Source organism: Orcinus orca, chromosome 17 (assembly GCF_937001465.1).
Source record: "Orcinus orca chromosome 17, mOrcOrc1.1, whole genome shotgun sequence".
Taxonomy (NCBI): domain Eukaryota; kingdom Metazoa; phylum Chordata; class Mammalia; order Artiodactyla; family Delphinidae; genus Orcinus; species Orcinus orca.
This window is the reverse complement of record NC_064575.1, coordinates 7,889,847-8,034,025: the sequence shown is the minus strand read 5'-3', so window position 1 is coordinate 8,034,025 and position 144,179 is coordinate 7,889,847. Positions and strand designations below refer to the sequence as shown.

The window sequence follows — 144,179 nt, the reverse complement described above, 5'->3', positions numbered from 1 at the left end:
TTTCCTGTTGCCCTGAGCAAAACTGGAGGCTCATGAATAATTAATAGCATTCAATCCACCAAAGTACTGTGTTTTCAAAAACACAACATTTATCATCTCTTTTAAAATGTCCTTTTACTCATGGTGAAAAAAGCCTGCTGTATGTCCCTTAATACACACTTTCCTGTTCTTCCTTAGGCAGCTGTGGACGTGGATGCCTGGTAAACACAACACTTCCCACCCTCCCCTGTAGCTAGGTGTGGTCACATGACCAAGTTCTGGGAAATGGGAGAGAAGCAGGAGTGGGGTATGCAGTTTGCAAAACCTTTCCTTCAAGGGTGGCCTGCACCTTTTTCCCACCTACTCGCTCCCTGGTGGCAGGGGAATGGACGTATGGCTTCTCCGCCAGCACCCACTTAAACCACTTAACACTTGATCTTGGTCAAAACTTGGATTTGTGGAGACACTACCACCGTCCACTGACAGCTTGTTCTGTCCTTCCAGATGCAGTGGAGGGTTATGATTCCTCACCCCATGACATCTGGCTTGGCCATGTGATTTGCCTTGACCATGAAATGTCACTAAAAGTGATATTTATCATTTTGAGTTTAAAACAATTAGTTAATTGCCTGTGTGTAAGTCTCCAGGGTGATCTGCCAGCCATTGTGATCAGGTAAACCCGTTCCGATACATAAGTGCAGCACTAAAAGAATGTTATTTGTTAAAAATGGTCTCATTTGTTACTGCAGCACAGCCTAGCCTAATCCAAATGAAACAAGAAAACTGGAGCCAAATACAGGTGATGTGATCATAGAAAACATGAGGATGTTTTTAATGCGTTTCCTGGACTAGAAAAGTTATACCCCAAGCAATGTATATATTCATTAAAAACACAATCTTTGGAGTTTGAGGGAAAAAAAACCCACAAAAACTAAAAAAACAGAGACAAAACCTGGTCTCGGCAATGGGAGCTTTGCAAGGTGGAGGGATGAGAGAGCGGGATTGGGGGGGTCGGGATGCCGTTCCTGGAGAATCTGCTGCCAGCCTTTGACATGAGAGGGGACAAAATGTGTTTCTTGTTTAAGCCACTTCTGCTTGGAGTGTTCAGTCCCTGGCAACCAAACCTAAACCTACCCGTTAGACCTGCCTGCCCAAGAGTCTCTGGATGCTCTGTTCTCCAAAATCAAAGCCCACTCCTCCTAGTCTGGAAGTGAGGTCTGACAGTACAGCTTGAAGTAAAGGGCTCCAGTGGTGGCTGGGCGTGTTGGCACCATGAGGGGTAGGGGGCACTGCCAGCGTCACAGTCAATGAGCATGAAAGCCCTGCCCCACCTGTCTATGCTTGGGTCCCATCTCTCCTGCCTCCTCACCAAATGGCCTGTGTTTGGTCCACTCAATATGCCCCCACCTATCCCCACCGCAATCATTTTCGTTTTATTTCCTCTGCCTAAAATCTCTCCTATGCCTCTCACTAAATATCAGAGGTTCTCATCCTAGCCCCAACTTAGTTTCCATCTCCCCCATAAGTATCCTTAATTCTAGCATTTCAACGTTCACCCTCTTTTCTCTGGATTTCTACTGTGCATATTGTCTGAGTCCTCAAGTGGGACTAACTAGACATCGCATTCTATTGCTACTTGTCTCTAACATATCTCCTGTTTCCTCAAACAGATTGTAATTTGCCTGAGGTCAAGAATCATTTCTAGTGTCTTTGCTTCCCCAGGAGTCCAGGAGTGTGGCTTGTGTATATCAGGAATTCGGTGACCACTTGCTGCTGCTGTAAATGATGCTGTCACTCCTAATCACAGACCTTCAGCAAATGGATAACCCTGGAAAGTTTAGCTCCGTTGCTGCCCTCAGCAAACTCTTCATCCTTCAGACACATCCTCTTTATGGTCAAGAAACGCCTCTTGGGGCTTCCCTGGTGGCGCAGTGGTTGAGAGTCCGCCTGCCGATGCAGGGGACGCGGGTTCGTGCCCCGGTCCGGGAAGATCCCACATGCCGCGGAGCGGCTGAGCCTGTGAGCCATGGCCGCTGAGCCTGCGCGTCCGGAGCCCGTGCTCCGCAACGGGAGAGGCCACAACAGTGAGAGGCCCGCGTACTGGAAAAAAAAAAAAAAAGAAAGAAACGCCCCTTGGAAGATTTCTCTGAGCCATTCAAGCTAATTTTCCTTAGTCGGACTTTGTGAATGTCTCTACAGTTACTTACTATTTTATATAATAATTATCTGTTGTTTGTTTATCTTTGCTCCTTGACTGCAAACCCCTGCAATATGAGCATTATGTCTTATTCATCTTAGAACCGCTTGCACCCAGACGACAACTGGCGTACAACAGATACTCGATGAATGTTTGTTGAATAAATACATGAATCATAAATAAAGACGATGGCCCAAGAAGGCTCATGGTTTCCCACTGAATCTGCTACTCTGCCTTTCAAGCCAGTCTCTGGAGCCCTTTGACCCCAGGTTCCAGGCTTTCAGTGGCTCTCTTGACATTAACTAGCACCTTTGGTGCCCACCCAGATCTCACGGTGGCCCCCTCTTCTGGCTCCACTGAAACTACAGTGAAGTCCACATGAAACCAGCCTGCCTTCAAGTGACACCAAGGAGAAAAGGTCGTCTGTCAAACTCAAAAGACAGATGTCGGTACTTCTCAGTTTCAAACTGAATCCTAACTCTTGTGAAGTTCAAGTTTCATTTCTGCTTGGCCAAATGGAATTTCCTGATTCTATGTAAGAAAAGTTTAAGGGTCTATATTAGAAGGCTTGGAGGACTTTGGGGCTCTATCTAAGTGATACCCGATTTTATTTTGGTGATTAATGTACACATCTCTTTTCCTTAAGGAGCACAGGTTTTACATTTCAAGGAAAAAAAATATTCTGGCTTTGTTTTTGGCAAGATGTTCAGTGTGTTGCTCCACACCGATATTCAGAAGCAGGTAGAGACGATTCCCAAGATCCAGCTGTTATTGGCTTTCGCTCCTGAGAAGAGGCAGACTGGGGTTGGAACACTACGCAGCTCTGACTCTTGCGACCTTGGGGAAGTTACTGAAATCCTCTGTGCCTCTGTGGCCCTGTCTGGAACATGGGCTAATCAACTTGCCTCCGATCCACCTCCCCGGAGGGTTGCAAGCATTAATGAGTTAATGATGTTTGGAGAGCATGTGAGCTTTGGATGAAAGATACAGAAGAACAAAGTAGGAGGGTTATTATGCATAATGAAAAGCTCCAGCAGAAACGCTGGTCTGAGTTGACCCCCAATACCACAATAACCACAACTCAGACATACCATAGGACCAGTACTCAAATACAAATCATTTTTAAATTCTAAAACTTAAAAGGGGACTTTAATCTGATTGCATGATTATACCAAACTAGCTTGTCTCACGAGCAGGGGGCTCATAATGACCGTGGGTAAATGCCTGATCCCATTCCTACCCCGGGGTGTTGGTTATTGCCCCGACTGTGCACTACCGCCCACCAAGAGGGCAACTCTCACCCCCACACTGTGAGCTCTTTTAAGACTCTTTTTGAAGAACTCTTAGGGGTAGATCAGGGAGATCCACTGCTCCCAAACCATCCTCCCATGTGGTCATGGATTCTTGAAGTTCCTTTAAGAAGAAGACAAAACCCTTTGCATATTAGAGAGGAAACTTAAAATACAACTACTGCCGGTAGTAGAGGAGAGCACTTAGCCTGTGAATTACGTCCACCGGATGACATAAACGATAGCAGACCCCACCCTCCACCTAGCGCAGGTTTCCACAGAGAAGAGAGAACAAATGACCTTGAGTTCAGGCATGAAGATGAGTTTCTCCAAAATATAGGGGCTGGGTGCAAAAGGAGAGACTCGGATGCCTGAGACACAGCCTCCCTTCCAGCTTCACCCAGAGCACAGACTGCACACAGAGGACCCTCTCATCTTCCTCCAGAGCACGGCCTCCTCTCACACCACCCAGGGAAACGCACAAGCCACGTGCGCTAGAAACCCTGGGCAGGGAAATAGCAACCAGCGCCGTCCTTGCTAGTTTCTGAGGGTGAAAAGGCAGCGTACTGTGAGAGCTCGTCGTCAAACATCACCCCGCTCACACTTCTCCCAAATGGCCACCTAGCGGCCTCGGAGCGCTCCAGCTGCGCAAAGCGCTTTCTTTGCTGGTCAAGTTGATGTCTGAGTTGGACAGACTAGAAAGCAGGGTTTGCAGAGTGGAGGTGATGCTGTCCATCAGCTTCACAGGGGTTTGCCGCGGATGCTCAAGTACAGCAATCCAGGCAGGACCAGCGACGAGCAGGCACAGCCAGAGGAGCAGGTGGTCGGGGGGCAGGCGGAGGGGGTAGGGATCAAGGCTCTGAAGGCAGGTCTTCAGCCTGAAGGATAAGCCCAGGGAGCTGGGATGACGTCTTCATACGCGCGAAGAGAGAAAATCCGCTCTCTCTGTGGCGTTCCAAAGCACGGGACCAGGCTCAAGAGGCGAACACAGTTTAATCCAATAGAAGGACATGCTTTCTAATAGCACTGACCCGAGATGGAGTTAGCTGGCCACTGGCCACTGACCACTTCCTGAACTCAAGCAAAGGCTACTGCATTTATTATTTAATAAATTTTTTTAAGAGATTTATTTGTCTATTTATTTATTTGGCCGCACCAAGCAGCATGTGGGATATGAGTTCCCCCACCAGGGGTTGAACCCGTGCCCCCTGAAGTGGAAGCACAGTCTTAACCACTGGACCGCCAGGGAAGTCCCAACCATGATTTAAGTCTTTTTAAATGACATTTTACAGTGAAAAGCATTATTGAGTCACTTCTGATATAAGAGGGGAAAAAAATAAAGAAAAATTTGAAATGGCTGCCTTACCGGTTCAGACACTGTGTCGAACAAATCCTTCTCTCAAGGCTCCTCTTTCAATATTTATATCCTCTTTATTATAAATGTGTTACAGAATTTGAAGATTCATTATAAAGAAGAATTTTTCCTACAGAATATGAGGTTTCGCTTTGTATTCTAAAAGAAAATTTAAAAGATTCTGATCTCTTGAATGACACTGGGAAGTGGGTAGAAGAAAAAGTCCTATAGATTAATGGCTGAGGATGGGCGACTGTGGCTGCGCACGTCCCCGCTCTGTCCTGTAGGTGGCAGCATCTGTTTACAGCTGTCGCATTTACCTTCAATGGCGGCTGGAGGGCAACTGGGTTGAGCGAGTTTGAGTCCGGCTGCTTCAACTTCCAGAACATCCAGCATAATCAATTAAAATTTTAATATCATTAGGTAACTGCCTTTACTGAAGGAAAGAAAGAAAGAAGCATAGAAGTAGGCTCTGCCTGACAGAAAGGGAAGCAGCGTATTGATTCTATGCAAGGTCATAGCTCAAGCCACCACTGTCACATTTTTTTTACCTGGACCACGTATTGAATCCTTTATTTTTCCTCTGCTCAAATCTACATGAATGCAACAAAAACTGTTGTTTACTGTTCTCTTGTCCTTCCCACGTAGATTTCAGAAAGAAACCAGTGAAGAAGTAGCCTACACTAACCCAGTGAAAATTCAGAAAGGCCGTGAACTGTCTACAGCTGAAACCAGGAAAGTGGGCTAGCGTTGCTTTTTATAAAAATAAATAAATAAAGTACACAATTATATTTTAAAGTTATATTTTTAAATATTATACATATTTTAAATATATATATGGAACGGAATAAACTTCTTGAAGTATTAAAAATGAAAAGCCAGATGTGCCTTGCTTGAAACACCAAACCTTCCGCTCCCTGTGCCTGGGGTCGCTGCGTTGATATATTACCGCAAAGCCCCAGAGTAAGCCAGAGAGCATGGGGAGAGCAGGTCTCCAACTGCCATTATGGTCGGTCTTTTGGAAAACTCAAAATACTCTGTTGTGTAAGATCCTCTAGGGCAAACATTTCCAACCAGTAGATCAGGATCAACCAGTAGGGTCACCTAGCTCCTCAGGGGGGTGGCCAGGTCAGGGCTGTCCACACCCCGCCTGCTCATCCCATTTTTATCCCAGGCTTCCTGTTGGGAAAAAGACACCACGCAGGCCCACACCTCAGAGGCCTCCCCTGGGGAGACTCCCCCCAACCCCTCAGCCCTCCCCCATGCCCAGGCTCTCGATCCTTTGGGAAAATAAAAAGTGTTCCACTTCTGGAGAGGCCGCCCGCCCCTGCTCTGGAGTCAGAAAGCCCCACTCTTTGGGGAATTTCCAAACCTTATTGTTTGTTTGATTTCCTGAAACCTGTCTTCTGCCCCTAAAAACCAAAAGCTGTTTTGCATAGTTGTTTCTTTCCCTTTAATTAAAGAAAAATTGAGTAAGTGTTGTTTTGAAATTTTCCCGGCTCACTTAGACATAACTGGACACCAGGGTAGCACAGAGTCAGATTTGGGAGAGACGACTTTCAAAATTTGGTAAGTATGTTATAAACAGGAACAGAGAGACATAGCTAGTATTTTAAAACATGTCCTTCCAGAATATTAAGTAATGCTTAAATGTATTACTTGGAACTTATAGAAAAATTATGAGGTTTACACTGAAAATGTGGGTTCTGTAGTCAGGTTTGCCCCGTGTATAGCCTTGGGAAAGTTACTGTATTGCTTTGCTAAGGCTGCCATAACAAAATACCACAGGCTGGGGGATTAAAACGACAGAAATCTACTTCCTCATGGTTCTGGAGGCTGGAAGTCTGAGATCAAGGTGTCAGCAGGGTTGTCTTCTTCTGAGGCCTCTCTCTTTTGCTTGCAGTTGGCAGCCCTCCCCCTGCGTCCTCACGTGGTCTTCCCTCTGTGTCTGTGTCTAATCTCCTCTTCTTATAAAGACACCAGTCATGTTGGATTAAGGTCCACCCTAATTCACTCCCCTCTCCCACTTCTGACACAGATATCTCAGAGCAGAAGATTGCTGGACCCACAGGAAATTCCAGCAGAGGAGGGTCTATTTAAAGTTCTGACTTCTCGGCTTCCCTGCTGACACAGTGGTTAAGAATCTGCCTGACAATGCAGGGGACACGGGTTCGAGCCCTGGTCCGGGAAGCTCCCAAATGCCGCGGAGCAACTAAGCCCATGCGCCACAACTACTGAGCCTGCGCTCTAGAGCCCGCGAGCCACAACTACTGAGCCCACGCGCCACAACTACTGAAGCCCAAGCGCCTAGAGCCCGTGCTCTGCAACAAGAGAAGCTACCACGATGAGAAGCCCGCGCACCACAACGAAGAGGAGCCCCGCTCACCGCAACTAGAGAAAAGCCCACGCGCAGCAACGAAGACCCAAACGCAGCCAAAAATAAATAAATAAATAAATTTATTTTTAAAAAAGTCCTGACTCTAGAATTCAAACCAAACATGGGTTCAGAAGGAAAGCAAGAAAAGAAAGATGCATTTTCCTTCCCTCAAAGAAGTGTCTGGCCGTGCACAGAGTCGGTGGCCAAGCAGAGAAGAAGCGATGGCCAAATGGCCGGCACCCCGTGCTCCCAGGCACACCGACTGGGATGGAGTTTCACAAGCAGAGCTCTCCTGGCAGAGACAAAAGCTGGCCTGTCTGTCCCTCCTTCTCCAGGGAAAACGCACGGCCATTCACCCAGTCACCCCAGTGGCTGTGACACCTGATGCTGGCATAGCAGCCAGCTGCTGAAACAGCATTGCTAAGGTAGCCCGAGAAAACCAAACCATGGCAGATAAACGCGGTGATTTCTTGCTGGAGGGGAAAGGGCCCCAAGAAAAGAGCAACCAAGCAAGTGTGTTCCAGAAAGAAAGGTAAACAGGGATAGGCCAGGTGCCTCACTATTTCTTCCTTCACCTTCTCCCTGGTGCGTGCTTTTAATTTGCGACACGCGGTACTAAAGAGACTGTCCATAGATTTAGCATTGACATTTCCTTCATGCAGTAATCCTTTGAATCCCATTTGCTGTAGATTTCTGCAGAGTGACATAAAAAAGACTTGTTTTGAAATTAGCGAGCACATTATAACGAGCTATTTTTTTCCAGTATTTGGGGCAACTTGAATAAGCTAACTCACCCAAACTCACCTCGCTCGGCCTGTGCCCAGGAAGAATTCTACAGGAATAGAGGCTGGATTACAAATCATCGCACTATCCATTGTTATGAAAAACCCCAACGGACACTGGCTCTAATCACATGATTTTTCCCACACAAACAACTCAGACCCTCACCCGACTTAAGGAAAGGATTTGTATGGGGTCAGTATGGCGACTTCAATAGGATTAGCCTTTTTTCCATTACACTGGTGCACTGCAGAAAGTTGTGTATCGTTGTCACATACACAGTAAAGTATAAACAGAAGAACGATATACTCTCTTGCTCCTAATAAAAAGGTTTCTGAGATTCCACATTTAAAAAATAAAAAGAAAAGGAAAGGAAAAACGAGAAGTTGGACGTTCAGTACAAGACGCTTACTTGGGGAAAACTTCCCATTTTGCAGGGAGGAGACAAGGGATTTCTTTCTCCCCGCCTCACACTGTGAGGGATATGTCTTGTCCACGCCTCTCCATCCACGATCATAGCTCGTGCGGTGGTCCAGCTCCCACCGTATCGCCCTGGCTGCCAGCCCCAGTAATACCCCTTGGGGAAAGCAAAATATGGCTTCCAAAGATGTTCATGTCCCAATCTCCCCCAATTGTGACTATGTTACAGCAGAAGGCCAAGAGGAATTAAGGTTGTCAGTCAGCTGATCTCACATAGGGAAATTATCCTGGATTGTCTAGGTGGACCCAGTGTAATCACAAGGGTCCTTAAATGTGGAAGAGGCGGCAGAAAAGTGATGTTTGAGTGAGGCGATGGGAGAAGGACCAACCCGCCATTGCTGGCTTTGAAGATGGAGGGTGGGCCTCAGTATCCAAGGAATGTGGGCAGCCTCCAGGAAACAGGTTCTCCTCCAGAGCCTCCAGGAAGGCCCTGGTGACACCTTGATATTAGCCCACGGAGACCCACTGTGGACCTCTGAATTACAGAACTGCAAGGCAATAAATCTGTGTCATCATAGCCACTTAGCGTAGGGGAATTTGTTACAGGAGCAGCAGCAGAAACTATCCACCACGCCTGCCCCTTGGCCTCTGGAACTAAGGCAGGGGTAGCCTCCTACTCTTGCAGACCAGTGGGTCTCCCCACTGCCCTTGACCAGATCTCAGATCTTTCATCACATGCGGAACCCACACATCTGGTTTCCTGATTGGTCTGTGACTGATATAGGTACCATCAGAGCAAACTGGTACTTAGTCAAAAAAGCTCAAATGCTAAGAGAAAAAATGCCACCTAATAAGCTAGCTGTCTAAAGAGAATCTTCAAACTTCTCCATCTGCAAATCTTTTCCAGTGAAAGAATCTGCGTCCATACGTTAAATGTAAATGGATTAAATGTTGTATGCGTGCATCTCTGATCAGTCAAAAGAAGCAAGTACACATGGGAACAAAGACCTCAGTCTAAAGAATGTTCTTCCTAAAATCGAAAGCACATACATTTTACTTCAATGTTTTGCCAGATCTGCCCAAACCTGTCCTAAATAACCAGTACCATCAAAAACACCCCGCGAGCTTTAACCATGGCATTTCCCCCATTAGGATTTCATAAGAATATCAATAATGTGATCTTGCTTTCATTTTGGCAAAAATAATGTTATACGTTATTGTTAGTTTCTTTCCTAAGAGGCCTTAGGTCTTCTAGAGAGAGGATTTTAAAAATGGAATTAGTTCAGATATTTAGTAAAAGCGGAAGTATTGTACCCCAGGTAGTAGCTGCTAAATTACAGAACTTTTGTTTTATGAAAGACTTAATAATTTAGTTGCTTCTTGGTAGTGCATTTAAAGATGTTGTTTTGTTTGAGAAAAAGGAAATTCACCAATTATAATGAAATAAACAGTCCTCCTAGGAAAAATGTCCCCTCCCTCACTCCTTTTCATACAACTGCTCTTGCTAACATTCTTGCATTTACAAGAGCACTGAAGGACCCTGGCCCAACAGAGAGTGTATTAGTTTCCTACTGCGGCTCCATAACAAATTCCCACAAACTTCATGCCTTAAAACAACACACATGTATTACTTACAGTTCTGGAGGTCAGAAGAGTAAAATGAGTCTCATGGGTCTAAATCAAGGTGTCAGCAGAAGCTGGTTATTTCCGGAGACTCCAGAGGAGAACCTGTTCCTTCCCTCTTTTACCTTCTAGAGGTGTTACCGACCAGAGTTCTTGACCTCCTTAATCAACAGAAATTGATCAGAGGCCAGACAAGAAATTCAGGCAAGGCTTTACTGGGGCTCCTGCTGCAGCAGCGGGGAGCGAGAACAAGCAGCACATTCCCCTGCTCACTCGCTCTCTCCCCGAGGCAGTGGCAAGCTGGTTCCTTATATAGGGGCAAGTCCAGGGTCAGCCGGAGGGGGGCTTAGGTGGTTTGCTCACCCCTTTGGTGGTGTTGTGGGCAGCAGGTGTGAGCAGTACCCGGCTTTTGCTCCAGGCTCTTCTTTTTGTATCTTGTTGCCCATAATTTGCCCCTACTGTGCACGTACACGGTTATTTTTAGTCTCTTATAGTTTCTTTGTATTCTATTGCTGGAGGAGACATTTGTCCAGGTGCAAGCACTGCAGCAAAGGGTCCCAAGTCCCAGGTCCTATCCTGTCTCAGAGGCTGCTGACATTCCTTGGCTAATGGCCACATCCAATCCAATCTGCTTCACGGGGCCTTTTCCTCTGTCTCTGACGCCTCCTACATCCCTCTTATAAGGATGTTTGTGATTATCAGGCCCACTTGGATAATCCAGGATAATCTCCCATGTCAAGATCCTTAAGCAAATCACATCTGCAAAGGTGCTTTTGCCAGGTAGAGTAACAGTCACAGGTTTTGGGGATGAGGGCCTGAACATATTTAGGGGGTCATTACTCAGGCTTTCACAGTCCACCCTCTGGCCCCCAAAGATTCACACGCATCCCACATGCAAACTGCATTAACCCCATCCCAAGGTTCCCAACGGTCTTAACCCATCACAGTTTCAAGTCCAAAATCTCATCCAAGTCTCAGCAGCTCCCAAATCTCATCTAGGAAATACAAATCAGGTACAGGTGAGTCTCTGCATATAATCCATCCTAAAGCAGAAGTTCTCTCTTCCTGCGGACTAGTGAAATTAGAAAATGAGTTACATGTTCCAAAAAAACAATGATGGGACATGCACAGGATAAGTTATAGGCATGCCATTCAAAAAGGGTGAAAATGAAAGGAGAAAGGGAGCATGTGGGTCTCAACCAGTATGCAACGAGGCAAACTCCATTACATTTTGGGACCCAGGAATGAGTCTCTGGCTCAGCCCACAGCTTCACCCTCGAAGCCATTCTTTTCCTTCTTTCCTCCCTCCCTCCCTCCCTCCCTCCCTTCCTTCCTCCCTTATATTTATTTATGTATGCAGTGCCGGGTCTTAGTTGCAGCAGGCGGGATCTAGTTCCCCGACCAGGGATCGAACCCGGGGCCCCTGCATTGGGAGTGCAGAGTCTTACCCACTAGACCACCAGGGAAGTCCCTCATCCTTTTTCTTGAAGGGTACTGCATGTTTGCAGCTGAGTACTTTTATCAGCCTGTCTCCTACCTGTGGAATTTGGGGAGCCCACCAGCCTTATTTTATTTCATCTTCTTTCTGTCCCTTTCCATCCAAGTGTCAGTGTTTCTGCTGGAATGACATTCTCAAAAACCTATGGGCCATTATTCAGCCTGCCACAGATTGCTCAGACAGGATAATTAATACAGGGAGGAAAACGTGACTTCTGAAGGATGCATTTGGCTACCTACGTTATAAAGCACCACACACACAGAATGCAATCATTCACCGCTCTTAAATGTGGATTTAAGGTATGTCAGGTCTTTAAGTCTCAAGTTATACACTAGAACACGATATTATCTGAAAGACCTTTCAACTGTGCTATATCTCCTTACAGGAAAAGTCAGAATGAGTGCTAAAAAGTAAAAACTGGACTGTCCAGACGATGCTCATGACTAATAAATAGAGAATAATTTTAAAAGGAAGGAGGTGCTCAAATTACAGCAGGAGGTATTAGGGACAACTTCCTCATAGGACCCCAAATGAGCATCAGGAAGGTTTATGAAGCTGTGGAATCTGCTTCCTGGAAAATTTTTAACAATTTCTTTTGAAATTAATGGCATCAAGGACTTTCTTCCCTGAGTTAGGCCCCCACTGCTGGCAAGGTGGACACTGAAAAAGCGGCAATCAACTACTTTGGAAAACAGTTTGGTAAAAATTAAAAAGTGATACCATACAGCCCAGCAATCCCACTCCTACGTATATATCCTAAGTGAACGCTTGCAAATGGGCCCCTTTAAACATGTTTAAGACAGTGTAGTATATCATGGCAAAAATGCCAATAAGCCACGCATCTCTTGACAGGAGAATCGATAAATACGTTGTTATGTATTCACACCATGGACTACCGTACAGCAGCGAACGTGAAGAAATTATAGCTACGTGCTTCAGTGTGGATGAAGCTTAGTAGCTTAGTAGCAGGTGAAGTTAAGTCATAGAAAAATACATACATATAGTTCGATACCATTTAATAAAGTTCAAATCAAGCAACACATTATAGAATACTCACATATGACACAATTGTAAGGAAAAGAAAGTCATGAAAATAAACCAAATATCAGGGTATTGATCAACTGGTAGCAGAGTGAAGGATGGACTGGGGGCGGGGCAGCAGGGGTCTACAGGGAACTTCAGGATTTGAGGCATGTTCTATTTCTTGGGTCAAATGGTGGGTTCACGAGGGTTCATTTTATTATGCAGATGAATAATTTCAACATATTGCATAGTTTTAGAGTATAAAACAGACTCAAGATAAAACTAAAAAATTCTCCCAACGTCATTTATTTATTTATTTATTTTTGGCTGCGTTGGGTCTTTGTTGCTGTGCGTGGGCTTTCTCTAGTTGCGGTGAGCAGGGGCTACTCTTCGTTGCGGTGCACGGGCTTCTCATTGCAGTGGCTTCTCTTGTGGTGGAGCACGGGCTTCTCACTGCGGTGGCTTCTCTTGTTGCAGAGCACAGGCTCTAGAGTGCAAGCTTCAGTAGTTGTGGCACGCGGGCTCAGTAGTTGTGGCTCGTGGGCTCTAGAGCACAGGCTCAGTAGTTGTGGCTCACGGGCCTAGTTGCTCTGCGGCATGTGGGATCCTCCCAGACCAGGGCCCGAACCCGTGTCCCCCGCATCAGCAGGCGGACTCCCAACTACTGCGCCACCAGGGAGGCCCCATACAGAGGTTTTTTTTATCACTAGCCTTCCTTTTGGTTCTTAGAGTTTCCATCTCCCAGTTTATATTATCCATCTCTTCTTGCACGTTGTCCACTTTTTGAATTAGAGCCCTTAGCCTATTAATCATAGTTGTTTTAAATTCCCAGTCTGATAATTCCAGTATCTCTGCCATATCTGAGACTGGTTCTGATGTTTTCTCTCTCCTCAAACTTTGCTTCGTGTCTTTTGGTACGTCTTGTAATTTTTTGCTGAAAGCTGGGTATGATGTACTGGGTAAAAGGAACCTGGTACTGATTCCCATGGAGGTTTCTGCTCTGGTACCTCTACTCCAATAAACTGTGATTCTCTGTATCTGCCTATCTGTATCTCTAACTTGGGGGGCAGTGGTTTGCCCTGTGACCTCGGTCTCTGATGGATCTAGTTAAGAGTTGTTCCTTTTCAGTTTCTTAAGTCTTTCTCTTGCTGTGAAGATGGGAGTAATGACTTCCAAACTTTTTACAAGCCAGCCTGAAAGCTGGAAGTCCTCCCTTTTGTTTATACCAACAACAAGACACGCTCATCTCTGCAGACCAAGATACAATTTACTCTATTTGCCTCACGTAGGCTCTTCCCACTAATTCCAGGCTCTTGTCAAGCACACAGAGGAGAAATCCTCCATCAACCTCGGAATTCGCCAGAGATGGGGCCGTCCTCACACCCTCCAGCCTGGCATGCCTGCTGGCTTCTGCAAGCCTTGGCTCAGGAGACGAAGCCTGGACACACTCAGGTTGCCATCTTTCCAGAACTCTCTTCAATCCACCTGTACCCGATTCGCTGCCAAACCAAATGTAGATTCTGCCTCTTCTCTTCCTTTCCCTGTTGCCACCGGCCTGGCCCGGGTCCCCACTCCTTCTGTTCTCTCTTCTTCACAGGGCATTCTACCAGCTTCCACCCTGCAGGTCTCTTCCCAAACCATCCCAGTTCAGTCCCCACCATCAGTGAAGCATGACTTGGATCATTTCACTGCCTCCTCAGGAACTGTCAGTGTCTTCCCAGTGCTTTCTGGATTAAATACAACATGCCTCGTCCTGACATTTAGGACCAATCTACATTTCTAATCTTAACTCTTACTGATCTCCTACAGACAACCTACTTCCAGCCAAACTAAAATTATAGCATTTTCCCAACACCTGGGCATTTCCTATTCTGTGCCTTGGCCTTATTTCAATTCTGCCACCTAAAATGCTTTCTCAGTTTGCTAAATTCTTACCCATTCTTCCCAAACCACCTCCTTTATAAAAGGACCAAACACACACACCACAACTTCACAAAAAATAGCTTTGTGAAGTTCACCTTTGTGAATCTCCAGGCCACTTTCACTTTCAGCATTTAATACTCGCTTTTATTAGAGTGTGATTGTCCTTCGGGCGCCTGTCTTTTCTATGATATTTCTAGTTTTCTGAGGACAGAGTCCGTGCCATACTCATCTCCATATTCCCCCATAATATCTAACACAGTGCTTTGCAGACAGTACACGCTCAACAAACATATCTTTAATTTAAATGAAACCATGTTATTTTAGGAAGGCAATCCGTGGTTTTCAGCTCATTCGTTATGGTTCTGATGTACTGGATAAAATAGATGATACGATATCCCTGATAGTCACAAGGGGAAGAAGGACTGGGAACCAGAGGAATCCCAAATGGTAGAACTCAGAAATGTTCATCCACCTTTTAATTCCTCCTTCATTGCGTCTCTGTCCATAGCTACGTGTTGACCAACTCTCCACGGATTAACTACATTTTCTATCTTTACTTAACGTTTTCTCTTACTTAATGACCATTTCATTCAAAGGAACAAAGTTTTGAATCACTTCATGAACGTTACTATACGTGTGTTGGGAGCAGGTAACCAGGAGGGATACTGGCAGCCAATGAGCCTGGCAATTTGCGTTGTTGGGTTTTTTTATCTCCCCAAAATGACAAATGACTATAAACTATAGACCTTATGCTGTTTTTCTTACAGACGGTGATAACCGCAACTGTTAAATCCTTATTGCTAAGAAACTACTATACTAAGAAGAATATTCAAATCATCTACCACTTGCCATTGATAAAATGTAGTGCCAGCAATAAACAACTCCAGGTTTGGAATATTACACCCTTGCTGTTCCCGCCACCCCACTGGAAATCACATAGCTACAATGATAGTCAACATTAACACTCTCAGTCACTAGAGTAAGGTAAACTTTTTCTATTGACTCTATTTTTATTTTGGTAAAATACACATAACATGAAATTCACAATTAGTGACATTTAGTACATTCACATTGTCGTGCAACCATCACTACTATCTGGTACCAGATACACTGACTTTTTTTTTCTTTTCCTAATGGCTTTTTGCTAAAATAAATTAGAACTATCTGCTATAACGTAAGCACTATTCATTTTGCAGAATTGGATATTTTCAATCTCTTAGACTCACCAGCTTTTGTCAACAGGACAAATAAACAGCCCAAAAGAAAGAATCACTGCTGGGTCCCTTTGTTGGTCTGTGTAGAGGTATTCTGAAAGTCATAGGTAATTGATATCCATTTGCCTTGCAAGGACCAGGCAGCAACATGGTTTCTAGCCCCTGGCGGTATGTTTCTGGAACTATAACAAACCTGGATGAAACACAGGAGACCCAAGACCTTGGCACGTTTTCACCTAAGCCAAGTCACACCATTAAACCTCAGTTAGGAAATATCAATAACTTGGGGAAGGTGGATTGCAGTTTAGCGTATTACCAGCTGTCAGCACCTCAGGAACTAAATTGAACAGCCAGGGAATTGAGATATGAAAAGTAAAGAAAGCAATCATATGGGTCTCCTTCAATATCATCTGTGGCATGACCACCCCCTGCCAGCCTCACGCCACTGCCCCTCCCCAGCTGAAACAAACATAAACAGTAAAACAGAAGTTTCATTTTATTTTTAAAGAAATAGGGACAGAGCGATTATAAAATTCCAGAAATATAAAAGTTGATGTCTCAAAGACCGCTACTCTTTCTATGCTTATATTTTCTAATATAAACCAGATGTTTTGAGTTTTTCCAAATAACTTCTTTCAGAGAAATAATGCTTTAGTCTTTGGCATGTTTTTGATCTTAGGTCAATTATTCTTACCTACTTTTTCCTCAACCTTCACAGATGTTGTTTTCATACAATTCTAAACGTAAATATCCCCTAACTGGGCTAATTTGCATTTGCAGCTGTTCATCTCAACATTTAATGTTTATCATATAATAAGGTATTGGTTTTGGAAAAATTGGAATTTAATGAGAAAAATGCATTTACACGCATATCTCAGAGATATTGCAGGTTCAGTTCCCGACCACCACAATAAAGCAAATATGGTAAGAAAGTGAGTCTCATGAATCTGTTGGTTTCCCGTGCATATAAAAGTTACGTTTACATTACCCTATGGTCTACTAAGTGTGCAATAACATTATGTCTAAAAAAGATAATGGACATACTTTAGTTTAAAAATACTTTATTGCTAAAAAACGCTAACCATTACCTGAGCCTTCAGAGATCTGTAGTAATAACATCCAAGATCACTGATCACCATCACAAACATAATGAAAAGGTTTGAAATATTTTGCGAATTATCAAAATGTGACACAGACACGTAGTAAGCAAACACCCTTGGAAAACGGGCACCTATAGGCTTGTCCTACTCAAGGCTGCCACAAACATTCAACTTGTAAAAAGGCAGTAGCTGCGAAGTGCAATAAAGCGAGGTGTGCCTGTAGACAACTCTTTTGACCTAATGATATCCAGTTCTTTAGGAAACGTTAGCCCAATAGGGTTAGCAAACTAAGATAGAAGGAATGGCCCAATATACATAAAAATGCCTGAGGTCTCTACAATGGGGGGTTTCGTTGACCAACATCAAAAAAGAGGGAAGGAAAATTCTTGAATTCAAAAAGTGTCCTTGAATTTGTTAGATTTATTGTTAGAGTGAAAAATGCAACCAGTTTCAGAATGAATTAGTTTCAATCTTTCTGAGGTTTCACTGACGGGTTGCATGCATTTCAGGCTCGTAGAAAGCCCAGCCAGTAACACAAATCAAAATGGCCATAAAAACAGATATAAGCTGAAACTAGAAACTTCCACCCTCTGACCAAGACACTGCCTCTCGCCGTGGCCTGGTCCCCTGCCCTGAGCCGACTGCCAGAGATGGCAGATAAACACACAAACACACACCCAGGTGTCCTAATCCAAATCAGGCCACGTTAGCGAAAAAAATTCACCACTTGGGCCTCATGACACAGCACAAGGGAGGAACTGTGGTGTGTGTGCCTTGTTCCCCCAGACAGTTAACATAAGCCACACTGCAGAATGCAAAACAAATACACCTCCCTCCTTCCTGCCACGCAGCTTCTTTTATCAGCTGCCTGGTGCGCCCCTTAGACAGGCAGCCCCTTCGGGTAGACTGGGCACGATGCTGTCTGGGATCCATCCCGGGAAAGCCCGGATGGGGGTTCTATGGAAAACTTCAGATCAGCACTCCCCTCGGCTCCCCCGACCCGGCCCCAGCACTGCTTGTTAAGACAATAGGACAGCGGGGGCGGTCTGATCCCGAGTCTAAGGCAGCTCAGTCTAGCGAAAGGACACAAAGGCTGCTGAAGGAGGGGCCCAGCGTCCGCGCTGGCCACTGCCTGGCAACGCCAGCCGCGCAGACTCCTAGCCACCCGCCACCCGCCACCCCGGGCCTCGTCACGTGGCTCCGGCGTGGTCTGGGGTCCACTGAGGCCGCCGGTGCTCTGCCCGCTGCTGCACGGGAGCGAGGACGTGCACACTGCTCGCCCCAGAGCGGAGCGTTTCCTCTCATTCCCCTCCCCTTCCCGCGCCGATTTCAAACCCCGGTTTGCTGGCAAAAAGCTTTGCGAGTGTTTAATTTTGGAGGGCCTGCTGGCTTTCGGGAGCTCAGGAATAGCTGAATGCTATTCATTCTGGGGAAAGTAGATTATCTGGTTTCTAGGCTAAGACCTGGCCCGAGGCCAGTAACACGTTTTGGTAAATATTTCAAGGACCAAATGTAAAGTATAAAACAGGAGCCCTAGCCGCAGAACAGCAGTAGCACTCCTGGGGAGACACAGTAATGGCCTGGCTGGATGAGGGCGTAAGAGAGGAAATGCACTGTTGCCTGAAGATGAAAAATGGGCCTAAATCTTAGTGCAGGGCCTCTGGCCTTCTTCCAGCGGGACGGTTAGACCTGGTATCAGGGCTGGTACGGCAGGAGTCGCTGAGATGACGCATTCTGCTGACAGAGCCACCCAAACAGCTGGCGAGCTGCCCCGCTCCGCCCGTCTCGTGCGCTCACCGCGACCGGGACGCATCCGGCACGTTCATCACCTTCTCCGGGGCGTGAATGGATGCTTAGCAGGCAGATAATTCCGCAGGCATATATGTGTGTATTATCATGCAGATACGACAATTATTTCGTAATAGAAATGGAACCTGGGCCGTCTCTGCCTGACTTTTGATCCTGCCAGCGCTGCAGAAAAAAACGCTCGCTGATATGTTCCATAGTCAGGAAATGGAAGCACAGAAGGAGAGCGAGATTACAGGCCACTCTGTGCATTCGCTAACACGTGCTGTGATTTTAGCCCTTTCTTGTGGATATCTCATTTCACAGGGAAGGGGAAAAGGCAAATGGGAGACAAAGAGGCCGCCACCCAGCATGCACGCATTTTCCATCCCAGTGTGTAACTAGAAAATAGAACAGAGTCATATAAATAAGGCAAAAGCGTATCAACAGACCAGTTGCTGTAAAATGGTGCAGAAAGAGAGAGAGAGAGAGAGAGAGAGGGAGGTGGAGGAAGAGAGAGAGAACAAATAAATGAAAGAAATGTGTAAAACTGACTTTTCCTTATGATAACTTTCTTTTGAGTCAGATCAGCATTACCCCACTTTGTTTCATTTCATGTTGAGTATATAGATAGATAGATGTCCATAGAGAGAAATGATTTTCTACGATAGATATTAAACTCAGTTAGGGCCAGACACGGTACTATTCTTTGTTTAATTCCATAGCCTCAAACTCTTGGTAGAAAATCTAATATTAAACTTTTTTCTTACCTAATTTGGCAGGAATTGGAAGATTTAGGGAAAGAAGGAAGTTAAATAGGATATGAGATCAGGTTTAACCAAGCTTGAATTGACTGAGCTGTAAAAAGAGGGAGGGGAAGGAAGCATTGTTGTCCAAGCCACTGAGTCCGCCATACTCCATTTGTAATCAAGGCGGCAATGGTTAGTCAGTGGCCCAGGACACCCCGGGTGTTTTCTGAGAAGAGCATGTGTGAAGAGGGGAGCAAGGATATTTGAGGGAAACTAGTACCCAACCAATCACTGATACTTATGGGCCATCATAAATTAGGTGTTTATAACTTGGGAGATACTTTTGTTTGCATCATACTCAGAGTAGTTTCAATCATAGTTTAAGGTTAGAAAGATGTGACCCATGCTAACGTTATTTCATCTTAATTTGGATCTATTTCCTGCACCTAAGGAACGTGATGGTCCTGTTCGCTCAGCTCCCCCCCTTTCAGCCTCTACAGGGGTCACACCTGGAGGGTGCTTATGCATCTCGATCCAGATAAACTTAGGGGTGCTTGACTGATCTGTCATAATTCTTTCAAACTGTTGGTCCTGTTTTGGATCAATTCATTGCCCTTTCAGCTGTAGAGAAAGGAACACCCTCTGGGGAGAATGATCTGCACACACCTCTTTCATTTGCCTGGGGCTGCTATGTGAAAACAGCCACCTGCCGCCGTCTGGCATCAATCCATCAATCCATGCCCTGCTGCTTGAGCAGCTGGTGGTGCCTCCCATTCCTTAAGTACTTGAGAATCCTTCCCCATGAGCTGGGCCATTGATTAAGTGCTTACTTTGGAAGAGGTGTAAGTAAGGACTACAGCGTGATCATAGAAACCACGTGTGCCCACTTGAACAAGAGGAAAAAGACATAGAAGAGCATTTTTAAAGGGAGGATGTGATTTTCTGTTTCAAAAGTTGCCCCCCCCCCCCCCCCCCCCCGCCCCTGATTCTCGTAGATCAAACAGCCTGATAGGAGCTCTCTTTGTTGAGCCAAACTGGGAATAATAGTTCCTTTGTCTGAACACCCAGTATTTATTCATTTAACACTTGGTAAATGCCTACTAAGTGCCAGGCACTTTAAATGCATATTTGTTTTTACAAACAAACCTACAAAGCAACTATTATTATCCACCCCACCTCCACTACCACCACAAATATAATAAATATAAAAATCAGATGAAAGGAATGCAGCTCAGAGGAAATGCTAAAAACTAATATAAAATTATCAATAAAAAAGATAGCCAAATACCAAAATATAATATTATTAATATATTATCAAATATTATATTATCAATATAATATTATCAATAAAAACATATTATTAATATAATATTATCAGTTAAAAATGATAGCCAAATACCAAAAATATATAGACTTCCATAAAGGAAAACCTTATCATTTCACTTTGTAGTTTATTATTCCTTTTCACTAAGCTTGATTTTCCTAGAGGTTTCAGAGATTTGACCTAAAGACAATAGCTTAACAGTTCTCTTTGGAAGATAAAATGTTTATTAGCAAACATATACTTATAGTGCATGGTATTATTTTATTTTATGCTAAGATGTGAGCTGAGAAATGTGATTTTATTTATTGCAGGGGCACCATATTCAAAACCCCTTTGGTGCTATATATGGGAAGCAATGGATGGACCATGGTCCCATTAGCTGTGTTTAAATCTCCATTCTAAACTTTAATACTCTAAATCAAGTTTTTGCTAATGTAACTTGCCACAATTTTGGATATGTCTTTCTGGGTTTTTCTCCTTTTTTAAGTGAATCAGATAACCTGACTACATTAAGTACAGTTTATTTTATATGTATGTTTATAAGAGCACCTACCATACCAAATATTCAGTCAACGTGGGTCATTAAAATATATAACCTCGGCAAATTAAAACATAATCATTAAAACATCTTAAACCAAAAGAAATAGTAGAGGTACTTGAGAAACTATCAAAGAAATACTTTATATTTAGTGTTTTCCATTAGGGACATAGGTCTGGAATTCATCCCCACAGTTGAGAGTTGCAGTCATGGGAGTGGGTAAGATTACCAAAGAAGAAATTCATGAAGGAGGGAGGCAGTCCTTAAAGGATAGAATCTTAATGGAAATATCTCCAGCTGGGCGTTGAGGGCAGTGGGCAAAACTGAGGAAACCAAGGAACAAGGCAGGGAAGTAGGGGGTGATTGGGGGTGTGCAGTCAGTGGAACAGCGGGTGGGGGGCATCTTTCACTCTGGGCTTTGGAGACTGGAGAGAAGCCAGTGTCATTACTGGCACCTGAGTGAGCCCAACACCTGGACACCTGGACAACTCCCCTGACGGGTGTACATGTCCTCATAGGGGCTCTCTTTCAACAGGCTGAAAGAGGACATGATATTGGCATGATGGTTTTTCCATGAAGTTAAACACAAACACTGACACTGTAGAACGGGAGAAGCCACAACAGTGAGAGTCCCGCATACCACCAAAAAAAAAAAGAAGGATTTTAGAAGAATCAAGCTATAATTCTTCTTGGATCAATACCTACGTCCTAGTAAGCAAACCTCAACAATGATCAGCTAAAGCTCTCAAAGACCTAGCGAATGAAACTAAAATGATAAGGGTAACATGCATAAGGAATGCACACAAAATATGCCAGGGGGTAAAGCCACCTACAGAAAACTCAGAGAGCTAGGACAGGGAGGTTCGGCTCAGAACCCCACGGACACGGCCCTCAAGGGTCAGGCCGAGCAAGAGGCATCCACGGAGGAAAAAGGAACCACGCCAGCGCTGTGAGGGAAACGGGGAGCGTGCGGGGAAGTCTGAAAACAAGCAGGGTGGACGCTGTCAAAAGCCGGATGTAAAGACTGAACAAAGATCAGCGGCAGCGAGGAGGTCCCAGTGACCCTGCTGTTCTAGGGGTGCTGGGAGCAGAGCCAGGGAGCGGCGGGGATGACGTGGAGGTGCGTGAGAGGCGCTTGAGCCAAAGCCTGGTGACTGAGTCAAGAAGTCCGCTGTAAGGTGCACCCGGAGAGCTGTGTTACTATTAATAACTACTTATGTATGCAAATGACTTACTTTCAAAGGGAGGGAGGGAAGGAAGGGAAAAGTAGAGAGGCTCTAATATCACCCTTAGTTACTCATATCCTGATACGATTCCTGGAAATAGTGAGGCGCAGATGAGTTGGAGCTAGTGCGCTGGGAATTGCCTGTGACCCTGCATTGTAAAAGATTCCATGTGACCGCGCTGCAGAAGAGGCAAAATGGAAATGCAGGGCAGGTTAGGAGGCCGCTGCAGGAATCCAGGAAGGCGGTGAGAGCGCAGCCTCTTCACAGGCAGAGGGGGCATCATCGTGGAAATGGACCTAAAGATTGGAGAGCCTCCTGGGACGGGAAGGGATGAGAGATGAACCCAGAAGGGCGGGGGTAGGACACGGACCCTGGGAGAGGCTTACACGGCTGGGAGGAAGCCACCTTACCTTTGCCGGCTGGAGAGCAGGCTGGGAGGACGGACGTGGGTGTAGGTAAATTGTAGGTAGAGGGTGGGAAGTTACCAGAAAGCACGCGCATGCCCTCAATTTTCTCAATGACTCACGAGGTAAAGTTGTCTGCTGAGAGCAGGGGGCGTAGGAACTGAGAGGGAGTCTGTCTTGAGAGGAGCGCTGAGGTCTATAAATAGTCTTCTAACTAATTAGACTGCGAGGGAGACTGTGGGTCTGTCTGGGCGCAATGGAGGCATCACGGTGACCTCTTACTGGGGACCACAAACCCAGCTCTGCGCCCACTGCTGCGTGTGCCAGACGTGCGGTTAACATACCCAGCTCGTGGAGCTTTGCAGCCGCAGGGTCTCGGCCATATTTGAACAGCACTGAGGCCTGGAAGAAGCTATTGATTCCAAAGTGGCAGCTTTTTAAAAAAATGGATCATTGTCAATTTTTTGCTTGTGCTTTCAAAACATATGGCTTGATGCTAACTGAAACAGTGTGGCCTTCGGAAAGTTTCTTAACTTCTCTGTGCTTCCTTTGCCTCTTTTGGAAAAAGTAAACAACCTAATTAATCCTCATAGGATTCTTGTGACAATTCAATAAAATGATATATGTAAAACACTGAAAAAAGTTTCCATTTATAAAAATTAAAGTGCTCTATAAATGATAGTTATTTTTGTCAAAAAATATGACTTGTACATATATATCCATACCTTGAATGTATATATATTTATATGTTCAGTGAAAGTATACATATACAATGTGTTGTAGCATTAATATATGTGTGTATATGTATGTAGGTATGCACATATGTCTATTATATATGTATGTATGCGTGTATAGACACACATATATATAATTATAGCAACCATTTATTCAATATGTATTTGTCGAGCACATTCTACGTGCCAAGAACGACGCTAGATTCCGAAGAGACAATACTGAACAAAAACAGATGAAGCATCTGCCATTATGGGGTGAACAGTCTGATGGTTACGACAAGAAGAGGGTCAAACTGATGTAAAATGACAACGTGCTCAGTGCTGTAAAGAGCTCTACCGAGTGCAGTGAAAAGGTAAATCAGCACAGGTCAGGTGGTTCCGCCGCACCTGAGGTCACAGGCTGACGTGTCCTCGTCCTTCTCCCCGACTACATTACGATTCCTTCGAAAGCTGTGGATCGCTGCCTACTCCTCTCTGTTTACGGCACCTGACTCCTGACCCCCGTGCACACAGCAGGTGCTCAATGTGTGTTTGCTGGCTAACCTGATGCCATGGGGTGTTCACCAGCAGTTTTAGTCATGACAGCCACGTGGGGCACCCACTGCCTTTCTTTATGAGAAACCGCAGAGGGATATCTTGGCGGTAACGGAATGTCGCCGTTGTCTGGCTGATTTGGCAGGAACAGCTCACCCCAGACACTGCGTGAACTCTCAACCCAAAATGCAGCGTCATTGATGCTTTTCCTTTTAAAAAAGCACAAATCGCAGTGTTCTTTGTGCTAACATACATCGAGGACCTATATGTTTATCTCCTCTTGTTTTTCAGCGCAACTTCCATTGATCCAGCAGGTCGTCGGGAAAATGGGGGAATGATTGTTCAATGGGTACAGAGTTTCCCTCTGGGATAATGAAAATTTTCTAGAAATGGATAGTGGAGATGGTTGTACAATGTTGTGAATGTACTTAATGCCACTGAATTATACAATTAAAATGGTAAGTTTTGTTATGTTGATTTTACACAATAAAAAAATCCCCCCCCCCAAAAAAAGATTTAAGCTTGGGAATTTAGAAAATAGAAAACAAAAACAAAAAAAACTAGGTATGAATAACTGTCACCTTTTCCTTAAAGTCCTTCAACAGTTCCCCATTCTCTCCTGACCAAATCCCAACCAGGCCCTTCATGGACTGGGTCCCACTTGGCAACTCCTATGTCTGTCCTTCCTGAACCCCAGGCTCCACCCAGGCCAGATAGCTTGTGTTTCCCCCATCATGCATCTGTGTTTTGCCTGCATGGGTTCTGATCTCTGGGATGCTCTTCTCATCCCCCACCTTCTAGCTGGAAAGGTGCACCTCAGCTTAGCCTCCTCAAGGGAACTTTTCCCATCACCCATTTCAAATCTTGCAGCCCCGGCCAGAGAAATGACTGCTTTCTCTCTCTCTCTCTCTCCCACTTTCCCTTGTGTAGCTCATTATCACAGCAAACACAACATTAAATGCACTTGTTTATTTATAGGTCTGTCTTCCTGTGCCCTACCTTGGTGGCAGCAGGGGCAAAATCTTTGTTTTATTTGCATACTATGGTTTTTAAATCTTTGGCTCCAACGGTGTGACCTTGGGCAAGATATTTAACCTCTTCTAGATCTGTTTCACCTTCCATACAATTTGAATAATAATAATAGTCTCTATGTCATACAGTAGTTATGAAGCATAAATGAAATAAGGCATGTGATGTGCTTAGAGAGGGTCCGATGCACAATCAACAATGAAGTGTTTGAAGAAAGGAGGTTCATAACTAATAACAATTGTTCAGTGGCTAAAAGGATGAATATTTAACGTTGAGAGTTGACAAGAAGAATGAATAACCTAATTCCAGATGTTTATTTAGAAAGACGAATGAGGAAGCTGAATGACTAGAAGAAAGAGCATTAGAGGAGAACATCTTTTGCTGTGTGTATCATAATATAGTCAACATACTTCCAACAACCTCCCACGTTTCTGCCATAAACTCTTCCACTCCCTCCAGAACCAGGCTGATCAGGCTACAGAGGTCTTTATAACTAAAATATCAGAGTCGGAATGAGGGGAAGATGGCGGAAGAGTAAGACGCGGAGATCACCTTCCTCCCCACAGATACACTAAAATATCAGAGTCTTCTTAGAAAACAAAAACTCAATGAAACCGATAAGAAAGGCTCATTGCCACAGTCTTCAATACCGAACCAGTGGAGGTTCTTCATGCTTTGAAGAATACAAGGCAGTCCTGATGTAGACGTTGAGGAATTTTTGAGTGTTGTCTATACTGACCCACTTGCATCAGAATTTGGGCAAACTAGCCTGACTCCTGGAATTTAAACCAGTAAGTAACCTTTTCTCCAATCAGCTTGGCTTTGGGTGTAAATTCTTATTTTATTTTATTTATTTATTTATTTATTTGCGGTACGCAGGCCTCTCACTGTTGTGCCTCTCCTGTTGCGGAGCACAGGCTCCGGACGCGCAGGCTCAGCGGCCATGGCTCACGGGCCCAGCCACTCCGCGGCACGTGGGATCTTCCCGGACCGGGGCACGAACCCACGTCCCCTGCATCGGCAGGCGGACTCTCAACCACTGCGCCACCAGGGAAGCCCGTAAATTCTTATTTTGCGTAAGCAGATGCTGGCTATTTTCAAGGTATGGAGCTGGCTCATGCAGTGGACACAAAACATTATGTGACGCTTATGCACCGTTTCTTCTAAGGCAACACACACTGCAGGGAACAGTGCCGGAGTCCTCCAGGTGACTGTACCCGATTTCCATGCAGTCCCATTAAAGCGGACTCCACACCGAGCCCCAGGAGTGGAGCTCGTGACCAAGGCCTAAGTCATCAGCTATCTCACTTCCCCATCCTTTGATCTTCGTGAGTCATATGTGACCTAGGCAGAGTCAATGAAATGCAATGACATTTTCACTGCACCTTCTGGGGAAGAGACTCACTCAAAACCTTTGACCTAAGACGTAAGAGAATGAGTGGGTTAGCAGGGACCTTTCTGGTACCCACAAAACCCAAGGCTAAAGTCAACGCAGTGGAAGGCAGAACAAAGGAATAAAGTTTTTAAAAGCTGGCAGGTGCCAATGGTAAGCCTGAGCCCTGAATTGAGTCCTGTCTGTAGGTAGCATCCTCTTTCAGCTTTTGAGTCAATAAATTCCCTTTTGGACTAAGCCAGTTTGGGTTGGGCTTTTCTGTAACCGCAACTAAATAATCCCAACTGGCCTTCATCAAAGCCACTCTTCCCAAACGGGAGCTCCACACTCTGATTCCATCCAAGAGATAACTGGTGTCTCTAGAGAACCCACATGTGAATAGAATCAGGGCATATTCAAGAGGGTAAGTGTCTGGGTAAGAAAATCTCTCCTTTGGGGATACCTGTGGTTCACATTTCTGTGTGGGCCAAGAAACTCCTATAAATTTCACCTGTTGACACATTTTCTTTGCGGGCACTTTGCTACTTCAGGGGGAGGAGCCGGAAACAGAGGTGGAGAAGGGAAAGCATGAGGCAAAATGCGAATTATTGTGCAGGAAGCAATATAGCAGATGGCCTTTTCGCAGAGGGCTGGCGTGTGGGTACATGCGGTGTGAATTCACGGTGGAGGAACTAATCAGGCAGTGTTATCTGATCTGGAACAACAAGAAAAAGAAAGGGTCTCTTTCATTTTCCCCTGCTTTGGTATGTCTGAAAGCCCTTATCAGTGTGATAGGGCCTGGAATCACCCAACCAGAAAACCTTGACGGGATTGTGCTAAAGTGGGGACCTGGGATCTGGGTTGTTTTCCAAGGACCAACCGTCATTTCATTTTCAGAATGAATCTGGATTTTTGTTCTGTGAAAACAGGGCAGGTTCTGGATTGAAAACAAAAGTCAGACGTGCTGATGCTTGAATGTAAAGAACTACGGAGTTTCATAAGTTCTTCTGAGTAATAGAGGCTCGTCTCCAGCCTGGGGCCGAGGAGGCAGCGGGAGCAGACCCAGAGTCTGTGAGGTTATTTCTCCCGTGAAAAGCAAAAGCCCGAAGCAGGACTCTGAATAATCTAAGTGCAAAGCTGCTCCCATGGAAGGCAACAGAGCTTTCAGGAGGGGCTCTGGCTTCTGGGTACCAGGATGGGTTTCAAACTTGCCTCCATCCCCCACTGTCTCCATGGTGACAGAGAAGTTAGTTATCCTCTCTGAATGTATTTCCTCATCTGTAAACATCAGTTACGTTCTTGAGAGAAGTAAGTGGTTGAATTACATCAAGAGTGTACGGCCCATCGTAAGAACCCAAATAAATGGCAACAACACGATTTCAGTTACTCTGGGGAGACTTGGATCAAATACAGGGCTGCAGGTACTGAGACAGGAATACCTTCTTCTCATTTGTCAGGCAGAGGGGGCAAAGTTCAGTTTCTTCTTACTGTGATTTTCTGCAGAATATCAAGAGAAAAACACCAATTTGCCACGAAATTTCTGCATTTTTCTGGCTTCTTCGAAGCTCAGCAAAATCTTGTCCCTAAACCGCTGAACAGCTCTGTAATTCCAGACTGGCTAGAGACAAAACCAAGTCAAAAGACTTTCATTGGACCATCAGTTTCTCAAGTATTCCCAAGTATAAGAATTGGGTTTTATTCCTCTTTTTAGGCCAGATACATAGCACGGCACCTTACGGGTTGCTCAAGAAATTTTTATTCTCTTATCTAAGAAAATGAATTCATTCTCAGACCAGCCAACCTAAACTTCTGTTGGAATGTGCTCCAAGAAGCTAGGAAGGATGGAAGGAAGGAAGGGAGGGAGGGAGGGGGGATGGAAGGAAGGAAGGAAGGGAGACTCTCTTGGTGTATTAGTTAGGGTAAGAGCTAAGCTGCTAAGGGCTAATAAAGAAATCCCAAATTCCAGTGGTTTAAAAGCAGATAGGGAGCGGCACAGTGACGGCGGCAGCAGTGTCGGCGGTGGTTGCTATTCGGAGCCGTTAAGATGCCTCTGCGGCAGCTGGTGGCACAGGTGGCTTGCGTGGACGTGGGCAGAGGCGGCTGGCCCGCCACCGCAGCCCCAGCGCCCACGGCCCCGGCAGGTAGATGAAGTTCCTGATGGAGCTGCAAAACCACCCACAAACAAACTCCCCATTTTCTTTTTTGGAACTCATGAGACTGCTCTTTTAGGCCCAAAGGACATATCTCCTTACTCAGAAAATAAGGAAAAGTACGGCAAACCAAATAAACGAAAAGGCTTTAATGAAGGTTTATGGGAGACAGATAACAATCCGAAAGTGAAATTTTCAAGTCAACAGGCATCAACTAAACAATCAAATGCGTCATCTGATGTTGAAGTTGAAGAAAAAGAAACTAGTGTTTCAAAGGAAGATACTGACCATGAAGAAAAAGCCAGCAACGAGGACGTGACTCAAGCAGTTGACATAACCACTCCAAAAGCTGCCAGAAGAGGGAGAAAGAGAAAGGAAGAAAAACAAGTAGAAACCGAGGAGGCAGGCATAGTGACTACAGCAACAGCATCTGTTAATCTAAAAGTGAGTCCTGAAAGAGGATGACCTGCCACTACAGAAGTCAAGATTCCAAAACCAAGAGGCAGACCCAAAATGGTAAAACAGCCCTGTCCTTCGGAGAGTGACGGTACCTGAAGAAGACAAAAGTAAGAAAAAGGGGCAAGAGGAAAAACAACCTAAAAAGCAGCTTAAAAAGGATGAGGAGGGCCAGAAGGAAGAAGATAACCAAGAAAAGAGCCAGATAAAAAAAAAGGGGGAAAAAGAAGTTGAATCAAAAAGGAAAAATTGGAAGAAAAAAAAAAAAAGGAAAAATTGGACTTCCCTGGTGGCGCAGTGGTTGAGAGTCCACCTGCCGACGCAGGGGACACGGGTTCGTGCCCCGGTCCGGGAAGATCCCACCTGCCGCGGAGCGGCTGGGCCCGTGAGCCATGGCCGCTGAGCCTGCACATCCAGAGCCTGTGCTCTGCGGCGGGAGAGGCCACAGCAGTGAGAAGCCCGCGTACAGCCAAAAAAAAAAAAAAAAAAAAAAAAGGAAAAATTTAGCTAAAACAGGGCTTACATCAACCTCTGATTCTGAAGAGAAAGGGGATGATCAAGAAGGTGAAAAGAAGAGAAAAGGTGTAAGAAACTTTCAGACTGCACATAGAAGGAATATGCTGAAAGGCCAACATGAGAAAGAAACAGCAGATAGAAAATGCAGGCAAGCGGAACAAATGGAAACTGAGCAGCAAACAACATGTAATCTACAGTAATAAAAAATATAGTGCATTTTGGGGCTCAAAGCATTAATCCAGTTACTGAAAAGAGAATACAAGTGGAGCAAACAAGAGGGGAAGATCTTGAGACAGACTCATTGGACTGAATTTCCCCCTCCCCCCCTTGATGGAAGAATGTTCCAGATTCTAAATTGAGGACTTCGTTAATGGCATTATTACTGTGTTATGACTGTTAAAAAACATTTCCTGTAAGATACACACTACATACTAAGGTCAGCCATCATTCCTGTTAAAAGTGTACAAGTCACATTCCTGTTAAAAAAAATAATTTTTACCAAGCTTAAAATGAAGCTTTGTGTTTGAAAGTTATAATAAGCTCAGATGAAGATGGTGGTTGGACATTATTTCATTTAGAAAATGTAAAAATGCATTTTGTTTTGAAGCTAGGTGTTAAACTGGAGTAGCTACTATTCCCCCAGAGAATGGGGCAGTCGTGCCCTTCCCCTTGACATTCCTTTGTTGTTAAGTTCTTTAGAAGATTAATAATTGTTTTTTAATCCTGTGAGATTAAACAGTAGACTTGTTAAGGAAACAAAAATGAAACTGTAACCAAAATTTTAAAATAGAGTTTTTTTTAAATAAATAAATAAATAAATAAATAAATATTTTTAAAAAGCAGATAGAAGTTCATTTCTCGGGACTTCCCTGGTGGTGCAGTGCTTAAGAATCCGCCTGTCAATGCAGGGGACATGGGTTTGATCCCTGGTCTGGGAAGATCCCACATGCCGCGGAGCAACTAAGCCCGTGCGCAACAACTACGGAGCCTGCGCTCTAGAGCCCACGAGCCACAACTTCTGAGCCCCCGTGCCACAACTACTGAAGCCCGGGTGCCTGGAGCCTGTGCTCTGCAACAAGAGAAGCCACCACAATGAGAAGCCCGTGCGCCACAACTACTGAGCCCGCGCACCTAGAGCCCATGCTCTGCAGCAAGAGAAGCCACCACAATGAGAAGCCTGCATACCGCAACGAAGCGTAGCCCCAGCTCACCGCAACTAGAGAAAGCCTGTGCACAGCAACGAAGACCCAACGCAGCCAAAACTAAATAAATAAAAATTAAAAAAAAAAAAAGAAGTTCATTTCTCCACCATGCAACAGTGCAAAGGTGAGTGATCCTGCTGCACTAGGTCATTCTGATCCCCAGGGCACTGTTCTCACCAGCGTGATCAAAGCTGATCATAAAAAAGAGTCCAGAGAAGCACACACATTATTTTAAGGACTGAACCCAGAAGTAGCACACTTCACTTCTACTCACATTCCACAAGTAGCAACTCAGTCACGTGGCCACACCCAGCCACAAGAGAGGCTGCAGAATAGATGCACATCCGTGTTAAAGAGGATTAAAGACAAGTTACATGATACCTGCAGGGCACATACCTGATAAACGTCTTGCATCATGAATATATAAAGACTCTCAACACAATAATTAGAAAACCAACAACTCAAAGACAGTGAACAAAATATCTGAAAAGACACTAAAGAATATGGACAGATGGCAAATAAGCACATGAAAACGTGCTCAACATCATTAGTCATTAGGGACATGCAAGATACCACAACACATCTGTTAGAATGCCTAAAACTGCAAAAATAGATGTTATCGATTATCAGTGAAGATATGGAGGAACTAGAACTCTCATACATGGCTAGTATATGACTCTAAAATGGTACAAGCAAGTGAAAACAGTTTGTCATTTTCTTAGAAAGTTAGATGTATACCTACTGTATGACCCATCCTTTCTATCCCTAGATATTTAGCCAACAAAAAAGAAAGCATATGTCCATACACAGACTCACACATGAATATTCACTGCAGCCTTATTTGTAATATCCCAAACCTGGAAACAACCAAATGTCCAGCGAAAGTTGAGTGAATAAACAAATTGTATAATACCTGTCTGATGAAATACTGCTTACCAATAAAAATGAATGAACTCTTGAAATACACAAACAGCGTGGAGGAACCTCAAAATAATTTCACTGAGTGAAAGAAGGCAGACTAAAAAGAGTGTATACTATATGATTCCATTTATATAAAATTCTAGAAAATGCAAATTAATATATTGTAACAAAAAGCAGATTAGCGGTTACCTGAGGAAAAGGGGATAAGGCAGAGAGGGACAGAGATGGGGGAATCGCAAAGGGATACAAGGAAACTTTTTGGAGTCATAGATATATTCTCTGTCTTGATTGTGGTGATGTTTTCATGGCTGTAGACATATGCCAAAATTAGTGACTTGTACACTTTTAGGATTTGCAGTTTAATGTATGTTAATTCTACCTCAATTTTAAAAGTATGTGCCTTTTTTAATGGATAATGAGGAGAACAGGACTTGGTGGTCAATCGGAAGTATCCACCACATCTAGTTTCTTTTCGTCACGTCACTATCAAGTTCTGGGATATTCTGGACCACAAGAAGGGAGACTATGGGAGGAAGATTTCTGTTGGGAAACAAGACTCAGGAGATTTATCTACAGCTCTTGTCCCTGCCTCGAGCTCACGCGCTTCTCAAGCATCGACCAAGCTTCCTTCTCTGGTCTTGATTCTTTGCAGTGAACACATCCCATCCTGCACAATTCCATGAAACTCTCCCACCCACTACCAGTCCACAGTGCCAACTGCCAGAGACTTTGCACCCCAGCCTCAGCCCACCTGCCAGACCACACCTTTCACTGTAACCTGCTGGCCCCAGGCCCCACTCCAGTTCAGCCCACTGGACAAAGTTCTAGCCAGGTGGATGCTGACCTGGCCAATGGGGTGATTTTTCTTTCCCTGACACTTTCAACAGAGTGAGAAAAGTGACTGTATCTGCACCCCATTGAAGCTCACCTAAAACCTTTCCCCAGAATTCCAGTTAGCATCAATGGGACTTTTTCTCTCAATACTCTTCCAAAAGATGTCTTCAAGTCTAACCCCTTTTGCAGCCACCATGCTCCTTCCCAACTGCACAGCACATTCGTTTTGGTAACACTTTGGAATCGTCCCAGGTGGAAGGCTGAGATATATAAAGCCATCATAAAAGAATTCTAGAGGGCTTGGGCAGGATTATTCTAAGAATTTTATCCATCCACTTCAAGCAATTTCTTCTGTTGATCTTTGGGATTACTATGGAAACAGCCAAGGCTTTTGCTGATTTATCCCAGAATATCATCCTTGTGGGGGCATAGTGGGGAGGTATCACGGAGGCAAAGTTTTTTTTCCTCTGACTGGCTCAAAGTGGGATACCAGAGCTAAGTAAGAAATAAGCCTATGTAAGAATGAGAAGATTTAAGGATTATAATTGATTCTCATAAACTTAGTTGGGGAGGAGCAGGGTTGCGGGGGGAGTGATTTCCATCTTCCTCCATCATGTACTCAGGCCTTACATGAGAAACACAGCGTACCACCCACCCTCCCTTTAGAGGTGAGATTTTTCTTGGAGGGGTGTGTGTGTGTGTGTGTGCGTGTGAAGGATGCTAGTGTGAGCAGGGCTAGATCAACGGAAATGGTGCTAGCTGGAGTAAATAGCTGCCGATGAATCAAGGAGATACGTGAGAGAAGAGACGGAGCATAGGAAATGCCAGAGGTTGACTAAGTTGAATTTCACTGGGACAATGAGATCGCGGCGGTCCTGTTGACCGAAGGCCTTCCCTCTTGGGTTCTTGGAGCAGAATTATCCAAAACAAACTGCAGGAGAGCCTTTCTCCAGCCTGAATTCTTGATAGGCAGTCATGTGGGGGTAATTGCGCCTTTGTCTGGCTCCTACTCCCTCCTCGCCCTCAGACCCTCTGATTTCTGCCTGAATGGAAAGAACTCTTGCTGCGATTAGGTCTTGGGGAGGTGTGGAGGGCGGGGAAGGAGAGGCACTCCACCGTCCTGACAAAGGCCCTGGTGGTTTACCTCTCCCCACGTGAGACAGGCAGGAAGGAAGCTGGTGGTGATGGGCTGTCCAGGACGGCAGGCACTGCGGTAGGTGATTTCTCCTTCAATATATGCCATAACCCTTACAGCGTCCCATGAGATGGGAACTATTAACCCCATCTTCACAGAATAAGGGACCGAGGAAAATAATTTACAGAATAATTTAACCTAGGAGGTTAAATAAGTTGCCCAAACTTCACAGCTACTACGTGATGGGCTGGAGAACTTTTCCCACACCTGCCCGAAGGTGGGAGTTGACTCACCTGCGGGGGTCAAGAAGCTGGGGGTCTGGGCAAGGCTTGACGTCCTGAAACAGGTACTCAGTGCTAAATGATACCCAGATCTCACAGACAGAGGTAGAGACAGAGAGAGTGAGAGAGAGATCTCTATCCTGTTTGCCTCAGGCCATGTTGACGCAGAGCCTCTAATTTTCAGACGATTTCTAAAAAGAACAAGGTCAGGTAGACTGCTTTTGCTATAGACCCTCTCCTTTTTGGCTGTTTTTTTTTTCCCCCTATGTTATTACAGACCGAGATTTTAAGATGTTAAATTCCAATCTAGAAGGCTATGAGATAAGCGAATCTCAGTAGCAAACCAAGGCAATTAATTTACTGCCCTCTCTTGAGGCCCACCCTAGCAAGTATCCCACATCCTTTGGAGGGACGGTCTGACCACTGCCAGGGTCAAAACCCTTTGACTGTGGCCACAGAAGGCCCACACCGTCATTACATGTTCAGGCTGGCACACAGCTAAACTGCACCCCCCAGCCTCTTCGCAGGGTGATGTGGCCATGGTCCAGCATCTGTCCTGATCTGGTCAGTTGAAAATGAGCAGAATTGATCCACCCCAATCCCGGGTCTGGATCACACATCACCTGTGACCCTCCACGGGCTTTTCTCTTCCAGCCACTGGAATGGTCGGACTCTGGGAACTGTCTTGAGAGCCATACACTGAACCTGGTGGAGTCACAGAGGAGAGGAGCTGCTGCTTCCAGTCACATCGTGGAGGAGAGCTGCCCGACCGGAAGTGTCAGCCTCGGACCGTCCTGAGATCAGGACACAGACTTGCGGCACGTAAGGCAGCTACCATGTGGGGAGTTTCCTGTTACAGCAGCTCACACTTCCGAAGGCCGGGTCTGCTCACCTTCCCAGGATCAAGATGGGAACCTAAAAGCACCAGACCTGGGAGAATGAAAACCACTCTTCCAGAAAAAAGACCTATGGACTTCCAAACCTCAGGACTTTCCTCTCCTGCACTTCATGTCCCAACTACAGGAAGTGGGGAAAGACTTTCTGGAAAACCTTTTCTTTATCTGGTTTAGAAAGCAGCATTCAATTACGGCAGCAAGAATATATATACCTTATTGGAGCGTAAAGTCTTAAAGTAAAACATTCTTTTTCAGACCAATTGTGGGAGAAGGTCAAAGGAAATTAGCGATCAGGGTGAATGACAGGGTATTTAGGTAGTTTTACTGCAGAAAATAAACAGTAGGCTGAAAGCCCGCAGCCTCCAGAAATCCTCAAAAACCTGCTTGTGTGAATGCAGACGATTTACGTGGACCTGGCAACCACTGTTTGAGCGCAATACGACGGTTTAAAGTGCTTGAGGTTGTTTGAGACAGTTTTTCTCTTAAACACTTTAAATTCACCCTTCCTGCAAATGTGTTTAGTCTGGTAACATGCACTATCTGAGCAACAAGTAGATTTCATTTCAGCATCTGTCAAATGCTACAGCTTCCAAATGGGTGGCACTACGTTTAATGAGGTTTGTTGAGTCGGTCTCCTTCATATTCCACGATGGGAGTAAAGTACACTTTTGGAAGGAAGGCTCAACATCGTTAGATGACGAAAGGGTTGGTGCGAAAGATAAGTCTTCTCCAAGGACATAAGAAATCCTGAAACAGGAGCAAGCAAGGAGGCAGTGATTTTAGATGCACAGGACTTAGACCAAGACCTTGGGTGCACAGACATCGCAGGGCTCTCCAAAGTCCTGCCTTCAGCCTAGGTAACCAGGGATTATCACTGGAGCATCGTTTCCCTGGTCAGGGTGCAGAGGAGAAGATCAGGGCTCTCCCAGGGCTGACTCATGCATCTGCCCTTGCAGGGAAGAGCAATGAGACAGACTGAACAACCCATCTGCACCAAGACCTGGAAGAAGGGAAAAAACATGGAGAAGATGCACTGGATCTTCAGAGCTGAAAGCCAGCACCCATGGATTACACTCTGCTCCCGGCGTCTTTAAGACGCTACAATGTGTGTGCGGCTGGCCCTTTAAAAACCGTTCCAAGCCAGAGAAACCTCAGCCAGCAGAACTAGTTTGTTTTAGCAACTGCTTCCCGTGCCCTGGTCTCCCATTACTTCATCTGCATTCCCCAGATGCTGGCCCTGTCCGCCCCCAGGCCGGTGGCAGTTCCCCTCGTGGCTTTCGTAATCTCCCAGGGAACTCCCAGTACCAGTACGAGCCCTGTGCCCCGCAGGACGCCACCTCCTGGGTCACAGGTGGAACCCGATGCCCTCACCCAGCTTCTCTGGTTGCAACCCTACCTGCCCCAGATTTCAGACCTGCGTCAGAGGCTGCCACACGAAAAGGGGGGAGGTGACCTTGTCTGGTCCTGCCCAGCCCAGCCTCCACCATGCAATTCGAGGCAGCTGAGAGTCCTGAATCCAGGGGTTGCCTAGGAAGGCTTCATTCAGAGGCCTGCCCCGCGAGGACTGTCTGTGTCTTTGCCCAGGGGCTCAGAGACCCGTCTGGTCGGCCTCTGCCTGGCCAGGGGCTCTGCAGCACACCCTCCCTCACACTGTCTCCCACCACCAAGGAGTGGGCGTCAGAGAAATCCCCTTGGATGCAAGGGACAGAGGCCGATTCCAGCGAGCTTAAAACAGAGGCTACTGGCTGGGAAGTGACACTGAGTCCAAGGATGCAGCGGGCTTCAGGAAGAGCTGCATCCAGAGCTGGTCCAGATGCTCTTGTCAGGACCTGTCTCTCTCCATCTCAGAAGCAGGGAGTCCACCCGACAGGCAGGACGTCTGCTAGAGGCCGGGACTTGCACCGCAATGCTTAGCAACCCCAGGGGAAGGGCCCATCTGTCCTGACAGCTCCAGGAGGAAATGGCCAGAGAGCGGTCCAACCGGCCCGCCTGGGCCGTGTGCTCCACTCTGCACTGGTCACCGAGGCCAGAGGAAGGGATCCCCGTGGTCGGCCAGACCTGGGTCCACAAGCCCCCGCTGAGGCTAAGGTAGGGGCCGGAGCCACAGCTAAAGTGTATTGACAGGTTTTCTTTACACAGAATCGGGCTCAACAGTGGCCTCCCCTTTGCTGGCAGCAGCCGTCATCTGTAGGCCTTATCTTCATTGTCACGGACCACCCAAAACACCGACCTGCTCACCCCATGGTCCCAGTCTCCCCCTTAACGGGCCTTTCTCAGCGCCCTGGCCTCCTCATGCTGGAGGCCCCCAAGCTTAGGCCTTGACCTCTCTCCTGTCTCGTCCACACCTCCCACACCCCCAATGGTAACCTTGTTCTGCCTGTGAACTCGAAAGCCATCTCAGTGCCACGGGCACCAAGTTTCTCTCTGGAGAGCTATCCTCTCGTGGGCTCCAGACTTCACTCTTCCACTGCGGTGACCGACAGGCATCTGGAGAACACCCAGCCCATTGCCCACTCCAGCCCTCCAGCCCTCTCCTTGCCCCCCATTCTCACTGTCCTTCAGGCCAAAAATCCCACCCCACGTCTTTGTCTCCACTCTTTCGGTCCCACACCACGTGCAGGCTGTTCGACCGCTGTCTGAGCTCCGTTTCTCATCTCGTCTGCCTTGGCCAGTCTGGGCCGAGTCATGTCACGTCTCACCAGTATGGTCACAGCCCCTCACCTGGGCGCCGTCTCCCCCTTGGTCCTCTTTGGCATCCTGTCATCTCAGCCATCAGAATGAACCCGTGAAGGTAGTCAGATGATGACTTCCTCGGGTCAGCACCCGAAGCGGCACTCAACTCACTCAGAGTAAAACTCGTACAGCTGTCTGCAGAGCCTCTCACCCCACCCTCCCCATCTCCTTTCTGATATGCTCTGCCGCCCTACCTTGTCCCTCACTCACACCAGCTCCCTTACCGGTCTTCTGGCTCACTGAGCACAGCTGTGCCTCAGGGCCTTTGCACCTGCCTTCTCCCCTCTGTGCACGGAAAGTGTCTCATCTGTGTGCCACATGTGATCAGGCCACCGAGAACCAGGGCGTTTCTCCTGCCTCCCAGGCCCCTCTGTGGGACCAGCAAACTGTGTCCAAGTCCAATCAGTGGCGATGTTTAATGTCCCTTTTCTGCCCAGAGCAGTCACCGCGCCTTAGAGAATGCATTACGTTGGGAGAAATGATCCTGCCACATGGAGCCCTTGGAGGCTGGGGGATGGGATGGGAGATGCAGGCAAAGCACAAGAATGCATCTCCCTCAGACTCCATGGATGTAGACGAAGTCAGCAATTTCCTCCAATGGGCAAAATATGCATTTTCAAATAAAGAAGAATTTGGATGCAAAAGGGGGTCGTTATAGAAACACACAAGGAAAGGAGGAGAGCCCAGTGAACACAGTAAAAAATAAACTACAATCAAAAACAAGAGTGGGAGTTTCTAAGGTTGGAAATCACCCACAGCGCTGTAAGGAACAGCCGAAAGCAGACGGCAAAGAGTTAAGTCTGGGGCTTCCCTGGTGGCGCAGTGGTTGAGAGTCCGCCTGCTGATGCAGGGGACATGGGTTCGTGCCCCAGTCCAGGAAGATCCCACATGCCGCGGAGCGGCTAGGCCCGTGAGCCATGGCCGCTGAGCCTGCGTGTCCGGAGCCTGTGCTCCACAACGGGAGAGGCCACAACAGTGAGAGGCCCACGTACCGCAAAAAAAAAAAAAAAGAGTTAAGTCCGGTCTTAGCTAACAGCACCCACTGGTAAGTCCAGGGCTCGTTCAGTGTTACTGTGTTAAAGATAATAGCAGACTTCTTACAACAGAGACCTCCACATACATTAGTGCCCACACAGTGTCACCTGTCTGTAAATTCAGCAGAATTCGCTCACAGAAGAATACAGTATTGCCATTGTCACAGCTTAGAACTACACATTCATTAACAGAAACGGTATCTCTAGCGCCTCTATGCAATACTCAGTCCCAAAAAAGGCTCATTATGGAATGCAGCCCCAGAGCCAGCAATGGCAGTCATTATGACAATGTGCATTAATATCAAAGGATCTGTAATTATTTTTACATTTTTCCTGGTGTCATCAGTGATTCTCTAAATGGTGCACCTCTTTTGGTGTAATCATGGGCCCTTAGAGCCTCTGACCATAGGCAAAATTTATTGCAGGCTGTTGCAGAAGAGTTGCCTAGTAGAATGTTTGTTAGCTACCATTTTGTTTCAAATTGAACCTCAAATTGTAGTCCAGGTGATTTTGCTATCATTTAGCGATATTTAGCCAAAATCAAATCAATCAAGTGCTTCAGAATTTATAATTGGAATGAACGTAGTGAAGGCAACATCTCTCCTCTTCTCTATATTGGGTCAGGATGGTTTGAGCTAGCCACCAAAACTGGAGGAAAAGAGAGAAATTGATATACCCAAGAAAACTCAGTGGGAAAAAAAGATGACTTTGCCAGATGTGTGCTCGTTGCTGTAGAAACTCATAATCTCACCCACATCCAGTTCTCCCCTCCACTTATAGGTGGGCCATGTCCCAAGTTCTAGCCTATACATGACAATGGAAGCATGATGGTTATTTCTGGGCTGAGTTATAGAAGAGTCTGTGATACCTTGTACCCTTTCTCTTCCCTTTCTGCAATGTTCTTGTGAAAATTCAGCAAGCTGTATATTTCAATGTGCTTTTGTGCATGCATTATCCTTCCATTAAAAAACATAAAAATAGGGCTTCCCTGGTGGCGCAGTGGTTGAGAGTTCGCCTGCCGATGCAGGGGACGCGGGTTCGTGCCCCGATCCGGGAGGATCCCACATGCCACGGAGTGGCTGGGCCCGTGAGCCATGGCCCCTGAGCCTGTGCGTCCGGAGCCTGTGCTCCGCAGCAGGAGAGGCCACAACAGTGAGGGGCCTGCATACCGCAAAAAAAAAAAAATATATATATATATATATAATATACATACAGTGGAATATTATTCAGCCATTAAAAAGAATCAAATAATGCCATTTGCAGCAACATGGATGGACCTAGAGATTGTCATATTAAGTGAAGTAAGTCAGACAAAGACAAATACCACATGATATCACTTATCAGTGGAATCTAAAGCAATGATACAGATGAACTTATTTATAAAACAGAGAGAGACTCACAGACATAGGAAACAAACTTACGGTTACCAAAGGGGATAGCTGGGGTCGGGGGGGAGGATAGATAAATTAGGAGTTTGGGATTAAAATATACCCACTACTCTATATAAAACAGGTAAACATCAGGGACCTACTGTGTAGCATAGAGAACTATACTCAATATCTTGTAATAACCTATAATGGAATAGAATCTAAAAAAGCATATATATATATATATATATATATATATATATATATCTCACTGAATCACTTCGTTGTATACTTGAAATTAACACAACACTGTAAATTAATTATACTGAATACTTCAATTTAAAAATTTTTTAAAGTAAAAATAAGAGGTGGTCTTGAATAAATTTTGCCCTTCAGTTCTAAAAATTCTGCCATAAGCAGCTCCACTCACCAGGGTTCTTATTTTTGTTCATGGGATAATGAACAGAATGCCTTCTCCCTAGGCCCAAGGACCAAAGGAGGGAGAATATCAGAGCCTTGGTCAGAGATCCAGGTGTTCAGGGTTCGTTGAGGGAGCGCCTTATGGGAAAAACTGGTGAGGGGAGGGAGGGAGGGAGTCAAGCGCAGCAGGGAGAGAGAAGAGCTGAGTAAGGCTGTTGTCCTGGAGGAAGTCCAGCTCTGCCTGACCCATGGTGGGGGGTGGAAGGAGCCCCAGGGCAGGGACAGAACTGCAGAGTTACTCCCCCGACCGTGATGCAAATGATCCCGCCTTGTGTACCCTTTTATCCATCAGTCATTGCCTATGGGCCCCCCAACCTGGAGGGCAGGGAAAGTTTTCTTGACAAGGCTGCTCCCGTCAGCGGAGGGAAACGATTTGGAGAAGCATCCCCCTCTGGGAACCAAGATATCTACAACTGTGTGGACGGAAAACACAAATTACCCAAGTCAGTCATGATGCTGGAAATGATGGTGAAGAAAGCCACAACTGCTTCCCAGAGCCAGGTTTTGACCTCTCATCCTAAGAAATCGACTGCATCCTGAAACAGTGCCTCATCCACACGGAGTGTGACCTTCATGCGGTCACACTCTAGGTGTGACCCAGATGCTCTGTTAAAAGGCTCTTCTGCTATTGTGTCATGTTAGCAACTTCTGAACGGTGGGGTAGAGGGTCGAATGAATGATCTCACGGCCATGCACCCACTGCCACACCTCCTTTGCCACAGAGCGAGCCTTTGGTCTAAGGAGATGTTGTGTGTGATCCTGGGTCATGGACTCTCGGTAAGCCCTTGCATAGTCTAATGACCAAGGTCCTGTGGGCAGAAAAGACCAACCCATGTCCAGAATGTGCATCAATCCCAGTGAGTGTGAATCACGGCTCCGTCCAGAATGGGAGGGAACCTTTGTGACAGGCTTACCACAAGCGCCATTCTGGTCTGCTCAAGGGGCTCGGCTTTGCTTAGCTAAGAGATCTGACTTCCAGCAGCACAGTTGCTAAATTAGCCTTGGTGAGAGGAAGCCCATGCTTTGGGGCCCATGCAGAGCCTCCTTCTCTGCCTTCCTGCTTACTGCGTTCATGAGCCCGTTGCTCACACACTGGGGAAGCCAAGGGTGGAGGTGAACATCAGCTGGCCAAGTCATCCTATCTGTTTAGCTGTTGAGCACTTCTTACTGCAGTGGCTCTTGGTGTGTGAAGTGGCCAAGGCTCAACCTCTCTCCTGAAAGTTGTTTATGAATGAATAGGAGAGATGAATATGAGAAAGAATTCTCAGTTCATATGAGGGAGGTCAAAAGCAAAACAGGGACTCAAGCTGGTTGGAATTTTGACTAGAGGAAGTCAAATCCTCCGGAAATCTTAATTCACAAACAGAGAGTACCCATCTAAACAACTTTTTTCTCATATGATTCAAGCCAATCTGGGAAGTACAAGGAATTCAAAACCTGAGAGATTAAGTCACCTAATTCAACCATTATCCATTGGAAACACCACCATCGACGGAGTCCTGAGAAAAATAACCACCATCCTGTACTGAAGGAACTTGCAAGCCTTTGGAGATGAACTTGGATGCAGTGGGCCAGAAATGAACCACAGAAGGCTCAATGGCCTCATTTTGCAGTGTTTCTCAAATTGCAGGTTTCAACCCAAAATTGTATCTGTTGTAGGAAGAATAAGTATTGTTTTGTGAAGTTGTATTACTTTGGATGAAGCAAAATGTATTTCTTACTGTGGTCAAAAAAACTGGAAAAGACTGCATTGAACATACAAAAGAATATAATACTTCAACAAACAAATCAAGCCAGCCTCCAACCAAGGGGCACCGAGTTAGCATGACATCAAGAGAAAAGTGAATGACCAAAACAGAAGTGTTTCCGAGACTGATATAGCTATCTGAGACTGATATAGCTACAGATGTTTCTGTACCCTAAGGGGTCACATTAATGAAAAATAACACAGGTAACAGCAATAACAACAAAAAGAGCTTAATGCTTTTAAACGTTCTTTGATCGTGACCCTCTCTCAGGGTCATCTAAGAGAGACAGGTGTTTGTGCATGTCCAGAGTCACTCCACATCACAAAAGGACCACCTTCAACACCACTCATACATGCTGAGCACTCACTTCTCCACAAAGTGGGTCTGAGGAAGTGGCTTTGATACACAGGCCTGAGCGGGGGAGCGACACACCAACCACAAGGGCAGGGGAGGCTGACGTGGACTTGAGATGCTTGCCAATGCTGCTTAAAGGACTGATCAGCACCAATCCTTACGTTGGCCACCAAGAAATCCAGGATTTCTTCTGTAGCAATCCATTCCACAACAGTAACTCTCCTGATCTGAGAATTCCCCCACTACAGGTCAACAAAAGTATAAAATGAAAAGGAAAAAATGGATAGTTTTTCAAAGCACTTTTCATCCAGGAAGGGCTCTATAGGAGTCATGCTTCATACTTTCCTTCCCAAAGGGTCCTGAGAGCCTCACCCTGCTTAGCACTGCCTCCCATATGGGAAGCAAAGATCCTTGTTAGGGACTCCCGGGGGCCCCAAGGCCTCAAACAGGGCTGGGATGTGTGCAGCCTGGAGAAGAAGGATAGTCATGCTTCTATCTACCACTGAGATGCTGCAGTTCCAAAGTCTCAAGCATGTCAATAGCCATAGTTTTATGCTTGGTTCATAAACCACAACTGAGCTGCTGGAATGTCAGGAACTTGAGTCACACTGGACAACCGGAAACACAGCCAGAACTGATTGCAAACGGGGAGCTGGAAAATCAGTTGAGGAGTTTCGCCCAGAACTTGCCTGCACCGTGTCCTCACCCAGGAGTCTCTTCCCTCCCACTCTGTGCTGGTCTGGCTGCTTCTCATCCTCAGACTGCAACACAAATGTCACCTTGTTAGAAAGCCCCTCCCTGACCACCTACCTGAGCCAGGTCACCCATCAACGTGCTCTCAGTGTATCACTTCCTTCACAGAGCTGATCACAAAGAATAATTATATGCTGACCTGTATGTTCATATGTTTAACACCTGCCTCCTCAGGTTACCAGAGGCTCTACAACAGCCTGTGGGGTTCACCCTGGACACCCAATACGCGGCCCCTGGCACCCAGCACTCCAAGATAGTGAATGTTTGTTGAAAGAGCAAATGAGTTCCCTTTATGAAATTGAGATTTCATTACCTGTTATTTACCATTAAGCAGTTGGTCTGCTATCAAGTTTAGAAGAGATAATCACTAGTATCAAAATATTAAGTGTTTAACGTACACTCGTGTTCCTAGTAGCAATGTTCGCAATAGCCAAAAGATGGAAGCAACCCAAGTGTCCGTCGACAGATGACAAGTATGGTCTAAACGTACAGTGGAAAATTATTCAACCATGAAAGGGAACGACATGTTGGCACAGGCTGCACCATGAAGGAATCTTAAAGACAGTATGTTAAGTGAAATAATCCAATCACAAAAGGACAAAGACCGTGTAATTCTACTTAATATGAGGCACCCAGAGCAGCCACATTCATAGAGACAGAAAGTGAAATGGTGGTTACCAGGGGCTGGGGGCAGGGAGGAATGAGGATTTAATGTTTAACTGGTACAGAGTTACACTTTGGGAAAGGTGAAAAAGTTCTGGAGAAGGATGGTAATTATGGTTACACAAAAAACTACATGGTTGCATGTAGTTAATGCCAGCAAATTGCACATTTTAAAATGGTTACTCTTAGAGGAAAACATAGGCAGAACACTCTATGACATAAATCACAGCAAGATCCTTTCTGACCCACATCCTAGAGAAATGGAAATTAAAACAAAAATAAACAAATGGGATCTAATGAAACTTAACAGCTTTTGCACAGCAAAGGAAACCATAAACAAGACCAAAAGACAACCCTCAGAATGGGAGAAAACATTTGCAAACATAGCAACTGACAAAGGATTAATCTCCAAAATATACAAGCAGCTCATGCAGCTCAATATCAAAAAAACAAACAACCCAATCCAAAAATGGGCAGAAGACCTAAATAGACATTTCTCCAAAGAAGATATACAGATTGCCAACAAACACATGAAAGAATGCTCAACATCATTAATCATTAGGGAAATGCAAATCAATACTACAATGAGATATTATCTCACACCGGTCAGAATGGCCATCATCAAAAAATCTAGAAACAATAAATGCTGGAGAGGGTGTGGAGAAAAGGGAACCCTCTTGTACTGCTGGTGGGAATGTAAATTGATACAGCCACTATGGAAAACAGTATGGAGGTTCCTTAAAAAACTACAAATAGAACTACTATACGACCCAGCAATCCCACTACTGGGCATATACCCTAAGAAAACCATAATTCAAAAAGAGTCATATACCAAAATGTTCATTGCAGCTCTATTTACAATAGCCAGGACATGGAAGCAACCTAAGTGTCCATAATCAGATGAATGGATAAAGAAGATGTGGCACATATATACAATGGAATATTACTCAGCCATAAAAAGAAATGAAATTGAGTTATTTGTAGTGAGGTGGATGGACCTAGAGTCTGTCATACAGAGTGAAGTAAGTCAGAAAGAGAAAACCAAATACCACATGCTAACACATATATATGGAATCTAAGAAAAAAAAAAGTCATGAAGAACCTAGGGGTAAGACGGGAATAAAGACACAGACCTACTAGAGAATGGACTTGAGGATATGGGGAGGGGGAAGGGTGAGCTGTGACAGGGCAAGAGAGACGCATGGACATATATACACCACCAAACGTAAAATAGATAGCTAGTGGGAAGCAGCCGCATAGCACAGGGAGATCAGCCCAGTGCTTTGTGACCACCTAGAGGGGTGGGATAGGGAGGGTGGGAGGGAGGGAGACGCAAGAGATATGGGAACATATGTATATGTATAACTGATTCACTTTGTTATAAAGCAGAAACTAACACACCATTGTAAAGCAGTTATACTCCAATAAAGATGTTAAAAAATAAAAATAAAAAATAAAAATGGTTATGATGGTAAACTTTATGTTATGGGTATTATAAAAAATAAAATTTAAAAAATATTTTTAAATATTAAGTGTTTATTACTACTCAGATGCATGTTTTTGGTGTTATGGCAGTATAGGGCATATTTCGTATAAATGTTAAAAATACTGAAAATGTCGGCCCTCTATTAATGCAAGTTTTGTGTTCTGGCTGTGATTCTGGTGGGGCTTTCATCCCCCGCCTTTTCTACCTGGAGAGGCCCAGTGTCAAGCTCAGTGTCGGACACACGGCGGGAGCTTAGAAATACTCATTGTACGGCTGCTGGAGGTCCGATAGGATGCAAGGGTGAACAGACAAGTGGGGAGACGAATAAAAGGATGTCCATGATAAAAGAAGTTGTTCAAAAGTATGTTATAGAAACTAGAATTCATATCCTAGATTTTGGTAGTTGTGACACCTATGTCCTCAAATCACTTCATTCCCTTTTCTAATGAAAAGTATATAAATGATAGATATTTTTAAATAATCAAATCTGAGGGGAATCTTAAATAAGAAAGGCAGAATTTGAAATTGTATGACACTCTTTCTGAAAGAAGAGTTTCATTCCCAAAGATTCAAAAAAAATTATAATCCTTATTTTAACATTTACAAGTTAGCCTTTTTTTTTTTTTTTTTGCGGTACGCGGGCCTTTCACCGCTGCAGCCTCTCCCGTTGCGGAGCACAGGCTCCGGACGCACAGGCCCAGCGGCCATGGCTCACGGGCCCAGCCGCTCCGCGGCACGTGGGACCCTCCCGGACCGGGGCACAAACCCACGCCCCCCGCATCGGCAGGCGGACTTCCAACCACTGCACCACCAGGGAAGCCCAGCCATTTTTTATCAGCCACATTTTACAGGAAAGATCATTGGAGCAGAGAGAGATAAGGACCCTGCTTAAGAGCACGTGACAAGAAAGTGACCGAGCCGGGGTACAAGCCAGAGCCCGTCTCGTGAACCAAAAGTTCTACCAGCTCTTCCTCTTAAAGAAAGAAAGATAGGAAGGAAGGGGGACGGGAGGGAGGGAGAAGGGACAGGAAAGGAAAGACCTTTTAGTTCAGCTTCTTAAAATTTAAAAGCCAAGTCATAATCAACTACCTGGTCTAATTTAATGCTCACATTTTAATACAAACACCTTAGAGTGGGGCTTCTGTGAACCCCAAGCCCACCTCCAGTCCAAGTCTGAGTCTTGCCAAACGAAGTCTCTTGTTTCCCAGGATGGTGGCCCCTGCAGCTGCCCTGAGAGCCTGGCCAGGGATCCTACAACATCCAGCGCCTCGCTCACTCTTCCTGTAACAGGGGATAACTTCCCTTAAGACACTCCACAGTTTCCGGGAGGCTGCATTGTTCTCAAATTCCCATTTTGGAGTTCCAAAAGACCTCATTTCCTCTGGCCGTCCTTTCCCCTTCCCAGGCAAGCAGGGGAACAACGTAAGCCCTTCCATCCTCCTTTGCTCTGGTTCACCGGCTCCTGAGGGACCTTACGAAATACACTGAAAGTGGTTAATCACCGATACCCTCCGTGACGACGCTTTACCGCCACAGGAGCACAACCTCGGCGTGCTGTGGAAGGAGCAGAGGCGGGGCGGGAATGAGGGGGAATCACAGAGGGAGGAGCCTTACGAAGAAAGTCCGAGAAAGTCCGTGATACTGGGTCTAGACGATACCAACCTACCCGCAAAAAATTTTATCAGGTGCACTCAAAAGTGTCATTGGGGCTTCGCCGGCGCAGTGGTTGAGAGTCCGCCTGCCGATGCAGGGGACACGGGTTTGTGTCCCGGTCCGGGAAGATCCCACATGCCACGGAGCGGCTGGGCCCGTGAGCCATGGCCGCTGAGCCTGCGCGTCCGGAGCCTGTGCTCCGCAACACAGAGAGGCCACTACAGTGAGAGGCCCGCGTACCGCAAAAAAATAAAAAATGTGTCATTGAATTAGAATTTATTCTAATAAATGTTTTTATGATTGATGTCAAGCTAAACCAGTTTATACATAAAGACAATATTTATAAACAGTAATTTTAAAAAAAAGAAAAGAATTTGAGGGAGGGGATGGTCTGTGTTTACTAGTACTCTTCTCCTTGAGAAGTCATTTATCATCATTGCTGGGGTTTCTGCCTGGTCTTTATCCTTTTTTTTTTTTTTTTTTTTTTTCTTTATCCTTTAAACAAGTCTGAGGAGGGCTTCCTGTGCCTTAGGGAAATGATATCTGAGTTAGTCTGGGCAGACACCTGCATCTCCTAGAGATTACACTGAACAGACCTTCCTTTTTCCCCTCTCAGAATTCTGGCCAACCCCTGACAATGCAGACCAGTTCTCAGTAATAGTAAGAGAGGTCGGACCCCGGGGCCGGTCACAGGGGCCCAGGCCGTTGCACACCTATTCTTCAGGATCCAAGTGTCGGCAATCTCTCTCCCAGCGGTGAGGCTGAGAAATCGTAAAATTACTCTTGGGTGTCTTGCCCTTATTTGATCAGTTGACTTTGTAAAGAATAAAAAAACAAAACAAAAAACATAGAACTTCCGACTGGAAAATGCAAACAAAAGAAGGAAATGACGGAGACACTATGATTTTTGAGCTCTCAAGAAAAGTGCAGCTTCGGTGAAGAAGGAATTTCAGACTTTCCCCTCCCCCACCCACTTCATCATCCTAGTGAGGTCAGGGTAGGAAACGTGCTGATCTCCTCAAAAGAAAAGACTAAAGACCAAGAATTTCAGGGGTTTTGTTTGTTTGCTTGCTTTTTCGCTTGATACTATTTGCTTGCTAATTTTTTTAAAATATACATTTTCACAAAAAGCCGTATGTACCCCCATGTGCACTGCAGCATTATCTACAATAGCCAAGATATGGAAGCAAACTAAGTATTCATCAATAGATGAAAGGGTAAAAAGGATGTGGTATATATACAACGGAATATTATTCAGCCATTAAAAATGACATCTGGGACTTCCCTGGTGGCGCAGTGGTTGAGAGTCCGCCTGCCGATGCAGGGGACACGGGTTCGTGTCCCGGTCCAGGAAGATCCCACATGCCGCGGAGCGGCTGGGCCCGTGAGCCATGGCCGCTGAGCCTGCGCGTCCGGAGCCTGTGCTCCGCAATGGGAGAGGCCACAACAGTGAGAGGCCCGCGTACCGCAAAAAAAAAAAAATGACATCTTGACACTTGCGACTACATGGATGGACTTTGAGGGCATTATGTTGAGTGAAATAAGTCAGACAGAGAAAGACAAACACTGTATAATCTCACTTGTATGTGGAATCTTCAAACACACACCCAGGCTCATAGATACAAAGAACAGACAGTGGTTTCCAGAGGTGGGCGGTAGAGGCTGGGTGAAACAGGGAAAGGCAGCCAAAGGTACAAACTTCCAATTATAAAATAAATTAGTCATGGGGATATACGGTACAGCTAATGACTATAGTTAATAATATTGTACTGTATATTTGAAAGTTGCTAAGAGAGTGGCTCTTAAAAGATTTCATCACGAGAAAAAATATTGTGTAACTATATATGGTGACAGAGGTTAACTAGACTTATGGTGATCATTTTGCAATATATAAAAATACTGAATCATTACATTGTTCACCTGAAACTAATATAATGTTTTATGTTGATTATACTTTAATAAAAAAAGAAAATAGGGCTTCCCTGGTGGCACAGTGGTTGAGAGTCCGCCTGCCGATGCAGGGGACACAGGTTCGTGCCCTGGTCTGGGAAGATCCCACATGCCGCGGAGCGGCTGGGCCCGTGAGCCGTGGCCGCTGAGCCTGCGCGTCCGGAGCCTGTGTTCCGCAACGGGAGAGGCCACAACAGTGAGAGGCCCGCGTACCTCGTGGTAAAAAAAAAAAGAAAAGAAGCCATTGTTCAACTCTGAAAAAACTACATATGTACATTTTCAAATAATACGCTCAGTGGTCACCTTTAACTTCCAGACTCCTTTTCCGACGAAGCACCTCTAAACTTAAAGCATTAGGTCCAATTACTAGTCTGCAAAAGTAGACTGTCTATTGTCTAAAACATCTGGAAATTCAGGGCAAGTTGTGTACTTATTGTACGTTTATCAGATGTATCCTGACTTTGGGGACCTCCTATATTTACCTCTCTTTTTCCAAGACCTCTGCTTCTTTTTTTGCAAACACTGTACTGGGTTCCTTCAGGAATCATTAACACAACTTCCCCAGAGAACAACCGTGGGTAGAAGAAAGTCGCACTGAAAGTTTTACTCAAAGTTACACCTGTCTGGCAACAATGTTGATGAAGCAGCTCCCAAGATGACATAAGAGGGAGCGATGGTCAGAGAATCGGTAAAACTTCTTAACCAACGACTCTCGGGCATCCCGACTGTGGGAGGGTCATTCCTAGTTTCTCAGCTCTGAGTCAAGAACTGTTGGCTTCTGACCCTTGAGCTGTGGGCCCGAGGTGAAACCTGATGTGACCCTGGCTCTAACCTCTGCACTTGAACTTGGGGATGACGGAGAGGGTCTGGTGGAGCTGACCTGCCAGAGGAGCAGGTGAAGGGCTGCGTCGCCAACCTCTTGAGCCGCCCGAGGCTCTGAGACCGTGGTGTGCGCAGGGTCTTGCTGTTTACTCCTGAGTTTAAACTTCAATCTATCTTGCTCACCAACAGAAAGGCTGTTGGTTCTACGGCTGGGTTCCTCTGTCAAGGTCGGTCCAGGCCGACTTGCAGCAGAAAAGCTGACTCTCTTTCACCAGCCTAAGGCAGCTCCTTGCTGAGCAGCAGCGGGGGTTACACTGTGCAGCAGGGGTCTCCTCTGAGCTCTCCGGCCGGAAAGCCCTCAGGCTGTTCAGATCGCGGCCAGTGGAGAAAGTCCCCGGGGGGGACTGACACCCTGGAGAGAGGGATGTCCCTCCCAAATTAGGGAGAAAGGACAGGAGCTCTTTCTGTTGCACGTGACAGACAGCAGTAGAATCACCATCCTCTTCGGCGGTGCTGGAGTCCCCGGCCCACCCTGTGTGATTCCCCTCCCCCCCCCCCGGGCGGGGTGTGCTTCCCTCGTCTCCTCGCTGGGCTCAGCCATGCCACTAGCTCTGGGCGATGCCGTGACAGCAGACGTCATGCAGGCAGAGGTTTTGGGAGTGGTGGCTCTCTTGCAATTCTGCCATCATCAGGAGGACGGGCCAGGGCTGGTCTACTGTCCCAGGAGGAGGACAGGAGACACTACGGCCGGAAGCCTTTCCGCCTGGAGCCCAGACCCTCAGACTTGTAAGGCCTGATAAAGGGTTGCTGTTTCAAGCAGCTGCGTTTGGAGAAACTTTGTTCGATAGTATTTCGAGGCCACAGTTAAGGAATACGTCCTGTTAGGTTTCCCCACTGGGGCCCGTGTTGACTACTGCACCGCAGTTTTGCTTAAGGATAGAAGAGGCCTCAGAGCCAGAGGCACTGGGAGAAGGAAAAGTAGGCTTTCCCTTATTCTCAGCCCTTCCTCAGGGGTCCCCCTTCCTAGACCTCACGTAAATGGAGGAGGGGCTTCTGCAGAGGGTAACCATCCTCCAGCTCCCTTCATTCAGTTTTTCTTTACAGCCCAAAGGCCTGCAATCTTGGGGGGGGGGTGCCTGGACCCCCCAAGAACTAATTGGTCATTGACATCTGTTGACGGTCATCAGCGCTCGGCCAGCACCGTCTTACTGTCGGGCTGCGGCACACGTGTTACCCACAGAGGGTGATCAGGAAGTGCTTCAGAAAGAGATTCTGACACACGGCGGTGGTGGAAGGCGAGATAGCAAAGCCCTAGAGAGGCAGCAGCCCCTGTCCGTGCTCTGGCTTCCACTTGGTCTGAGAAAAGAGAGCGCCGGTAGGTGCTCGAATGATGAGGACCACGGGGGCAGGAGTGTTTTAACACATGTCTCAGCCCCCTGCCTGTTCTGTCACCCTGATGTCCTTCCCGCCCCCCAGGTCATGGTCTCACCTCTTGGGAGGGAAGAAGGTCTTACCGACAGCAGAGTGTGTCACCCTCGATGCTACACGTGCTCCCTAGGCCTAGGCTCCGCGTCCTGGGCCAACTCTTTCTGGCTGGCTGCACACCTGCTCCCCACACCCCAATCTGAACACACGATGCCTCTGAACCTCCGTGAAGATCAAATATCTTTGTCTGAAGACTAAAACCTCCCACCAGTGCATTTCCCCTCTTATTTTATTTTGTTGTGTTTCCTTGAGTCCTTCTGTGCAAATCCAGAAGACCTTCAGTCTTCTGTCTTCTCGGTCATCACATCTTTCCCCTCATTTCTTCCTTTCATTTAGAACAGACGCCAGTTCGTGTTTTCTTGCTTTAGCTCCTCCTGAAACCCCCACCTGTCCCACAAAGGGTTTCATCAGCAAAAGCCGCTAATCACCTTGGACCTGTTCTGCACTGAATTATTGATGCCACTCACGCTGCTAGACGTCAAGTTCCTCGATAGCCAGGAACCTTGTCACTCGTTTGGTTCACTTCCTCTGCTGTGCAGTCCTGTGTTCGTTTACTACTCCAAACCCAGAATAACGAGGGAGTAACGGTGTGAAACCAAAGGCGGAAAATGGGGACTTTTCTTTAAAGGCACAGAGAGAATCTGGGGCCTTTTGAATTATGCTGGTGCCTCTTCGCTCTGAAAGAACCACAGAATTGGCCCTTTCAGCATCTGGCTTGGGATGAACCTGACGTGGAGACGGATGCAGGAGGGGAATCCAGAAGGCGGGTGAGTAGCCCCCGGGTGAGGAAGACGGCACCAGAAGCCCGTGCTAAGGGCCCAGCAAACGCCCAGTGTTTGTCCCGATGACCGGGAGCCTCGCCGGGCAGCAGGTCCAGAGAAGCGAAGAGGGTGCGCATCTTCCATCCTCTTCCTGCGACCCTGCGGCCCACGGCCCACCCTCCCCGGGCCTTCGGTCTTCCCCTGGGGGCCGCCATTCCATACAGTTCTGTTCTTCTTGAAGTAACTGTCTGTCCTTCCTCTCACCAAAATTCCTTTCTATCCACTCTGGTAGCTACCGTCTACTGGGTTGTTCAGAACTTGACAGACTTGGAGCAAACATATTCCGGAGCTTTAAATAAAGGATCTCATGTAACCTTCGCAGCAACCCCACAACGAAGCAGGCGTTATTAGCATCTTCCTCTTACAAAGGAAGAAGCAGAAGCCCTAAGGGTTCGTAACTTGCCCAGAGTTACAAACCCAGCTGAGATCTGCACCCAGCAGCTTGACCCCCAAACTGGCCTCTTCCTACAGCTCGGCACCTCTCCTTCATGGCGGCCAACCTGGCCGAAGTCTTCAGGCGGGTGCAGCTCAGGGATGTGAGGACTTTAGGGGGTGGAGGAGCCGTCCTTCTAGGGAGGGGCTTCCCCAGCACCTTGGAAAGCCTGGCGCCTGGCACACAGTTTGTGCTCAATGAATATTGGGCAAACAAAGGGGCGTCTTGTCGACAGCCACCTTCTCCATCCCTGGGCAGAATCCTGCCCCGAGGTTGCTTCGTCGAGGTCTTCCAGAGGAGCCCAGGCCTTGGCCCAGCATCTCCCAGCGGCTACATCTGTGGGAGGATAAGTGTGAGTGTGTAAAGAGCTCTTAACTGTGCAAACACGTAGGACCTTCACTCTCCAAAACTAAACTTCACCCCCTCTGAAGCTCCTCCTTCCCACTGATGTTGGAAAATGTAGCCTTGCTAGTTCATGATGATTCAGTCAATTCGAGATTTCTTTTCAGTCCCTTTCAGGTAAATGCTTAGTCCTCTGAGTGTCCTCTGTCCCAGGAAACTGTCGTGGACCTTAACAGGGCTCGTAGGAGTTGGACAGTGAGACTGGCTGAGCCGCATGGGAACTAAAATCACCCTGGACCTTCTGTCCTGTTTTACACCCTATGTTAGTTAAGGGAAAGAATAAGTACCAACATTTCTGTGGCTTAACACAATCAAAATGTATTTCTCACGCAGGTAACAGCCCAACACAAGGGCTCCCTGTGGGCTGGGTGGGTTCATCTCATGATTCCACTATCTCCTGACAGACGAGGGGAAAGAGAGTGGTAAAGTCTCCCTGATTCTTCAAAACCTCAGCCCAGAAGTGACAGGTCTCACTTCCACTCACGTTCCAGTGGCTGCTCTCCCTGCCCCGCCTCCCTCCCTCTGTGCTCCCTCCACCGTTGACCCAGTTTCCTGGGAGCTGCAGGGGCCTCACAGTAAACCAGACACTCAGGGGGAGACCACACCCTCACCGGCGCCAGGTGGGGGACTCAAACGCTGCTGGCAAATAAAGCCGGGTTAAAGTCCCAACTTATCTCTAACACGCGAGGTAACCTCGAGCCAGTTACTTCACTCGGGGATCAAGCGACACGTAAAGTGTTCAGCACACCCTTTGGCTCACGTGAAGCGCTTAATAGGTGTGAGCGATCGTATTTGCTGTCGTCTCCTGGTCAGACTGCAGAGGCCAGAGCAAGGTCCCCAGACCCGGTGACATCTGCTCATGGCCACTGGAACCATCTGCATGGCACGCATCCGGACTGGGGAGCGGGGTGCGCCCCCTGTCCCTTCTTCACCCTCCTTGGAGTCCACACATCTGGAGGAGGAGTTGAAGCAGAAGCCGAGGCAGGAAGGAAGGGCCAGGGCAGGGATGCATGTGGGTGTAACAGAGGAGAGGGGCCGGACAGAGGGAGGGAGAGCCAGGGGCAGCATGTGAGGGCTGGCGGGGAGTCCGAATGAGGAGTGGGGGCAGCAGGGAGCACCCGAGAGGGATACGGGCCCTCGGTGTCTCCCAGCCCATCGCCTGACCACTTCTCAGAGAACGGCTGTGGGTCTTGGAAATTACCCTTGTCTACGCTAGGTTCCAGGTCATGATTCTCCCAAGTACTCATCTCAGAAACACACTGTTATTCACCACGTGGGTTGAGCTCTGTCCCCCCAAGAAGACAGGTTGACGTCCTAACTCCTGGCAGAGGTGGAAGTGACCTTAATGGAAAATAGAGTCTTTCCACATGTAAGTTAAGATGAAGCCACGGTGGAGTCGGGTGGGCCCTTAATCCACTGTGACCGACGTCCTTATAAGAAGAGACACAGGGACAGGCACACACAGAGGGGGGAAAAGCCACGTGACACGACAGAGGAAGAAGGAGGACAGCCAGGTGACCACAGCAGCAGAGACTGGAGTGCTGCCCTGTAATCCAAGGAACACCAAGGGCTGATGGTCACTGCCAGCCGCTGGCGGTGCAGGGATGAAGAGAATCCCCCTCTGTGCCCCCAAGCAGGAGCTAACCCTGCTGACAGCCTCCAGAGCTGTGAGAGGATAAAGTCCTGTTGTGTTTGTTTTTGTTTTTTTTCGCGGTACACGGGTCTCTCACTGTTGTGGCCTCTCCCGTTGCGGAGCACAGGCTCCGGACGCGCAGGCTCAGCGGCCATGGCTCACGGGCCCAGCCGCTCCGCAGCATGTGGGATCTTCCCGGACCGGGGCACGAACCCGCGTCCCCTGCATCGGCAGGCGGACTCTCAACCACTGCGCCACCAGGGAAGCCCCAGTCCTGTTGTTTTAAACCACCTAGTTTGTGGGGTTTCTTACAGCAGCCCTAGAACACGAATACAGCCCTCCTGCATTTAACAAATATGACTGAGCATGGACTATCCTCCAGGTATTGGGAACAAAACAGATTTGGGTCTTGGCTTCGTAAAGCTACAGTCTGGTGAGAGAGATCGACATTAATTAAATAGCTAATTATGGAAGTCCAGGGTGCCCCCTCTCCCGTGACCCCAAATGTGAAGGAGAAATGGGGTCTTAGTCACTCTTTATCCTTAGATCCTAACACAGTGCTTGTTAGGAAATAAAAAAGCTTCATTAAAGGTGGACCACACGAAGCTAGGTTACCCTGAGATCAAGCTCTCTGTAGAATCATATTCAAAGCCACACTGCCTCCAAAAGCATTGAACAATGATGCAAGTCTTTAGTCAAGATTCCTCGAGGAAGTGGCAGCGGCCGGGGTGAGGGGTTTACATCACAGCGCACAGCAAGAGTCTCTCCCCAGAAAGTTCCATTCTCGGTGCAGCTGCCCCAAGTTCCTCGCCCTCTCACCTGCCTTTCTCTGGAGGTCTTCTCAACTCCTGGTCTCTTCTCATGCAAAGTAATTTAAACTCTCCGAGCTTCTCAAAAAGGGTTCTGCTTAGATGCTGGGAGAAGGGTAAACCTATTTGATATTTAGACCTCGTAGTTGTTCTTCTCAGTAACTGGTGAATTATCAAATGAATGCACGACGGACCAGCTCCAAGGGCCTCAGGTCTTTGTTTTTAGCAAAGTAGAAACAATTCTGAGTTTTGTAAGCAGACCTAGAAAGCCCAGAACTCTATGCAGGCGCCCTTCCTCTAGGAAGGAAATTAACTCCCGTGAAGCGTCTCTGATCTCGTGGCTTATCACACGGGGCCTCTGATATAATAGACACGTTTGCATTTTCCCCCATTTGACTCCAGATCACTGCTTGGTCAAGGTGCCCTGCTGGCAGCCAGAAATGAGAACCTGGTCTGGGGGTTCACAGATGTGTGCTCTTGGGGAAGACCCTCCAGGTCTCTGAGCCTCAGCGTGAGTCCACGCAGAGGGGAAGGATGCTACAGGAGCCCCCTGAAGGCCGGAGCAAGCTGCGGGATGCAACAAGCTTAGGCAGCAGGAAGGGAGGATCAGAAAGACCAACCAAAGAACGGAGCCCTCCGTTCCGGAATCTTCGAAAGTTCTCTGTTAAACAGGACTTCGTGATTTGCTTCAGCTCATCGTCATTTCTTTGGTAACAGTTTACTTAGGAGATTCCTTGAGCAGCCAGCACCCTTAGAAGAGCAAGGGACCACGACCCAAGGCTCTCAGCGTATCTGGCCCAGCAGAGGCAAAGTGGCCAGCAGAGAAATCTGGAACCCGGGAAACTCACGTTGAAATGCCGGGGAACCTCCAGAATTGGGCTTGACACGACCTAACACCTCAGAGTGGCCAGGAATTGCTACCTTCAGTACTCTAACGCCTGGACTCCTAAATGCCGTGTCGTCACTAGTTACTGGGTGTGGACTGTGATTACCCCACTTGGAACAAATTCATTTGGTATGAATTTGGAGTGTCATGTGTACAGGACTTTCACAAGAATAACTGTATGATTCAGCATTAATTAAACTAGCCTTAAAGTGAAATGTTAACATCAAGTCATATTTCCTGGATCCCTAAGCCACTGGCAGAGCCTTTATTGTAACTACGATTATTTATGAACTGTGTGAGTTATTCTCAAATACGTGCATTCACAGACTTCTCCCAACACCCGGCTCCCCTATCTATACATCTGCTCGTGCCAAACAGATTTGTCCAATCAATACCTCCATGTCTTAATCTTTAAAGATGTCACCTTGGGGTGCTTCCCCGGTGGCGCCGTGGTTAAGAATCCACCTGCCCATTCAGGGGACACGGGTTTGAGCCCTGGTCCGGGAAGATCCCACATACCACGGAGCAACTAAGCCCGTGCGTCACAACTACTGAGCCTGCGCTCTAGAACCCGCGAGCCACAACTACTGAAGCCTGCCTGCCACAACTGCTGAAGCCTGCCTGCCGCAACTACTGAAGCCCATGCACCTAGAGCCCGTGCTCCGCAACAAGGGAAGCCATCGCCATGAGAAGCCCGCGCACTGCAACGAAGAGACAACGCAGCCAAAAAAAAATTGTTTTTAAAGGTGTCATCTTGTGCTCGCAGCTTAGCCCATCAATACTTTTCTATTATACCCCGAAAATATTCTCTTGACTGCTCATCACAGAATGGTTGATTCACCGCTAACCAAAATCGTGTTTTAGAATGTGAACGTTAGAATCAGATGACTTCGAGGGGAACGATACTGTAAGTCAGATGACTTCATATGAGCATATTTAGTGTATCACCTCAAACATGCCGATGCCAAGTGAAAAATGGACAACCACGCAGATATTTGTCATATTCCAACCAGACACTGGATATTCTAAACACACAGCCCATCAGTTCTCTGGTGCAAATGGGAATGCGCAGAGAGACAAACACAACAACACTAGAGAAAATATTCAGGAAAGAAACGCAAAATGGTAAATCATGGTGGTGCTGACACTTTTTGAACTTGACCTTAAAGATCTCAACAGCAAAAGAGAGTTATTTTTAAGTGGGTCAAACTATAAATTTATGTGGTGATACGGACCCAAAGCAAAGGTGACACACATAGAATCTTGAGTTAGACACTCATTTTACCTATTTTATTCATTCCACTCCAACTTTTGACATTTGATTAGCCCCGCTTAGTATCCAATTTCCAAACCCCTAGAGCAGATGCCTAATGTCTACCGAATCCTTTTTAATTCCATAGTTTGTGTGTGTGCGTGTGTGTGTAAAACACAACGTAAGGCAGGGAAGGGAATAGTTTTTTGTAAAGTACAAGATCCATATTAACGCACAGCCTTGTTGGCTTTTATTGGGAGACAGGGTGAGTCTCCTTGAAACATTGTCTCGCCCGTGGGCATGACGGTGTGATGGATATGATCACGTTCATTTCCTTCCTGCATTCCTTGCCCTATTGGACCAGGCATGGGATGGTGGTAATCTTACAAAAACTCTGCAAGATTTGTTTATTACTGGAGGTTTATTTAAGGCTGTCACCATCACCTGTATCCATTAGTCACCTCACAGGTTCTTAAAGGGACACTAGTAACAATATTTGATTTAAAAAAGAAGACTCTCCTGAATTTTAGTAAAAGCCCACTTGAAAGGTGTTTCTTTGCTCCACTTGTCCACTACCTTCCCATCCCTTTTAAGAAACATTTTGAGTTGTATCCACTTTTCCACAAAAAAACACTTCAGGACGTCTTTAATAAGTCAATGTTATGTAGTGAGGTGCACTAAAGAAAATAAAAATAAAAATGCTCTACACTCTCTTTTTTTTTTTGTCTGCACCATGGGGCATGCGGGATCTTAGTTCCCCGACCAGGGATCAAACCCTCGCCCCCTGCAGTGGAAGCGCAGAGTCTTAACCGCCAGACCGCCAGGGATGTCCAAAAATGCTCTACACTCTTGAGTGAAATTGAATTCTCATGATCGGACTTGGTTTTGAAATGTTTATTTACTAACATGAAAAGAAAAACCAAATCCAGCCTACAGTTGTAGTTGTTTCCTCATATCTGCTGACACTAACCCGAATTCAACACGTGTACCGAGTGGTGGCTGTGCTCGTCGTGTTCTACAGATACCAAGACAAGTTAGCTTCTGGAAGGTTACTACAAACCCCGTATAGGATAAACTCAACGCCCACGGCGTCCAGCAAAGAACTAAGCCTCTGACCAAGTACTCCCTGGGAAAAACAGCTGCATCGATGAAAAACGGAAAAGATGAACCAGGCAAGTCCCTAAGGAGTATTTATGGAAGAGGCCTCACCTTTCAGAGCACCAGCAAAAGCTCTCACCTGAGCCTTCTGTCTGGACACCACACACGGGCACATCAGGACAGTCAGCCATTTGTATACCCCGGTCCTGCATCTGCAAATTCAACCAACAGTAGATGGAAAGTATTCAAAAACAATTCCAGAAAATTCCAAAAAGCCAAACTTGAATTTGCCGTGCTGTCAACTATTTACATAGCATTTACACTGTATTAGGTATTACAAGTAACCTAGAGATGATTTAACGTATACGGGAGGGTGTGCGCAGGTTATATTTGAACACTACGCCGTTTTATATAAGGGATTTGGGCATCCTCAGATTCTGGCATCCATGAGGGGTCCTGGAATCAATCCCCCTCGGATACCGAGGGACCACGGTACCTTAGCATGCAGTTTGCGGGTCCATAGAGCTTAACTCTGTTCAAAATCATATTAAGGGTCTGCAAAAAAGGTGCATAAAGCACTATGTTTTGAAGTGCCTGATCTGTCAGCGTGAAAAATTTTTTTGTGTCCAGATGTGTGAAGCGAAATAGAAGACAGCTACATGCACTAGTAACCACACTGTGCACACGACAGTAATGCCGCACAGACTTCAGTGCTATGTTATGCTTTACCCAGGATTCAGCGGTTAGGTCAGGGCCAGGCTGGAGACCTCCTGAGGCCTCGTTTAGTGAACTGTCAACCCCCCTCCACACACACACGCGCACACACACACACACTCCCCACCACCACCATCACCACCACCATCATCACCACCACCACCGCCACCGCCACCACCACCACCATCACCACCACCGCCGCCGCCACCGCCGCCACCGCCACCACCACCACCGCCACCACCGCCGCCACCACCACCACCACCACCACCATCACACACCAATTTCCCCGCAGGGAAGATAAGCCTCCCACTCTTCGAAATAAGAGAAGTCGTTTTGGAATACCAGAATATACCGACAGCTGCATTAACTTTCTCACCTTCTGTGTGAGTTTGCAAGGGTTGCCGTCACGAAGAATCATAGACTAGGAAACAGCAGAAATGTATCGTCTCACAGTTCTGGAGGTGAGAAATATGAGATCAAGGTGTCAGCAGAATTAGTTCCTTCTGGGGGCCCTGAGAGAAGCGCCTTTCCCCTTGGTGTGTAAATGGCCATCTTCTGTGTCCTCACGTGGTCTTCCCTCTGTGTGTGTCTGTGTCCTAATCTTCCCTTCTTATAAGGACACCAGCCATATTGGATGAGGGCCCGCCCTAATGACCTCATTTAACTTGATTACCTCTGTACAGACGCTGTCTCCAAATAAGGCCACATATTGAGGTACTAGGGGGTTAGAATTTCAACACGTGAATTTGGAGGGGACACAATTCAGCCCATACCTCCTTCCTACAGGGAATCTGGTGTCAGATAGCACAACCTTTAGACACTTTGTTTCTGGTTTTCTCCATAAAAGAATAAGCCAAACAGATTAAAGACTGAGTTTGGGGGAGCTAATTCATACCCGTGTTTCTTTGCCAACTCCTTTATATTCAGTAGAGGAAAAAACCCATGAAACAAATTATTATATTAGACAGGAGCTAGAAAGCCATAATGCTAAGGCAGGTAGACCAGGATGCAAGAGGGTGACTCCAGGCCACGGCACACGGACTGCGTGCTGGCTGGTTGGAGAAGCCTTGGGGAACTTGCACGAAAGCAGGACCGTGACATAACTGTCCCCAAATGGATCCTCCTGGTAATACTACCAACACAACGTGAAGTGCACGGTCCAGACACTTAGAAGAGTTTGCCTTCAGTCATCAGATGAAGCAAAGGTGATTCCACCTTGAACGTTAACGACCCGACCAAAGAGTCTTTGATTTTTCTTCTGAGTAGCAAGGAGGGAGGCTCTCAGGCCCTGCGTCCTTTAAGAATGGGGTTTTCTGCATTAAATGCAAGCTCAGTAACAAACCCATCTAGCACCGTTCCGTCTGCTTTTCTTGAACCAAGTGAAGGCTGTTACTTAGTTTTGACGCTTGCCTGGAAAATAAAAGTGGTCGCACAATCTCCAGAGATCTGTAACTTCACACGTGCAGAAGAACTATAAATTATGTGCTTTTGTTCCCAACTCGGCAACTGCTTCCTTACACTTCTTTCCTGTACAAACATCTGAAGAAAATGCTTGGAAACTGTGGGGAATGGTGCTGTAGGGAGAGAGGCTTCCTTTTAAGGAGAGGGAAGGAGAGTTCCTTTGGAGGATGAGAAAAACATTCTCTGAACTGTGGGGCTTGGTGAGGTGAACTTAACTTTTAAGAGGCGGTTCTAGCATCTCATTTGAATTGATTAATAACAGTGAAAATCTCCCTGAGAAAGCACAAAATAGACCATCCCAAACTCAGCAAAAAAAAGCCCAGAACACCATCTGTTGCTATGTTGAACCATTTGACTGGGAAAGGAGGTGGCTGACAAATTAGAAGGCTCGCACATAAATACCTACTCTGAGTCCTCTGCTTGGGACCCTCATTGGGACATGTGGATTACTATGTTCTTAAAAAACTGTGAAAGCACGTGAGTGGCACATTTACGGAACTTTAGTGAAGCAACGTAGATTAAGCAAAGGTGTCAGAGAAGTTTGAAGTAAGGAACATGTTAACGCTGCTTTGAAGGGATTTCCCTCCTAAAACACACAGAATTATCACTTGATGGTTGTTTATTTGCTAAACGGGATGACTACATTGAACACAGTTTAAACCAACCTCTACAACAATGGATGGTTTGCAGTTGCCCTGACCACGCCAGAATTCGACTCTGTCTTAGAGTGTTGAAGGGAAAAAATTTCCCTGGGAATAAAATACTTTTTAAAACATCGCACATGGCAAGATTCAGCGTTGTCTTTATCTGGGAAATCATGCTCTTGGCATATCGGCAGTCACCGTCTCTGTGCATCAATGTTCTCTATAAACAGTGTCGTGCAAGAGCAGAGACTGGCGTTTGGTAATGAAGGAATGGCTTCCCAGATCAGCCGGGTAAACAGCAGTTTGATTAGATCATCTGGCCTTTAATAAAGAAGAATGGGAGCAGCAGAGCTGCTAGCAGACCAAACCGTGCTGGCTTTGCAGCGGGAACAGAAAACCCTCCTCCGGCCTCGACAGCAAATCTCCCTGGGTTGTCCCCGCGACTTCAAGTTGACCCACAACGGCAAAGCCCAAGGGAGCAGTTAACACACTCGCTGAGAGCTCGGTCCTGCCTAGGATGTTTACAGTGACGAGTGCGAAGCGGCCACACCGGCCTTCGGCGCCGCTCCCGGAGCTCCGGAGACGGCGGTCGTGCCCGAACCGGCCGGTAGATGGCGCACCGAGCCTCCGACACAGCCTACTCGGCTTGGGCCGGCGAAACGAGCAAGGATTTTGATTCATCAAAAACATAAATTCTACTTGATGAACAATAATAATAAAGGAAATTGACTACTGGGCACCATAGAGATGAATGTTTAAAGCCCCGAAATCAAGTAATTTGAGATTATTTAATTTAATTTACTAAATTTGAATAACTGCAGTGTGATGATGCATGGCAGGGCATTTAGGTTTTATAGCTTCTAAATGCTCCTCTTTAGGGCGATTGCTCAGTTGCATGGTCGCCAGAGAACTCTGTCCCCATCTCCAAGCCCTGTAAACAAATCGAGGAAAGAATAATTACACGTTGGGAAAAAGGCAGGGGGAAATGTATGGAGGGGAGAGAGAGCCCAGTAACAAAATCTCCCCCTTTTTCGGGCAATACACCACCTCAGAAGTACCCCAAGGCCAGTGTTGGAGACCTTCTCAGTATAAGCACAGCAGCTGAGCCTAAGCTAAGGGCTTTCTAGGCGCTTCTCGAAGTAGGATCCTCATCTCTTAATAAAACAAATAAGATCTACAACAATATTTACATTCACGTCTAAATTTTTTTAAGTTGGTGAATATGCATCTCTAATAGCTTCTAAACCCACAAATGAGGACACCGTAAAACTCAGAGATTCTGTTCATCTTTTGATCCACGAGCATTTTCTGCAAGCAGACGCAAACAAGTCCTTTGGTAAAAGTTCAGCCCCCGCCTTCCCCTCCGTGTAGCTCCAACGCACACGTTCTGTGCGCACAAACACGCATGTGTGTCTGCGTGCACATACACACGTATCGGTTCAAATATCTCCGAGTGTGAAAAATAAATAAATAAATAAAGGCAACTTCAAAAATCACAAAATATATACATATCTCCTGGCGTGTACACATGCATGGGGGGATACACACGCTGTCTGTGTACCCCTCTCCTCTATTGTTTTCAGCATAACTGATTTTGGCACCAGCGCTTTAGCACTTTGGAAGGGCCTTCATTAGCACTGGGACAGTGTCCAAAAAGGATCCAGAAAAATCAACACATGGCTGCTCTTGTTCTCACGATAAATGACAGCTTTGGTGGAAAACAACAACAGTCAAGAAGCAAAACAAAAATCAAAAAGCAACAAGAGTAGCGATGGCATGAATAGAGGAAGTCAGACATCACTAAACTCAGAGTTTTTAAATTCAAATTTATTTATTTATTCCATTTTTACAACTCTCTTCCTTTGCCACTAACCCTCTGGGTACTTTCGCACCATTAAAAATACAAATAGTGCAAGTATATTCAAGACCCTAATGGACAAAAAACACAACAATCATGGGGCTTATGTCTCTTTATAGACACAAACATGCTTATTATATTCTTTAAAATGTGAAACAGGTAAGGGGCACATTTATGTAACTTTACTGTTATGGTGTGGCATGAGCTGCCCATAAACTATAGCAGCCCCCAATTGAAGGCTGTCCCTTGAGCTTTGCATACCAATAATCCACAATTCTTTGGAACTGGGGTTCTGAAGAGATGAGCCGTTCTTGGAAACTAGAATCTCCCTAATTACCTGAAAGTCTTGTCTCAAAACCATTAATGGGAACTTTTGGGTAGCTCAGATGCCATGAGACTGTGAAAAGAATGCAGTAATTTCTAAACTAGTCAAAAACCCAGTACCGTTCAATATGTGTGTGTGTGTCCTCACACCATACCTTAATAGGCTGATGATAAATCACACTTTGAAGGAAAGCAGTAACCAAACAAACTACAGAAGACTTTGATTCAAAGGGTTAATTCCTTTGCTCTTCAGCTGTCAAAACAATAGTGGAAAATTGAAGTGTGCATGGCCCTTTAAGGCTCTAGGCTCTGCTCCGGAGACCAGGCAGCAAGGGAGAAAACCCCGTTGGGTGTTAAGAAAAGAGAAGTTACTGTGCTATTCATTCCTCTTTGCTTTCTCTTTCCTTTGCCTTCTCTTCCCTCAGTTTCTCAGTTAGATTTTGTGAGTTGTTTGTCATGGGAGGGTCTTGAAATTGTTCAAGGAAAAGGGAAAAAGGAACAGGGAAGCAGTGAAACAATTAAAAAAGAAAAAGAAGGGAGGAAGTACATGGGATTTGTAGGCATGTGTTTTCTCCCTTCTCTTCTTTTTTCTTTTTAAATTGTTTCACTGCTTTCCCCTTCCTTTTTCCCTTTTCCTTGAAAACTTTCGAGACCTTCCTTGCTTCAGGACAGGAAAAGGATGAGTGCAGCGTGGGCTGGAACCACCTTTATGGGGAGCCCTGCAGGATGCTGGTGGCGAAGACCCAAAGGAGAAGGCTGGACGTGAGTAGGTAGCAAGAGAAACCTCTGAAAGAAACAAATCTTAAGCTTTAAGACATCCTGGAAGAACAGCTCTGGAGTAATTCAGAATCAGGAACAGCCTGAGAGCGTAGATCGCAGCAGAGAGGAAGCAGTGCGTCTCCAAATTAACTCATTGCTGCCACAAATATTAATTAAGTGCCTCTCACGTGACAGGTACCCGTTAAGCACTAGGCATGTGAACATAAACTAGCTGCTTCTTCTCAATGCCTTTCTTACGTGGAGCACGGCCACCATCTTGTCTGAATTCACACTCAGTCAGTGCACAAAATCCTCTAACTCAGGAGGCAGAGGTGAAAACCCTTGTGAGTCTGTGGACCAAGAGGAAATTGAGTCCATCTCTCCTGATCACGGCACGCTGAACGAGCACCCTCTCAGGAGCTCAGCGGTTATTCCAAACTATAGCTTAAGTATCTGTGGCCTTAGAAATGGCTCCATTTCACCCCGTTGCTGATCATCATTATGAATAAACTCATGCTGGACAGATTGTCTCACTCTCCAAGAAGGACCAGAAAGCCGACTGACAGGTCTCCAACAGGAGAGAGTCCAAGTAGAACGGAGGCTACTTCTCAACAGCCTGTTCAATAGCTCCACAATATGAGGACAGAAACAACCTGGAGTTTGGCAGGCAGACCAATGTCAACACTCTCTATATTTACTTATTTATTGGCAGTTTGGAAGGCAGCCACAATTTATGGTCCTTCATTCCCAAATCGAGGGAGTGATGCTTCCTGCCAACAACATTTCCACACCACCTGACCGGTCTCTCTCTGCACGAGCCAGGAGGGGAATGGGTCCAGGACAGTCGTTGTTAGCCGCCATGCTTGTAACATATTTAACGCTGCCCATACTCCCAACGATGCCCACTGGAGGAGAGAGCGGGCTGCAAGCTCCCCGACGTGGCTTAGCTCTCGCGAAAGGTTTGGAAGGGCAGAACCTGACCGTCCACACCCAGCCAGCCACACAGCCGCAGTGTAGTCAAGCCCACACTGGCATTCTGTTTGGAAGGTGCAACTGGAGGGTTATGCGAGGACCACGGAGACGGTTCCAGAGAGTTTCATGTCCATGTGGGTGAGGATATGTTTGGGAAAAGTATCCTTCTGAGAGACAGCCAAGGACATGAAGATTTGTTTGAATGGAGCAAAGAGGGAAAGGCACAATGGGGCTGTGGGACCTGCAACCGGCTTCAGAATGATACTGGGAGAGTGAGCCTGTCCTTGAGAGGAAGCAGTGGTTCTCAACCTCTGGCACAGCTAGAACAAGAGAAATGTGGGGCATTTGAGAGCTGGACAGTCCTTGGCAATTATCTAGTCTGAACTCTTCACTTGACAGACGATGAAGTTTATTTTTTAGGGCAAGATTCTGGACTAGAAGTAGGTCCCCTAGGTCTAAATGGAGGGCTGGATTCTCACAACTGGCTGACACCAGCACCCAAAGGATCGGTTTAGACGTTATTAAAAGCACAGACACATCACCAAAGGCACTCCAGCCACAGGTTAAATTCTAGATCAAGGTAAGCAAGTGTGTTCAGTCAGGAGCACAGCACACCCCTTGCCAGACGTTGAGAGACCTCCTGAAATCCTTATGATGGGATCAGACCACTCTTCGTGGACCGCCGATTACACTGCTTCAGAAAGCAAAGGGACTGTGGGAAGGGGGTACAGGCCAAGTTCGACCTGTCCAAGCACAGGAGAATGTGGTTTTATGAAGTGCTGGAGTCAGCCTAGTTATAAAATCCAGAGAGCCTTCTAGACAAGCAGCTCAATGGCCACTCTCCAGTTGCTCCCCTGAGCTGATAGGCAATTTCATGGGAAGCAGGTTGTGGACACACCGTGTAAGTTACTAAAGCTCGGTGGACCTCCCCCACGGCTGCAGCGTGAAATTTCCCGTTTGCTCCACAACCTCTAAATTCAAAGCAAAATTGCCACCAGCTGTGCTTTCAACTTTCTCCGTTGCAAGTGAAGAGCAAAGCATCTTTGAGGATAACGTAAGTGGAGAAAAATTTAGGGAACCCCTTCTGCACCAAGAGTTCGTCAAGCCTGACTCAAGTCAAAGCCAACCCCAGCACTTGAAGAGAAGTCATCTGCTCTCAAAGATGGCATCCTGCCTAGCCCAATAGGTGAAGTAATGAGCCTGGACTGGAAGTCGAAGAAGACCGGAGGTCTTATCTTTCTGATAAGAAAATGCACACTCAAGATTTAAGTGGGTCCACAGGAGAAATATGACCAGAACCGTTTCAGCAGTTTAAACATTCATCATTGTTGCAGAAATGAGTTGAGTGTTATATTTTCAGTACCCGAAACACCTTGCTCTCCTTTTCACCCTGTATCTTTGCACACACCATTCCCTCTGCCATTCCCCAACCCGTGTTCCATCTCCACTTGGCCAACTCCTGCTCATCCTTCAAAACCCAACACAAATATCTTCTCAAGTGAAATCTCCTATTACTTCCTCAATGGAATTAGGGACTCCCTCCTCTGTGATTCCAGGTATAAAATATTACATTTTATACATCTGATCACAGTATTAACATTGATCACATTAAACTGCAAGAAACAGTAAGGAGGAGAGAAAATAACAAGAGCTTTGGTGTCAGAGATAAGAGACTGTATCTCCCAACTCCTCCATTTACAAACTGTGTCCTTGAGCGAATTATCTAATCTTCCTCATCCTTCCTGCAATTCCATCTACAAAATGGGGCCAATAATGCCTGCTTTAGAGTATTCTTGTGAAGATCACATGAGATTGGCAAATAAAGCCCCTAGTGCTAGGTCTGACTCATAGCCAGTGCTCGACAAATTAGTCCCCGCCCCTTTCTCCTCCCTCCAAAGGCAAAAGCACGCTTTTCATCATTGTGTCCTCAATATTGAATTGAACACACTAAGGATTTAATACATGAAATCAGGCAATGAATATGATAACTAAGGGCAAACAGGGGCCAGTTTTTAATCACAGAATGCCAGGCCTAGAGAGGGCCCTAAACCCATGGCATTTGACCAGATGATTATCATGGAGGAAGTTCAGAGACGGAAAGCCGCAGGGCCCTTCTCTCGTGCTTGCAGACCAGGACTCTCCCACTTTCTCCCCACCAGCACATACTTACTGCTTTTCAGGGTTGCAGACCAGAGCCTGAGCAGGCCTCTCTGGGGGTGCATTTTCGCCAGCCTTTCTGCCCATGGACTTGGAGACCAGTACTAGTCTGGTGGCTGCTTTAGTAGGAATCCTGTCCAGCTCTTAGTGGTTAAGTTCAATTTCTCATCATCCACACAAATAAGGCTTCATTCAAATTGGAGATGATAGATGGTTAACAGGCATGAGAAAACGTGTTGTGCTACACTCAGAAAGGATGCAAAAACACATTGCCTTCTGGAGAGGCAGGGAAATGGCGGCAACAGAACGCACCCGGCTTCTTGCGCCTTCGTGTCTGGCTACACGGTTTTACGGCATTTAGCAGCACCGTGCGAAGGCACCCACGGCATCCCATAAGTCTCACAAAACAGCGTTTTCATGTGCTAATGGCAACGGAATCAGAAACACATGGACTTAATTTCCTCCAAGATACCCAGGGGTATCAAAATCAATGCAGGAAAGCCATTTGGCTAACTACACTGGGGGCTTTTCTGAGCCCAGAAATGGTGAGAAATTGTGGGAGATGGCTGCTGAGCCCAGAAATCCCACCAGGCTCAGCCCTCCCCGAGCACAGCCCTGGCCTAATGTGATGTGAAGCCCCGGCTGTGCTTTTGGAGAGAGGCAGGTGCTTGCCGTGTGGTACCTTCACGGCCGCCATCTCCGCAGAGTTCCTGCTTTCTGCTGTCCATTCATTCGCTCAGCTGCTCCCACCACAGAGCCGTCAGGGAGATCTCACTTTGGCAGCAGATCGGGATCCCTGCCTGAAAGTTGATAGAGGTTGAGCTATTTGCAGAAATAATGCTTTCCAGACGTACTAAACAGTATCCCTCTTTCCAGATGGAGTGGCATTAGCGTTGCTTCCAGCCATTTCCTCACCTTCTGGTGTACTTGTCAGCTCTCGCATATGCATCACAAGCCTTCCATATTCTGGGGAATCTCGGAAAACTGCTCAAACCCTCAGCTTCTCACCACTTGCCTGCACAAATGCGCGCGCGCACGCGCGCACACACACACACACACACACACACACACACACACATAGAGTCTCCACTGTTCTGTATGCACATACAGTTTTCTTCCTCCACGTCTTGGGAGTCAACTTAGATTTTCCAAGAGTGCTAATCACTAAATGTGATCGTTTAGCAGCTCGGGGAATTAACAGGCTTGAATACGTGGGACACCAAAGAATTCCCTTGGTGTGGTGGTGAGTTCCACCATCCGCAGTCACCGATGACTTTGCTACTCACATTGTCCTTTGGTGGCCTCTGGTTTTCAACGTCAGAAAGAGCCCTTGGTGAACAGGCTACTCCCTGGCCCCAAATCAACCTCCTGAGAGATGAATGAAGCCACTTTTGCGTTCGTGGCCCATACATAAGACACTTTGGGTTGCAGGACCCCATAGTATTACATCCATGTGCTATTCCTCATTGAGAAATTGCCCAGCTCGCCATATTGTGTGTGAACTCTGGATGGCTGAAACATGCCCAGGCTAGAAATCAGGTCCTTCTCCCAGGTCCTGTGTTAAGGTCCTTCCCAGTTCTCTAGGACTACTGAAGTTACTTACATGCACTCAAGTCTGCAGACTAAAGTGGTTGATGGAGCACTGGGCCACATGGTGAAAGTCCAGTATGGCAGCCGTGCTCATTTGTCTACCAGTAAGTGTCCCTGTTGGTTTGCCATCCTGCCTCCCTTTCTAATTCCCTCCTGAAGCTGAGCTTCCCTTGTCAGGGGGAGGGGGGAGGGGGAGGGGAGGGAGGGAGGGGAGGGGGAGGGAGGGGAGGGGAGGGGGAGGGAGGGGGGGGGAGGGGAGGGGAGGGGAGGGGAGGGGAGGGGGAGGGGAGGGGAGGGGAGGGGAGGGGAGGGGAGGGGAGGGGAGGGGAGGGAGGGGAGGGGAGGGGGAGGGGAGGGGAGGGGAGGGGGAGGGGAGGGGAGGGGAGGGGGAGAGGAGGGGAGGGGAGGGGGAGAGGAGGGGAGGGGAGGGGGAGAGGAGGGGAGGGGAGGGGGAGAGGAGGGGAGGGGAAGGGGAGGGGAGGGGGAGGGGAGGGGAGGGGAAGGGGAGGGGAGGGGGAGAGGAGGGGAGGGGAGGGGAGAGAGGAGGGGAGGGGAGGGGAGGGGAGGGGGAGGGGAGGGGAGGGGAGGGGGAGGGGGAGGGGGAGGGGATATTACACACACACACACAGAACCCCTTGCTCTCCTCACTCTCATTTCTCAGTTTGGCTGGGTTTTGTCCCTGAGTGGGATATGCTCTCCCCGAAATCTAAGATCTGTCCCTGTTTCTGCCTCACATCCTGGGGTGGATGCAGGAGTGGGGCTGGCTTCTCAGAAGAGCCTGACGTTGGAGACACTGAGCACTACCAGAGTCTGTGAAAGTCAGGCTGAGCAGCCGAGGCCGATTACTAAACACAATGAAGACAAGATAGAACAGAGAAAGCCGTTTAAAAAATATCGACCAGTGGATATAATGGATACCTTCCTCTTCAACTCGGCTCTTCAACTGTTACTCAGATCAGTAGCTCCTGTGTGACCCTGGGCAAGTTTCTTAACCCTTCTGTGCCTCAGAAGCCCCACCTGTAAAGTCAGGCTAACTCACCAGTAAATACCTCATAGGTTTGTTACGTGGATCGAATGAGATAAGGCATGTAACATGCTGAGAAACAAGCTGAATACGCTAAGCAGTCTCTAAGTGTAGGCTGGTAAACAAACCGTGAATTTTCTTTTTGCTCCAGGAAAGCTTACTTCCTATTACCTTCCACGCTTTTAGGGACTAAAAAGTCCTTGGCTCTTGACCCAGCAATTGTTACCAGAAGATGTGATATTTGTAACACTTCTGGCTCATTATGGTCACTGAGATGCTCTCATCCTCTTGCTGTTGTGAAGTGAGTCACTGATGGTCACATCTTGCTCCACGCGGGGACCCTCACTGATGAGCTACTTTTTCTTCTGGAAAGGCACTGTCCTCATCATCTCAGGGAAGATCTCACACATTCGAACATAATTTTCTTGTTTTATTTTTAGTATTCTACTATTTGTGTTTTTATTTTATTTTTTAATTGATGTATAGTTGATTTACAAACGTTGTGCTAGTTTCTGGTATACAGCAAAGTGTGCTGGTGTACAGCAAAGAATATATATATATTCTTTTTCAGATTCTTTTCCATTATAGGTTATCACAAGATATTGAATACCATTCCCTGGGCTATACACTAGGTCCTTGTTGTTTTTCTGTTTTATATACAGTAGTGTGTATCTGTTAATCCCAAATTCCCGATTTATTCCTCTCCCCCTTTCCCCTTTGGTGACCATAAGTTTGTTTTCTATGTCTGTGAGTCTGTTTCTGTTTTGTAAGTAAGTTCATTTGTATCATATTTTAGATCCCACACGTGATATCATATGGTATTTGCCTTTCTCTATCTGACTTGCTTCACTTAGTATGATAATCTCCAGGTCCATCCATGTTGCTGCAAATGGTATTATTTCACTTTTCATGGCTGAGTAATATTCCACTGTATATATGTGCCACGTCTTCTTTATCCATTCATCTGTTGACGGACATTTAGGTTGCTTCCATGTCTTGGCTCTTGTAAATAGTCAAGCCTAATTTCTTGATCCCTACATCTTTTGATCTTGCTAGAGTGACAGAGATAAGCTCATTTTGAATTGTTGTACCCAACTGTGCTATGTCCTTCCAATCAGGAAAGGAGAGAGCTTAGCAATCAAATAATTGCTTCATCTGATCACCTGTGTATCTTCCCCCTTGATCAAGTCTTCATGGGCTCTGAACCTTTCTACCCAAAGCTGGGCAGATTTGCCATGTTTCTTAAAATCCCCAAAACTTTTTTCCTTGATGGTTCAAAACAAATAAAAGCAACCAGCAAAAAGCCGTTTTTTAAAAAATAAGTTATAGCAATCTTTTTAACATTTCAAAATGCATCTTATTGCTTCACCGATGGATACAAATCAACTGTTCCACATCCATTTTCTTGATGTGCACACTCTTTAATTTCTGGAAGTCCCAAAGAGCAAAATATCCCCCTTCCCAATTCTTTCTGCTACTGCTGTTGATAATGGAAAATGAAATATATTAGTTACCCACCCATCAACCCAGGCTTCTAATTACATTGTGAGACCTGCTCATTAAAGCAGGTATGGGGGGTGCAGAGCAAGAAAGAGAGTGTTTCCATTTAGCCCGTGATGGGAGAGTAACAAGTGTGCTCAGCCTGACACACCAGCTCCACGAGGGGGAATACCTTAAACAATCCCATCCACACCGATTTACTTCAACCAGGTGATATTTTAATGAGCCAACCCCAGTGCTCCCTGGATGACATGATGCCTCATGTCACACCATGAGAGGGGCACACCCACCTTTAAAAGAAAAAGATCACTAAAAGAGCCAGAGCGTTGACACTTGCAGATGAGTTGAATTCCCTTTGTCCTGTGGACATGCACGATGCTCGAGAGCCCCAAGTGCGAGGAGTTGATTTCTGCTGTCATCAGACCTGACCCGCACTCCCCTAGGAGCCCGCGGCCTGTCTGCTGCAATGACAGGAGAGAGAGCCAGGCTGTGACTTGGGGTCCTCAGCTGTGCAGCACCGCAGGCCACATCCAGCCCTGACGAGGGGCAGCTGGATCGCATGAATTTTTAAAGTAAAACAACGGATTTGGGGGGGGGAGGGGCAGGGGGGCATCTTACTCCCCACCCCACCCCCTTGTGAAATCCCCACAGAAGAAAAGCACGGACCCAGCATGTTGATTTTGGCAGAGGTACACACAGTCCCTCTGTTCGGAAGATGAGCTGACACGTGCAGATTTGCAGAGAAGCCATTCCAAAAGGTTAATTAAATATTACCATGGTTTTCTGAGCTATTAATGCATATTCTTTTATTTCTTCATGTGAAAGTCTTCTCCCTACACAAAATCAGAGTTTGGATTTGCTTCCCAAACCCTTCCCCTTTTTGAAGCCTGGAAAGAGGATGACCGAGGGACCCAGAGAGAGAGAGAGAGAGAGAGACAGAGATGCAGAATGCAGTTTGGAGCTGAGCAAGGAGGGGCTGTTGTCTGAAATGAAGTCCCTGAAACACACTCCCAGCTGCAGCTGCGGATTGGAATCGTGTGGTTCAAGGAAGGTTCTAGAAAGGGGCCGGGGAAGGAACCTCTGCTCTTCCCCACCTGTATTTATTGGCTGATGTAACTGGCCACTGGGAGCTGAGGAATTGCCAGCCTACGGCCCTTCGGTGATTCCGGGGAGGCTCAGGCTGGGATGAGTGAGGCCTGAGGCGGGAACATGGCCCACCCTGCACTGCCTGTCTGTCCCCTACCTCCTCCAAGCCACACTGCTTTCTGCCCTGCCCAGGGTGGGGGCATCCTGAGGTAGGCAGGACAAGACCCTCGATGCAAATGGGAGAGGGATTCCAAGACAGACGGTGAGGGAAAAAGAAGACGGAGGTCAGGGAGAAGCCGAGGTTCCTCCCCGGCAGGGAGTGCCACCTCTGGGACCGCAGTTGCCAAGAGCCCCTGAGCCGTGAGGAGCGCAGCAGTCTGCGGCAAACCTCTCCAGACGGCCCGTCTTCCAGAGCAAGCGGGGACATGTTTGGTTTGCAAAGTCAAGATGCCTCCCTGGATGTGGGGATGCGGCAGTGAACCTACAGCGTAATGAATGAAAAACAAAGGACAGCGTGAAGACAGGCGGTGACTTGCCGGATTGGGGGGTGTGCTGGCGTGGATGGGAAGAGGCAGCACAGGCGGTGCCAAGTCGGGCCGCGCAGTCCTGCCCAGGACACCCGACCCCCGAAGCTCTGCCCTCCCCACCCACCCCCGGTACCCTGCCCTGCATCTGTGGAGGGCTGGCACCCCACGGTGCTTCCACATGCAGACTTTGCCGCCCAAAGACCTGGGGTCAAAGCCCACTGCGCGCACTCTGGCTGGGCTTCCTTAATGTTTCTCATTTCCTAATGGCTTCGCTTTTAAACACAAATGGCTATGCTGTGGGGTTGTAAAATGAAAGAAAAAGTACGCGAGGTACCTGATATATAGTAAGTGCTCTCGCAAAGGAAGGGAAGCGAGGAGAGTCAGCACGAGCTAGCCGCGGGGAGTGGAGGAGAGCATGGGGAGGGGGCCTGGATACCTCGCCCTGTGGGAGCATCTGTTAACAGGCCACCCTGGAGCATCCTGGGTCCAGCTTCCCTGGATGAGCTCATGCCTGTCTCTGATGGTCCTGACAGGATTCTCATGCTGGTGGGGTCACCTTGACACACTAGCTACCCACATCTAGGGCTGAGCCCCTGCATGCGCGTGACGCTTGGTGGTGACCTGTCTGGGATGGAAAGTGCCAAAGCTAAGTGTGTGTCCGCACAGGCCACAGCTGGAGAAGTAGAAAGGGCAAGCACACACGCGTCCTTGTGAGCAGGTTGTAAGTGCTGAGACGTGGCCTCCGGGGAGAAGTGCTGGGTCTCCTGTAAGGTTGGTGTCCCGGGGACAGAGATGGCAGGAAAATGATGTCCCAGATTCAGGGACCTTGGGCTGAATTCATTACAACCAGGTGTGCATTGGCACCATAAGGAAATGTCAGGGGGCGTTAAAGAAGCCCCCCCTACACACTCACAGACCCTGCTCTTCATGTGGCTTACATCACATCATGGGGACCAGAGACCGAGAGGGTTAACAGTGACAGCGAATGACAGAGCACAGTGCTAGTGAGAAGGGGTGCGGTCAGGCAGTCAGAGTCACGGGAGGGAGCTGGCAGAAAGGCCAGCCGCACAGAGAGACAGCCGGTCGAGGTAGGGTGGGTGTGGCAGACACCCACTGGGTTGTCTAGGGAACACCACACCCCACCACTGGCAAGTGGGCAGCAGCGAGGACATGCCCACTGGACGCTGGTAACCGACATGAGGGTGGACAGAGCCCCAGCTCCCTGGCTCTGAGCTGACTGTTCCAGAAGCAGACTCCTGACTAGAGTTGCCAAACTCGGCAAATAAAGATACAGGATGTCCTGTTAAACTTGAATCTTAGAAAATCAATTAATAACTCTGTAGTATAAGTATAGCCCATGCAACTTTGGGGAGATACTTATAACTAAAAAATAATGAGCTGTTTCTCTGAAATTCTCATCTGCTTGGACATCCTCTACTTTTTCTGGCATATCCCTCCTCCTGACCCAAACTGGGCCCTCAAGAGAGTGCTTTCTGCAGGATGCAATGAAAAGAGAACAGAGTCTCCCTCTTTCCAGGGGCTAAAAGTTCAAGATGTTGTCTGACACATGAAGAAGGCCAACCAACCAAGGGAGAGAATGAGACGAGGACAGAAGTCAGAAGTCAGCAAGAGGCAGAGACAAAGGGAACAAGATGCTGACGGCATCTGAGGCCAAGTTCACGCCTCTTCCCTGCCTGCCCCGCAGGGGGTTATTCTGCTTTCTACTTGCCGATCCCTACTCCCTGCCCACCCTGCCCTAGCCCCCAGCTCCTGTGGACAGAGGAGAAGGCAGAGGCATTGTAATTCATCAGCTCAATGGTAATAAATACAAGCAAATGTACCTTTCGCACAAGAAGGCCAGAGTTACTATGTTATATGGTACATGGTCAAAGCCACGTTACAAGAAGAAATACCATTTCTTATATAGACCAGACTGGGTGTTCTTCAAAAGGAAATTAATCGTCAGAATGGTGAATTGTGTTTGATTTGCAAATTTAAGGAGAATACAGCCAGTGTTGAAACATACACCTTCTCCCCAGTCTGTCCACAGACCCAGAAGTCCCCCTGCGAACAAAGCTCACGGACACCTAAGTACCTAAAATTTGAATGACAAATTATTTACCACAAATAATAGGCCCTGGGTTCATATCCTACAAACCAGTAAGAAAGACACTGTCAGCACCTCCCCCCCAAAAATGGGCAAGGGGATATTTGCAAAAGAAATGTAAATTTCTAATAAACATATGAAAAATGTTTAATCTCATTAATAAGCGAACAAATATAGACACAAACATTGAAATGGCCTTTTTAGACTGTTAAATTGGCAAATTAAGAAAAGCAGTTCCAAGGGCTTCCCTGGTGGCGCCGTGGTTAAGAATCCGCCTGCCAATGCAGGGGACGCGGGTTCATTCCCTGGTCCGGGAAGATCCCATGTGCTGCGGAGCAACCAGGCCCGTGCGCCACAACTACTGACCCTGTGCTCTAGAGCCCATGAGCCACAGCTACTGAGCCCATGCACCGCAACTGCTGAAGCCCACGCGCCTGGAGCCTGTGCTCCGCAGCAGGAGAGGCTGCTGCAGTGAGAGGCCCGTGCACTGCAACGAAGAGTAGCCCCCGCTCACCACAACTGGGGGAAGCCCACGTGCAGCAACAAAGACCCAACGCAGCCAAAAATAAATAAATAAAATTTAGTAAAAAAAAAAGAAAGCAAAGCAGTTCTGGACTCACAGACTTAAAGAACAAATTTACAGTTACGGGGGGGAAGGATGGGGGGAGGGCCAGACTGGGAGTTTGGGATTGACATGTACACACTGCTATATTTAAAATAGATAACCAACAAGGACCTACTATAGGGCACAGGGAACTCTGCTCAAAACTCAATAACCTAAATGAGAAAAGAATTTGAAAAAGAATAGATACATGTACATGTATAATGGAATCACTTTGCTGTACACCTGAAACTAACACAACATTGTTAATCAACTCTATTTCAATATAAAATAAACATTTAAAAAGAAAGGTAGTTCTACTGAATGCAGCCCAGGGTACAATGGTGTGAGCATTCTTTTGCACGAATCTTGTGTCCCTAATATACAAAGAACTTCTGCAAAATAATAAATGACAAAGAACCCAGGAGAAAAATGGACAAAGGGATTGAACAGGCAATTCACAGAAGAGTTACAAGTGGTCAAGATAGATGAGAGAGATTTCAGTCTAGATGGTGATTTTGATTTAGGATAGAACTCGTCCTCACGATCAGAGAAGGTCAGGATAAAACACGGCACCAGCTCTTGGCCCATGATGTCATAAGTACTGATAACTTCTACTCCTGGGCAGGACATTGGGAAATAGCCAGTCTCACACACTATTGGTAGGCGTCAACATTCCTACAGCATTTTTAAGGGATAATTCCACAGTATCTATTTAAAGCGCCCTAAAATCTCTGACGGTTCTATGTTCCTTCCTTGAAGATATTGCTTATTCTCCTCCTTGTAAAAGGAAATTCCCAATGCTTAGTGTCTCAGGAAATAAGAATTATTCCGTGGGCGCCCCCCCCCAAACACATTTTTAAAATTTTCAAACAATGGAGTTATGTTCCCTGGGTTCTGATCCATTTTCTCTCTATTCCGGGCATTCTTTGATGAATCATGTCTCATTCTTTAACATTCCATTAAGAATGAGGCGACCTATGTGGGCACAGTATTATTCTTAAAAAACAAAGCATAAATGCCCGAGCAATGTAACAAAGTAATTACGTTTTCAGCAAAGATGGGGAAACAGTGATTGTGTTGAGTGGGTGAGGATCTCCTACATGCTGAGAATCTAAGCAGCTCTGCTAAGTCCTCCTTTTCCTTCTTTGGAATTTTTCCCACTGCCCCTTCAGCTAAGCATCTTCCCTCCTTCAAGATTTCCTTCGTTCAGGGCAGGAGTCCCTGAGCCTGGAATCCTGCCCTGTCCCATCTCGTCAAGCTGTCTCCTGAAATCATTCTACCAGCTCCTGAGACCTCCCTTCCTCCACAAACTGCCCCCAGCTGAGAGCAGAGTGACTCTCCTCCAGCTGCCCACCTGTTTGGAGCCACGGCGGCTCCCTCTCTCCCCCTCCCGTTGTCTGGACTGAACAGCAGCGGGCTCTACAGCGTCCTGTCCGCTAAATGGCTCCCGCATCCTCCACGTCCTTTTCTATGCCCGTCTGCACCCAGAGAAGCCGGAGCCCGAGTTCATCAACATGCTTTGCTTAGATCAGCAACTCGGGACGCTGTGGAGCGACATTTGTGTTCTCTGAGATCACCTTGCAGGGCATCACCAAGGACCAGAGTCCTGTGGCTCGGTACACTAGGCTCGCATTTGTGGTCAAGTTGAGACTCCTTGAACCTCTCTGTGCCTGTCTCAGTGTCCCTGGGATACAGTAATGCTGACTTAAACTGGCAAGATCTGAAAATCAAACAAATGATGGTGACTTCAGTGAAACGGAGGTCTGGCTTTCCTTTAAGTGGTTAAAACACCACTAACAAGTGGATCTAAATATTCGGATCTACCCTCCTGCAATCATATTTTCCTCTTCTGTGATTCAGCGTCGCTGTAATTGAACTGAATTCCACAAGACTAGAAATCTGGTATCTAGGACTGTAAAACACCTTCAGTTGGTAAAATATTTAGGAAGTTTTCTTTTAAGTCCTTTTTCAGATTTTGTCTCTATCCACCGTTAAGATGAATTTCACACCCATTTTCCCCCTTTTACCTTTGGGAAAGATGCTTGCTTTTACAGCCTCCTCTTAAGGTCAAAACAAAAGATCTCTTATACTTCTTAGAATCTTGAGATCCTTTTCTGGTCAAGAGGAAAACAAATGTGCTCTAATTAAGGCAATCGGGGAAGTATTGGGTCACTGCAGACCACAGCTAACCCTCTCTAACTTCCATGAACTGGTAGCTCAAATATTAATAGACAACATGAAACAAGAAAATGCCAGGAATCACACAATTTTTCACTCATTTACCCTTAATTTTTTCCTGAAGTGTTGTGTGCATTTTTGTAAGCCACAGTTTGAATGATGTACAGTTTAGGGTGAGCTACAAAGAGATAAGTTTACAAGATCATATAAAATTATATTCTGGAGTCAACAGTGCTACCGTACAGCAGAGGATTTTTCTTCCTTTCCCGTCCTCTGTCAGGAAACAAGAGAAACAGAACAAGATCAGGGTCTAAATCTCTGGTTCGTGTGAGTAATGTTTTATTTCACGTAGGCACTGACAAAAAGACCCCAAGGAGGACAAACAATAATAGATAATAAATTATAGATGCTAGAAAATTGAAGGACATTATGCTTCAGCATTTCTGCCTTCTAATCAACCAGGAGGGATGAGATGTCCTTCTTCATCTGTCTGCTTACAGACCGTTTGTTCATTCACACCCACTGTGTCGTGGGTCACCTGCACAGGACCTCAGCAGACAGACTGTAAAAGCAGGTGAGCGGCCGCTGACTGCTGAACCCCTGCCTCCCTCCCCCTCCGGCCATCTGATTTGGTCCAAGGGCATCCTTGAGAGCGGAGAGAGATGAGGAATGATGCTCCTCTCGGTGGCAAGGAGGGGCCGTGAAGACTCACAGGTCCCAGCCTCTGCAGAACCTTTGTCGGCATCGAGGTCTCCATCCGCGCCTCCCTCCCACACCAAGCATACAATCCCTTCCCCAAATCCAGAAGATCAGCAGTAATTGATTTGGCTTCTGGCCCGTCCCCTTCTGGGGCAAAAGCAACAGTACAGTTCACTAGCTCTTTCTGATGTCTCCCTGCCCTCCTTTAAAGAGAACCCTCGTGTCTGATTAAAATCGGTCATGCGCCAGTCCTGGAGTGAAGAGGTGCTATTTATTTCCGTCAAGTTCTGCTTGGAAGGTTTGAGGCTTCCTCCTACCAGACATTTTACTAGTAAACAGAAAAGTTACCCATACTGTCATGCTCGCCCTGACCTGCAAGCTAGTGAACAATAAATCTTAATTACAGTTAAATGCCAAATCTGCAAAGAATGAGGCAGCGCCAGTCAGCTGTGAATCGGCCTGCGCGCCTCGGCCGGGGTGCAGCTGCAGGAATACATAAATTAGTTCGTGATTTGTTTGTGCCAGAACCATCAGTTGAGGCTGGTTCTTAAAAGCATTTCCAGTATCAGTGGACACTCAGGCATTCATCCTATCGCCATGTCAAATACAGGTGGCCTCTGGGAAGTTTTATCTTAAAGGACCTTCAGCATTATGCTTGGGTTAATAAGAAAGCGCTGTTTCTAAATATCTCGGCAGTTTTCCAAAATAGCGCTCAGTCTCCTGACATCTGCTCCATCCATACTTGTTACCTTTGGATTTGTTCGGGGAGCCGCTGAATAACCTTTTTGTTAGCAATCTCTTTTTTGCACCGTGCAGGGCTACTGGAGTGCAGGCAGGCATCCATGCAGGGGCCTTTTTTTCCTTTTTTTTTTTTTTTTCCTGCTGCTGCAAAGCTCAGGAGCTCCTTGCTATTCAAGCGTTTGCTTGTCATCATGTTAAATAAAGCCACCCTGTTGTCCCCTCGCCTGGGTCCTCTTGACATATTGGCACCTATATGCAAGAATTAGAAAGATGATTGCCCACATAACTCTGTTCAATGGCTTCAGGCTGTTCTATCAATTTTGAGACTGACAGGAGGTCGGAGATGGAACGGAAGAAAGAATGGAGTTTGGGCTGCTCCGTGCTTGGTCCCATGAATCAATCTGCAATCTACTCATATTATTCTAGACGCAGATCCTGTTCTCATTGGGAGTCAATCATCTGCTAGATGCCCCTACCGGCAGGTTCCCAATAATAAGGTAGGCTCTGGTTCCCCCGAGCCTCTGAAATCAGCAGAGGGTAGTGGCAGGCCCGGGGTGCGATGCTATTTCACTAAAGAGGAGGTGGATACGTAAGTGGGTAAAAGGGAAGCAGAAAAACCCTTTCCCGACAGAGGTGGCGGGAAGAGAGTTGCAGAGTAGGCAGCTTTCTGTTGCATTTTTAAGAAAAGTGTAAGAGGGTGCATTATTCCGTACTTAGATGGAGACGTCAATTTCACTTGGGATTCCCCGCGCGGAGAGGCACCCCCTTCCTGCCCTAGGCCGCCTGCTCCCCCAGCATCCCGGCGGCCCCGCCGCCTCTCCGGGCTCTTCCCGGCTCTTGCAGGGCCCCATCCTGTCACCAGCGGTCCTGCTTCCTGTTTGTGTTGCCGCTTTGTTGCTTCCTGGCGGCCATCCGGAGCCGCCCTTCTGCTGCGCCTCCGCCCCGGGACTGGCTCTCTTCCCAGCTCTCTCTTGTGCTAGCAAATCTGTCTCCCTCCGTCTCGGTCTAAACCCCACGTTTTTAAAGGACCCGTCCTGGTGCTGGAGTCCTTGCCGCCAAGTCCCGCGGGGTGAGGGCCGGCCTCTCCCACGTGCTCTGATCCTCTGCAGACCTTTATCCGAAGAGCTGGTTCAAAGCATTTTTGCATTTGCTACCTCACCTGCCCTTTTGCATTCTTTTGAGGAGGGGCCAAGGGTTGTTTCCCGTTTGTATTGATTGAGAAAGAGGCCCAGAGAGACTGAGGGTTGACTTGGTCCTGAGGAAGAGTGGGGTGATTAGCAATCTGCTCACCCGGGCTGCAGGCTGCTAGCCTGACAGCATGCACCCTGGTCCAGTTTGTACTGCAGGCCAAGCCTTTCCAGGCCTCCTGGCATTTTAATCTCCCGTAGGCGTCATTAGCTTTATTTTAAACCTTGGAAACAAGGTTCACAGAAGTTATCATCTTGCCCAGGGTCACACAGCTGGCAGCACACTGCCTGACTCAAATCTTCCCTCTGCAGGTCCCACTGCACTTCCCCCAATGACACCCGAGTCTCCTCCAGGGCTCTGCCCAAATGCCACCCCACAGATGAATCTTCTTTACATTGTTCAGTTCCAAATAGAACTCCCTGTCCCTTCACCCATCTTTATTTATCTTTGGAGCATTTATCTTTCTTTGGAGCATTTATCACTACCCAATAAGTATTATATACCAATACCCAATAATTATTATATATATATAAAATAAGTATTTTATTTTTTTATTATTAAAAAAAAATTTTTTTTTCTTGTCTAATTGTTGCTAGCATGTGTTAGGAAGTTTGACTATTTTGATCCCTGCTGTATCCTCCCGGTCATTGGCAGGCATTTAATAAATATCTGTGGAAGGAAGGAAAGAAGGAAGAGAGAGAGGGAGGGAGGGAGGGAGGGAGGAGGGGGGAGGGAGGAAGGGGGTGCAAGGCTTTCAAGCTCGAAGCTAAATCAGTCATAATGTTTGGCCAGGTTGCCAGAAATGTCAGGCAACAATCCCATCTACATATGGAGAACTCGGGCATGAGGTGGACATGTTCAGGATTCTACCATAAAACACTGGTCGATCTAGGACTAGACCATCAAATTCTGGACTAACAGACTAAGCTATCGTCAGTTATCCTAGCAGTGGCTTCCTGCCCCCTGGGAATCCTGTCCGGGAGCTGTTTTATTACGCTTCTCCAAGTTTTCCTCCTGCACACTGCAAAACTCTTGCCTAGACGTCGCTAATCCAACCACCAACACTCCATCGCTCCTGGGATGCAGAAGGTGGCAGGCCTGTTGAGCTGACCCCTATGCCTTCCAGACAGTACATATAGAACTTACTGCCTTCCTGCTGGCCACTCCCCAGATCCATACATTTTTTTAAGTCAAAGACTGTAATTCCGGTGTTTGCCTGGATCATGGAAGTAAGCCCTTCCGGTGTTTAAAATCCCTCACGCTCAGAGGATCCAAGAGGAAGTGTTTGGACCAGGACCCCCTAGAGTCCTGGTCCACTAGAAGCCCCCCTAGAAGTCCCACACGTGAAACAGAGTCCCTTCAGAAACCCCCTCTCTTTTTTTGTCCTTTAAGTGTTTTCCTCTGAGCTGCAGAGAACCCGCCAGGGACAGAAGACAGCATATTTGCAAGTCCCTTCCTGGCCTCTGCCTCTGGGCCCAGGAAAGAGACATCTACCAAAGTCAAATGTGGGGCAGCAGATCTGATGTGCTAGACCAGACCAAGGTCAAAACCCAGCTGCTCTCCCTGCGTTTCTTTTCTTTTTTCCACGTATGGTCCTTTTAGCAAGTCAACAGAGATGAACCCCAAAAGAAAATTGACTCTAAATGGAAAGCTTTCACTCTTCCCTAATCCTGGTGGCCCACAAGGAGGCAACCTGAGAAAGCTTTGGTGCAGCTGATGGCGTGTAGGGGGCTGGAAAGTGTGTGAGGCCGCTTCTACTTCAATTTCAAGGAGATGAGCATCTCGGATTAGACTAGAACACAGGTCAAAGTGGATTCATTGGAGGCACCGATGTGCTTTGAAGGATAAAAAGGAAGGAGAAATAACCGTTGACAGAATCACAGTTCAGAAAATCAGGAAAGACTTCATGGAAGAAGTGACTTCTGAAATAAATCCAGAATGAGCAACAGGATCTTAATAGGCAAAGACGGTGTGAAGGGAAAATGCCCTGGATGAAGGGGGTGACAAAGGCCCTGCAGTGGAGAACAGGAAATGTGAAAGGTGGGGACAGAGGCTGGATGAGTTTGACTGGAGTATGAGGTCCATGCCCAGGAATTGCAGAAGATAAGGCTGCAAAGGAATTAGGGGGTAGAATACCAGTCAAAAGAGTTTGCACTTAATATGAAAGACAAAGGGGAGTGAATGGTCCAGCCCTACGGTGGGATGGTACTCTGCAATGAGAATGAGATTTTTAAAATTTGATTCAAATTTAACTAGTGTAAAGTCAACTCTAAAACCTGATGTTCTATTCAGTTATTGGCAATGTTTAAGGTATGTTTGGACAACTTGGTTTGTGAATCTTCTCTTAGAAATGTAATCTTACGAAAGCTAAACGCAAGATGAAGTATAACTGATAAAATTTAACTTTAAAATTGAGACGGGCTGTAACTATGCAACACACACTGGATTTGAAGCTCAGTACAAACATAGGATATAAAACATCTTATTCCTTATTCTGATGTGGGTCATACTTTGTAATGATAATATCTTGGATTTCTTGGGTTACGTTAAAATGTTATGAAAAATGAAGACCAAAAAAAGGCAAGGAGGAGCCATTGAAGGTCTTTGAGCTGGGCTGCTACCTGATTAAAGATGCATTAAAATAATAACAATTAATAAGAAGAAGGACTTTGAGGATGTGTGTGAGGCAGGTTGCAAGGAGAGTCTAGAGACAAGAAAATCCACGGAGAGGTTCTCTAACGGCTACCGCAGACAAAGCCTGAGTCAGAGGCTCAGAGATACATACTTTACTCTCCAAACATGGCTCCCTGTTCTCAGGGATGTTCCCGCTGGGCTAACTAAGCCTTACTCCCCCAGTACTTCACAGTCAGGAGAGTTCTGGGCTCTATTGGGAGGGGTCAGTTACTGTGAAGAGTCACCCCGAAGGGTCCTGGACCGACCCTGACCCCTGGTTTGACTTGGAGGCAACCTGAGAAACTTTGTTATTGCATCTCGGGCTGGAATTTACCATTGGAAATGCAGCCTTTATCACTGGCATAAGGAGAACTGTTTTGCATTTGATGACATTTTCGAAATGGTGTGAAAAAACCTTGACATTTTTATTAGAAAATCTATAAAGCCCAAACAAATGGTTTCATGCTGCTCTGCCTCATTCTTCATATGTTCATTGGCAATCCATCATCCCTCCCACCCCCCTTGAACCCAGCAGCGGCAACGTCTTGCCTGGGAATAAAAGGGCCTCTCAGAGAAGCCGTTTCAACCTCGCTTGTCCTGTGCCTCTCAACTTTTATCCCTTAAATCAACTACAATCATCCCATTTTCACTGGCCCCCTTCCTGGAAGGCTAAACAGTGCTGTCACCTCCTTCCAGAGCCTCTTCCTGTACCTCTCATGACACTGAATTACAGAAGCTTGACCCACCTCCTCTTGAGTTGTACATGGGACTCTCCTTCTCTGGACTCTCTTACACGTGATTCATCTTCCAGTTTGGACCAAATAATTGGATTCAGAGCAAATCAGTGAAGGCTTTCTCTCCTGAAAAAAAAAAATACGTCCCTTTCTTAGATTATCATTTTGGATAAAGATCTCAGCTACCCTAAATTTCAACTAAGGTAGCCTGCATCATTCTGCCTCACTGTCTACTGTACCCCACCCGAGATGACTTCATCTGTCTGCCCATCGGTGTGCGACCTCCTGCCTCTGCCTTTAGGCTTCCTAAGACCAAGTGTTGTTTGACTTTCTCTCGCCGTCTCCACCGTGGGGGTTCTCCCCTGCTCCCCCTGCTCCGGGCCCTGTCTCTCACTCACTGGGCTGACACTGAGCTCTTAAGCACGGGTATCGCTGCTCATCCATTGGACCCCATCACTCTTTCTGCATCTTCAAGTGAGTCTGGTGTCTCTGCCAACACCATCACCATCTGGTTCTTTCTTAATTCTCCACCTGGCTCCCTCCTGCTTCCTTTGATTAATCAGCTTCTCTCTATGTTCTGTTTTGCACTCCCCTGTGTCTTTCTTTCTTTAACCAAATTTGTTGAACCAACCAATGGTTGGCCAAGGAGGGTGTTAGCATGAGTTTTGTCTTACAAGGTCTTCATGTTTTCATTTAATTCTCACACCATCCTTATGAAGGAGAGAGGACGGAGGTTATCGGCTCTACTTTCAAGAGGGTAAAATGGAGGCTCAGAGAGGGTAAATCCCTTTCCTAAGGCTCCCCAGCTCATAAAGGGCAGAGGTGAGACCCAGGTCTTCCGCCCCCAAATCACAACGCCTCTCTGCAGAACCCCACGTTCTCACTTCCTCGTTGCCGCTCTCCTGCACTCTCATTTCTGATTTCGGGCCTCTCCCACCTCTCATCCGTTCTCTGCTTAGCTCGGCTTCACCCACGTGGCTTCCTCTCCTCTTCGTCCTCTGCCCCAGGTTCCTCTTGCACAGTAACTGCCGGCCAACAGCCTCACACACTGAGCTGAAATGGACAGGTCAGCCAGAGGCCCCGGCTCATCCCAGAGCCCACAAGCTACAAGCTACAAGCTTGGCTACAAGCTCTTTAGAGCAGGATCTTGCTCTGAAATGCTGCCACTGGCTGTCCCCCACCTGCTCTCCACCCTCCCGCTGTCCTGTCACCTCCATCTCACAAACACCCATCAAACCCCAGGATACTGGCCGCTGGATGGCAGGACTGTCCCCTGTGTTCCCAAATCACCTTAGGCTGTAGCACCTTGGGGGCTCATCTGTGTTTTTTTCACGCTTATTGTGATTTGTAGGACACTCTGGGAGCAAACAGATACCAGGGTGAGGGCTGACAGGAAAGGAAGACCCGGATGGCAGATTCTCCGGCCACACAAGGGACTGACTACCTGTGCGAGCTGCACTGCCTGACAGTCAACAAACCTGTACTTCAGGTAAAGGGAAAGTCTGTCCAAAAAAAAAAAAAAGTCTGCTTTGTTGTGGGTTTTTTCTTTTCACGCCAAGACTTCTGGGGTCATGTTTACTGACTCCCCTCCAAGACCAGGATCAGACCCAGACAGAAATGCAGGGACAGTAAATAGAATTCCTGCGACACCTCAAGCCTGGCAGGAGTTCTTTTTGTCCCTTGATCCATCTCCTGTGCCACCCAGAGTGACAGCAGCCAGACCAGGCAGGCCCGAAAAGCCACAGAGAAGAAGTGACGCCCCCTCCCCGTCCTACACCCCAGGGGCCAGCGCCACGAGGGCAAGCTCTCACATCACGTGGCACTCTGGTTGGGTATCCTGGTATTGCACTGCAGCTACGGAATCAAAGTCAAATAAGCTCACTGAACAAGGCTGAGGGTGTTCCAGCTTGAAGTTGACACCAGGATGGGTGGGAAGCAGGTAGGGAGTGGGTGGGGACCAGCCAGCCAGCCCTCCCGGCGTGACACAGCACCTCTCCGCCTGTCCTCTCAAATCCTTGCCAACTAAGGCCTCAGCACGGCCAGCAAAAGAGACCAGCCCCCTTCCCCCTCCTGCCTTTTGTCCTCCCTGACAGAGCACTCAACTAGGAGTCCACTATATCAGCGGTCCCCAACCGTTTTGGCGCCAGGGACCGGTTTTGTGTAAGGCAATTTTTCAACAGACGGCGGGGTTGGGCGGGGGAATGGTGCAGGCGATGGGGAGCAATGGGGAGCAATGGGGAGCGGCAGAGGAAGCTTCGCTCGTAGCCCGCCACTCATCTCCCGCTGTGCTGGCCCGTTCCTAACAGCCGTGCACAAGTACTGGTCCGAGGCCCAGGGGTTGGGGACCCCTGCACTCTATGGATTCTTTCTTACTGGAAACGATGCAAAAGCACAAATGCTCATCGCCTCAGCTTGTTTTTTGGTTTGGGTTTGGGTTTGGGTTTTTGGCCAAGCTGCGCGGCTTGTGGGATCTTAGTTCCCTGATCAGGGACCGAACCCGAGCCCTTGGCAGTGAAAGCACCGAGTCCTAACCACTGGACCACCAGGGAATTCCCTATCAGCTTGTTTTAAAAAGAAGATCATGCCTTCCTTCCATCGCCTTCCCAACCTTCCCGCCATCCTACACACACACACACACACACACACACACACACACACACACACACTCACACTCACCCAGCAACACCTGAGGGTTGGTAAGAATCCTGAGAGTGCTGTGAGCTCCTTTCCATGAACTCTGCATAAATATTAGAACATCTTTTGACCATGGCCACCTGGCTATTTAAAGTGATCCTATACTATTTAAAAGAAAAAAATCTTAGGCTCTTTTCCGCTGAAGAAGAGAGAGCTTGGTAGCAGCTTGAGTAAGGTGACAGCCTCCCCTTTCCTTCGTGGCACAGTTTACACAGAAGGAAGAGAGCGGCTGGGCCAGGCAAGGCACGACAGGAACCTGGTCCCTTCCCAGCTCGGATGGAGACTAGAAAAACTTGGGATCTGCCACCCTCCTCCCCATTTTATTCTAACCAGCACAGATTTAATACACGTACACTGTATATGTATGTACGTGTATATATATATATATATATATATATTTATTTATTTAAATATATAAATATATCAAATGTATACATATTTGCATACATTTATATGCTACACAGATTGTTTGCTTGTTGTGAGCCCAGGCTCTAGACACTGAGAGTGTACTACTGCACTGCCGGTCTGTATTTTAGGCAAGGATGTCCCACGATTGTTTCTAGATGTTAACTGCAGTGGCTCCCAGGATTCCCAGCATGTCCGTCTGCTCCCTGAAAGCTCTTTGAGGGCTTCTCGTCATTACAGTTCCCTGAGGTTTCACTCTTTCCTGGCAAGCCATCTGACCTCTCTGCACTGCAGCTGTGGTCACCGTCCGCCAACTCCATCCATCAAGAGTATTCAAAATTGCAACCAGAAATTTTGTTTCCCCAAAATCTAGAATTAAAATTTTCTTTCCTTCAAACCTCCATTTAGGTTTCATGCTTCATTTTTTTTCCCCTCAAATTCATTATTTATGCTCTTGGAATAGACAGGGCTGTGCACGAGAGAGAAAATGTCTACCTTTATTTCGTCATTTAGCCCTGTTAGCTGAGGCCGCTCACCTCCGTGGTTGCCCCTTGAACACTTACAATTGCCGTTAAACAGAAGAGCAGAGGACGGCAGAACGAAGGGGCCTTCGAGAGTCAAAGGTTGCAGACAAACAGCCCATGGGCTTGAAAGCCTCTGCCTGCTTCTCCTCAGAAGAAGCGGGGGTGCCAACCGGCAGGCCTTGCCCACAGCCATGAACCCTGGCCGGAGGGACATTTTGAGTGACCGAGAACCACCAGAGCACCACTCAGAGGAATCCATAACTGGTGATGGCATTTGCAGGATGCAGGAACGTGGGACCAAGAAGAGAGAAAAGCGAGAGGAAAGGCCCAGAGCCAGAGCTGCTACTGCTCTGACCTGGGACAGAGGCGGGGACAGAGACAGAATTTTCAAAAGACCTTTTCACTTTTCTCATCTTCGGAACCAAGTAGCTCTCTCTCCCTTTTTCTTTATATTTTCAGTGGTTGTTACTGGTGCTCTTTACTTCCTTTTGTGTTAATTGAAGAAACACCGAAAGGCTATTTTGTGAAGATATCGCAAGCAACCCCATCGGCTCAGGACAGATTTTCCTTCGTCCTTAAGATGACAATTGTGAACCTGTGCTCCAGTGACACAGGGCATGTGACCAGTAAGACAACAGTTGGACGATGTCCTGAAACCCCTAACAATATGTGGTCGGAGGAGACTCACCAAGTCCATTTTTGATTCAGCCAAAAAGTTCTCAGCTCTGCCCTCATTTGCCCCTTGCCAGTGGTGGTACAGCAGGCGTGGGATGTGAGGGAGCTGGGCGGGAAACAGAAGGAAACAAAGTCTGATGGCCAGTTCAGCTCAGTCAGAGCTGCAGTAATACCCGCTCATGGACCATAGGTTATCCCAGCGAAATACAGGGCAGCAACACGCAGCAACACATTTTTTTCTTTTTTATATTGAAATATAGTTGCTGTACAATATTATATGTTACAGATGTCCAATATAGTGATTCACAATTTTTAAAGATTATACTCCATTCATAGTTATTATAAAATATTGGCTATATTCCTCATGTTGTACAATATATCCTTGTAGCTTATTTTATACCTAATAGTTTGCACCTCTTAATCCCCACCCCTATCTTGCCCCTCCCCCTTCCCTCTCCCCACTGGTAACTCCTAGTATGTTCTCTAAATCTGTGAGTCTGCTTCTTTTTTGTTACACTCACTAGCGTGTTGTATCTTTTAGGTTCCACATATACGTGACATCACACAGTATTTGTCTTTCTCTGTCTTATTTCACTTAGCATAACGCCCTCCCAGTCCGTCCATGCTGCCGCAGATGGCAAAATTTTGTTCTTTTTTATGGCCGAGTACTATTCCATTATATATGTATATAAATACCACATCTTCTTTATCCATTTATCTGTTGATGGACGCTTAGGTTGCTTCCATATCTTGGCAATTGTAAATAATGCTGTCATGAACATTGGGGTCTATGTATCTTTTCAAATTAGTGTTTTTGTTATTTTCAGATATATCCAGGAGTGGAATTGCTGGGTCATATGGTAGTTCCATTTTTCGTTTTTTCATTTTCTGAGAAACCTCTATACTATTTTCCACAGTAGCTGCACCAATCTACAGTCCCACCAGCAGTGCACAAGGTTCCCTTTACTCCACATCCCTGCCAACATTTGTTATTTGTGTTCTTTTTGACGACATCCATTCTGAAAATGTCAACAAATTGAACCAGCACTGATCAAGTGCCTGCTTTATCCAAGTTTTAATATACAGGTTTTCATTTAGCTTTCTGTTATGGGCTGAACTGTGCCCCCCACCCCCCAAAAATTCATGTGTTGAAGTCCTAACCCCCAGTTCCTCAAAATGGGACTCTATTTGGAGACTGGGTCATTAAAGAGGTAGTTAAGGTAAAATAAGGTTGTAGATCCTAATCCAATCTGACTGGTGTCCTTATAAGAAGAAGAGATCAGGGTACAGATCAAGGAACGACTATGTTTAGACACAGGGAGAAGACGGCCACCCACAAGCCAGGGAGAGAGGCCTCAGGAGAAACCAACCCTGCAGACACCTTGATCTCGGACCTCCAGCCTTTGGAACTGTGAGAGAACAGGTTTCTGTTGTTTCCGCCCCCAGTCTGTGGTATTCTGCAGCCCGAGCAGATGAGGGCACCTTCTCAACAGCCTGTACACTCAGAACAGAAGCGAGGATATAAAAGCTCAGTGATAGAAAGTAACTTGCTCAGAATCAGAATTGTGAGGGGGAAAAGCAGGCATGAAAAGGCATCCTCTGTCCTCAACTCAGGAGCCTTGAACAGACAGTGCAGTTTCCAGCTCCTGAAGACAGGAGAGGCACTGGGCAAGAACGTCCCGTCCTACGGAGTGAACCCAGGGATTAAACCCATAACTGCCCACCCTGGGCAGCTCTAGAGAAATCATTGACGTGGAGGTCCATGAGGGGCTGCAGTGAGGCTGGCCTGTCTCCTGCCACTCGGAGGAGTGAAGCCCTGAGCAGCTTCACGGGCAGGTCCCTCCCCAGGGCTCCACGTGTGTCACACCAGGTGATCCCCACTGCGTCCCATGAGCTCGGGACTTCCATTTTTCCCCATAGCTTTCCTCTCTCAGGTGCCCTCCATTACATTGATTCAAAGAAGACCTCTGCTTCAGAAAGTATTCTTTGGGTCACTTCTTGTGGTGCTGTTTTATGCCACTCCTCGTCTGCTCCTTCTAGCACTTTCTCTCCATCTTCCTTTCTCACAGAAATGCTATCTTCTCTTGCACGCTACACATCATACACATGCAAGCTGACCGTGTCTTCATTTTCTACAACTGTGGCCCCTGAAATTAAATATTCTATATTCAACTCCCACTAGACAGGAGGCTTGGAAATAGGTGATGGAACACAGGAGACAATGAGACTAGTTGGCTCTCGCAGAGTTTACAGGTGAGTATCAAAGATGAAAGCAGACAATTAGTTACAAATTAGACGCATTTCCTTACCAAAATAGAGACATATGGGACTAAAGCAAGTTGCCGAATGAGCTGCCCGAGAATGCGGCATCTCAGGGAAACCTGAATGGTCAGGGCTTGGTGAGGCCAGGCGGGAGCGAGGATGAACCAGGCAGAACAATGAGCTCGTTGGCTTTTCGCATCAGAGCAGGCTTGGCCGAGCTGGGAGCCTGCACAATCGTGTGACGGGCATGAATGAGGTGAGAGGATGCAGAAGCCACATTGTGCCCATCCTGAGAAGCCACCACAAGGACTATGCACTATATACCAAGGATAATAGGACCACACACAGTTTTCTTTGTTTGTTTGTTTAACTTTTTTCCTTCTTCTTCTTTGGCCACGCTGTGCGGCTTGAAGGATCTTAGTTCCCCGGTCAGGGATTGAACCCAGACCTCGGCAGTGAAAGCACCGAGTCCTGAGCACTGGACCGCCAGGGAATTCCCAAAGGGTTTTTGTTTGTTTGTTTGTTTTTTGTGTGTGGTACGCGGGCCTCTCACTGTTGTGGCCTCTCCCGTTGCGGAGCACAGGCTCCGGACGCGCAGGCTCAGCGGCCATGGCTCACGGACCCAGCCGCTCCGCGGCATGTGGGATCTTTCCGGACCGGGGCACGAACCTGCGTCCCCTGCATCGGCAGGCGGACTCTCAACACTGCGCCACCAGGGAAGCCCCCCCAAAAAAGGGTTTTTAATATAGGAAAATCTTGGTCTGATATGGAGGAGGAGCTGAGAGCTTATTTTACTTTTTATTTAAAATTTTTGATACGCAATAATACCTTCACATGTTTTCAGACACCAGAAAGCATGAGAAGGTGTTCAGTAAAAGCTCCTCCCTTGTCCCTCATTTGCTTCTCTCCTAAATGGTATCGATTTTTTATAGTCTCTTATGTGTCCTTCCTGACTTTTTCTATACTCACTCATAATCAAGTAAAACTAGCAATTCTTATTTTTCTCCTTACATATTCAAAAAGTAGGGCTTCCCTGGTGGCACAGTGGTTGAGAGTCCGCCTGTCGATGCAGGGGACACGGGTTCGTGCCCCGGTCCGGGAGGATCCCACATGCCGCGGAGCGGCTGGGCCCGTGAGCCATGGCCGCTGAGCCTGTGCGTCCGGAGCCTGTGCTCCGCAACGGGAGAGGCCACAACAGTGAGAGGCTCGCGTACCGCAAAAAAAATAAAAAAATAAAAAAGAAGTAGCATACCATGCGCTGTGTTCTGTACCTTGAATTTTTCTGTGATAGCTCTTGACTGTTTTGCATATTGTCGATTTAGCTCTTAGTGTGAGTATGAGTATGAGTACGAGTGTTAATATTAGTATTAGTATCAGTTATCTTTTCACAAATGTAAGTTTCTCCTCTCTGACCAGATGGTTCTGAGAGGCAGAAGCTGAGTCTTATTCAATTTTGTATGAGGTAGGCGTTCGTTAAAAAAAATCTGTTGAATTGAAGTAGGTGAAGAAAGAGTATCTTTGTCAAATAAATCAGTTACTATTGAAAGAAACAAATGCTTCATCTGGCCTATTCACTTGAAATTTTACTTTTACTTAGGCTACTTTCCCAAGAGTCACAAAGGCAGACAGAATACATGATGAACCCACTTCGCCATGCCCCAGCTTCAACAGTTACCAACATTCTGACGAGCTTGATTCTCATCTATGCACACCACCCATCCACTCTGGGGAAGGAGAGGGCTGAAGTATTTTAAAACAAAGACATCGTGTCACTTCCTCTGTAAATACCCGAGAATTCACCTCTAACCGATAGAGCCTTTGCTTCGCGAACAGAAGGGTGTGCAGGCAAAATTAAGAGTAGCTCTTCAGCTAATGTCCACGCCGTGGTCAGATTTCCCTGATTTTCTCCAGAAGGTCTGTATACACTTGGCTTGTTGAAATCAGGAGTCACACTCAGCCCACAGATAATACTTGGTCACTGTGTTGACAGTTCTTACACCTCTTTGATTCCATCACAATCCCCTCTCTTCCTTCTTCTGTCTCTCGCATGCCATTGATTTGTTAGAGAAACCAGGTCATCTGTCCTGCTCAGTGCCCCACATTCTGCATTTGTCTGATTGCTTCTTTGCGGTCATATAACTTATTTTCTGTCCCCCATATTTTCCTGGAAACTGGCAAGATTTGTGTTTGGAAAATGTAATCCAAGTTGCTGTGAGGAGAACTGATGGGAGGTGGGAGAGTGGACAGTGAAAGGCCACGCTGTCCCCCAGGCAGGAGAGAAGGGTTCCCTACATGACAGCGGTGGCACATAGCTCCAGGGGTGCGAGGACAAAGAAGTGGGATGATTCAAGAAAAACTTAGGAGATATGCTCAACCAGACTGCTGGCTAATCGGGAAGGAGGATGCTTCTTGACGCTCTGTGAAGAATCTGGGTCTCCCCATGAGACAAACGGAAAAGTCTGCTTCCCCTGGAAACATTTACATGTTTTCTGACAATCTCCTCACAATAATCATTTATGACAAATTTTAAGGGCATGCAAAGTTGTAGTACTATTGTTGGTATTAAATTTTATTGCTGTGGCTTTAAAATGTAAACAAAAATAATTCCTTAAGTAGCTGGAAATTGTAATGATACTCTTGGGAATAGATTTTATTGTTATGGATACTGTAAAGCACAAAGATAATAAATTTAAATTGTGGTATTAGTATTGGGAATATATTTTACTGCTCTGGCTAGAACACAAAGAAGCAGGACCCCTAACTTTCTTCTCCCCAGCAACAGGTTTATATGAAATGATGCTGCATCTGGTGTGTAGGGAGGATCAAAGGTCACCAGCATCACAGATCACGTGACAAGGTGATAAACCTGGGCTGATGGGAGAAGGTAGAGAGAGGCTTGTCTCTTACAGGTGGCCAGGGAGGTGGAGAGACACAGGCCCAGTGTCTCTGAGTAGGAGGTGCAGGTGGTCACATGGCCTGCGGGAGGGTCATCTGGGAGGAACTGCTGCAAATCCACCCCCACTGAGATGTCTTTGCATCCCACCCGCTAGCACATGCACTGCTTCACCTGCTCCCGATTTGAGTCTAGTTTTGAAAACAAGCTCTACAGACCATTTGGGTTTGGGTATTGTATGGTCTTTCACGTCATGAACACTGCCCGCGGCTCCCTCCGTATCCATCTCAGTGGAGGGACCCCCATGCTCCTGGGCAGAAGCAGCCTAGAAGCTGCTGACTCTCCTCTCTCTCTCACCACGGCACATCATCAGCCACTAGCCCTGCTGATTCTGCCTCCCCAAGTATCTTTCACATCAGTTGCTGTCTCTCCACCCCATCTCAGGCTGCCATCATTTCTCACAGCGTCTTTACTGTTTCGGATCCCACACCTTGCAGCCCATCCTCCACGCTCATCATCATAATAACCACTTCTATTGAGCAGCAGTAATGTGCCGGGGACCGTGCTCAGCACCTTATATCCGCATCTCATCTGACCCTCACGACTTCCCGATGGTGGAGGGACATCTCTTTTTCATAAATGAGGAAACTCGGTTCAGAGGTTAAACATTAAGAGACATAATAGACAACGAAAATCACCAGGCATAAGCAGAAAATAAACATTAGTTTTTTGTTTTAAACATCTTTATTGGAGTATAATTGCTTTACAATTGTGTGTTAGTTTCTGCTTTATAACAAAGTGAATCAGCTATACATATACATATATCCCCATATCCCCTCCCTCTTGCGTCTCCCTCCCACCCTCCCTATCCCATCCCTCTATGTGGTCACAAAGCACCGAGCTGATCTCCCTGTGCTATGCGGCTGCTTCCCACTAGCTATCTATTTTACATTTGGTAGTGTGTATATGTCCATGCCACTCTCTCACTTCGTCCCAGCTTACCCCTCCCCCTCCCCGTGTCCTCAAGTCCATTCTCTACGTCTGCAACTTTATTCTTGGTCTGCCCCTAGGTTCATCAGTACCATTTATTTTGTTTTAGATTCCATATATATGTGTTAGCATATGGTATTTGTTTTTCTCTTTCTGACTTACTTCACTCTGTACGACAGACTCTAGGTCCATTCACTTCACTACAAATAACTCAATTTCGTTTCTTTTTATGCCTGAGTAATATTCCATTGTATATATGTGCCACATCTTCTTTATCCATTCATCTGTCAATGGATACTCAGTCGCTTCCATGTCCTGGCTATTGTAAATAGTGCTGCAGTGAGCATTGTAGTTCATGACTCTTTTTGAATTATGGTTTTCTCAGGGTATATGCCCAGTAGTGGGATTGCGGGGTCATATGGTAGTTCTATTTTTAGTTTTTTTGTGTGTGTGTGTGGTACGCGGGCCTCTCACTGCTGTGGCCTCTCCCGTTGCGGAGCACAGGCTCCGGACGCGCAGGCTCAGCGGCCATGGCTCACGGGCCCAGCCGCTCCGCGGCATGTGGGATCTTCCCGGACCGGGGCACAAACCCGTGTCCCCTGCATCGGCAGGCGGACTCTCAACCACTGCACCACCAGGGAAGCCCTATTTTTAGTTTTTTAAGGAACCTCCATACTGTTCTCCATAGTGGCTGTATCAATTTACATTCCCACCAACAGTGCAAGGGGGTTCCCTTTTCTCCACACCCTCTCCAGCATTTACTGTTTATAGATTTTTTGATGATGGCCATTCTGACCAGTGTGAGGCTTAGGTCCTTTTTTATTCTTTAATACTCCTATTGTCATTTCTTCCTTCCTCCCTTCCTTCCTTCTTTCCTTCCTTCCTTCTTCCCTCCCTCCTTCCTTCCCTCCCTTCCTTCAACAAATAAACCCCTTGGAATTAAACACAACAGCACTGCCAATTTCTCCAGACTCATCCATCATCACAACCCTAAGTAAGGGTAGCACTCATTAACAAAGTAACGTGTAGTTCTTGGAATGCCATTTGCTCGCATCTAGAATGTAATCCCTTTCCCTTTCATTATCTCAAGTCCTATTATCCTTCCAGATTTGTTTTAGACATCATCACCAGGAAGGCTACTTTTTTTTTTTTTTTAATTGGAGTGTAGTTGCTTTACAATGTTGCGTTAGTTTCTGCTGTACAGCAAAGTGAATCAGCTATACGTATACACATATCCCCTCTTTTTTGGATTTCCTTCCCATTTAGGAGGAAGTCTACTTTTAAACTATGCATTTCCAAACACCATGAGCACACACGTGTACACACACGGCTGGATCTCTGGCTTCCTCCTGGCTCCTACTGTACCCTGGGCATCTCCCTATCTTGGTGTTTATCGTACTACATTGTAACCATCCCCCTGGTCTTGGAAGCACTTCTGGACTGTAACCGGCCTGAGGGCAGGGACTGTGTCCTTTGTGTGTAAGCTCCCAGAATCTGCTGCCTGAATCCCAGTTCACAGTGAGCGCTCAGCGACAGCTTGCTGAGTGAATACACAAGTAAACAAAAAGGATAAAATACAATGAATTCAACAGTGATTATTAGAACAATGAGACATAAGCCTCTTCAATCTCAAAGAAATTTCAGGTCATGCTTTATTTAGTTTGAGGAATTATATTTATATACTACATTTCAAATTCAATCCGCAGTTACTCACCTGTTCTCAAACACCCAGCAACACGCTACCTATAAACTCAAGGCAGACCAAAATTAATGGAGGATAAGCAGTCCTTTTCAGTGGCCTTCAGCGACTGCATGGAAAAGATCAGCATAGCAACCACACAAATAAATATTGGGAGTAATGTTTACCGTGTCACAGCAAACTTGGAACGCTACAATCAGTTAAAGAAATTAGGTTTAGTAAGTTTGAATGCTCTCAAATGCCGGAATCAGCCCAACTTCTGTGAGCTTCTTGTTTGAGAGAAAACTCCTAAATTCTCAAGTTACACGAAGCTCTGTGCTTTGCATTTGGTCGCCATTGAGGTCAGAAACTTGCAGAGTCAGAGTATGGAATCTGAGCATATGGAAAGTCCGAGAAGCCGACAGGAACCAGGCCTCTGACCAGCGCCGCTTCCTGCCTCCATTTCTGTTTCCATAGAAATGACCATTGGCTCAGCAAAAACAAGTTCAAGATTCTTCCACTTTGTTTTCCTTTCTTCTTCCTTTGAGATAACCCCTCAAAGTTGTGCTAATTAGAGAAAATGGACTTGTGGATGAAATTTGAAATGTTTGAGAAGTTAAATATCCTCCTAGTAGCAAGAGCGTGTCTCTACTCTGTCTCACATGGGCCTGCTCCAGTGACAGTTACCCGCCCCCATCTGGGGAGGTGCTCACAACCTCTGGATCTACAATCATCTTTCCGGTCACTTCCAGCAGTTGGATAACCTTTATGACTGAACACGTTGCTGGGGATTCACGATGGTCCCTATCAAACTGAGATGAATGCATTCCCTAATGTCTGTTTTTATTACATTAGCCTGGGAAGATGAAATCAAAAGGACTAAGTTCAACAAAAATGTCCTGTGTCGACAGTTCAATACTCTTTCTACAGGCCCTGGAGATTGCCCTGATTGTGTGCTGGATAAAGGCTAAACGTGCAGCTACCTGTTAGTCTGACAAGGCTGTTCTCAAGCCAGCAGGTTGCTTAGGCTTCTTCTTTTTTTTTTTTTTTTTTTCACAGCAGCCCTCTAATTCCAACAAACCTACTGGATTAACAAAAACCTGAAAGTAAGATAGCACAAAATGCTATCCCTGCATGAGCTACTCTTCTACTTTGCAAACTACAATTACACCAGTTCAACCTAAATGGCCCCGAACATTATTTCATTAATTCAAGCCATTTCAGAACTGGTAAATATTCCCTCTTCTTGGATTTTCTGTTATTATTCGTTCTCAGCAGAGAATCACGAAGCAGGCAGAGGCCACAACGGAGAACGGCGCCAACGGCACAGTCAAGATGACAGGAAGTGAGGGGCTGGCACAGGAACGGGAGTGAGAGTTGACAAAGTCGATTCGGATAGAAAAAGAGAGAAAACGAACAGGGGGAAAGAGAGAGAGAGATCAAAGAGAGGCATATCAAGGAGGAACTCTCCAGGTGGGTAGATGGAGCTGAACGGGCTGGTCCAGGGCCCGCGGCTGGCGTGGGACAGTCATCTAGGAAACCGGGTCCAGCCCCGCTGAGCCCCACGGCCGCCGGGCATGTGCAGAACCTGAGCCGGCTTTCAAGACCCGCGTGCAAGACACCTTAGGGTCTGAGAGTCAAATCCTTTAAAGAGACTTCTTCCTGTGACAGAATCCTTGGACCAATACAGATGCAAGTGTTAGTTAATTTACAAGACAAAAAAAAAAATGTCTTAACATTCTTAGTTGGTCCAAGATCTTCGTTCAGTAAAAGAGCCTTCCGAGCTGGGAAAGAGGATTTGGGGGAAGATCGTGGAGTTGGGCGCAGACAAACGACTTGTGTATTCTCAGCAGCTGTGTGCTGGGCAGGAAAGGAGGAGGACAGGGAAACAATATATCTCACTCGTGGATTCATTTCCATGGCAGCTGACGGTTAAGAGGAGGGATTTTGAAAAGAGAAGGACCTTGATTCCAATAGCAGCTTTGCTACTTACTAGATGTGATGGGGGGTAAGTTATTGAACTTCTACAAGCTACCATTTCCCCATCTATAAGAAGGAAATCCAAATAGCACCTACGTGAGAGAGTTTCTGTGAGAATTAAAGGTGCGGATAAGAGCTTAGGAAATTGCTGGGTACCTCTTTGACCTCAAAGGAAGGTTAGATAGTATTATTTGAAGCATAATAACATATGAGATGAATAGAACTAGATCTTAGGAGTCTATGAGAGTGAGGGAAAGGGGTTAAAGCCAATCTGAGGGTTTTAATTCTCATTAGCAAAACTGGGACATGAAGCTTCACGTTGGTGTGTAGCATCTTTCTAAGATCAGGTACTAGAAAAGGAAAGATATTCTAGAAAGAGGGAGGAGTCCACCTGCACCATCTGCACCATCAGTCCCTTCCTGCTGGTGAAGATGGCCGTTTGCACCTGTGAGGGAGAGAGGGAGGGAGGGAGGGAGGCACCCAGGAAGTGCTGGGAAGGGAAGGGGTCACAATGGAGGTGGGACTGAAACCAGTGGAGGTGGGGAAAGGATTGGCAGGGATGCAGGTCAAGCTGGAAGTTCTCCTTTCGGAACAACAAACATCTCCTGGAAAATGTCAGGTGCTAATCTCGGGGACAGCTCTGCCGGGAAGAAGGGCACCTGCCCACACGTCCTACGGGCAGACGTTTTGGGGAGCAGGGGGTCTTCCGTCATTGTTCGAGCTGAGCTGAATGGCCAGCTGGAGCTCTTGGGCGTTGTGCTAGCCTGGATTTCACACTGTTTGCACAATTACAGAACAACAGACAACAGAAAAGGTGCCAATTCTCTCTTCAAAGGCACATGAACACCCCTCGCTCCCGAGGCTGGTTGCAGCATGCAGACACCGCTGATTCCCGCATCCTTCCCCCTTTGGTACCTCATTCAGGGCCCAGAGCCCTCCCAAGGGGCATCTCCACACCCCCCTCTTTTGGATGGAGAAAGAGCTCCTTGCTGATGAGCATCTAGGACCCAGGCTCACACTGTGGTGGCAGCAGAGGCTTTTGCTGCCCTTTTTGCCCTCCTGGCTGCTAGGGAGGGAAGCCAGCTGCATCCCGAAAACAGTTCCACTCAGCAAACAATGCAGTGCCCCGACGAGTCATAATGAGGTCTGGTTCAAGTGCTGGCACGCACACAAAATATTAATTAAAATAACGTGCATGATAAATAATATTAGAATCCAAAGCATAGGACTCCTGGAAGGTCACAGTTGGCAATTACTTGAGCGCCTGCTAACACATACTCAGAATTCCAGGGTTGCTTCCATGACAAAATCAGTCTTGGGGAGGTGACCTTGAGAGGTCACCTTGTGTGGCATCCTCCTGTTCATAAACTGAACAATGTCTAAGCAACCCCGGAAGAAGAGTATCCATCCTGATTTTCAGGTGCTAAGGAAAGAAATTCCTCGAGAACTCAATAATTTAATTTCATAATAAATACTGGAGTACCAGCTAGGCTGAGGCTCTCTCTGCTTAGCACTGGGGATAAGGGGATGAGGGATGGGAGGGATCCGTGGTTCTGGTTTTCAAGAAGTAACTGGTTATTGGCAGATAGAAAGTCCTTCTATATGCTTCACCTAAATCTTTCATGCTGCTGTTAAAAACCCATTGCCACCTGTTTAATCCTTGACTGAGGACCCCACAGGATTCCAGTTCAAACGTTTCTAGAGCCTTTCTTAGCTACCAGGGACTTGGGGAGAGGGGTGACAACAGGTAAGTGTCCCTGGTACTTCTGCACTACTGAGGTTTCCCACCAGCTCCAACAAGTAAAGCAAATTGTGCACCATCTAATTTATCTAGACCCTTAAAAATGATTACCAAATGTATGGCCCTAGTTAGTACAGAAACCTAACTGGGAGAGGAAAAGACCCCATTATCTTAATTCCAAAAGCATTTTCTATTTGTGGCTCAGGCAACATTTCAGCATCTCATTAAACGTGTTTAATTTCATTCCCTCAACAGTGACCCACATACCACACCAGTGACCACAACTTCGGTGCCCCAGCCCCTAAATTCTATTAGTGTTCAGAAAGCCTCCTGCTTGCAACATAATGTTCAATCAGTGCAGAGAAATTAATTAAATTAAAATTATTTTTATTGTGATTTAATTAGCTCGATTTAATTACTTTGTTCACTGACTGAGCATTCTGTTGTTACAGGCAGATCCTCGCTTTCATTCGTGGCATGAATGTTCCCACAGAATTACACATTTTCTCTGTTCAGCCATTGGAGCAGGCCGGGGGAGTCTGCCAGAAACCCACGATTTATCACAATCAACATCATCACAAATTATAGGAAGCATCCAGCAATATAACTTCTAAATAAGTGTCTGAAAGCAGGTCACAGCGCCAGCCTCGGCTGTTAATCCATCATATTTCATAGTCGACCCGACAGCTTGTCCAATTAGCCACGCCTGCTGCCTCTCTGGGCGCCCGAGTGAGGGGTCCAGCTCCTGCACAGGCTGGCACGCCTAAAAAGGCCTGGCCGGCCCTCCTTGGCCTCCCCAGGCCCCAACTCCACGCTCACTGTGGCTGTTCAGGCTGCCCTTCCTGCTGCTTCTCCCTCTGAGCCTGAGCTTCACCGTCTGAAATTCAGTATTTCCTCTGATTGCAAAAGTAGGCAACAAACCACAGTGCCTAGCAATCCCTGGGACTGAGTCACCAGAGCACACCAGACACTTCCATGATTACATTACAGCTACTGTCGGTATCTTGGAACCCCTTACTTTCCTCACCACTTCAAAACAGCAGTGGGTATTCGACCCCCCAGTAGATCACACGTGAACTCAACCTTTCTCCCCTGCAGGCCAGTCCACGATGCCGTGTGTGATTCAAGCTGGACCACAGTGGCCGTCACAGTGGTGTTTTACAGAAATGAGATCAGCTCTAGCTTGGCTATATTTGAAATGTGTCATCTTGATTACTGTGCTCAAAGCTGTGCTTTTTTTTTTTTTTTTTTTGGTCTCTGTGTTAGTTTCCTGTGGCTACTGTAACAAATTACAATTTTGGTGGCTTCAAACAACAGAAATTTATTGTCCTATAGTTCTGGAGACTAGAAGTTCAACCTCAGTCTCACTGGGCAGAAATCAAGTGTCCTGGGGCCATGTCCGCTCCAGAGGCTCCAGTGGAGAATCCTTGCCTTGCCTCTTCCAGCTTCTAGGGGCCACTAGCATTCTTTTGCTTGTGGCTGCATCACTGCAATCTTTGCCTCCATATTCACGTCACTTTCTCCTCTTCTGTGTGTGCGATCTCCCTCTGCCTCTCTCTTATAAGTACAGTTTTGATGGCATTGAGGACCCAACTGGATAATCCTGGAAACTCTCCCCATCTCAAGTTCTTTAACTGAGTCACATCTTCAAAGGCTCTTTTTCCAAATAAGGTAACATTTACAGGTTCCGGGGATTAGGTCCTGATATTTTGGGGGCCACAATTCAGTCTGCTATCGTCCCTATGCTTAATTCTTTATTGACCATACAATTCTGTCCTTGAGGAAGGGACATAAAATGATTTCAAAAATGTGACAAAATTGGTAGCAAGTTAAAATAGATGTCCATGCAAAGCCCACTGCAATAATTAGATAAGAGTTCATGTGATGGTTAAAGAGACAGCAAGACTTTTTAAAAAAATTAAGTGTTTACCATGGCCCAGGAGAAGAAACAGGCCTGTTTCTTCACCTCCAGATGAAGAAAGTACAAGCTTTGCAAGCCTTGCTTCTAGAACGTGTGTGGTTCTTGGGCCCTGAGCTCTCACGGGGCCCAGGTTGGCAGTTCTGCTTTTCCCTCCTCCACCTTGTCCTGACCAGAGGGGGCTGTATTTGTGTGCTCTGCAAAGTGCTGAATGAGGAACTTATGCCACTGACCAGAAGTGAAAAAGGGCAGGGACTGTGTGTTTTTCAATTAAATAGAACAAGAGGAAGGAAGTGTTAACTTTGACTTGAGCTGTTCAGGCTGCCGATGAGAACAAAATCCCTGCAGTCAGGTGTGCCAGCCCAGAGTTTATCCAAAAGGAGTTCTAGAGCCGCCTCTTCTGAACATCATGAAAATGGTGCCTGGCAGATCCAGCAGCAGCCTGATCCCCTTCTCTGTCTCCCTGCCCCAGTTATGCCTCTTTAACTCATGTGATTTCATTCACAAAACCTGACCTCTCCAAGTGCCGGTTTCTTCAACCGGGCCTGATGTCCTACGTGGGCTCCTTAAAGGCAGGACTCACTCTTCATTCCCTGTGTGAAGCTTTGAGCACATGGCCTGGCACACAGAGGACCCTCAATCAATATCCACTTATCTGGGGCTTCCCTGGTGGCGCAGTGGTTGAGAATCTGCCTGCCAATGCAGGGGACATGGTTTCAAGCCCTGGTCTGGGAAGGTCCCACATGCCGCGGAGCAACTAGGCCCGTGAGCCACACTACTGAGCCTGTGCGTCTGGAGCTTGTGCTCCGCAACAAGAGAGGCCCGTGCACGGCGATGAAGAATGGCCCCCGCTCGCCGCAACTAGAGAAAGCCCTCGCACAGAAATGAAGACCCAACACAGCCAAAAATAAATAAATAAAATTTTTAAAAAAATGATTTACATTTAAAATATATATATATCCACTTATCTGAACCGGATGTCTGTCTTACCTGACTCACAGTCTCAAAGTCATGCCGGGCGCGCTGCCTCTGAGGATAATTCCAAAACTGCACAGACAGACGGCATCAGTATTGCTGCAGATGTCGTTGTTCTTGCACTGACTCACTTTGCAAGGTCCCTTCCAGCCACATGACACTTTCATCCCTCTTAAATTTAGCCTCACAGAATGAGCATCTGTCCTGGAAATGAGTAGAAAGAGGTCTCTGTTACACCCGTGCTCTTCACTTCAGAGGGCATGCACTGTCAGTGGGAGACTGTGCACAGACCCTGGTGCCCATAGGCGGGCTGGAGAGACCTTTGAATTATCTAGTTCAACACCCTCCCTTTACAGCTAAGAAAGCTGACAGCTGTCCAATGTCACATGGCTGGTTGGCAGCAAAGAACCCAGGGAGCTAGGACCCACTGCTACTGTCTTCTGGCCTGGTGTTTTCTCCACGCTATTACACTCCTTCTTTGACCCAAGGTCTTAGCTTGGCCTGGTAGAACTGGCCCAGCACACTACCTCACAGCTAAGTGCTCCAAACTATCAAAGGGTTGAGTATGTTACCGATTCCTCTCACACAGCCTGGGTTGTAAGAACCCATAAATAAAAACCATTGCAAAGTACTCAGAAAGTGTAGAATGTTTTGGTAGGACTCAATTTTGTAGTATAACATTTTGATTCCCTCTTCTTGTCTTCTCTGTGTTTTTGTTTTTCTTTAGTTATTTTCTTGGTGGTTACCTGGGGGGTTACAATTAACATCTTAAATTTATAACAACCTGGTTCGAATAATACCAACTTATTTTCCATAGTATCAAACATTCCACACCTATACGTCTCCATCTCTCCCCCTTTATATTGTTATTGTCACAGATTATATCTTTGCACATTGTGTGCCCGTTAACATAGACTTATAATCATTGTTGTATGAATTTTCCTATTAAATCATATGGGAAAAAGAGAGAAGTTACAAATCATTACCAAAGTGCAGTATTATGCACTTTTAAATCCAGGTCCTAGATTTTATATTTAACTATGTAGCTATCTTTACCAATGTTCCTTATTTTTTCTTATGGGTGAGATTTACAGTCTACTGGCCTTTCATCTGAGCCTAAAGGACTCCTTTTAACATTTATTTTACAGCAAGGCTATTGCTAATGAACTCCCTTGGCTTTTGTTTATCTGGGAATGTCTTAATTTCTCCTTCAGTCTTGAAAGATAGTTTTGCCAGATATAGAATTCTTGACATTTTTTTTTCCTTCAGGCCTTTAAATATGTTATCCCATTGCCTTTGGCCTCTATGCTTTTCGAAGAGAAACCAGCTGTTAATCTTATTGAGGATCCCTTGAACATCGTGAGTTACTTCTCTCTTGCTGCTTTCAAAATCCTCTCTTTGTGAGTTTTGACAGTTTGACCATAATGTGTCTTGGTGTGAATCTCTTTGAGTTTATCCTGCATGGAGTTCATTGAGATTCTTGGACATGTATATTCATGTACTTCCAGATTTGGGAAGTTTCTGGCCATTACTTATTCAAAATTTTTTTCTTCCCCTTTCTCACTCTCTCCCCCTTCCTCTCTCTCTCCCACTTCTAGGACTCCTATAATGTGTACGTGAGTATGTTTGATGATATCCCTCACATCCCTCATGCTCTTGTTCATTTTTCTTCACTCCTTTTTCTTTCTGTTCTTCAGACTGGATAATTCCAGTTGTCTTATCTTCGATTTATTGATCCTTTCTTTTGCCTGCTCAGATCTGACATTTAACCCCTCTAGTAGGTTTTTCATTTTGGTTATTATACTTTTCGCCTCCGGAATTTTTTGGTTCCTTTTTATAATTTCTATCTCTTTGCTGGTATTCTCATACCAACAATGTTCATGTATTGTTTTCTTGATTTCCTTTAGTTCTTTGCCCATGGTTTCTTTTAGCCCACTGAACATATTTAACATAGATTTAACATCTCCGTCTAATAATTCCAATGTCTGGAATTCCTCAGGACTGATTTCTGTCAAACTCTTTTTTTCTTGTGAATGGGTCATGTTTTCCTGTTTCCTTGTATATTCTGTATTTTTGTTATTATTGTTGAGAACTGGATATTCTGAGAAGTGTGTTAACTCAGCTCTAGAGATCTAGCTCTCCCACACCTCAGGGACTGCTGAACCTTGCTTGTTGAACTTTTCCAAACTATTTTAGCAACAGGCGTGTTCCTTGCTTTGTGTGGTCCCTCATGTTTCTGTTATCTCTGCAGCCAGATTTCCTTAAATGTCTGCCTCCCAGAAGAGCTGCAGGGGAGAAAAAAAAAAATGGGTCCTGTCTCTTTAAATCCCCTCAAAAGCCGCTTCAACACATGGAAGGGCTGACAGTTCCTGCCAGCTCAGTCACTGTTTTGGTGGATGGGTAGATTCCTGGAGCTTTCTACTCTGCTTTCTCCCCATGAAGTCACCCAGTAGTGATTGACTGATTCTTATTTAGAAAAAAGAGAAAATAATTATTAATTTAAAATTCAAAGTACACGTTTTTTCCAAACATGAAAAAACATGTCATAAATGTGGGTCTTAACTTTCTCATGGTCTCTCAGAAGAGATTAAACAACCCAGTGATTTTTATCTGCCATCTTTAAGTCACATACATTCTAAAACTCACTTTAGGAGGCAGGCACATATAAAACACACTGGAAACATGATCTGAAAAAAAACTTAGACCTAGAAGAGTCTAGCAGGAGGGTCAGAATTGAGAGACCAAAGTGATGTTGCTAAATGAGGTACATCTTCCAGAGCATGAAGAAAGCTTGTTCTCAGGATCAAGGAAAGTTTAATCAAGAGAAACATCGACTCTGAGCCCAAAAAAGTCCCTGACCTCCCTGTACTTATTGTATGCACTCTTAGCTCTTGGTCACCTGGTGTCTTGTGGCATCCCCATCTTGTGGTCCTATTGGTCACTTAACTTGCATACCATTTAACTTCCACTGGGATAGGTGTCCTTTACTTCAGCATAATTAGATCTCTTTTGAGAACAAGAATAATTTCTTAAACATTATGATTAAGCTGAAGAAGGAGAAGAAGGAGAGGGGTATAATAAAGGGTGTATTCCTTTCCTCGGGCTGCTATAACAAATTACCACAAACTTGGTGGCTCAAAACAAAAACATTTGTTCTCTCACAGTTCTGGAGACCAGAAGTCCAAAGTCAAGGTGTCATTAGAACTGTGCTCCCTCCAAATCCTCCAAATCCCTCCTTACCCTTTCTAGCTTCTGGTGGCTCCAGGCCCTTAATCTGTGGGGTCTGTACTAATGCTGGGCAATTAGTGTCAGAACTGAACTGAATTGTTGAACACCCAGTTTTGGTGTTTAGAATTAGAGAATTTGTTGGTGTCAGAGAAAATACCCCACTAGGGTTAGGATTTGGATATATATTTTAGGGGTGCATAGTTCAACTCACTACAAAGAGGAAGGGAAAGAAGAAGCAGGATCCTTGTTTTCTCACAAAGTCTAATAGTACTGAGCACATATTAGTTAAATCTATGAATGTGTTATTTATGGACTCAACCTAAGAAGGCAAAGTACAGAGGTTAATGGATGCTTCCTGCTAGGAATCTCTTTTGCCTTTAGTAAAACATGAGGTCTTTGTACAAACTTTATAAAAAAGATTGCAAGATTTTTTTCAGGACTTGTACCACCTGCTCACCAATCCTGAGTTTACACTGCAGGAAATATGAATCACAGGAAATATGAGGATAGGCAGGAACTATGAATTACATTTAATGAGAGTGAAATCTGTGAGCTGATCACTGGAATTGTCACTGCCCCTAGAGCTAAGGAAGCACGCAAAGATCTGAGGCCCAGATTAAGGCCCCTTTGGACCCCCTTCCTGGATTGTCCCCTGCAGTTTCTCACCATGAAAAAATAACTGATTAAATTCATGCCAAGGTCAGGTAGCCAACAAAAGGCGTATCATTATTCTCAATTTTATGATTTTTACTTTCTTTCGTGTCATTTCTCTCCCTTTTCTAACATGACATTTTCTCTCTTTCTTTCCTTTTAAAAAAAAATAATAATAACAAACATTTGCTTTCACAGACATGCAATTGCATCAATGCCACAAGGTAGGTGTCATTACTGCTCTTTATTATAAAGAATGAAATGAGGCCCCAAAGAGGTAACGTGAGGTTACACAGACATTCAGTTGTGGAGCTGGCAATCAGCACTAAATCCCACTGTTTTTCCTCAGCTCTATCGTGTCTTCCTTTCTGCTATTTCCTTTTCTATTTCTATTTCCTTTTCCTCCTTTTTCCTTATTCCAAAGGCACTCACAGACCTAGGACATGCACCCACCCATTATTTTAAGAGCGATTGCTCTCAGCACTCTCAGTACCAAAACTACCCAGGGAGCTTTTATGAAAGCTGATGACTGACCCCATCCCAGGCCAATCAAATCATAACTTCTGGAGGTGTGGCCTGGACACCAGCATTTTGTCAAAGCCCTCCCCACCCCTGCCAGGTGATCTTAAAGTGCAGGGTTGAGAATAACATCTCAATGTATCAAGAGACAGACAAGATCTCTTCTTAACCCTAGAAAAGAAAATATTCACTCTTTCAAGCATAATCCAATCTTTGGAGCGCACCTCTGCAAACCTGGTTGATGAAAACCAAGAACAAACTGACCAATAAGACTTGCAGATGGCAATTTGAGCCGACATGCTTAATGCCCCCTCCGTTCCTAAATCTCACTAAAAGATCACAGAATTATGCTAAGCAGGGAGAAAAGTGTAAGACATTAATGTAAAATAAAGAAGAATGGGGCTTCCCAGGTGGGGCAGTGGTTAGGAGTCCGCCTGCCAGTGCAGGGACACGGGTTTGAGCCCTGGTCCGGGAAGATCCCACATGCCGCGGAGCAACTAAGTCCGTGCGCCACAACTACTGAGCCTGCGTGCCACAACTACTGAAGCCCGCGCACCTAGAGCCCATGCTCCACAACAAGAGAAGCCACTGCAATGAGAAGCCCGGGCACTGCAACGAAGAGCAGCTCCCGCTCGCTGCAACTAGAGAAAACTCATGCACAGAAACGAAGATCCAATGCAGCCAAAAATAAATAAATAAAATTAACTAATTAATTTTAAAAAAAGAAGAAGAAGAATGGTATCAAGGGGCTAGAAACTTTGAAGAAGTTGGCATGATTTGGTGCAGGTGAAAATGTCGCACCAAATACTGACAAGCACTATTCAACACTGACAAAGAAAAGCCAGGTGGGAAGCAAGTGGATAAAATTCCCCCTCAAAGATCTGGGAAATTCTCAAACTTGATCTGGAAGCAGATGGGACTGTGGGACAGTTGGTGGGTAGCAAATGAGAGCAGTTTGGCAACAACACCAGTGCCTGACACGGAACTGCTGGCCGCCCAGGAGGCACCTGGGGAAGGAGGGACCCTCATCCACACCTCCAACACAAGAAGCTTCAAAGAAGCTGTTTGAAAAAGCAGTGACTTCCTGAGGCAAAGATGCCTTCTCAGTAGTTTGCTACCAACTTTTCCCAGCTGAATAGATTCCCCAAGCAAGGAAAATAAAACTACCAAATAAATTTAAAATTCCCCCTTTGGGACTAAGAGAAAAAGAACCAGTACAATTGCTGACAAAACCATTTCAAATCTCCAAAATGAATAAATATAGATCTCCTTCCAAAGGGAAAAACAAATCAAAAAAATAGAATACAATAAAAATCACGGAGCATATGAAAAGAGAAAGAAGACATTTTTGAAGACTCAGAGCAAATGTTTACCTATGAAATAAACTTATTCCAAAGCAGGGGATAAGTTTAACACAATCTTTCATTTATATTTTCAACAATGTTGGAAGGACATTATGGAGAATAGCTATAAAGAGGAAACAATTGATAAATATTCCTATCAGTGAAAATCATGCTCACTAGAATTTTTCTTTCTTAAAAAATTATTTATTTATTTTTGGCTGTGTTGGATCTTCATTGCTGCGTGCGGGCTTTCTCTAGCTGCGGCCAGCGGGGGCTACAGTTCGTTGCGGTGTGCAGGCTTTTCATTGCGGTGGCCTCTCTTGTTGTGCAGCACGGGCTCTAGGTGCACGGGCTTCAGTAGTTGTGGTACACAGCCTCAGTAGTTGTGGCACGCATGCTCAGTAGTTGCGGCACACAGGCTTCGTTGCTCCGTGGCATGTGGGATCTTCCTGGACCAGGGATTGAACCCATGTCCCCTGCATTGTCAGGCGGATTCTTAACCACTGCGCCACCAGGGAAGTCCCAAATTTTTCTTTTTTAATCAGCTTCAAGCTGGGTAGTTGTGAATTTTCCAAAGATGGCAAATCTCCCAACTCCCATATTCATTTGCAATGTGGACTTCTTCTTCCAGGAGGAGGAGTCTCTTTCTTCACATCCTTGAAGCGGTCATGGGTGGCAGACAGACTAAAACTTCCGAGCGGTAGAATGTGCAGGAAGCGATGCTGTGCCAGCGCTGGGCACAGCTCCCCACTGGCCTAGCAGCTTTTGCTTCTTGCCAGTTGGAAGTCATCAGTCACGTAAAAGGTACGACCGCCCTGAGACCACCACACTGTGAAAAGCCCGAGCCACAGAAAGGCCCTGGAGAGTGAGATGCCATGGTGGCGGGGCAGGGCCGCCATGCCACAGGAGTAGAAGCCAGCGTGTAAGTGGACCCTCCATCCAAGCTGCGCCAGCCGAGGCCGCGTGACCAGAGACACACCACCCAGCCCAGCTACCAAAGCCGAGCTACTCCTCACCCTAAGTACCGCGAGCAAAATAAAATGGTTATTCCAAGCCACAAAGTTTTGAGGTAGTAGTGAAACGGCAACAGATAACAGGCAGAGACAGCCAAGAGCAGCCCGCAGTGCCTTACAGAAACAGGTGGGTTTTGGAAAATAAAAAGACATGAACATTAGAGGACTCAGACAGACCCACAATCGTCTGTTTATCCAAATAACAAAGAGTTCCGGAGAGAAAGAACAGAGAAAATGGAGAGGAGGAAATCACCCATGAAGTAACTCAAGAGAATTTCCCCATATTGAAGGGCATGACCCCCACCAAGTCACGTTACCATGAGACATCACAGCAGGAGTGAGAAAAAGAAGATTCTGCAAGGAGAGAGAGAAAGGATTGAAAGAGAGATTGAGAGAAATGTCACGCACAAATGATAAGAAATTGAATGACATAGAATTTCTCAAAAGCAACACAGAGAGCTAAAAGACAACGGTGCAATGCCTTCTAAAATGATCTCCATACTGGACTCATCTACCCAGACAAACTATGAGTCAAAGGTGTGTGTAGAAGGAAGACATTTTCAGACATATGAAAAATTAACCTCCTCCTACAGTTTTTCTTAGGAAACTGTGGGAGAGTGTGTTCCATAAAACAAAGGAATGAACCAAGGAGGAAGAAGATATGAGTTGCAGGGCTCGGCTTCAACACAGTAGAACAATAAAGGGACTTCCCAGGCCGTTAGTGAAGGGGGACCTCCGAATGACAGTAGCCACTCGCCACAAGAGCTCGTCAGAGGACTCCCGGACAGACTCCCCCAGAAGAGTAAGACACAGGATGTCCTTTGTGAATGCTTATCTCAAGAGACATCTAAAACATTGGCATAGAATCAGGGATTGACAAATGCATGGAAAACCAAATAAATAAACAAACAAAACAATTACAATTCAGAGCAGCACCCTCAAGAGTCCCATATGTAATTTTACATTTTTTAGCAAAATCATATTAAAAAAAGAAAGAGCTGAAATTAATTTCAATAATATATTTTATTTAATCCAATTTATCCAAAACCTTATTTCAACATAAAATCAATATAAAATTATTGAGGTTTTTTTTAACATCTTTATTAGGGTATAATTGCTTTACAATGGTGTGTTAGTTTCTGCTTTATAACAAAGTGAATCAGTTATACATATACATATATTCCCATATCTCTTCCCTGTTGCGTCTCCCTCCCTCCCACCCTCCCTATCCCACCCCTCCAGGCGGTCACAAAGCACCGAGCTGATCTCCCTGTGCTATGCGGCTGCTTCCCACTAGCTATCTACCTTACGTTTGGTAGTGTATATATGTCCACACCTCTCTCTTGCTTTGTCACAGCTCACCCTTCCCTCTCCCCATATCCTCAAGTCCGTTCTCCAGTAGGTCTGTGTCTTTATTCCTGTGTTACCCCTAGGTTCTTCATGACATTTTTTTTTTCTTAAATTCCATATATATGTGTTAGCATACGGTATTTGTCTTTCTCTATTGAGATTTTTATATTCTTTTTCATATTAAATCTTTGAGGTCCAGTATGTATTTTGCATTTATAGCTCATCTCAGTTTGCACACTGAAATTTCTCAAAAATACTTGATTTTGTACTTAGTACAAAGTATTTTAGTACAAAGTATTTGTATGTATGTACTTTAGTATGTATGTACTTTAGTACAAAGTATTTTGTACTAAATACTTGTATTTAGTTTTCATTAAATCTGCAGTTGAAAAAGTGATTCACATACCCAAAGTGCTCCATACATACTTAATTTTTATCCAAAAGCCATCCGTTTTCAATTTAGATGTAAACGAATTAATAATTAAATAATAATTATTATTACTATTATAACATTTTAATAATATTAAAAATTAATTCCTTGGTCACAGTAGCCACATTTCAAGCACTCAAAAGTTCCATGTGGCTAGTTGCTATCGTATTGGACAGTTAAGATCCAGAGTGATCAAAAAGTTACGTGGAAAAGGAAAAATCACTGTAGTTACGACATGGCTCAGCTTTGAGTAACATACTCTGAACATTCATTTAATCAGAATCATAATATGAACTCCACTGGGAAGGTGGGGATGGGAAATGTTCATCGTGTCAAAGGAGGAAGAGGAAAGAAAGCTAAATCTCAAATGCCTAAAACTGAAAAATTAAGAAGAAGCAACATAATCCTACTGAATAGAAACACAGAAATAGATACAGAAGGACTCTCTCACCCTAGCTCCAAGTAACTGCCCCTGAGTAACGAGAAATGGAGCGGGAAGGGGCTTGGGACTCCTGGGGTCTTGTGTTTTGTGTTTTTTCTAACAAACCTCAGGGGACTGGCTGACTCTTTCAACTCATGCATATATGATTCTGATTTTTAAAAAGATCTTGAAAAATGATCTTGGGAAGGTGTGCGGAGTGAGAATTTTCTATGTGATGCTGCCAGTGTAGGACTGTCACTTTAAAATGTGCCCCTTTCTCATTACTTTATGGAAGGAGAAAGCAGGGGAGGCAGCCCCTAGTATAGGAGGAAAATAAAGTGAAAGGGAGCTCAGAGGTGGCAGATGTATCCTCCTGGCCAAATCCCAAATCGCACTCCTACTCAAGTGCCCACGCCCAGGGCAGGCTCCTAAGAGGTTACACAGAACAGCAGAGTTTTCAGGGGGTGAGTGCCGCCCAGGCCACAGGGGAGGCATGCACTTTCTCCACATCTCAAACCTGCCCATCTGCGAGGCCTGGCAGCTCCAAGGGCAGCGCCAAGACCACCTCCCCTCCTCCAAGCCAAGCCCACCATCCTTCATGGCCCAGGACGGAGCTTCTTTCCACATTAATTTTTCCTGACTCCTACTGTCCTCACCAACAATCTTTTTCTGTTTTTTTTTCCAATCTCATGCAACTCATGTGGTATGTCTCAGAGTTTGGGCCTTAATTATAAACTGTTTTGAATTGTACACTGTTAATTCCAAGCTGCATGAAAAGAACAAGGACAATCCCATATACTGCCGCAGGCCCCTCGGTACTCAGCATATAGTATCGGTTTAAAGAGTGTTTGATGATTGATTGTTGAGGATATTATATATGCATTCATGCATTTCTATAGTAGCTCTTATCACAGAAACGATGGTATTAGATAGGTAGGTGGATGGATGAGAGGGAGAGAATTTGTATGCATAGGAACCAGGTACAGGGTTCAGTTCATTGTTTCTTCATTTCATGGCACATTATTATAATTAGTCAATATAAAACCCCCTCCCTTCTTTAATTTTATTTCGATTTTTTCCCTGTATCCTTGACCCCATGACCTGCTTCCTTCCTCTCTCCCCACCCGATAGACACCCATCTAAATTGTTAGGAATTTGCCCTTGGAAACATACGTATCTTAAAGATAGAGTGTTGTTAGTGTGTGTATGCTTTTCCTAACTCTATTAAAATGATATCTTGCTAAAGATCCCGTTCTACATCTTCCTTTCCCATTCAACACTCTTTCTAAGGAACTATGTTTATCTGTTGCTTCATTGCTGCACGGTGCTTACCACTTCTGCTACATCTCACCTAAACATTCCCCAACTTATGGAGACTTATGTCACCTCCAGCTCCCTGGGACCCGAAGTAATGCTATGAGGAGTACCCTCACCCCTGTGCGTTTCCATATGGATGTACGCAACAGTTTCTCTGGCGTACGTTGGGATGGCCATGGCATGGCATATAAAATATATAATATACAATTTTTTAATTGCTGTCCAGAATGGCTACACCCACCTCACTTCTACCAGTTGTAGATGAGAACTCACTGCTGTGTAACACAGAAAGAGCTGTCAGACACAGTGGGACAGCTGAGCACCTCAGGAGATGTCTCACAGTGACTCTCAGCATCTCCACAAAAAGGAGAGGACAGAAAGACGGAGGCTGCTCTGGTGGGTCTTTTCCCGGGCCACAGGGCTTTAATGTAGGGCCGAGGATGAGCTCTGGGAGACCTCTCCTTCCCTGATCTCCCCATTCCGTGCTGCTGACTCACCTGTGCTCCTTAGGGGTCAACTTATTGCAGACAGTGCTTTTGATTCGTAGCTTAAAAGGTTCTGTAACCCACAGTTTCTTAAAGGGTAAACACACACACACACACAATTAACTAGAAGGACTAGGGCTCTGAAGTTGACGGCTCCTCCCTACCAGCCTGGGGACTGATGAACCCCTGTGCCAGGTGTGGCTGAGCGAAATGGACTCTGTCTTTTCCCACCCGCGCCCTTGTGTTTCATCTCCCACGGTCTGCAGGGTCCCAGCGGCATGGAGTCCTTTTGTTTACCCTCGTCCTGCCTTCCACCTGGGGCTCCCTAATCGCGGCCCCTCCGAGACCTCTTCAGCCGTCATCTACCCTCCACAAGTGTGCCCTGCGCCCCCCACGTGCCCGCACTTGAGCTTGAAGATCAGACACGCCAGGCGTCACTTCCCCACTTGGCCTCAGCTGCTGCATCCAGAGAGCTGGGCGGCAGGACAGCAGATCAGATGTGGAGACGGAGAAAGACCAAGCACCCAAGAAAGGGCAGACAGCCCTCTCCCGCCTGGGCCCCCGCACCCCTGCGCGTGCCCCTCAGCTTCCTTCCCCTGATTCCCACCATCTGGGATCCACCTAGGAACTGACAAAGCTCCTGTTGGTCACATCTGGTTTAAGAGAAAGAAACGGGGAGTTAGGAGACCTCAACTAACAGGCAGCACTTGGCATGCACAACAGAAGCAGCTGCTGCTTACAGCCTGTTTTAGGGTGGCCTCGAGCTGGACCTCACACTTCCTGTCCCTGGCTCTCCCCTGGGGAGCATTGTTTTACACGGGGCATTTGCAAACATCACAGTCCTGCAGCTCAAAAAAAACAAAAACAAAAACAAAAAACATGAATCTCATGAAGCCATGAAACTATAACGAACTCTCTTCCTGGGAAAATGTCCCAGACTCGGTCCTGATTGGTCTCTTATTGTAACGCAGGTCCCTACAGCTCCTAACTCCCCACTTTCTCCTGCCCAGTAAAAATGCTACCCCAGGAAGCCCTTTCCTGCATAACAGCCAACGAGGTTTGAAACACTTCGGATTTCTTAACTGGGAAAAATACCAGCAAGAATTCAGGGTGTCAGTTCAAGACCAATATCACACTGCCTAGGAGGCAAGTAGCCAGGGCCTTCCCAGCCCCTCCTGCTTGGCGTTGTTATCTGTGCGTCTCTGCTGACCCCAGGGCCTCTCCTCCCTGGTCTCATCCCCATAGAAACAAGCCAGGAGCTGGCGGGCGCGGAGAAGGCGCTGCGCACCATCTGACTCCGCCAGCGCCCTCCCAATACCCGCTTCTGAGCTCGCTCCGCTGGGCAAGGGGGCGCCTAATTACCTCCCTTCTGTTTTCTCCTTCCTCTCCTCTCTGGTCCTCTCCCCTCCCCACTCCCTCAGAGGACAGCCTTTCCAAGAAATAACACACGCTCACACCTGGCGCGGAGCGATAGGGAGGCTACCATGGAGACCGGGCTCCCATTCCCACCCCGGTGGCGGCTCCTGGGAATAAGCAACTATCTCTAGAATGCTACAAACTCCAGATGTGCCCCGCCGAGTGCCTGGAGACCCAGCTTCCTTGTTTCATTATGCCTATTTTTTTTTTTTTCCACAAGTTTCATATATGCATATCGAGCCTTCAGAAGGGGGAAAAATGGGAAATGGTAATCTTTCTTTTAATATGCTCTCACATGCCAGTCCGGAACAGCTGTGCACACACCACACGTTGGACTGGACGTGAAATATAGCCCAGGACCATTTTTTAAAGCAGTCATTCCCAGGGCTTACAAAACACATTTACTTGGAGGGAGGTCACACAGTCTTCCCTCTGCATAAAAAGGTGGCTTTGAAATAGGTACAGCCATCTGGAGACAGGCTCCTCTGCCATTGATATGTAAAATGCACACAGGACACCATCTTGCTGAGACCGGGCAGAAGACGCAGAGACACACACGGGCCGTAACTGTTTAAATATACAGCCTCCGGTTCTCCGTGGTGCTTACCTTGCTCTGAAAACCCATTTGCCAGCAGCCTCGGTGACTCTGGACAGGCTGGGGGTGGGAAAGGGTGCAGTTTGCTTGCTGGGGCATTCATCTGTGTGGAGGGGGAGTGTTGTGGAATCCAGATTTGGGGGGAATGATTTGCACACTCTCCAGGGCGGCTCCAAGCTTGCTAATAAGGAAGAATACGTCAAGTGCCTGACTGCAAGTAAATAGCAAACACCCCATCAAAACTATGACCTCTGCTCCTTTGATCATTACAGCCAAGGGTTTGCTCCACCCCAGAAGACTTAGATCTCACCTTTAATAACTGGTTTGCTCAGGCATTTAAAGAAAACGTGCAATGGCTCCTATATGGCTAGCTGATCTCCATGTAATGGGGTGGGGGCAATGGCTCTGTATGTTTATTGACATTTACTCTTTAAAATGAGTAAACCGCTCCCCTTGGCAAGACCTTCATTGTGCAGACCTCATCCAAACAAATTCTTGACCTCTGAAGCTATTGAACTTTTGTGTTGTTTCTTCCATTTTTACTTCCTAGGCTTGTTTTTTAATCTGTTTTATTTTATTTTTTTAATATACACATGATATGGATAACATAAATCAGCTGCCTTAAAATTTAGAGTGCCAACCCAAAGCCGGACGCTCTCCCAAAAGCAAGCCCAGAAAGGATGCAGAGCTCTGGGTAACCCAAAGGGTTAAGCTGTGAAATGCACAAATAGCAGAGCTCCTGTTACCGAGCTAGCAGGAGAGGGAGGTGACTGGAGGAAGCTCACTCTAGGTCAGCCTGTCCTTTACATTGTGAAGAGCTTGAAAGGGGCTAATAAACCCAGCAGCCTATGGCAAAGGTAATTTATTTTATATTCTTAGTCATCACATGCAATATTTTTTGGAGGGGGAGAGCAAATATAATTCAAAGAAAGCGATAAACAATAAAAAAAAAAACCACATTATCTAGTGATGCTTCCACCCGTAAGTCAAGAGAACTCGGCCCTTCTCTGCTTTTGTGGTGTATTTCTCATCCTGTTTGTGCCTCAACTTCTTCAAGGCGCTTCAGGGCTGGGGTCTGCGAGGAGGCGGAGTGGTGGTGGCTCTGCCTGGCCTGAGGTCAGGGTCCTTCCTGGGGTGGAGGAGGGGAGATGCAAATCCCCTGAGGGGAGCAGCTCCCAGGGTGGGCGTGGACATTTCTGCACAGGCACCTCCCAGCCCTACCCGCTGGAAGCCACGTCCACTTGACTTAGGAATCGGCTCCTGGTTGGGAGGGATTACTGAGTGGACAGCTCTCCAGCTGATTTCCTGAGCTTCTCCTGGGCTCCGAGGGAGAGGCTGGGCCGTCCTGCTCTTGTCTCGCATTGGCCACATTTTATGTGCATGAGGTCACTGGGCTGCAGATGAGGTAACTAGGCAGCCGCCCGCGAGCTGGGAGAGGTTACCACGTGACCATTCACGTAAACACAGCGAGGTCCCCGCGGGGCCCACGACAGCTGGCTCTGCTGCTGGCTGCCCTGCCAAGCGGTGGGAGCTGCCGGACTCATGGAGCTTGTCAGAGCTCTTAAAGGAGCCAAATCGCTGCCTGAGCTTGTGTCACACCCGCCTTGAACACCGGTCCCCCAGCCTCAGGGCAGAGCAGCATCCTCGAGGGAGGAGCGCTGGCTGGTCCTGCGACACGTGTGCATGGTGGGGGCGCTGGATGAATAATACTGCCTCTTAAAAGAGGACACCCAAGGCAAAGAGGCACAGGGGTCTGAGGGGGCGTGGTCTCTGCAAGCCCAGCTCTAAACCTCTCTGCCCTCGGCCAGGAGAGGTGGCCCCAGCATTTGGGCACCTCCTAATCATCTCAAAGTTAGAAACGTGGCTGGAAAACAAGTATTTTTGTAAAAGCCAATAAAGAAATACATTTTTAAGCTCTTCTATGGAAGGACAGAATGCACTTCCAGACGTGGAGCTCTGCTGCTTAGGTGTTTCAGGGCCCCTTGACTCTCAAGGTCAGAAAGTTCTTTCCAAGGTCAAGTCAGATGCACTAAATTCCGCATCTACCCCAGTTCTGCATTTATTCCTTTTTTACGGAGCCCGACCGTGTACCGAGCTCTCCACTGAACCCTGGGAGTGTTGTAGGACCAAAGGTTTGGTCTCCACACGGACGAAGCTCCCACGCCGGCAGACAATTCCTGCTATTACACTAGCGGTATCCACGAGTGATGGCAATAAAGAGGAATGCGTGCAGGGAGGGGAAATGTGGGGTGCAGGAAAACAGAGGGCACGTCACGGAAGACCTCCCTGAGAGCCTCACTGAGCTGGGGCCAGACCTGTGAGTCCCAATAAAATTCACGGTGGCAGCCAAGATGCACTGTGGGACCGGTCACACATCTTACAACAACCTGGGAGGTAAATTCACTGTGATGCCCATCTTGCAGATGCTCACACAGCTTAAGAGAAGTTAAGTAACTTGCCCAAGGAAGTGGTAGAATCAGGATTTGAACCAAGGGGTGGGACCCCAGAGCCTGCACTGCATAATCGCTCTACGCCAGACAGTCACTGGGACACCAGGACAGGAAGAGCCTCAGAGCCAAGCGTGAGGTTGGTGCCCTGCCAGCAGCACAAGCAGCTGGGCTCACAGGAAGGGTGGGAAGACCCTGGGAGAAGAGAGCTAGGTGATGGAGAGAACATTCTGGAAAGAAAAAGCAGCAAATGTATAGGCCCGTGTGTGTGTGTGTGTGTGTGTGTGCGCGCGCGCGCACACATGCGCACATACGTGAAAGAGAGAGAGGGACTTTGCAAGCCATACTAAAGAATCTGAACTTTTTCCTAAGGGCCATGGGAAGTCATTGAAAGACTATAGGCAGATTAATGAGATGATCAGATCTGTTTGTTTGAAATGCTGCCCTGGCCGCAGCGTGGAATATGGATTGGACAGCAGTGAAGGGCGTGTTGGGATAATCCAAGTGAGAAATGATGGCCAGGTCTGAGAGGGAGCCGTGGGCGTAGAAGGGAGGTGACTTCTGCACAGGAAGCAGAATCAGCAGAGCTTGGTAACTGACCGGCCACGGGGAGGTGTGTGCGTGCCAGGGAAGGATGGAGGAAGGGGGGAGGATGTCTTCTGATGGAGCTGCAGGTTGTGGAGGAAGATCAGGTTTAGAGGTGCTCACTAGGCATGTAGACACACAGATTGCAAGCTCAGGACCAAGATCTCGTCTGAAGATACAGAGCGAGGAGCCGTCGATACGCACACAGCAACTGAACCTGGGGAGCTGGCGAGCGTGGCCGAGATGTTACTGACACCCCATTTCTTTACCTTGGCTTTTTTGGGTTCTTGTAGAAAGGCCCATCCTCCCCCACTGGAATAGAAGCTACATGAGGGCAGGGACATTTTATTGTCTTGTTCTCCACTTGTTCCACAGTACGTGGCATTTGAAATGTAGGCAATGTTCCATAAATATTGTGGAATAAAAGAACTGAAGGATAACCCTTTCTAATATAAGGTTCTAAAAATAATACAGGCAGGCAGTTTTTAAAGTTTTAAAGCACACAAAATAATTTTAAATTTAAATTCTCCTTCCACCCTCACCCCTCAAACGTGCTATGTTAAGACCAGGAAATGAGCGTACGGAGAGTCCATCATGACCCCAGCTTTGGTCAGCTGCCATGCACCCTCCTACAGCATCAAGGTTTATATTTACCTTCTGTCTTTAACTATGTTTGGGTCCTTCTTGCTTTGTCAATTTAGGTTAACTCTAAATTTCAAAACAACATCAATTATACTACTGTTACTGTAAAAATATCACCCACTGCAGCATCGAGTGATGTGACGGTGCTCGTAGAAAAGTCAGTGCAGCCATTGGACTGTCTGTCACTCAGCTCACACTGCCCAGAGGAGAGTGTGCCCCACGTCAAGATCAAAGGCAGATGTGGAGAAAGGGAACTGCCGTGCACTGTTGGTGGGAATGTAAATTGGTGCAGACACTGTGGAAAACAGTATGGAGGTGCCTCAAAAAGGTGCCTCAAACAGAACTACTCTATGATCCAACAATTTCACTACTGAGCGTTTACCTGAAGAAAACGAAAACACTAATTCAAAAGGATATCTGCACCCCATGTTCATTGCAGGATTATTTACAATAGCCAAGATATGGAAGCAACTTGTCTATCAATAGATGAATAAAGAAAATTATATATATATATACACATATATGATACATATCTTTCTCACAATTTCTATTATCTTTCTTTTTTTGGATTCACGGAAGACACAGGCACCCGTCTTATCAGGAAAATCTTCCAGGTTCTTAATCACATAATGTGTGTAATGTAAGTACCTATCGTATTAAAGGCCTTCTTTATTGGGCCCTCTGCTGTCCTATACTCATTTGGATCAACTGCTTTCTAAGACTGCCGCACAGCTGTCATCCGGGATTCTTTTTCATTATGCTCCTGGGTTTGTTCCACTGTTTCTCAGATTCTCATTTTTCTCTTGGAGACTTTTTTGTCTCAGTCTTGTATTACTCTGTCTCAGCCACACTAGCACTCTCTCTGACTGCCGAAAATACCAGAAAGTTCCTATTTTACAGTCTCTGCCCGGGCTCTTGCTCTGTGTTTAATGCTCCCTCCCCTACCTCAGATCCTTACAAAACTCGGTCCTTTATCTGATTTAAGTCAGCTTCAAATGTTGCCCTCCTCACCGAGCATCCCTCTGCTACCATACCGTCAAAAAAATAAACAGACAAAAACAACCTCCCAGTCACTCGCTAGTAAAACAACTTCTTTTATTTTCAACATAGCACTCTCATTTCCTGATATTTTCTAGTTTTATTCACTGACTTATTTTCTTTTCTTCCCCATTAAAATGTCGGGCCCAAGAGAGCAGGAGTTTTTTCTGTCTTTTCTACCTGTAAACCCTAGCCCCTAGAGCAGTGAGAGAAGTGTAGGAGAAGCCCAGGAAACAGGCTGAAAGAGATTTCAGAAGGCCACATTCATACTGAACACCCAAATTTCTTCTACTCTATCCTCTGACACGACAGAAGAGGGGTCAGGCTCTTAGGATATCTCTTCTGAAATCTTGCTAACCTGTGACGAAAAGCTCTCATATGGAAGAGGAGCTATAAATTGGTACAACAAGATGCTAAAGGACTGAGGGAGATGCTTAAGGAAAAATAGATGATTGTCCTTTAGCTAATTTACCAGGCTTTGCCTAATTGAAATGGTATGTAAGCTAAAAGAGAGAGAGAACTTGTTAAGTTCTGCTGTTAGAAATACAGAAGACTGGACACTTCAAATATTCTTTCACTGTGAAGCACAGAGACTGCAATATTAAATGAGTTGATTAATAAGGGAAATGCCCAGAAACATAAAGTGAGATAAAACAAAACAAAATAAGCCATGAGCAAAAAAGTAAGAAAACTCAGGAGCCGGGGCTGCTCAGGAAATAAATGCCAATGCCAGGATTCTACAGCAGGGATTAACAAACCATAGCACATGGGCCAACCACCTGTTTTTGTAAATAAATTTTACTGGCAGATGGCCATGCCCATTCATTTATGTATCGCCCATGGCTGCTTCTGTGCTACAACAGCAGAGCTGAGTAGTTGCAGCAGAGACTATATGGCCTGCAAGCTTTTAAAATATTTACTCTGATCCTTTAAGAAAGCCCTTAATGGTTGTTCAGGGAAATGGGGTCTTTGGACCTATACAAAGTTGGGAGAGGAACCCAAGAGTCATTGAAGCTTGAACCTTCAAAGGGGCTTACTCTCCAGGAAAAGGGTGGGCTAGAAAAACACACCTGCTGGCAAAACAAGTCAGAGGTAAATCTTTCTGTTTTCACCACAACAATGTTATTAATAAAAGTGATAATAATAAAGATTTTAAAATAATAATGATGATCTCCCTTGGGGATTTGTAACTATGAACCTGCTTCATATGAACCTCAGATTCAAATTTTTGCTACCCACCTAAATTTGAAAACCCCAAACAAAAAAATAAAGTGGTCCCAGTTTGACAACACTTGGCAGAAAGAAATGCAAATCCTCTCCAACGCAAAGCCTTCCTAACTCAGTCACATGAGGATTCCCACAGTTTAAGTTTGATTACATATAAGTTTTTGAAAAGAGAAAAAATTTACCAAACCACAAGGTAACTACCATCATAAGTGAGAATCGACAGAAATAACAAGCATGATTTAAACTCCCAAGAACTTCAATATTAGAATTATCAGATATAGGACATAAAAATAACTACACATGAAATGTTAAAAGAAATGAAAGATAGAAAAATGAACAAGTTTTGAAAAGGGTACCACCAAAGTGACCAAACAGATCTGACAAAGAACCAAATAGAACTTATGGAAATAAAAATAGAACTATACATAATTAAAACTATACATATATTACATATAATAATTATAATGAGATAGATACATTCATACATATATGTGTATGGGTGTGTTTGTATACACTAATGAATAGGTGAAACAACAAAATAAACATGGATGAAGAGAAGATTAGTGAACTGAAGACAGATATGAAGGAATCATTCAGAATGCAGCACAAAAAAACAAAAAAGAAACAGAAAGAGAAAGGGAGGAATAAATGAGAAGTTTTAATATACAGCCAAACAGAGTTACACAAAAGAGAACAGAAAGAATGAAAGAGAGAGAGAGACCCTGTTTGAAGAACTAATAGCTAAGAAAATGCCAGAACTAATGAAAGACATGGATCTGCAGAGACAGGAAGCATAATATATCCCAGGGAGAGTAAAAATTCTTTAAATTATCACACACGTTTGGCACATCCTGTGAAACTGTAAAACAGCAAAACCAAAGAGAAAATCTTGAAAACAACAAGAAAGGAAAAACAGATCACCTAACAAAGAATGACCGTGGTCTGACAGCAAACTTCCAGCAGAAACAATGAAGCCAGAAGACAGTGGAACCACATCTCCAGAGGCTGAAAGAAAATAACTGTCAATCTAGAATTGTGTTCTCAGAAATATTATCTTTCAAAAATGATATGAAAATAAAACCATTTTGGCAAAACAAAATCTGAGACACTTTACCATTAATAGATTCTTATCAAAGAAACTTCTAAAGGATGAACATCTAAAAGAACAAAATGTTCCTAAAAGGATGCTCTGGAACAGAACAAGAAATTCTGAGCTGAATTGCAGTGCACGGTGCCTGTCACAGGAGTGCTCAGTAAATGTCATTTCTTGATTTCCCTTTTCCCCAGAGGTTGTGCTTGGAAACTACCACCAACACTGAGACCTGATCTTAGTAGAAATGGGGGTGTTGAGGAAAGTAGAGAGGATTTTGAGGCAAGAGAAGAAAGGGAGACAAGAAAGCTGGCAAAAACAGCAATACTTTGTGGGAGTTAGAAGGAATGTCTAATAGATGTTTTATTATGTTTTTGCAGTGTGGGATGGATTGTGAATTCTTCTTCCTGTATTCCCACAATACCTTCAGTAAAGTATACATTTCTCTCAAGTGCTTTGTGGAGCCAAATTTACTTCTCAAGATAGGAGTAAGAGCCCTTCAAATGAAAAGTTAGGGCAGCACCCTAACCAAATCCAGCCTACTTCCTGATTGATTTTTACATTTTTTAATGATTGAAGGAAAAAAAGAAAGAAAGAAAGGAAAACATTTCGTGACAAGTGAAAACTAGATGAAACTCAAATTTCAGTATCCATACAATTTTATTGGCACACAGCCATGCTTGTTCATTTACATCTAGTCTACGGCTTCTTCTGTCCCATCATGGCAGAGCTCAGTGGTTGCAACAGAGATAACAGCGTAAGGGCTGAGTAAAGTGCAAGGAAAGTGGCTGGGACTGTTACTTCAGAGGAAATAATGCCTGTGTAGCAACAAGGGTCCCCCACACGCCCACTTGATACATGTGCCTCACCTCCTCCTGTAGCTTTAGCTCCTTTTTCCTTTTGCCCAAAATATTTGTCATCAGATTCTTTACAGAAAGTGTTTGCCAACCCCTGGCCTAATTGATAGTATTAACATATTTAAAGAAAAAATGTAATAATCAGAAAGGTCAGTGGGTGTTTCAAAGGAAAAAAGTCAAGAAAATGAAAGCCAGATGTTCCCAGGCAAGTACTAACTTGTGAGGTTAGCCTGACAAAGGCCCTGGGTTAGCAGACCTGGTAGGGCCTGTTGCAAAACGATGCACTGAGCTAAAATTGTGTATCAACAGCTGCTATAACACCACTTGTCAAGCAAGGCTATGTGCCAGGCATTGTGCTTCGCACCTCATATACATTATTAACGTAATACTCAGAACAAGACTATGAGTGTGGTGGGTGTTATTTCTACTTTAGTGGTAGAAAAAATATGAAGTGCAGAGAGGGGAAGTGGCTTTCCCAAGGCTATGTAGTAAGTAAGTGGATGAGTTGGAATCTTGGACCATCTGAGTCCAAAGCCCCTAAACACTAACCTATACAGTTATTAATATTCTAATATTATACCCACTAAAAAACTGTCAATTTGGTCACTACTGCCTCTGCATCTAGCCCAAAACCTAGAGCATCTTAGGTAATTAGAAATTGTTTGTTGAACAAATAAAAGACTCTGTGCTCACCCAGCAAGGTTTTTATTATAGTCTGGCTTCCTAGGAAGTTGCCTGCATGGAAAAACTACATCAAATTGAGAACTCAAGACTCCTGCCTCTTGCCAGCTCACTCTACGTCTATCAAGTCAAATAAAAATGGAGTTAACATATACATGAGTCATTTATGAAGCTGGTTAGTGGAAGTCAATCACTGATCTAGTCTTGCGTGATAACAGAATCAAGATTTTTAGCCTGCAAAGCTGTGGGGACCAAGCCCCGTTCACACATCAGCACCTGTCGACCTTCAGGGCCCCACCTGATGACAGCCTGTGTCACTGTGCATTGCTGTGAGCCCACAGCAGTCAGACTAAGAAACAAAAGACCCAAGTGGCAAGGCCACCTCGCCAGTAGGAGCAAAGCTGGGATTCAAAACCAGTTCTTTCCTGTTCTAGACCCAGTACTGTTTCCTTCTGCCATACCTTCTCTTTTGTATGACAAGATGTCTACAATCTTCCACTTTCTTTAGTGACTCAAGAAATCCATATCCATTTTAGGAAAAAATTAACATAACAAATTAGAAAAAAATTTCACATAATCCCTCTCCCAGAAATTATCTATTAATATTCTAGGTTATATTTTTCCAGATTTTTTCTTGGGCGTGCATGTTTTAACCAAAAACACAATTATACTGTTTTATAATCTGCTTTGGCCTCTAATAGAGTGTGAATATTTATGACACCCTACATACACATATAATCTTTTTTTTTTTTTTGGCGGTATGCAGGCCTCTCACTGTTGCGGCCTCTCCTGTTGTGGAGCACAGGCTCCGGATGCGCAGGCTCAGCAGCCATGGCTCACGGACCCAGCCGCTCCGCGGCACATGGGATCCTCCCAGACCGGGGCACGAACCCGTGTCCCCTGCATCGGCAGGCGGACTCTCAACCACTGCACCACCAGGAAAGCCCACATATAATCATTTTTAATGTCATGTTTTATTGTATTGATATGCTGTAATTTATTTAACCAAAATCTTACTGTTGGACAACCGAGCTTGTCCTGGTTTCTAATTTATTATCTAATGTGTCTATCTTATTCTCAGTAAGCAATTCCCCCCAGCTCCAATCCTAGTCGTCACTTGATCAATGTCTCAGAAGCTAATATTAAATTTATAATGTTATAGCAATGATCATCACGGCTCTTTGCTCCATCTTTGAGCTCAGAATCAATGCAAAGTAGACACAGTTGTTCAACATGGCAACTTTATTACAAGAAGACTGTAGTGGATACCACAGTTTAGATATGGCCACTATTGGCTCTTCCTAATGGAACACCACATCTGGACCAAAAGACAGCCCAAACCTCTGCCTTGTCGTACCCTCTGAGTTACATCAAGCACACAGCAAGCAGCAGACCCAGCTTCGCAGCTCCTGGAACCCATAATATTTGTGAGCTGGCAAATCTCTGAGAGAGGAGAAGGGCTAAGATGCCACACTCGCTTCTCACAACCTCAACAATCAGACCCAAACACGCCCTCACCCGGACTGAGGAAGGGCAGAGGAAGCACGAGGAAGAGGCCGGGAGGGTCGCCCCAGTAGAAGGAGCCCCGCACTTGATTACACACCTACGCCTCTCCAGCTGCTGCTGCGGCTTCTTCGTCTTTTCTCCTCCTCCCCCCAGATCTGAGTCGGGATGGCTCCCCACGGCTTCCCCATGTATCACATGCCTGTCGGAAGGCCACCGCCACAAAGCTACACGTTCGCTTTGGCCACGGCCACAGGCTCAGTGTGGCTGCCACCAGCCCCGCTGACTCAGCCCTGGTCAGGGTGGCCGGTCTGCAGAAGGGACTTGTTCTGCCTCGACGTGAGTCATTCTGAGTAATAACAGGAGCTGACAAACTCCGCAAGAACCTCTTTCTTCTCTCCTTGCCTCTGTCCCTTCCAGGCGGACACCAAAAGGTCCTGGCCACCTTTGGCGCTCCCAGGGCTGCAGCTCCTATGGCCACCTGCTCCCCACAGGAGGCTGCAAATCTGCCCACCCCGAATCTGTACTCCAGCTGCCCTGCCTTCCTGAGCCCGCAGGGTCAGCAGGTGAGCATCCCAGCTCTGCCTCTGGGCTGTGTGACCTTGGAAGAGGCACCTGGCTTCTCTGGACCATAGCGCCCTCCTCTGCAGAATGAGGACCACAGGCCCGGGTAGAAACGTGAAGCTGGCGTGGCAGCAGGCACCCCACAACAGGCTGCCCCGCTCCCCACCCCCCAGCGCCTCTGCTCTTCTCTGCCTGTTTGCATCTCCCCCCGCCCCCCAACTTTCCCCACATCTGTCCTGTAAGTTCAGCTTCCCCAGGAACTCTTTCCTGCCTCCAGGCTTCCTCGGGTGCCCTCCCTGTGCCCATGGCCTCCCCTGCCCTGCCTCTTTCATACCCTTTCCTCAGGGCTTGGAGATTAATCCGGGTCACCTGTCGGCAGTCCATAGGTTTTTCAGGGCGGGAAGCTTGATCCTTTGTTCCCCATTTCCTAGCCCGTTGGCTAACTCTAATGCAAGGTAAGGGGAAGGGGACAGGAGAGCCGTTCAAATCGCAGCTTCCCAGCTTCTGGAAATCTATGCAATGTCTCCCTTTTCGTGTTTATAACTCTCCAAACACAAAATCTCACCTCTTAGACTAAACGCTGCCCTCTAAGGGCCCTGGGACACAAACCACGGCCACTCAGTGGGCAGCTTCGTGGGTGCTGCTCTGCTGGTGCTGGGTCAGCGGCTCCCAGCCTGGGATCACAGAGAATCTGGTGCCGGGTGCCTGCCCTGCAGCCCCAGGCCACGTGTGCACACAATCGTACCTCTCCAGTACAAACAGCCCTGGAAGACAACACCAGTTTGTTCCAGAGAGAGAGGAATTCTGAGCAGTGGCTCTTTCCTGGATGATGGAGTACTCTTTACACTGGAAACATGGACGGTCTGAGCAGATTTATTCAAAAACATCTTCTCCCCTTGTTTCAGACTAGGGAGGGGGTTCCACGTCACCTCTGACGGGTTTGTGACAGTGATACTGGAAACATGGAGGCTTCCAAAGATATTTCTGTGCTGCTCCCCACGGGGTGCGCAAATTCCAGCATAAAACCCAGAAGTGAGAGGACACAGAAGAATGCCAAGTATATGCACAGTTTTCTGGAAGACTTGGGCATAATTTCTACCTCTGATCAGTCTCACTGTGCAGACGATTTTGCATGTAACAGAGACTTTTTTTTTTTTTTAGCTTGAATCAGGCTAAGGAGAAAAACACTGCGGCCTTTTATAAGGGAAAGTGTCTCCCCAAGGAAATAACTGAAGGCCCCAATTGCTCAACTCTTTCAAAAGAGACTGTACAAAGTTCTCCTGAAAATACCGTGGGGAATAATTCTGTGTCAGCTGGGGAATTGGCTCGATGATCTAATAGGTCTTTGCCCTTGCTCTAATTTCTATGATTCATGTGTGACTTATTTAATTGTTATCATCTATTGCAGATATATAAAAGAATGCTTTTATTCTAAAAAAAAAAAATCTAAATTCAAATCATCTTTAATATCACACCAAGTTCTTACTCCCATCAGCCTTCAGAACATTGACATATTAACTTTTTGACCTGTCTTGAACCCTCCCGCTACCTCCCAGGATACAAAAAGTACATCTGCAGAGCTGCTGGGTGTACTGGGGAGCCCTCACCCCACAGTGCATTGAAAACAAGCTTGGGAGAACTAAGGGTTAAGTGAAGTCCCCTAGGAATTCCAATCTGTTGCAGGCTGCTCATTCAGAGGCTGCCTGGGGCCTAGGTGTAACCACAGCTAGGCAAACAATGCCTAACTGCCTTATCCTCAGCAGCACTTAGCATTTATTATGGTCAGAAAACCACCTGTTACTTGGGAGAGATTCAAAAGAAGTATGGGCCATAATTAAAGCAAAAATGAATAAAAACATATTGCGAATCACTACCCAACCCCCAGGCAGATGTGTGATTTAACTGTGGGCTTGATCTATGCTATTAATCTGGAATTAAAAATAACAGACAACAAAACACAGACCCAACCAAGGCCCTGCCCTGCCCTGGGGTTTTGTTTCTTTCCAAGGCCGTGACAGTTGTGGTTAGTAACCCACTGCCAGCAGAGATGGCTGCAAACCTGAATGGTGTCTGGCAGCTGGCAGCCAATCGGAATCAAACGCACCCCTGCACCAGTGTGACTACCCATAAATGAAGTTGAAGGAGTGAGTAGGGTTTCCATCCTCCCACACTGCCGGAGGCTCTCTCACGGAGGCCTTTTAACCCTGCCCAAGTCAACAGATCTTTTACCCTAGGAGAATCACACCTGAAGTATCTCCTGGGTCCCGCCAGGAGATACTTCAGGCATCTCACTGGGGAACATCTGAAAACACACTTCTCCGACCGACCGTCAGCAGGATTGCAGTCAAACACAGAACATCGCATGGGAGGGTCAATGGCGGGGGTGGGGGGTGGGGGTGGGGGTTGGCTTCTACTTGCAGGTTCTGTTTGGCGGCTCCTGGTTTGTTTTTAAGGCTCTGATTCCACCTCTTTAAGCTCCTGTGAAATCTTCTGGTAGAACCAGGCTCTAGAGGGGGTGAAGGAAAGGGCAGAGGGGGTGTGAGGTGAAGGAGAGAGGGGCAAAGCAATTTTGTGGCACCCGGGTGTTCCTAATTTTGTATAAAACATTACTCTTAAAAGAATTCAGAACTCGGTTGACATCCAAGCAAATGTGCGAAAACTGGGAAAAGACAAGCTAGCGTTCATTTCAAAAGTTGAAAGCATCGCTTTGATTTGCAATGATCTTTAATCTACCTCTTTTACCACAAAGAAACACTGCAAAGAAAGGAGCCCCAAATGTCACGAAATGAAGCCTGCCGATGTTCTGTTGGCATATATTTTAATTCTTGAACAATTACCCTGCCATATACGTTTATTCTTGAATGTTATATACTGACACATTAAATTTTGGAGTTGAAAGAGAAAATGACACACGTAAATACACCCAAATACAGAGCCGACTTTACAGTGTAGTCTACTACTCTGCGTGAGTGTGTGTGTGTGTGTGTGTGTGTGTGTGTGTGTGCACCACAGTAAATCTGTGAAAAGTTAAAAGAATGGCTTGTTTATTGAAGTTGACTTCGAATCACCCTCAAGGACTTTGAATATACATGTTCGTGCCCTGAAAAAGTTTTGGGTTCGTCTTTTCTGGGATATGCTATCGTCTATATTTAGGATGTAATCTCTAAACTAGCAAACATAAGGGGTGCTGATGCGAATTTGTACTTGAGGGTGGCCTTTATGCGGCTGCAATCCTATTGCTGCCCTTAGATGGCTCCTCCATTGCCTTTCAAATTAATTACACACTGTCATTAATTCAAACCTGCCCAAATACGGCCCCAAACGTCTTTTCTGGATTCACCTGCATTACTCTACAAAATCCATGGCGGCCACAGATGACTCCTGGGAGCGTCACAAAGCTCGCTTCCATCTCTTTACCTCTCTGTCTCTGCTCACCCTATTTCCTCCTCTGGAAATGCCCTTCCCAACCAATTCTAGTTGAAAACTCATGCCAAGGATCATTTCCTGGATACCTTGACTATGTCGTAGTCATCACTGTATCCCCAGCACCCAATGACGTGGCAAGGGGTAAAGACTCCATAGGCATTGAATGAACGGATTTCACATCCTTTTCAAAAATTGGTGTTTTAATTAAGCTTTTTCCTATCCCTCTGCCTACTGGACCCCAGAGTTCGGTGCTGGAATTCTCTCGTGGGACTTCCCATACTGTATCTGGTATCACAGTCACTTGCCTGCCCCTCGTCCCCCAGCCCCTCCCTCCAGTCCCTCCATGGTGGTCTCCATGTCTTGCTGACTATCTGTTGAAGTATTCATCCACATGCCTTCCATGGGCCTCATACTCACTCAGTGTTTAACAACAATAATAATATCTAACTCTGCAACACTGCAGAAAATTGTACAAAGCACTTTCACATTTATTATCTCATTTTATCCCTGCAATAAGGATACAAAATAGGAAGGACCATCATTTGAAAAATAATAATGGGTAATACTTATTGAGAGCTTACTTCAGGCCAGGCATGTCAAATACATGACTTTGTTGAACCCTCACAACCCCATGAGGACAGCCCTATTTTTGTCCTCATTTTACAGAGGAAGAGCCTGTGGCCTATGTTGGCTCAGTAAAGGCCAAGGGCACCCAGCTGGGAAGTGGCAGAGCTGGGGCTGGTCCGGCTCCAGAGTCCAGGCACGTCGTCACTAGCCCCACCTGAAGCTTAGAGAGGTCGTCAGGAAAACTCAGAGCTACAAATGTCTCAGTTCTCCCACTACACTCTACTGCCCCTTCTCTCCTCTGGAAAGGACTCTGGCGACAAAAAAAAAAGAAAGAACTGAACATAGTTTGAAAGCTGAATCTGATTAGCAGGACAGTGGTTAAAAGCACTGATTCTGGAACCAGAAATCCTGGGTTCAAAGTCCAGCTCCACCACTTCCCAGGAGTGTGGCATTGGGCAAGCTGGTTATTTCCCCTGTGTCTTCTATCTCCATCTGTACAATGGGGCAGCGAAAGTATCACCCCTTAAGGGTGCTGTGAGGATTAAGTTAGTTAATACATGAAGAACAGGAGGAATGGCGCCCTGCCCCTCTCGGTGGGGCTCTGAAGCCAATGGATGGTTCCAAACGGCTTCGCTTGGCTTCCAGGATCTCTGTGTGCTAGAACCACTTCTACACCTTCAAAAGAATGACTTCCCTCCACACAGAACAGGCCCTCACATCGTAAGCCCGGTATAATGGCGTGGTGGGCACTCTAGCATCTCCGCAGCCTCGTGCGTGTACGAGAGAGCCGACCGGGGCTGGAAGTGAAGCCTCCTGCCAGGGAGACAGTCTCCTGGTCTAATGTGCCCCCAGCCCACCGCCCTGCGAGAATCCAGCCCATTAGGAAGAAACTAATGGCCACGCAGATGCTCACTTTGCCCTGGCTTCACACATGCGCCTCCAGATGGGCCTGACACTCTACACCATCCTGGTTTCCATTTGTGCGCACTTAACCCAACTAAAAGGCCCCCAGCGGTGCCGCCTGCACACACTCCCAAGCCCTCTTAGCCACCCAGCTCTCTACCTCCAGCTCTCTGCTTCTCTTTTTCCTTGTTTCCTTCTATTTCTCTGTCTCTCTGAGCTTCTCTCTCTCCACCTCTTTCCCTGTTTGAGTTTTGCTTCTGCTTTCTCTTTTTCTCTCCCTCTCTCTCTCTCTCTCTCTCTCTCACTCACACACACACACCCCCCATGACATGCTAACTGGGCTCCCAGGAGAGTGTGCCTCACCCATACAGGCAGAAGTGAACAGAGATGGTGAGAAAGGACGCACTTCACACCTGTCAATTAAGCTCAATCGCCTATTGTGTGAAAATAGCCCGGTGCCCAGGAACAGGAGCCTGGCTGGCTCAGGCCCAGCCTCGGCTGTCCCTCCAAAGTGGGCCCGGGGAACAAATGCTCTTCGTGTTCTCCGTGGGCGAGAGCATCTCCTGGAGTGTCCCAGGAGCAGGTGTGGGCCCCTCCACGGCGTGGATGCAGGGGCCAGTTCCCAGTGAGTTCACAGGACTGTATGTACTGCAGTTGGTCAGCTCTTTTTACAAAATTCCAATTACATAGCTAAAGGACAAAAATCACATAAGGAGGAAATAGGTGACATCCCGGCATTCATGTCACCGGAGTATGTCAGCTGCAAGGAAATGTCTTGGGGCTGGACTGGCCGTAATAGGAAAGAAATATGACCCAAAACAAAGGTGCCTCTATTACTATATTACTTGTGATTTAAAATGGTCTGCCAACTGGAACAGAGCCCATCGAGAGGGAAAGCTGGATGTCACCATGAGGGAAGGTGGGAATATTTTTAAGGGTAAGCTGAGATCCAAGTCTTCATCTATCATTTGATGCCCTTGACAATTATCTGAGGGCTCACAGTGTTGAAAGCATGGTACCAGCTTTCAGAGGCTGTCCCCCAGCCTCACGGAGCTTACAGTTCAGAGGAGAATAAGGACAAGTGATCAAGAAGCACCCACGTTGTGTGTGGAGTGTCGCGGACACGGGAGTCCAGGGTATGAACATGGAAAGTAAGCGGGGGCCGGGGAGGGACCAGAGTTGAGCAGGAAAGGCCTCCCAAAGGGCATGGCACAGAAGCTGAGTCCTGCCGCATGAGTAGAGTTAACGGCAGAGGGAAGGATGAAGGGTTCCAGGTGAAAGGGACAGACAGCGCCAAGGTCAGAAGGGAGAGAAGCTGGAGAGGGGGGGAAGCCAGATGACAACGGGTCTGATGGGCCCATTAAGGAATCTGGGTCTCATCCTCAGGTCAATGGGAAGTTATTACAGGGTTTTAAGTGGGGTGCAATGTGACCAGAATTGCACTTCGGACGCAGTGCTCTGACTCCGGTGGAAAGAGAAGAACCTTGGCAGCAGGAGACAGCTGTAGTGAGACACCGGAGGGCATGAAGGAATCAAGTGGCATTTAGGAGGCAAATCAATAGGGCTTGATGGCTGATTGTCTGAGAGGCTGTTAGGAGAAGGGGTCAAGGAGGACCTCTCGGCCTGTGGTGTGAAGAGTGGCACCCTTTCCTACCTCCGGGAAGATGGAGGAAGCGCAGAGTGGTCAGGAGATGATGTGTCGGTGTGGCCATGCTGACGATGCTTATGAAACGTCTGGCCCTCAGACCCTACGGTGACCCACGATCCAACTCCTGGAGTTCATGCCCTTGAGTGTGGGCAGGACCTGTGACTTCCTTCCAGCCAACAGACTATGGCAAAGGGGATGGGACATCACTGCTGTGACTACATTACGTTACGTTACAGAAGACTCTCGCTCAGCCATCTGGAACTAGAGACTGTCCTGTGGGCTTGACGCAATGAGCCGCCATGTTGGGAAAGCCCAGGTGCTGAGGAACAGGCTGTAGACACTGAGGCTGGGGGCCCCCATGGAAAGTAATTCTGCCAACACCTGAGTGAGCCTGGAACCAGATTCTTCCCTCAGCTAAGCCTCCAGATGAGATCACAGCCCAACCAACACTTTGATTTCAGCCTTGTAAGACCCTGAGTAAAGGACCCAGTTAAGCCATGCCTGGACTCCTGGCCCATGAAAACCACGAGATAATAAATGTGTGTCAGTTGAAGGCACTAATCGGAAAATAACACAGTATCTAACTGGAGACGGCGAACAAGCACTTGGATGTTTGGATCTGGACCACGAGACCGAGGTCAAGCCTGGAGATACACATTTGGCAATTGTTAACGTATAGATAGTAGCCAAAGCCATGGCAGAGTGTGCAGTGACAAGGAGAAAGTCCAGGACAGAAACTTGAGGATCCACCAATGCAGATGATAAGCAGATGAGCAGGGGTCTCAAAGGGTTCTGAGAAAGGGTGCCCAGCACGGCAGGAGAAAAACTAAGAATACGGCCGTATGAATCACAGCTGACATTTATTAAGAACTTACCACGTGCCGGGTACTGTTCTAAGTGGATAGCAAGGATTAATCCATTTAATTCTTCCAACCCTGTATGAGGCATTATCACGTTAGTACCCTCATATTACAGATGAGGCAACTGAGGTACAGACAGAAGAAGGAGCTTGCCCAAGGTCACACTGCAGACCAAGGGTTCTAACTCAGGTGGCTGCTCCCAGAGACCATGTTCTCTGTCCTCCCTCTTACGCCAAATTGACTCTTCCTGTTCTGAGGAACAGAAACTGAACGCAAACTGACTTAACCATGGGATTTACCAGTTCACCGTAACTAAAACGATGAGGGGTAGAACGTGGGACATATTTCAGGCACACCTGAGGGGAGAGAGGCAATGTCATCACTTCTCTCTCTCTCTCTCTCTCCCCCTCCTCCCTTCCACCCCTTCCTTTCTCTCTCTGTCTCTCAGCGCAGCTTCCCCTGTGTTGGCTTTATTCTCAGACACACTCTACTGACTCCATGGCAAAGAGAGCTCCAGGCAGATCCTGACTGATGTTAATCTCCACAGAACAGTTTTTCTGCCATCACTTGCCAAGCCTGAACCAATTACAGGGTCCAGGGCGATGAGTTCCCCCTCCAAATTTAGAATCAATTGAGAGATGAATGCAAGAGCCAGACAAATAGAATAACATGTCAGATTTAAAGCTGGGGAGTTGGGGGGACAGCGGCATGGGGAGGATAGAGACGTGACTTAGGTGTCTGGCAAAAAATGGGCTTTTCTAATATTGCACCTAAGAAAAAAGTTACCACCAGGTGTAGGCAAAACTGGACCAGTGGGAGATGTCCCAGCAGGGGCAGAGCCTGGGACCACAGCCTGTGCAGCCAGGCCGGCCACACGCATCATCGCGCACCTTCTCTCGGGCATAGGAGAGAAGGGAGCTGAATCTCGCAGGCCCTCTCCCAAACTCACCTGTCAGATAATTCACCTCTCCACCCACCTGTCCATCTCTCCGTCCAGCAGGGAATAATGGAAAAGGAAAAAGAAATTCAAGCACAGACCTATCAGAACGGCTAAAATTTAGAAACCTGACAAAACCAAGTGCTGATGAGGACATAGAGCAACTGGAAGAATCGTCCATTACCGATGAGAGTGCAGAATAGTACAGCCACATTGGAAGACTGTTTCTTGTGCAGCTAAATGAACTTTTACCACATGACCCAGCAATCCCACTCCCAAATAGTTAGCCAAGAGAAAGGAAAATGTACGTCCACATGAAGATCTGTACATGAATGTTTATAGAAGTTTTACTCATAGTCACCAGAAACTGGAGACCATCCAAATGTCCCATCAACTGGTGAATGACTGCACAAACTCTAGTATCTGCACAATGGATACTATTCGCCGCTGGCAACACACAACGAGGTGGGAGAATCTCACAGGCATTGCGCTAAGCAAAAGAAGCGAGTAGTGTCTCATCTGCGCGATGTCCTGAAAATGGCAAAATCATAGGCACAAGATCAGACCACTGTTGCCAGGCGCAGGGGGCGGAGGGAGGGATTAAATGCAGAGGGGGATAAGGGAACTTTCTGGGCTGATGGAAGTATTCAATACCTTGTTAATGATAGTCATTACATGACTAGATACGTTTTTGTTTTTGTTTTTTAATTTCTCGAACTGTGTGTGTAAAAAGAGTGACTACTACTGCATGTAAACGGCAACAAACCTAACCTAAAACAGAACAAGAATAAACAACAAAACACAGGGGTGTTACGCTAGTTCTCAAATTTTAACGTGTGGAGAATCGTTTGGAGAGATTATAAAACACAGAGAGCGGCGTCCCACCCAGAGTTTCTGATTCAGTGAGTCTGGGGTGGGGAATGAGAACCTGCATTCTTAACATGTTCCCAAGGGATGCTGATACCCCTGGTCCAGGGGCCACACTTCAGGAACCGCTACTTGTGAAAACCCCTCCACGTGGAAACAAGGGGCAGGAGACAAGGCTTCACTCCTAACCAGCTGTTTGAGCAGCTCGGGGCAGGTGGTGGGGTCGCTGAGGGAGACCAGCCTTTCCACAGACAGCCCCACGGGAAGACAGGGGATCTTCCAAGAGGAAAAGAGGGGGTTCTTTTTCCAAAGGTGGAGTATCAGAAGGTAAGTAGCCCCAAAACAAAGCCTACTTTGGAGATGTACCAGAGAAGCCAAAGGAAGCATTTCTACAAAAAAGGAGTGGGAAGCGCTGTCAGATGCTCAGATGGGTCAAGGAGGTAAGGACTAAGGGGATCCTGCCAGATTTCGCAGCACGGAGGCCACTGTGACCTTGGGCAGACCTCCTGTAAACGGGTGCTGGTGCTGGAGCCGGAATGCAGAGGGATGGTGAGGCCAGGTGGGACAACCGCTGCAGGAACTGACACAACTATGCAGTGAGTGGGGAGCCATAGGGACCTGTGGGGTGGGGAGGGGAGGGGAGGGAGCAAGGGGCCAGGGCACCCCACTTCTTTCTTCCCCCGGGAGATACTTAAGTGAGGAATGACGAGAGGCTGAAAGTAAAGGTGGAAGAGAATGGTCATGGAGTGAAGTCCTTAAGGAGGCAGGCCAGGGAGGGACCCCGAGCGCACAGGGGACAAGTGGCTGCGGAGAAGCACGAGCAGACGGGCACCAGCAAGGAAGACGGTGCAGATGTAGGGATGTTTGTGAGTTCCGTGGAGGGAAACTGAGCGTCTTCCCATCTGATGGCTTCGATTTGCTCTGAGGAGGAGACAACGTCAGTCAAGGGAGGCCCTAAAGCACTGGGTTGAGAATTCAGTCTCCAAAGTCAGAGTTCAAACCTGCTGCATAACACTGGGCGGAGGACGCCAGGGCTTGACCAACATCTATAAAACGGGGATAGTGATGGGACCTTCCTCAAGGTAAAGGTGCCTAGAACTGGGCCCGAAATGTAGCAAATGCTCAGCGAGCGTTTGCTTCGTGTGAGTGAGGGTCTTGAGGAATGAAGTAGAGACTTAACCGTAGACCTGCTAAGAGGTCACAGCTGTTAAAGTTTAGCTTCTACCAAAGAAGTAAAACCCTGGTGAACCCAGTGGGCCGCGGGTCCAGGCGATCTGCAGAACGTCATCCGCGACCCTGCTCAACCTCTAACAGACGTTCCACCTTGTTTGTAAAACTCTGAGAGCCAGTGTGCACACGGGAGGGCGATTCAGAAGTCCTGGGTTCTGCTGCGGCCGCAGCCACGCGCAGCTGTGGGAATGTGAGCGTTTCGGAGGCGAGGCCACTGTTGAGGTCATCTCTGAAGTTCCATCAAGACCCAACAAGCTGGTGTTTCAGAGGCTCAGAAGTGAGTCACTCGCCTACAGTTGGCACCTTCAGACGGATCCATTGTGTAAGAAACCCAGGGGGAGGGAGGGGAAGGGAGCTGGACCCGGTTAACCTGTGGAGTCCAAGGTGACTCTTCTCCCCACCCAGACCACCGGCCACTAGCCGCGGCCAGAGGTCAAGGACACTGCTTCCATCTCATACAACGGAAAAAGGGAGAGCATTTTCCCCCCAAAGCATTCCTTCTCCCACTCTGTGTGCCCGAGCTGAGCCTGCATTTCCAACGACGTTTTTTCTCCTGGAATTCCTTGAGCATGATCCAGGTGTGAGTCCCAAATTAATCACAGGAAAAGCAGAACGACTCCAGTCCCTTTGTTCCTCATCCAAAAGGTGAGGTTTTTCTGAGCTTCTGGTTTGTGTTTTTTTCTTCCTTTTCTTCCTTTATGACCTTTTACTTAGGGACTCACCGAACGGCAGTTACCATATTTCATCAGTCCTATGATGCACATTTCCCTCACATTCAACATCTGGGAAATGGAGATGCAGTTTACAGTCCACGGCACCTTAGCTTTGTGTAGTAGTTAAATTGCCCATCTGACAATCAGTGTCTTTGTTTGCATGAACTATGGAAATTGTTCTTCATTGAGTGCCTCAGCGCTGGGACTTTACGTAAATGTTTTCCACGGGTCTAACCACAGCCCTGAACGCTCGATGTGATGCCCCATATTATGAGGGAACTCGAGGAGCAGCCAGATTCAGTGACCTGCTTGAGGTCACCCGGTGCATAAATAGCAGAGCGGGATGATGCCAAGTCACCCTGCTTCCTGGAATATTCGAGCTGGATCAGAATCGTCAACCAACCACAGCCATGAACAGTGCAGGGGAGATGAACAAGGTTCACAGGAGGATTTCAACTTACACTATACTGTAATGTATGGACATATCAAGACAGCCAGGTACACAGAAATTTAGAACCAGCCGTGGCAAGAAGCAACCAGAGGACTGTTACCTTCCCTGGGTCTCTCAGTCTTGTAAACGCGGTCACAGTGACGATGACATCTACCACTCATCAAGAAGCTGCCCATCACCGGGTCTGTGCCAAGCATTTTACCATGTTGTCTTATTTATTTTCTCACAACAGCCCCCAAAAGTAGATAGCATTGTCCTCATTAGAAACTGTTGCTTAGAGTGCTTAAGTTACTCACCCAACATTACAGATCTAGCAAGTATCAGAACTGGAATTCAACTCTGCCTGGTTGGCCCTGGGGAGCACAGAACCCCTGGGCCATTCAGCCCCATGGTCAAAGGAAGTAGACAGGATGACCTCTGAGGTCCGGTCCCTAAGAGGCAGTGGTCCTGCTTTTACAAATAAGTACACAATGGCACGATGCTTAGTGATTTGGGGTTGACGGTTCCTCCGGAAGTTAAACATAGAATGACCATGCCATCCAGCAAATCCACTGCTAAGTCTATACCCAAAAGGACTGAAAGAAGGGACTCAGACGTTTTACAGTAATGTTAGCAGCATTATCCACAATAGCCAGAAAGACGGAGGTAAAGCCAAACACCCACCAACAGAGAAGTGCTTAAACAAAACGTGATATACGTGTGTGTATATAATATATATAAAGGAACATTTTTCAGCCTTAAAAAGGAACGTCGTTTGAATATATGCTACAACATGAATGAATCTTGGACGCTCTGCTAAGAGAAATAAGCCAGACAAATACTGCATGATTCCATGTATGTGAGGTACCTAGAACAGGCACGTTCACAAATCCAGAAAACAGAATCGAGATTAGCTCGGGCTGGAGGGAAGGGAGGGTGGGGAGTGACTGTTTACCGGGCACAGACCTTCTGTTTGGGATGATGGGGAGGTCCTGGTGATGCGTTGTGCAGCCGGTTGCCCAACACTGTGAATGTACTTAATGCCCCTGAACTGTGCACTTTAAAATGGTAGGTTTTATGCGGTGTAAACTCTATCACCATTTTTTAAAATCACCAAGGAAATGTATTGGTGATTAAGCATGCTACCCCAAATCCAGAGCAGGAAAACTCTTGAGACCTGTGTTCAGAGAGAAGGGACGAACCTCGTTCCCACAGTGTGTCAGGAGCAGCAGCGAGGGCGAGAGGGGAAAGGGGCACGCCTGGGAGGGGAAGATGCACAGGCAGAGGATGTGGGTTCTGCCAGGCGACGCCGGGCGCACACACACCCCGAGCATCCCGGAGCAGATGGCGAGTGCTGCCACGCCAGCAAGGAACAGCGAGGGATCTCACGTCACTGAGAAATAAACCATCCTCCTCCGGTCACACGCCCGCCTTCTCACATATCAGACAATACTGTATCCTTCCTGGAACCTGTAAATGACATCTGTGCATCCTAATTTTCACTGCAAGAAGGAAGCAGTCGACTTATGAAGTCGCTTCTCGGCCTTCAGGGGACGTGGGAGGGATCTAAAGTGTTTCCTCACATCAGATCCCCAGGGTCTGGATTACAGAGTGCTGCGCAGCCCCTGATAAATGTGCTCTGACGCGTGCTTCCTGCCAGGGGGCCGGCGGACAGGCTTTCCCGGGGGCTCCGAGAAGCTCTGTCCCCCGCAGCGAGGCTGAGGCCCCGATCCCGGTCTCTCTGGACGCGCGCCTGCCTCCTGTTGAAACAAGCTGCACCCCGATGGGATGCTTGCACGCTGTTCTTACAGAGAAGGGAATCAAGTCCCCCGTTGAGAAGAATCTGGAAGGACTCTAGGGCTCACCCGTCTGGGCTCCTATTTGCGTGGGTGTCGTGGGCGGAGATGAGGAGGCCGATGAGACCCGGCCTGTCTCATCTGGGGAGCACGGGTGCCGAGGAAGAGCCGGCACTGGTTTCAAGGGTTATCAGAAACACAAAGAAAGGAAAGTATTCTCTGAAAACGTAGCAAAAGCCCCAACTCAGGGTCAGAGGCTCATTTAATACCTCCAGTCCACTTCTGTGGGCCTGCGGAAATCTCAGAACCGCCCAGCTACCTCGGTGCAAAGCTTTACCTGCGCGCGGGCCTTTGGACCGTGCGCGCTGGGAAGTTGGCAGCGGCTCCCTCTCTGTGCCCAAGCTTCCTTGCTCCAAACAGGAGACACTGAAATAGGTGTTTTCCAAGGGTGATATATGTGCCATGTCGCCACTCATTTTGCATTTATAATTTTTAATGAGAAAGGTAATATATAACAACAATAAAATTTATGAAATGGAGACAAAGTTAATTACCTCTAATCCTATTGCCCTAACAAAGGTCGCTTAGTTTTATAGTTAAGTGTTTTAAGTCTTGCAGCATAACTGGTTCTGGAAAACACTAAAATGTTTTAGCTGTTTTTTCAGGACAAAAAAATCTTATTAGTACATTTGATTTTTTTTTTCATGGTTAAGCCCTTATACTTTCTAAACTCCAAGGCCCTGTTCTGTGTCATGATGACTCTTGTGTCCTCCACAAGTCATATGCTGAAGTACTAATTCCCAATACCTCAGAAAACTGAGTATATTTGAGGAAGAGTTTTTAAAAGAGGTAATTACGTTTTTTTTAATTACTTTATATTGGAGTATAGTTGCTTTACAATATTGTGTTAGTTTCTGCTGTACAGCAAAGTGAATCAGCTATACCTATATATATATCCCCTCTTTTTTGGATTTCCTTCCCATTGAGGTCACCACAGAGCACTGAGTGGAGTCCCCTGTGCTATACAGTACGTTCTCATTAGTTATCTATTTTATACACAGTAGTGTATATATGTCAATTCCCAAAGAGGTAATTAAGTTTTAAACGAGGTCATTAGGTTGGGATCTAATGGTGGGTGACTTTATAAGAAGAGGCGATTTGGACAGACACGCACAGAGGGAAGACCGGATGAGAACACAGGGAGAAGACGGCCATCTGCAGACAAAGGAGGGAGCCCTCAGAAGGAACCAACACTGCAGACATCTTGATCTCAAACTTCCAGCCTCCAGAACTGTGAGAAAATAAATGTCTGTCGTTTAAGCCCCCGAGACTGTGGTGATTTGTTCTAACAGCCCTAACAAAGCAATACAATGAGATATGACTCTTTCTTGGTAAACTACTGATCACACTAAATGGTCATTGACCACAAGGTCCACATAATAAAACCCAGGAAAACACACACACACACACAGACACACACACACACTATTTTAATAGCTACAGGTCTGTTACATTGTAACATGAGTGTGTTTTGCAACAATTTGTTTTGTTTTGATCCTGGAGCAGAACAGGGTCTTGCAAAGTAACCACATCCTCTCCCCCAGCTGCTTCTCCCTTCCTGCCAGCCAGCTCCACTCACATAGGTGCTTTGAGAGTGAGCCCAGCACAAGGGGTTGGGTGGGCGATCTCCCTCTATCCTGGCCTGCCTCTCCAGTCCTTTCCGAGAAGGTCTGGTGAACAGTCTGTTCATTCTGCCAAAAGGGAGACGAGAGACAGCCCCCATACGCCGCGTGCCCGCAGTGCCTTCCGAGTGGCTGTGAGCGGGAAGCCTTCTCCCGGGCTCAGACCCCCGATCAAACCTCCAGTGACTCACCAGCGGCAGGGAGAGCAGCTCCCTTGGCCTGTGCGGCCGGCTTCCCAGCAGCACTACTGTTTGCTTTGGGGTGGAAAGCTTCAGCTTCTCCTGTCCAGACCTGATCGTGGCAATGGCAGCCACACAGAGACCCGTTTACGTTGTCACCAGTACCACTATAAACACCACCACCAAAGAGAACAGAGAGGGTTGGGCTGTTTTTCTTCAGGGGAGCAGGCCGCATGGCCCTGCAATTTTGAGTCGGTGTAACTGGGAACCACCAAGAGTTGAATCGGTAAACACTCCACCCTTTCCTCATTCCTGCAACATTCTAAAGAGACAGTGAAGGTCAAAAGGGACACAGTTATCTCTGCACCAAACTGCATGAGTTTCTGAAAACAGCTGCAGCCCAGCACCCGGATGACCTCAAGGGGTAGGAAGAGTGAATAAACGTTAGATATCGAGGTGCAGAAAAGCACTTATTATGCGCAGAAGAGGACGGGGCCCGCACATCCCTGAGAAGGTCTCGTCTATCAAACGACCAGGAACGGCACCAAGAAATTGCTAAAAGGCACAGCAGCCTGAAGGAGCATCAGTACCGACGCTGCAGTTACAACCTAGTTCAGCTTTTGCCTCAACCAGACAGTTCGTCTTCTTTCTCATGGGGAACTCTCCCATGACTACTGTCACCTCCTCTCCTTAAAGATCAGCCTCTGCATTATCACTTCCTTTGCGTTGTCACCGAGGCCACGAAAGCTAAGGGAGAGAGTGACACCCGTGTGGCCCTGCCCTTGGGTGCTTCCTCCAGCCTCCCCAGGGATGTCATTTTTTGCAGGGAATTGATGAAGGGACTAGCCAGGCTTCCCACAGAGGCGCCGCTCTGGGCCAGCGCTGCCCTAAGGAAGTAGCTAACAGGGGAGACGGTCACCAAAGCCATCAAAGGGGCTCTAACCTTGGACTTGTTCAGAGTAGGTTTTAAGGACCGCAGTTTTAGGAGAAGGCATTGACCGGACAAAGGCAAGGGCTCTGTCTCTGTGGGCAACACGTTCCACACACATCACCCCACCTACTCCTCACGAGTCTGTGAAATATTCATGCCCCCATTCTGCAGATGACCCGCCTTCCTTCAGGCCTCGGTTTATGCCAGCTTCTCAGTGAAGCTTCTCCTGGCCACGCTCCCTGAAATATCCACACCAGCCCCTCCTGGAACATTTCTGGTGCCTCTTCCTGCTTTGCTTTTTCACCGTACGACTTTATCACTCTCTAACATGCTAGTTTACTTACGTCTCCTATTTAATGTCGGTCTCCCCGACTCAAATATATAATTTCTATATAATCATGTATTATAAAAGCTCCATTAGGGCAGGACCATGTCTGTTCTGTTCACAGCTGTATCCCCAGCACCCAGCACAGCACTCAGCACACAGTGCAGGCTCATTCATGTCTACTGAATGAATGAATGAATGAATAAGGCAACTGAAGTTCCGAAGTTGAACCCAGCAATACAAGCTATTAAAAGGCAGAACCAGTACTGGATCTCAAATCCTGCCCCAGCACCAGGCCTCCCTTCCTGGGAGAACGGCTAAAACTGCTACATCAGTTGCGGCCTGGGAGATGGACGACCAGACAAAATGAGGCACAATAGGACCCAAAGGGGAGCAAACACATGCTGTTCGCATTTTCTTTGAGAAAGGCTAGAAAACCAAAGGCAAGATGAAGGACCCGGGAGACAACAGAAAAGTGACAGCTGATTCCAGGCGGGCAAAAGAAGAAAAACATAGGAAGATAAGGCAAAATGAAAACAGAAACAGAGCTTGGGGTGGAGAAGCCTCCTCCATCCCTGGGGCTTTCTTTAGCAGCAGATGGAGAAAGGAAAAATTCATACAGCCTCCTGGAGAGTCAGGAGAAGAGAAAAAGAAAGAACAACCAACATGTAAGAGAGTGAACTTTGCGAGCAGCTTAAGGAAGCCCTCAGGGCTGCGATCCCGATCGGGTAGGACTGCCAGGCGTTGGGGGTGAGAAAGTTGTGGTGGGGGAGGAGGGATCCTAAATTGGGGGGTTCTCTCGGAGTGGCCTAGAGGGGGCTAGAAGCTTCACATTGAGAATGAGGCAGGTGGAACATAAGGGGGAGCTCAGCACCTCTGAACAAAACCAACCTGCACAGCCCCACTGTACAGGCCCCACCAATGAAGGGAGGTTACACTGGGCTTCAATGATGGACATTTCCAGAAACTTCAGGCTAGAATCTCCCTCTGTCCAACACCAGTGATTATAAGAAGTGGCAGACATAGTGGCTTCCCTTGGGGGATGAGCCCAGGATTCTTAAGGGAGGAGGCAACAGATTCAAAATATCATCGTGGGGCTTCCCTGGTGGCGCAGTGGTGCCTTGTTAGGAAAACACCTAACAAGGGTAAATGACGGGCAGGGGAGCACATGAGGACAGACGGGATAATGACCCGAAACTGAGAGCTGGGGACCAGGTGACACCCCAGACCAGGCCAGCTTGCTGGAAAAATCCAGCAGCCTTCCGGGAACCTGACAACTTTTG

The 144,179-nt window shown here is 46.6% G+C and overlaps 2 long non-coding RNA genes and 1 pseudogene across 2 annotated transcripts; 2 read left to right on the top strand and 1 right to left on the bottom strand.

The window, feature by feature from the left end:
• Positions 1-28,516: 28,516 nt before the first annotated feature.
• On the top strand, positions 28,517-29,337 carry LOC117203342 (PC4 and SFRS1-interacting protein-like; annotated as a pseudogene).
• A 28,746-nt stretch (positions 29,338-58,083) lies between these two features.
• On the bottom strand, positions 58,084-141,970 carry LOC117203316 (uncharacterized). Its single transcript, XR_007472950.1, has 5 exons — positions 141,653-141,970; positions 103,016-103,204; positions 84,278-84,391; positions 59,816-59,894; positions 58,084-58,937 (listed from the first exon to the last, which is right to left on the bottom strand). It is a non-coding gene; the product is annotated as an uncharacterized LOC117203316 (long non-coding RNA).
• Positions 85,543-87,764, top strand: LOC117203317 (uncharacterized). The gene is made up of 2 exons (XR_004486026.1): positions 85,543-85,754; positions 87,496-87,764. It is a non-coding gene; the product is annotated as an uncharacterized LOC117203317 (long non-coding RNA).
• Positions 141,971-144,179: the final 2,209 nt, after the last annotated feature.